At 33.6% G+C, this 144179-nt stretch overlaps 3 protein-coding genes and 1 pseudogene across 6 annotated transcripts; 3 read left to right on the forward strand and 1 right to left on the reverse strand.

Annotated features, from left to right (window-relative positions):
• Window positions 1-13879: 13879 nt before the first annotated feature.
• On the forward strand, window positions 13880-17004 carry LOC139857018 (beta-ketoacyl-[acyl-carrier-protein] synthase III A, chloroplastic-like). Of its 3 annotated transcripts, none has more exons than XM_071845722.1 (9): window positions 13880-13971; window positions 14101-14281; window positions 14606-14754; window positions 14981-15117; window positions 15213-15318; window positions 15390-15514; window positions 15930-15994; window positions 16086-16311; window positions 16626-17004. In XM_071845722.1, the coding sequence occupies exons 2-9, from the start codon at window positions 14106-14108 to the stop codon at window positions 16845-16847; spliced, it is 1206 nt and encodes a 401-aa protein (XP_071701823.1). In that variant the 5' UTR covers window positions 13880-13971; window positions 14101-14105; the 3' UTR covers window positions 16848-17004. The 3 variants fall into 3 exon arrangements, with proteins under 3 accessions (XP_071701823.1, XP_071701826.1, XP_071701825.1); XM_071845725.1 differs by having other exon boundaries at window positions 15396-15514; XM_071845724.1 differs by having other exon boundaries at window positions 13884-14017.
• Window positions 17005-38186: 21182 nt separating this feature from the next.
• Window positions 38187-43345, forward strand: LOC139857424 (beta-ketoacyl-[acyl-carrier-protein] synthase III A, chloroplastic-like). The gene is made up of 9 exons (XM_071846176.1): window positions 38187-38208; window positions 38373-38547; window positions 39148-39296; window positions 40638-40774; window positions 40918-41023; window positions 41093-41211; window positions 42518-42582; window positions 42674-42896; window positions 42987-43345. The coding sequence occupies exons 2-9, from the start codon at window positions 38378-38380 to the stop codon at window positions 43206-43208; spliced, it is 1191 nt and encodes a 396-aa protein (XP_071702277.1). The 5' UTR covers window positions 38187-38208; window positions 38373-38377; the 3' UTR covers window positions 43209-43345.
• A 2330-nt stretch (window positions 43346-45675) lies between these two features.
• On the reverse strand, window positions 45676-50252 carry LOC139858623 (uncharacterized). Of its 2 annotated transcripts, none has more exons than XM_071847455.1 (5): window positions 50050-50129; window positions 49489-49648; window positions 48017-48068; window positions 47559-47625; window positions 45676-46013 (listed from the first exon to the last, which is right to left on the reverse strand). In XM_071847455.1, coding segments are annotated over exons 1-5 (372 nt in total). In that variant the 5' UTR covers window positions 50052-50129; the 3' UTR covers window positions 45676-45922. The 2 variants fall into 2 exon arrangements, with proteins under 2 accessions (XP_071703556.1, XP_071703557.1); XM_071847456.1 differs by lacking the exon at window positions 50050-50129 and adding an exon at window positions 50147-50252 and having other exon boundaries at window positions 45677-46013.
• Window positions 50253-69684: 19432 nt separating this feature from the next.
• LOC139858363 (1-aminocyclopropane-1-carboxylate oxidase 5-like) lies at window positions 69685-71017 on the forward strand (annotated as a pseudogene).
• The last annotated feature ends 73162 nt before the right edge of the window (window positions 71018-144179 follow it).

Below are 144179 nucleotides of genomic sequence, written 5' to 3' on the forward strand. Positions count from 1 at the left end.
GAACCGAAATGAAATGAAAAATCTTGATGAGAAATTTTCATTTAATGTTGCATATGACATCATGAATAATGATGATGATCCAGAACCAACATCTATGGTTGAATGTCAAAATAGACATGATTGGGCTCAATGGAAAGAAGCAATACGAGCTGAATTAGAATCACTCAATAAAAGAAAAGTTTTCGGATCCATCATTCTCACTCCTAAAGATGTGAAACCTGTAGGATACAGATGGATTTTTGTCCGAAAAAGAAATGAGAAAAATGAAGTTACAAGGTATAAAGCTAGACTTGTAGCTCAAGGTTTTTCTCAAAGACCGAGAATTGATTATGAAGAAACTTATTCCCCTGTTATGGATGCAATTACTTTTAGGTACTTAATCAGCCTGGCAGTTTCTAAAAATTTAGAAATGCATCTCATGGATGTTGTGACCGCTTACCTATATGGATCACTTGATAGTGATATATATATATGAAGATACCTGAAGGATTTAAGGTACCAGAAGCATCAAATGCAAAATCCAAAGAAATGTATTCGATTAAATTACAAAGATCTTTATATGGGTTAAAACAATCAGGACGTATGTGGTATAACCGATTAAGTGATTACTTGATAAGCAAAGGGTATACAAATAACCTTACTTGCCCTTGTGTTTTCATTAAGAAAACAACATCCGGATATGTGATCATAGCTGTTTATGTTGATGATCTTAACATCATAGGTACAAATAAAGAGATCTATGAAGCCATTCAACTTTTAAAGAAAGAATTTGAAATGAAAGATCTCGAAAAAACCAAGTATTGCCTTGGTTTACAAATTGAGCATATGCCTAATGGTTTACTTGTACATCAAACAACATATACTGAAAAGATTTTGAAACGTTTCAATATGGACAAGGCAAAACCATTAAGTACTCCTATGGTTGTTAGATCACTCAATGTTGAAACTGATTCATTTCGTCCATGTGAAGATCATGAAGATATTCTTGGACCAGAAGTACCATATCTTAGTGCAATTGGAGCTCTTATGTATCTTACAAATTGTATAAGACCTGACATTTCTTTTGCAGTTAATTTGTTGGCAAGGTTCAGCTCTGCTCCTACCAAAAGACACTGGAATGGGATCAAACACATATTTCGATACCTTCGAGGAACTACTGATTTAGGATTATTTTATTCTAACGAATCAAAACAAGATTTAGTTGGTTATGCTGATGCAGGTTATTTATCTGATCCACATAAAGCTAAATCTCAAACTGGATATGTATTCCTAAATGGAGGTACTGCAATATCATGGCGTTCTCAAAAACAAACACTTGTTGCTACATCATCAAATCATGCCGAAGTGATTGCATTACATGAAGCTACTCGGGAATGTTTTTGGTTGAGATCAATGACACAAATCATTACTGATTCTTGTGGACTAGAACGCGACAAAAGTCCAACAATTATCTATGAAGATAATGCAGCTTGCATAGCACAGATGAAAGAAGGGTATATCAAAAGTGACCGAACCAAACACATACCTCCTAGATTCTTCTCATACACTCAAAATCTCATTAAGGACAACGAGATTGAAATGAGATATGTTCAATCCAGCAAAAACTCTGCTGATCTTTTCACGAAAACACTTCCAACTGCTATTTTCAGAATACACGTTCATAACATTGGCATGAGACATGTTCAAAAGATGTAACAACCGAAGCGATGTCTACTTGAGGGGGAGTCAACTCCATGCTGCACTCTTTTTCCCTTAGCTAAAGTTTTTCCCACTGGGTTTTCTTTAGCAAGGTTTTTAACGAGGCAGTAACTTACAGTTGATCTTCAACAAACAAAATTGCTATCCAAGGGGGAGTGTTATAATATATAAATATATATATATTTATATATTATAACATTATTGTATTTCTCATCGTACTTTTAATTACTGTCATTTTATTATTCGCAATTTTATATTTCGTCATTGTTATTTATTTTACGCATTTTAATTATCGTAATTTATCTTTACGCTTTATTTAAAATCGACAAACCAGTCATTAAACGGTAAAAACCCCCTTTTATAATAATAATAATAATAATAATACTATATTACTAATATATATATATATATATATATATATATATATATATATATATATATATATATATATATATACAAATATAATTGTTTAAAAATATAGTGTACGCAATAAGCCGTCTCCCTGTGGAACGAACCGGACTTACTAAAAACTACACTACTATACGATTAGGTACACTGCCTATAAGTGTTGTAGCAAGGTTGAGGTATATCCCATCCGTAAATAATTAAATAAAACTTGTATCATATTTCGCCGTATTTCGTAATAAACAATAATAGTATTTCATACACTCCGCTGCACACATCATTCATCATCATCATAATCTATACGTATATCATCATCATCATCATTATCTTTCAACATCAACATCGAACATCGTTACTGTGACATCACCATAATCATTCTCGTCACTATTGCAGGTATTTAAAACCAGGTACGAGCAGCAGCAGAAATGGTTCGAAGGGAAAACGAAACAGAAAACATGAGACATCACAACAGTAAGTAGTTTAATGGTGGTTTACGGTTGTTTGGTGGTTCGATCAGCAACAAAAAACAGAAGCTGTTAGCAGGTATAGGTGATGAAGTGGTGGTGTTTGGCGGTTGATCGAGCAAAGGAGCAGTAGTTGGTGGTTCACGGACAGAAAGACATAAAACATTGCAGCAGTTTTGAGTTGGTGTTTGGTGCTAACTGGTTGTTCACAGCAGTCGATGGTGGTGGTGGTTGTCGGGTGGTTTTCAAGGTGGTGGTGTTCGATTGTGGTGGTTTACGGTGGTGATTTGTAGGTGGTGGTGGCCCGATGGTAGTGGTGGCGGTATGGTAGTGACGGAGTAGGCTGAAGTGGGTGGTGGATTGAGGTGGTTCGATGCATGCAACACGGTGGGTTTCGATGGTGGAGGTTCGAAGAAGAGGTTGGTTGTTCATGGTGGTGCGAAGGTGGTGAGGGTGGTGGCTCACGATGGTTGTGATGGGGTTTCAAGGTGATGGTGGTAAGGTGGTGTAAGCATTGCTCGGAATCGCGATCGCGAGGTTGATGTGGACTGGAATCGCAAAAGGGGAATCATAGCTTGTGACTGGAAGTAAGGCTCGAACTATATCTCGCGAATGCGATAATGAAGCTGGGCAGGATCTCGCGATCGCGAGTCGAGGTATGGTCGGCCAAAGTTTCCAAAACCGAGTTTTCTTGTTCGTTAAGTTGTTTTCTTGTTAAGTTTTACCTTTATAAGCACTCTAATGTAACCCATAACATGTATCACGAATTATATCAATAAAATCTCCCTAATTTGATCCGTGGATTAAAGTAATCAACTCTTGCTTACATATAACCACGTTAAATTATCGCGTTCTTATTTTTCTTGTTATTGTATTCGCTTGTCTTTGTGGGGAGAGTAGTTTTCTGCAAATTACTCTTATTGTTGAGTCCTAAAATCCTAACAATATAATACTTGATAAAAGTTATATTAATAAAAACACATTTAATTCCCAATTAATTAATTTAATTATATAAAATATTGTTACATATAATATTATAATATATTAATATATTTGAAGTTAAAGTTGAAAAATAAAGACTTTGAATGTGAATGTAGAGACTTATAATGGGACAAAAGGAGTATTTAGTTTCTAAATGTTACTCCGTATATTATTCAAGCAAGTTGATATGAACAATTGCTATTCTAAAATATTCTAATACAATAAATATTCATTAATATTAATATATATTTTCAAATATAAGATAAAAATTCATTATTTAAATATATGTTAGTACAAAAAATCAAGATTTAAGAAGAATGGTTATTATTTTTTATACAAAGGCAAATTGAACGTGTATATATATAGATATTTATATAATATAAAAATATAATATATAATATACTATACGAATATTTGTTTAATATATATTTAATTTGATAGTATGGATGGAAAATGTATTAAATGTCTAAGATTAATTTTAATAATGCAACATATGATTTTAAAAAATAGTTTAAGGAGAAGATTTTTTTTTTTTTTTTTTTTTTGAAAAGCAAATTTTATTAAAACACAATAATTCGATAAAATACATCAACACAAGGACCGCATGTTCACGAACCTACTGCCACACAAATTTACATTCCAAGAGTGTGTTGCTAAGGTGTTTAAGGAGAAGATGATAGTTATATAATACTTGATGAAAGTTATATTAATGAAAACACATTTAAATTTCAATTCATTCATTTAATTTTTATAAAGTATTACTATTACTATTACATCATATAATATACATTAAAATATTTGAAGTCAAAATTGAAAAAGAAAGACTTTAAAAAATCAATAGTAGACACTTATAATAAGAGAAAAATAATATTTAGTTTCTAAATATCGTATTGTTCAAGCAAGTAGCAATTAATACTCTAAAGTATTCTATTACGATGAATATTTATTAATGTGTATTTTCAAATATAAGATTAAAATTCCTAATTTAAATATATGTTATTCGTAAAAAGAATCAAGAATTAAGAAGAATGGTTATTAATTTTTATACAAAGGCAAATTGAACGTGTATATATGGATATTTATTTAATAAAAATATATAATATATAATATACTATATGAATATTTGTTTAATATATATTTAATATAATTTAATTTGATAGTATTTATGAAAAATGTATTAAATGTATAAGATTAATTCTAGTAATGTCACATAGGATTTTTCAAAAATAGGACAAGATGTCCTGTAAGCACTTAAAACTCTATTTCATATAATGTATAAATTGAAAATTAATAGATAGATAGATAGATTATTATTATTATATCATTATTATTACTTTTCACCCCACAACTGTAACCAATATTCAGGATGTAAGTTTTAACTTCGAAGATGGATTCGAGAGTGCAGAAAAACACGTCGTTCAATTCGAAGGATGAAGAGTTTTCAAATGTCGCTTCGTGTGATAAAAGTATCACTTCATTTTTATTTTTTAACTTCCCTGAAAACTACTTTCGTGTGGACTTATGGAGGCTATTCGATCAATACGGGTTGGTTAGTGACGTGTATTTAGCTAGAAAGCGCTTATCGAGTGGACAACGATTCGGGTTCGTGAGATTCGAAGGGATTGGCGATGATGTAAGCTTCGTTAAACGTCTAAACTCAATCCAAATTAATGGAGGGTGGCTTCGGGTATACAAGGCATTGGAGAGAAATAAGTTAAACAAAGGTGGTGTTGCTGCTTCAAAAATATGCAGGAATGTGGAGTTACCAATGGGCTCGAATTGGAATGGGAGGTTGTTCTCTGAAGTGGTTACAAGAGGGAGAAGTTGCCACTTAAATCACGACAAAATTGTTTCCCCGGCAAGAAATCGTGAAGGCTTCAAACCAAACGTGATTCAAGGTAACTCTAAACCCACTGAAATTAAGATAAACGGCAAGGAATTCGAATTTAGTGTTCCCGTGACTATGAGAAATTACAAGCTCGTTTTTAGTTATAACTAGTGTTGAGGTCTGCGCTTTGCGGCGGTTAAAGAGCACGTTAAGGGTGCATCATTTTTACTTAAGTAGTTGCAATGACCTGTTAGAATCACCGGTCTGTTGGTAGAAGTGCGACATATGTAGACAACAATCAAAATAGACACTCATATTTCAATATAAAACGAATTAGGTATATAGGGTTAATACTTAGGTACATCGAGTTAACCCGAAATACTAAAGGATAACCCCATATTCCATAGGAAAATGGCAGAGTATTTAGTTTAATATCTAAACACATCCAAAAGCCTAATTAAAAAAGTCAGTACTGGATATGGTGTGGAATCTATAAAGTTACTACCATCTTTAAAAAAATGTCTGATATAGGTATTGGTTGTGATATATGTATTGGTTGTACATAAACCTGAGACTGAGTTAATAAAACGTCTAGAAAATGACCAACGCAAACACAAAGAGCAACATATGCTAATGTTTGTCACTGATTTCAGTCAGGTTTTTACTCATATAAAATATAATAGCTCAGTAAGTTACCTGTGAAGCAGCAGTATCAATGACAGAGCGTAGAGACAGTAATAACAACTTTCTTTATAGCATTTATATATAATGTTTTAAATCAAAGTTAAGAAAATCATACTTAATGATGTTTAACTAATTTCTCACTTTACTGATGCATTGTCAGAACTTTAGGTCGCGACTAGAGATTTTAATATATCAGTATATCATATGCAGGTCATGGTTCTCCGTTTAATCAATACTATTTGATATATTCAAATGTGCATGTTCTTATTTTTAGTTATTTTACTTTTGATAAATAAATGCGGTATTTATTTAGGTGTACAAGTTTGTAACAGTTAATCCACACAAATAAAATAGAAAATCAAGATCAACAGTTACGAACCAACACTCCTAGATTGGTATACTAAATAGTGGTTACTCTCAAAACCATACAACGCTTCATTTTGAAACGGTATATAATATGACATGGGGTCATAACCTTCGATTCATTTGGGTCATAAATGTCCATTTTGACCTGTTTGTACTATTTTTAGTAATTTGAAGTTTCCAACAGCTTTATAATGTCATTTTGGAGATGTGGAGTGAATTTGGGTCACTCCAAATACAATGGATAAGAATTGTGGTCAATAACTAATTTTGGTGTCAATTTGGGTAAAGGTGTTAAAATAACTCTCGGGCCTACTTTGTGGGCCCGTAAGTTAAAAATGGTTAAGTTCAATAAAAAAAATTGATTGTGACAGAAAGTATTCCCGACAACCTTTATTAATGGTATATAATATGTTTGTGTGTGTCGAGCCTAAATAGGTGTTAAACGTTTGTCAAAATGGGAGGCTGCAGCTGCTGCTGGGCTGCTACTGTACAACAACTTTGGTAAATTAAAAAAATAATAAGTTAGTGGGTATATGTTTATCGCGATGCAACTTAGTTACTTCGGTAACTTAAAAAATTCGTACATTCAGGTGCATTTTGATCTTTGATCTCAAACCTGTTTATATAATCAAAAAGAGGCTAATTAGGTTATTAGTGTTTGTCATATAGCAAATTAATCAGACTGCAAATGATGATATCAAATATGATGACATCTTAATTGTTCGGATGTGTTCAATTAATCAAAAAATTCAAATCACTTAATTAGGTTATTTCTGATTAACTTATATGTTCATATAATCAAAAATTTGAAATATAATTGACTTTAATCCAGGGGCATTGGTTAAAAGTATTAATATGCAGGCATTGCTTTCTTCAAGTTTCACAGCACTCACATTGTTTAATGGTGTTAATAATACGCCAACATTGGTTAATCCAGGTATTACACTTTTCATTCATTTCGATAAGATACACTTTATGGTTCTATGCATTAGTTAATTATGTTATCTTATTGTTAAAGGCTGTACGCAGTCCATTTTATACATTTACATGAGAATCGATAAAACAAATTGTTTGTGGGTCGACTAAGATGAGACTGACATGTTTTGACCTGTACTAAAATGACCCGTTTCAACACCTATACTTCTACTATTAAAATGGAATACTTTATCTGTAATTCATCTTGATGTTTGTCCTTGTGCAAATTTAGACGTGAAGTATCTAGTGGGCACATTCTTAGAAACGTGTATCATGGTATTGTTACTTTACATGTACGTGTAGTGTTTGGTTCCATTGCTAACATACTAAGAACAGAACATCATCAGATTCTGAATTTTACTTGAATAAATTAAACAAGAAGATGGTAAAAATTTGCCAAAAATTTGCACAAACCACCTTGACCCAAATTTTGGTAAGTATTATTACAAATAACATAACACGATAGTACGTTTGAAAATTGATATTCTCATTGATTCATTTGTTGTTCTGAGACATCTTTGTATTCTACTTGTGCAGTGCTTTTTTCCCACAAAACATAGGTTCGAATCTCAAAAGCCGTATGGTCCTTCTCAATACCACATGTGATTCTTGGCATGTAATTCTTTTAATTTTTATCTGTTTACCAAGTGACTTTGGAAGTGTTCGGATGCGGGTTTGATTAGTGACTACAAAATAGGTTGTGTGGCTATTAGGGCATCATAATCTATCCTTAACACACCTCCAATACGCTGATGATGCGCTTTTTTCGGTGAGTTGTCTCTTGACAATGCATCTAATCTTCTAAGTATCTTTAGTTTCTTTGGTGATGTTTCAGGTCTTCGGAATAAGTTTTCTGAAAGCAAGCTTATTGGCATTAATGTGTCTGCTTTGGGAAATTCTGATTTGGCCAGATCACTTTCGTGCACCCCATCATCTCTTCCTTTTTCTTTTCTTGGCTTGCCGGTGGGGAAAAGAATGACATCTAAGGAGGTTTGGAACGATGTTTATTTCCTAGACTATATGCGTTAGAATCTAATAAAAATGCATTGAAGAAGGTATATAGCTCACTAAGATTTCATTTTAGGATTGTATTATGATGAAATGACATACTTTATTAGTGCAACAAGTGCAATAACTACTAATTGCATCTGATCATAAGCTAAATGTTAACCTGTATTAATTTTTCAACACTTATGCATTGAATACAAATAAGATTTACTAGGTCAGCTTTTTTATTAATTCTTTTATACACATGTATTCTTTTAATTTTAAGATGTACTCTGACCCATTTGTGATCATGTATTAAGATCACAATTACTTTATGATCCACTTGTGCATATGTACTCTATACTCAGACCATTTTTTCATATGTATTCTTTTAAATTTAAAATGCACTCAGACACATGGGTGCCAACTTTTATAATTCTTTTTTACATGTGTGTTCTTTAAATATCATAAGAGGATCTGTGTAACCAATATTGTTACACATGGGTTTATTATGGAGATTATTGGTGATTTTATTTAAATGGGTTATGACTGGTGGAGATGAAGAAGGTGAGGAGAAGATGTGTGTTGTATTTGGGTGATGTTGATAAAGGCGATCATGTTGCTATGTCGAATTACTGAAACAATATGAATGATAATATTCTTTACATACGTAACCATTCCTTTTATGTTGTAGCTAAAACTGAAAAGAGCCAAGTCTGCTGAATCATCAAAGCGAACTAGAGATCGTCAAAAGGTTCCTACTCATACTTAATTAGTTTAAACTATACGAACTGTGTTTACTTTTAATAAATTCAATATATAACCATTATTTTTTTTTTATCAAAAACATTTTGTTGCTACAGTAGATTATTTTCTTGTAAATTGTGTAGGCATATGTTGATCAATTGGAAAGAATGATACAAGATAAAAAAAAAAAAAAAAAAAAAAAAAAAGAGATTGAATCGTTAATTCAAGCACAAATTGAGGTATATGTAACTAAATGAATCTTTTGGATTGAATTAACACTATATAGACATTTATAATACTTTTGTGAAACCGAATGCTATTATATTAATGTCATACAAACATTCGAAGCATCTCTCTTAATTAATGACTCGAATAACCCCGCGAAGTCGCGGGTCTCCAGCTAGTATAAAATATAATAGCTCAGTAAGTTACCTGTGAAGCAGCAGTATCAATGACAGAGCGTAGAGACAGTAATAACAACTTTCTTGAGCAACATTCCAGCATACATGATGAACTACGAATGGGTGTTGAAATGAGTTAACAATATATTTATGCAATAAATCTGATGTCAACGCCAATAAAGAAAGCAACATAGGTAGTCAATTGAGATGTGCTAACCTGACTGACTCGCAGAAGAAGCAACCACAGCCTGAACGCGTATTGGATAACATTTGATGGCATTTCTGGAACAGCAAAAGTACCAACAAACACACTAACCTTACATCGAGAAGAATAACCTAATCTATTACCCTGCTGTAACGAATACTGACTCTATTGAGTCGACATCAATCGTCGATTTATTGGCGACTTGACTGACTCTTAGAGCCTAAATTAAATTTCAGGCAGGATTTCAAACCCATGGAAATTTGATTATACCATTTTCATGGCGTCTATTAATATTTTTATTTTAGTATTTTTATTTTATTTTTTTAAAACTTTTTCCTACTTAAAGGTCGGAGGTCTCTCGGAAGCAATCTCTTTATCCGTCGAATAAAGAGAGGGATGAATTTCTCTACTACTCTTGAGAGTGTTTCACTCTGGGTGGAGAAATGACTTGTCTTTATTCTCGGATAGGGGAATGATTGTCTACATCTCACCTCCTCCATACACCACTCATGTGGTATTGGGTTTTGTTGTTGTTGTTGTTGTTGTTGTTGTCGTCGTCGTCTCGGCGTTGCAACCGTCATCGTCGAATCCAAGTCAGCATCACTCAGCTGCTGACCAGATACAAGAACACTATTCTTACATCACGGTAATAGATTCGTTTTGTATTTGTTTTCCTACTCTGCCTTTTATTATTTAACAATGTGCCACAACAGTATATACAAATCACGAAAATTTACAGCATAAATGCGCCAACACACTACAAAAAAACTAATCAAATAAGACATATAGACCAAACAAACACAAAATCCACACCAAAATACCAAAATCAAAAGACCCAAAAACTGCTAGAAAACAACAATATAGTATCCATTACCTTAAGAAAAGCTAAAACCAAGCTGCAGATATTAACTTCAAACAAAAACCTGAAAAAATGTCATATAAAAAGAGTTAATACGCAAACACTCCGCAAATATCTAACGATTTGTACATTGTAATGAAGGGATAAACATGTGATAAAAAAGGAATACAATTATAAATATAATCTACAATGAAAAGAAAAGGTTGAAATGTTAAGGTAAAAGCAGCTTCTTACCACTAAAATTTTATAAGTTTATTATTGTAGTCTTTCGCTTTCAATGCAACATGTCAAACTTTACATTTGAGAATCAAAATAGTCCTTCCAAATCAACTGTAATTGCAAATAATACCCAATAACTTACATATCTTCTTGGTATCATGAATATCCTAGATCCTAGATCTGAAAATGTAAGGCAGAAGTAAAGGTTAATGCTTTTTGAGGACAATCATGTATATGCAACCACCCGATAAAAAAAAAAAATTTACCCGAAACAAAAGAAATACTCAAACCCAATTTTGTACATTAACTGCAACCCCAAAATAACCTGAATGTAACCAAAACACAAACAATAATAAACATTGACACGCGTATAGCAACATCGGTTTAAAATACAGTACACCTTTACCCAAACATACGCGAGATTAGATATTTTACATGCTAATTTGTTAACTATTAAAGATTTCCATCCTTAACAGCATGTCAACGATAGCAATCGAAAACACCCAAAGACGACCCAAAAAAAAAAAAAAAAAAAAAACCTTAACTACTTCGAGTTCAGTAAACTCTTAATTCCATTTATCTACATTAGTGACAAAAAAAAAAAAAAAAAAAAAAAAAAAAAAAAAACGTGAAACCCTAAAACATCCGAATAAAAAAGGACAATCAGGCAACTCAAACAGTTGATATTTATAAATTGAAAAAAAAAAAAAAAAAAACATAAACGAAACCCTAACCTCACCTACACAAACATCTGACTGGGGGAAATTTGATAAGCAACCAACCTAGAGTTGACAATGAAGATGGTTGAAAGGATTATGCAAGGTAGTGGTGTATGGCTGATTGTAATGTTAGAAGATGACTGAGAAGAGAAAGCAACGGTGAGATGAATGAATGGAAATAAGGTGAATGGAATGGAATCATCTGGATCCAAAAAAAAAAAAAAACAAAACTAATTTTGGGTGTGTGTGAGGTGTTGATTGGGTGGTCGTTACACCAATTGGTGTTACAGAGGGTTGATGAAGATGGCAGTGGGTGAAGAAGAAAAATGGTTTGAGTTGTTTGAGTTTGGAGAGTTTTGAGGAAGGAAGTTCTAGAAGGGATGAGGGAAGAATGAAGATCGGGTATGGTTTTAATTTAAAAAAAAAGGAAGGAAACAATTGAAACCTAAAAGATGTCGCGATAAACGTTCTTGGTATGAAAGGTTTGTTATCGATGATTTGTTGAAGGATTCGAATTCGAATGTAAATGATGATGATGATTATTATGACGACGATTGTTACTCATGTTGTTGCTCATCATCGGCAACAGAAACATAGAATTACGTGTTTTTCGTGGTGTTTTAATGTATCGAGCTTCATCTACTTTAGGATCTTCGTGTATGTTTCTCGTTTGGCTTTTGATTTTTTAGGTTGGGTGTTTAAGGAACTTCTAGTTAGTTTTCGTGTTTGGCTAGGTTGACTTTTATTTCGTGTGTGTGTTTTTCGTTGTATCGTGTTTCGCTAGCTTCTTGCTAGTTTTCGTTTCGTTATAATAATATTTGCCTTTCAAAAAAAAAAAAGGTATACTGTAGTAGTATTTTCATAGCTTTCAATAAATTGATAATTGATTAAATTTAACAATAAATTTTAAGCAAATATACTTGAAAATACTTACACAAGTTCTATAAAATATTATAAACAGTTAAAGATGACCCAAACTATTCAATAAAGAGATAAAAACACATCACACAAATTAGTGAAAGATGACCCAAACTCAAGCGGATATTTAATAGCCTAATTTCGGATCTTCTTTCCTACTTACGCCTACCTACAAACCTAACATACACTCACCCATAAATCCATAAACTATACCATCAACTTTGGTGAAAATTTTATCTTAACCCCTTTAAGTATTGGTCTCATTTTAAACATATCATACCACATAATAGATCACTTGTCCTTTTAATTATGTTAACAACTTAACATAACATGATACTTTTATAATTGAATATGATGTTAGTATTCCAAGTTACGCTATTTGTCTGGCATATCGAACAACGAGTGATCACCTTATATAGAACTGCCAATCTGCCATAAATATCATTACAACTTGTATGCAAGATAAAATATTTTTAAAACTGTAAGTTTCTTAAAAGATTTTGAAGGGGATCCAATAACATTTTACTCTTGTCCTTTATTTTTTCAATTAAATTGATTTAAAATTTTAATCAAGTTACACAGTGATTCAAACTCTATCGGGTTTGATTAAATATATATCTAACGATTAAATTGCTTGATCTAACTATAAAAAAAGACCCCTGACAACATTGAAAAGACACCAAACAAACAGGGGTGGATATATTACATAACCAGTTGTAGCACGAGACACCAGTGAAATACGCAATGCAGTGAGTTTTTTTTAGGTTTTTAACTAATAACACCACTAGATAGTGTAATTTTTTTGAGTGTCACCATTGAAATACTCATCTGCAAACGAACATCAACAAAAACAATTGAAACATTCAAAACCGGCAACTTCGTACAACTTGAGCCAATACATTCTCCTTAATATTAACACCGATTTGCCATTAAAGGTCCGATATCATGAAAATTTGAAGAAAACAAAAACCAAACTAAGGCTCTGTTCCAGAGCTGTAAAATGAGAAGAAAGGAATTGATTTGGAATGAAATCAAAATCACAAATGTGTTCTCAAATTTTTACAGGAAAGAAAGTGATTGATTTGGAAGGGTATTTTACTCTTGATCTCTTCCTTTCAAATTGGAAGGATTTGAAATTCCTCCCCTTCATTCCCCTTCATTTCCTTTAAAAAAAACTGGGGAACAAACCATAAAACTAAACAAACAATAATCCATAAAACATCTATTCGTCCAATCCATTTAACAAAACAAAAAGAAAAATGAAAAGAAGAAGAAAGAAGAAGACAAGGACCTAAAAGATGAAAAGAAAGATACTTGAGTGATCAAGATCACCATATTCAAAAAGTTTAGGGGTTGAATCATAAATTTCGACTTGTCAAGGTTAAAAAACAGCAACAAGTCCAAATGTTGAAAACAATTTAGTCAGGGAAATTTGGGAGAACTTCGACTACTCCGAAAGATTAATCATAAATTTCGATTTGTCACATCTTGTTTTTTTTGCATGATTAATTCTGGGTATATATGAGTTGTGTCTAATCCTGTCATTGTTTCACCAAGAATTGTAATTAGCTTTGAAAGCTTAGAACACTCCTTTCTTGTTTAATTGTCATTAATTAATTTGCTATAAATTGTGTTTATTTGCAGATATAATGGAAATTGCATCACTGATTTTTACTCCTAAAGTTCCTCAATTGAACAAAATGAGGGTTTCAGCCATATTTCCATCTGGGTTTTATTCCCCTGATGCAATCCCCATGAGGGTATCATGTTCCAGCACTGTTCAAGGTTCTGATCAGCTATTTGCATCTAAATCTCAATCCTCCAGGTAGTTCTTGGTTGAAAAACGAATAAAGTTTGGATTTTTTTTACTTGTATACTGTTATTGTGAATGATGAATAGTTGAAGGTATGCTACTTTGGTAATTAAATGTTAAAAATGGAACCTGAAAAAGTTTGTAGCTAAATTTGAATTAGTTTTCTTATTAAGAGTATCTTGATCTTGATTGTTAATAAAGTTTTACTATTTTCATAGCTTTGTTTTTTATTGTTTAAAAGGATGTGTTGTAAACAAGTATATATTTCTCATTTGGTTTTTTTTATCTTATCATTTTCCGAATGAATAATTTTTTTTTTTCTTAATATGGTTTCAGGCTAATTGGCAAGGGCTGCAAATTAGTTGGATGTGGTTCTGCTGTACCTAAACTTCAAATATCTAATGACGATCTCTCTAAGATTGTTGATACAAATGATGAATGGATAGCTGTGCGAACTGGAATCCGAAATCGACGAGTTCTTACAGGTTACTTTGCACTTACAAAACTTGTCAGTTCTTACAGATTACTCTGGTTTATTTGGTTTTAAAAAATACTAATTTGACACCTACTAAATTTGTTCTTTAGTATATGTTGTCAACTTTTTTAGAGTTATATCGTTTTCATCTTCGTAACACTTGTCGAGAATCCCCATTTAGCAAATAAAATGATAAATGCCCAGTAGAAAAATTAATTTAATTTGTCCGTTTACAGGGAAGGATAGAATGACTGGTTTGGCTGTTGAGGCCGCTCAAAAAGCACTCGAAATGGCAGAGGTTAATCCCGATGACGTGGATTTAGTCCTGTTATGCACATCGACCCCCGATGATCTATTCGGTAGTGCTCCTCAGGTATCCCTTTATACAAAATACACATTAATTTTGAAGTATCGAATCTTAAAAGTTATTAATTAGAAATCAAGAATGAAGTATTATAAAACCTTCAGATACAAGCAGCACTTGGATGTAAGAAAAATCCACTGGCTTTTGATATTACGGCTGCTTGTAGTGGATTTGTCTTGGGTCTAGTTTCGGCTTCTTGCTACATTCGAGGTAAATTTTTAAACTTTATGCAATTTGATTATTAAATCTTGTTCATTGAATCGATAAATTTGAAATTTTATGTGCAGGTGGTGGATTTAAAAATGTTCTCGTGATTGGAGCAGATGCTCTGTCTCGTTATGTCGATTGGACGGATAGAGGGACTTGTATTTTATTTGGTGATGCTGCTGGTGCTGTATTAGTTCAGGTAAAAAAAATTATTTAGACATGTCATCTTCATTACTGTACAAAATAGATCATCGGTATTAAAAGTGTAAATTTTGACCAGGTTTTATGAATGGGTCAATATGGGTAATTGTTTGTCTCAAACGAGTCAAATGAGTTTGAAGCCTCCCTTAGTGTACCTTTAACTGAAACAACTGTATAACTCACTTCTACTAAATCTTAAGGGACCATTTACTTTCCACTTAATGATCTGTTTCTGTACAGCTCCTGATTCAGTAAGTAAAATTGTTGTTTCTTTGTCGCTTAATCTGTCATTAATCTGAAAATTGGTCTGTTTCTATGAGACATAGAATCAAACACCCATTCTCAAACAAAGGCAAATGAAAACCGGACTTAATGCAGAAAAAAAGTAAACAGTTATATTTAACTTTTTGTAGGCTTGTGATAGTGATGAAGATGGTTTATTTGGTTTTGATTTACACACTGATGGTGAAGGCAACAGGTTTTAGTTCAAGTTTTACTTAAAAGGACAATAAACAGTTTATTCTGTCAAAAATATTAACCAGCACATAAATCTATCGTTTTTTTATCAGGCATTTAAACGCGAGCGTTAAAGAGAATGAAACAGACGGTGGCTTGTTCAGTACCAATGGTTCAGTTGTTGAATTTCCTCCAAAGGGCTCTTCTTATTCACTTGTCCAAATGAACGGTAGAGAAGTTTTTAGGTTTGCTTGTCAGGTGGTCCCACAGTCGATCGAGATTGCTCTGGAGAATGCTGGGATGACTCGTTCGAATATCGATTGGTTATTGCTCCATCAGGTACGATAGATACGCACATGGGCGGAACTAGTAAGGAGCGGGGGGCACCTGCCCCCAGTGGATTTGTAATACTTAATGCAGAAATTTTGATTTTTTTATTTTTCCCCCAATGGAACTTTTGTGTCCCAAAAGTCTTCATATTTTGCCCCCAAAGCCCCTATATTTTGCCAAAAAAAAATAAAAAATTGTTACGTTTGAAAAAAAATTTCGCCCCCGGTGAAAATATTTCTGCTTCTGCCACTGTCATACGCACATGTACATATTTAAGTGAATAGGTATCCGGAATGTTTACAGTTTTAGTAAAATTATTGTAGGCGAACCAAAGGATCCTTGATGCAGTTGCGACACGTTTAGAAATACCTGAAGATCGAGTCATTTCAAATTTGGCCAACTATGGTAACACAAGTGCGGCTTCCATTCCGTTAGCATTAGATGAATCTGTGCGTAGTGGGAAGATTAAATCGGGCCAAACAATTGCAACAGCAGGGTTCGGTGCTGGTCTTACATGGGGTTCTGCTATTATCAGATGGAATTAAATTAAAAGAATAAAAAATGAAAATCTTTCATATACATGAATTTTGCTATTGAAGTTCTGGTGTTGGTCGATTTACTTTTACATTGTAATTATATGTTGTTAAAGGTGGAGTATTTGAGTGATTCTACCATTATATGAAGATTTTTGCGTTGTTATTAAAAATCTCACATGTATGATAAAAAAAAACATGATCTCTAATTCAGACAATCAAGCATAGGAGTTTTTAGTGCTGGATGAATTTAAAGAGAATAGTCACCCTAACTACAAGCAGTTTAAATAAGAACCAATTGTTTAGTTTAATATGATAGCAAAACCTATAGTTAAGATAAAGACATAATTAGTGAGATAGTCCATATGATTTGTATTAAGTTGCTAGTTTATTTCCGTAAGATTTTTTTATATGTTTGGAAACCGATATTTGATAAGTTTCTTAAGAGGCTCGTGGATTGCAAAGCAAAGTTGATGTCTTATGATGGCCGCCTTAGTCTTATGATGGCCGCCTTACCAGTGGCGAAGTCAGAACTTTTGATAGATGGTGTCAGAAAATAATATCGAACTTATCAAGTCTCAAAGATTAAGTTGACAAGCTATGATTAAGTACAAACATAAAAGGATAATTATGTAAGTTTTGAACTTATGCAAAAAAATGGTAAATCAAATTTGTCAAGTACATTAAATATTATTAAATAAATGGGTTGTGTCTTTGACGTATTTGATCATTTGATCGTGTTTCCAGTTGTATTAAATTTTACTTTATTAAATAAATGCTCATTTGATTTAATTGTATTTTCAATCGTTTGAAAGTATAACAAACAACAAAACCTAATATCACATAAGTGGTGTATGAGGGAGGTGAGATGTAGACAATCCTTCTCCTATTCGATAATAAAGACAAGTCATTTCTCCACCCAGAGTGAAAACACTCTCAAAAGTAGAGAAAATCATCCCTCTCTCTATTCGACGGATAGAGAGATTGCTTTCGAGTGGACCTTCGACCAATAAGTAGGAAATTTTTTTAAAATAAATAAAACTGAGACGCCATGAAAATCATAAAATCAAATTTTCATGAGTTTTAAATCCTGCCTGAAATTTAATTTAGGCTCGAGTCAGTCAAGTCACCAATAAATCTACGTTTGCTGTCGACTCAATCAAGATTGTCTTATGTTTTTGTTGAATGGTTGGATGCTTGTTAAGTTGACTGCCAGTGTCATCTTTTAATAACATAAAAATTGTAGCCTCTTTAGCTTCCAAATTACATTACATACGCACACATAATTTCAATGGTGTCATTTGACCCCATTGAATAACATGTGGCTACGTCACTGCGCCTAACACTCGTTAAATTTGTCCATAGTAGTTTGTCGTTGTATTTTCTATTTCTCTTTCGTGCTCCGACTTCTATTCACGGAAAACTAGAAGGTATGTGTCGTAAATAATTTTTTATGGATAATCTTCTGTTGACAGAGTGGTGAGTGCTATTGTTGTATTTTATCCCTTATTCTTTTAATTACCTTAGCCAGGGTCATTTAGTTTTTTTTAATTTTTTTTTAGGGGGTGCTCGGGAGATAATAGTAAAATTTCTTGAGTTAAATGAGATTCCATTCTTTTATCTTAATATCTTAAAATGGAGGCGGATTAAATGAAGGTTCTTTAAAGGTCAAAAGTTGGGCCTTGTTAGAAATGTAGTGGTGTAGATTTTGTATAGAACATAGCACGTATTTAAGCGTTTTAGGGTGAGTCATGTTAATCAAATATTGGTAGAAAGAAATACGGAGTACAACATTGCAAAACATTATTAATATTGGCGGTTTGCTTTACTCACTTGATATTGGGTTTACCTCATTGTTTAAAAAAGTAATAGCAAATGGTTCGTTGACATAGTTTTGGGTGGAGAATTGGCTTGGTATAGGCAAGGGAGGTCTAGATGGGAGCAACCCGATTGATCGTTTGGGGCATGGAAATGGAATTTTCAGGGGCTCAATTTTTTTAATATATGTAGACATAATCGAAAATTTGAAAAACGTATGAACTAGGAAAACACGACTAAAGAAGCGAAATCGAAGCACAATAGACCCAAAAAACAACAATCAAATGCCCCAGATAAAAAGAAATCAAATGCCCAAATGACCTTTTTAAATAACTTATATTGTTTTTTAAGCCTAAGTATTTTGTTAAGGGTTAAATAGCTACATATTTTTTTTGTTCCAATATGACTATATATCCAGAAAAATACTATTTTAGGCTATGTACTTTAAAAAAGTATTGTAAACCAACTTAACTTGTTAAACTCATGATCGAAGAAGCTGTTTAAATGTTAAATTTAGTTAAATTCTGTTGCATCCTTGTCATTTATTTTATGATTATGATCGATTTAGCTGATAATTCGTGAAAAAAAAGATGTTTAAAATCATTTTTTGAATGCTCGTCAACAACTCCTGTAAATCAGCGATTCATTCCAATTTATTCGTTGACCACTTGAATACGAATTTTGACTTTAAGATCTGGAATTCTGTAATGAATCTTAGTCGAATTTGGAGCATCAGATAGCTTCATCAAGTGATTATGAACCATAATATATGCTCAAATCGATCTGAGATTCGCTAGATTATTCCTAAGATCTCAACGATTAGAGTTCGCGGTTAACGACGAACGCGATCTCAATCACTATGGATTTGAACATGTTAATCATGTTTGATGATAGAAGAAGCTTCGTTTGATCTCAATCGGTATTAATAATCACTACGGACTACAAATGTTAATTATGTTTAACGTATTTTTTAACATCCGTTAACTTTAGGGACTACAATGCAAAATGAACAAACCACATGGACTGTAAGTGTCATGTTTTCAATTTAAGAAAATGACATTTAATCAGTTTAACCGGTCTAGCAGGTAAACGGTCACCTTTTGTTTATATTAGCACACTTTTTCAAAGTACATAGCATATACTAGTATTTTTCTGTGTATATATTCTACATTGGAAAAAATATATAGCTATTGAGTAGCATTAACCCTTTTTTAAGTAGTTTATATTATTCGTTAGGGTTTGAGGGTCTTTTTTACCTCGTTCTAGGTACTTAAATTCTCAAAACCGACACTTAGTACATGGATGTCACTTGAGAGGGACAACAAGCTTTTCAGATTTGAAATGGATAAAGAGATTTGCGTTAGAGATTAAGCGCAATGAAATTCATAGGGGGTTCTCTTTTCGTGGAATTGGCAAAGAAACGTGACTGGATGACTACAAGGTGAGCTGGCAGAGTTTAAGTAACTAGTTAGCTCAGTTCACATTTAGCAGCAAAAATCATGTCACGTGGAGTTGATGCAACCTTCTTTCCAATCGATTGAGCAGCAGAATGTAAAAGATTAAGAAATTATCTTGTCTCGCAAAAAAAATGAGGTATTTGTGTAGAGAGCTAGGAAAAAAAGATTACCGGTCAGAGTAACATATTGATATGGGGAAAAATATATTTTCACCCCTCTAAATTTCAATGTTATTGTTGTTACATATCTTGACACATAATTGCTCATTTTTGTATTTTATAACGAGCAACTTGGCAATATTAATAATAACTAGTGAAATGACTCGTGAAATCACATGTTTGTTTAAAGAAACAGTTTAATGATATATTTTAGGTATTAAGTAATGCTAAAATCATTTAATTTAATGACATGTGGAATCACGGATTCCGACTAAAAAACTTGTCGTTGTTTTTATAAACATGTGATGTACTTAACTTGGTCAAAATAAATGAACTACATTCATTCTCCCACCATTCTCTTCCAATTTTTATCACAATTATCATTTTCTTTGTCATAAAAGCCTACATTACAACATTTTATTGAGATATATATATATATATATATATATATATATATATATATATATATATATATATATATATATATATATATATATATATATATATATATATATATATATTGTAGCGACCCGACAAAATCGTCATTGACGGCGCCTTCTACTTAGGTCCCGTTACGTGGTCATAAGTCTTTAAAACAACGTTTGACCAAAAGATATGTCGCATTCATTTCAAATGTAAAGATTGTTCAAAGTTTACAAGAATAGTTCCACCACAAGTTACGTTACAAAGTTATAAATACAAATGAAACTTATGCGACACAATTTAAAAATAGCCAAAAGACGCTCCATGTATGCATATATACTCGACACCCAATGCAAGTATCAAAATAATGAGCGGAAGCATGTATCATGTATCGTTCAAGGATGTGATGACCCGAAAATTTCGACTAAATTTAAACTTAATCTTTGTATGATTAACATTTCCGACACGATAAGCAAAGTCTGTAAAACTGAATCTCAAAATTTTTGAATTACTTTTATATATTTAAATACCCTTCGGTTGTTTTCGACGATTCGCGAACAATTATATGTAAATAGATACATATATACTATAACATGAAAAGGTAACAATGTATTAATTGTTTGATACCGTACATTAAACTTATTGGTTTAAATATCTATTTGAATGTATATAATAAGTTGAAATATTTATTATTAAAATTTATTTATAAATAACTTCCAATGTGTATTTAAAAACTGATTTATGTATATTAAAAAGATATATACATATATATAATAAACGATAGTAACATTCATTTATTGATTCAATTGATATTTAGATAAGTTAACTAAAGCGTTTAAGATGAACCAGTTAAACACTAATTTGTTACAGTGTTTTCAAATTGCCACATTACTCAAAATGCTACAGTGTTTTCGAAAATCACTATTTGCTACAGTGAAATTGACTTTGCTACAGTGAATTGCTACAGTAAAAATTGACTTTGCTACAGTAACTTTGCTACAGTGGTATATTTTATGGATGATTTAAGACTATATTTTGACAAAGGTACGATTCACGAAACGTAAAGTACAAGTTTTCTCAGCGTACGAAAGGGCGTTCGAAAAACCGGAACCGGGACATAAGTCGAGTGACAACGTACGACTTATCGGAACAAAAATTACAAGTCAACTATGCACGTGAATTTAATATAATATATAATTAATTAATTTAAATTATATATATTATATTTATATTTTATTATGTCGACAAATGTTAGGACAAAAACAATGTGAGCTGTCCCTGGTCCTCATGCGAGTCGCATGGCCAGAAGGCCATTTCCATGCGAGTCGCATGACTCCAGATTTCAGGCCAAGTGCTATAAATTCTCGAGTTTTGGCCAAATAAAACACACAAACACATATATTATTTTTACTCCGTATTTATTTATTTTATTATTATTATTATTATTATTATTATTATTATTATTATTATTATTATTATTATTATTATTATTATTAATAATAAGATTATTATTAATCTTATTATTTTTATTATTAGTGTTATTATTTTTGCGATACAAAAATAATAATGTACATAAAATATTACGACGGAGTGCTGTCCAAGTAATTTTCAAAACGAGTTTCCGAGCGAGCTAGAGCTAAGGAAAATATGGGTTATTGCCAAGGAGGTTATGGGTAATGTTCGGGGGTATTTTTGTGAATCAAACCTCGTGTTTATTATCTCCGATGCGTCTACATGCTTTCCTACAATATTGTATATCAATATTAAACAGTGAGTTTCATATGATCCCTTTTTCAAACTATATTTTTGGGCTGAGAATATATGCACAGTTTTATAAACTGTTTTACTAAATGGATACAAATACTAAAACTGATTTTGTGTGAGTTCATTTGATCCCTTTTACTCTCTACATTTTTGGGCTGAGAATACATGCAAATGCTTTATTAACCGATATACAATATTTATATGCGTGAGTTTCATATGATCCCTTTTTCAAACTATATTTTTGGGCTGAGAATATATGCACAGTTTTATAAACTGTTTTACTAAATGGATACAAATACTAAAACTGATTTTGTGTGAGTTCATTTGATCCCTTTTACTCTCTACATTTTTGGGCTGAGAATACATGCAAATGCTTTATTAACCGATATACAATATTTATATGCGTGAGTTTCATATGATCCCTTTTTCAAACTATATTTTTGGGCTGAGAATACATGCACTTTATTTTAAACGCAATGGATACAAGTACATACTAAATTCTACACCGAGTTTGAACCGAAAATCCCTTAGCTTTGGTAACTAGTAACTGCCGGTTATAAGAACTGGTGGGCGCGAGTAGTTATATATGGATCCATAGGGCTTGATATCCCCGTCCGAGCTAGAGCACTAGCCTTTTAACGGACGTATGCTATTTGAGAAGCGTACACGTTGGTTTGCGTGTATTATTAAGATGATTATACAAAGGGTACAAATTATATATACGTTAAAGTTTAGTTACCAGGGTGCTCAATTTCGTAGAATATTTTGATAAACGTTTCTGGATGAAACAACTGAAATCTTGTGATCCACTTTTATATAATCTTTTGATAAACGTTTCTGGATGAAACAACTGAAATCTTGTGATCCACTTTTATATAATCTTTTGATAAACGTTTCTGGATGAAATAATTGAAATCTTGTGATCCACTTTTATATAATCTATTGATAAACATTTCTGGATGAAACAACTAAAATCTTGTGATCCACCTTTATATACAGATTATACGAAACATTAAAACTATGAACTCACCAACCTTTGTGTTGACACTTGTTAGCATGTTTATTCTCAGGTTCCCTAGAAGTCTTCCGCTGTTTGCTTACATGATATACAAGCTATGTGCATGGAGTCTTGCATGCTTTATTCAAGAAAACGTTGCATTCACAAAACCATCATCATGTATCTATTTTGACTGCATTGTCAACGGAAGTATTATTATTGTAAACTATTATTTACGGTGATTGTATATATGTAGAAATCATCAGATGTCGAAAACCTTGGAATTAAATATTCATTTATGGTATGCCTTTTCAAAAGAATGCAATGTTTACAAAACGTATCATATAGAGGTCAAATACCTCGCAATGAAATCAATGAATGACGTGTTCGTCCATATGGATTTGGAGCGATCGTCACAGTTGGTATCAGAGCGTTGGTCTTAGCGAACCAGAATTTGCATTAGTGTGTCTAACCGGTTATTGTTAGGATACATTAGTGAGTCTGGACTTCGACCATGTCTGCATGATAAAAGTTGTTGCTTATAATTTTTTTTGTTAGAAATTACCTGCTTATCATTCCTTGTGTGGAAAATTACATGCTTATCATTCTTAAGTCTAGACACGTTTTCCTGCATTTATTGCATAAATAGTGTATAGACAAAAATTCATATCTTAGCGTATCTATTACTGTAAACTTTTCCTGATATCTTCCGAAAATTTCTCCGTGATTTATGGAATTTGGTATTATATATACATATGTAAATTATGTATTAAAGAATACCAAACTAAATTCTATAATCTAAAAAAAAATCATCTCCCTATTTATACAAGATGGATCCCATATCTAGTTCAAACACTGACAGCTATTCCGATATGGATATTCACCTGAATTCCGAAGACAGTGTAACCGGAATGGATCAACCAATTAGCCATCATCTATTCTGGATGAATTGGGGATGGGTTCGTAGCCTACTTAATTATTGGAGACAAGAAGAAGGCGATCCCTTCCATCCACCACATTGCCCTCTTGGCGAAGAACCTGAAGCACTTACCGGCGAACCTGTTCGTGATACCATTTTCTCTCTCATCTCCAGAATATCTCGTCATGATCATATACTCTCTCAAATTCTGGATCTTATTCATCCGCTCGTCCGAACCGCCAATCATCCTGGTGTAGTAGAAGAAGTCAACGAGCTTCGTGCTCGGGTAGTGGCTTTGGAGAATATGGTGCAAAGGTTACAAACACCAGCAGCATCACCGGCATCAACAGTACCACCGACAACAACACCAACAGAACCATTACCATCACCAACAACATCTGCATCGCAAACCTCAACTTCACAATCTGTCCCACGAGTATCAACCTCATACGCACCGTAGACACCGAAGAATACTAATAACTATAAACGATGAAGTATTAATTCATAACTTCATTGGAGAAATATCCTGCGACGATTATGTAATCTTTAATATAGAAGAGATTATTCGTTTCTAGTTCCAACCGAAAATCAAATGAGTTTAATAACTCATTAAATCTATATTACATCTGAAGGAAATATACATACATATATTTTCATAAAGATTATAATTGAAAATCCTTTTATACAAACTGTTAATGATGAGAATATTTTAATGGGTAGGTAATACCCTAGAAATATATAAATTCCACATTAATATGTTACACTATACATTCTTCAATTCTGATTCAGCAATCATTAACTATATTGCTCAAACCTATAGATATACGTATCTGTTCATCGCAGAATAACCATTTTCATTCAATTTCATATTCTAATTTCGATAGATCAGAATTCAAGTCAAGATTAAACGAAAAACATCACTCTTAGATTCCTACATCTTTCAAAACCATGCTTCGAAACCCATGCTTTGAATTCAGAACAGTACTAGAACATCATATGATTATATTTTGCGTTCAAACCCATCGAAATTCTTGGAAACACTTCAACTAATGAACAAACGAGAAGACAAACCAACTACACGATATCTACGAGAAGAAAGATTTGTACTTATAATCATATATCTGGAAAGCTCTCGAAACCTAAGTAAAACTTTAACACGTATCTGTGATAAATCCTTTAGCATTGTTTTTACCGAAAATAACCTTGCAATTCCTTTTCAAAGTATCCAGTATTATCAATCGTTCAATCAGTCAACGACGACCTTTCAGACTTGTAACTTTGGCATATACGTTTTTGTTATCAGGGAACCTTTCATGTTTCACCACATTAGCAGTAAATTTACCAACAACTTCATTGATCTTTGACCTTCCGAAAAATCTTTATACTCATTGAAACCGTATCATGTACTCATCCACATCTTGTAACGGCAATTGCCATACCAACTATCGGGAATTAGCAATCAGTATCTTGAAATCTTGTAGCACGTCTACGCCAACAGTTATATGTACATATAACGTCTACCTCCTGGACTTACATACTTCGAATGTGAAGTTTCTGAAAAACACCCCAAACTACGAAACTAGTTCTCCGAATTTTGGAAAAATGTTGATGAAGCAGCAAAAACTGTAAACGACCTTAACAGTCAAAAGTTTGATGATAAAGAATAGTATGGTGGTAAAGCAGAGAAAAAGAGAAGGTTTGGAATTGAAAAACGGATTGAGCAGACCATGAAGGAGGCTGTGGACAAATCACAAAGACTAAACCTGCCTTCAAAGAATACAAATGATTCAGTATCTGCTGAAGTCATTAACGAATACCTTGCTCCTTACACTAAAACCTTTGCGGACAATATTCTTCATCATCATCTTATCTTAAATATTCTAAGATATCATCGTATCTCCCATTATAAATATCCTCCATATTTCTGAAGATATTTTTTTAAACCATTCTTATCTGAAATCATTACCTCTTCGCGCTATCTGTGTTACATCATAAAAGAAACTATTTTAATTTCTAAAATCTAAAAAAATTCGAAAAAAATGGATGTTTTGAAGTAATGTTGGGAACTGAAGCATGAGTTAGTATAATGTAATGACACTTGATCAACGTGATTATATTATAGTAAGTCATGTTGAGTTTCTAATGGAACGTGACAAAGGTTCACAGATCACACCCTCATCATAAACCATGTTACATAACTCTTTTATTCTATTTAACCTCTAAACATATCAAGAAAATATTTTCTTGATGATTTGGTCTTTTCCGGATATTCTGGTAATTTGACAAGTCAGATTGTGCCATTACCGTTTCTTTCTTAGAACATTAATTATGTTTATTCTGAAATTCATACCTACGAATTCTGGACCATTATTCGCTTGACTTAAGGCCGGGAAGAGAAAACGAAAGCATGAAGCTCCGAAATATAATGGAGAACATAAAGCCCGATAACAACCCCGAAATTACAAACCGTGTATATCAATGCGTATAGCAATATAAAGACATGGGAGAATGAAAAACACTATAACCCCAAGGTAATAGTAGAAGAAAATAACTTCCTCTGGTGGCAGATGAAAAAGAAGAATGAAGGATACGATAGCCAGGAAAATATCAAGAATCAGAACTGGATTAAGCATTTTCACAATCTATTGGGATGTATGAAATAAGAAAGAAGATTATAGGAGTGTTGAAAATAAATGAAACGAAAGAGGTCAATTTATAGCAAAATATCGGACGCAGCAATAGAGGCAGATTACGCATTTAATCAAAGAAAATCTTAATTTCCGCAAATTCTGAAAAATCAAATCTTATTTAAATTATGAAGATTTTCTATTCCTTAAAATCCGGAAATCAATCGTTACTACATCAAGAGATAAGACGCATCTTTATTCTCCATTTCACTTTATTACGATAACTTCTCTCATACGCTTCGAGTAATTGGATTATTTTATCTATATTATTCAAACATAGATAAAACTCTATTATCAACCCATATTCGTCATTAAAACATTTTTATTGTTAGCCATGACGACCTCACTCAAATTTCGGGACGAAATTTCTTTAACGGGTAGGTACTGTGATGACCCGAAAATTTCGACTAAATTTAAACTTAATCTTTGTATGATTAACATTTCCGACACGATAAGCAAAGTCTGTAAAACTGAATCTCAAAATTTTTGAATTACTTTTATATATTTAAATACCCTTCGGTTGTTTTCGACGATTCGCGAACAATTATATGTAAATAGATACATATATACTATAACATGAAAAGGTAACAATGTATTAATTGTTTGATACCGTACATTAAACTTATTGGTTTAAATATCTATTTGAATGTATATAATAAGTTGAAATATTTATTATTAAAATTTATTTATAAATAACTTCCAATGTGTATTTAAAAACTGATTTATGTATATTAAAAAGATATATACATATATATAATAAACGATAGTAACATTCATTTATTGATTCAATTGATATTTAGATAAGTTAACTAAAGCGTTTAAGATGAACCAGTTAAACACTAATTTGTTACAGTGTTTTCAAATTGCCACATTACTCAAAATGCTACAGTGTTTTCGAAAATCACTATTTGCTACAGTGAAATTGACTTTGCTACAGTGAATTGCTACAGTAAAAATTGACTTTGCTACAGTAACTTTGCTACAGTGGTATATTTTATGGATGATTTAAGACTATATTTTGACAAAGGTACGATTCACGAAACGTAAAGTACAAGTTTTCTCAGCGTACGAAAGGGCGTTCGAAAAACCGGAACCGGGACATAAGTCGAGTGACAACGTACGACTTATCGGAACAAAAATTACAAGTCAACTATGCACGTGAATTTAATATAATATATAATTAATTAATTTAAATTATATATATTATATTTATATTTTATTATGTCGACAAATGTTAGGACAAAAACAATGTGAGCTGTCCCTGGTCCTCATGCGAGTCGCATGGCCAGAAGGCCATTTCCATGCGAGTCGCATGACTCCAGATTTCAGGCCAAGTGCTATAAATTCTCGAGTTTTGGCCAAATAAAACACACAAACACATATATTATTTTTACTCCGTATTTATTTATTTTATTATTATTATTATTATTATTATTATTATTATTATTATTATTATTATTATTATTATTATTATTATTAATAATAAGATTATTATTAATCTTATTATTTTTATTATTAGTGTTATTATTTTTGCGATACAAAAATAATAATGTACATAAAATATTACGACGGAGTGCTGTCCAAGTAATTTTCAAAACGAGTTTCCGAGCGAGCTAGAGCTAAGGAAAATATGGGTTATTGCCAAGGAGGTTATGGGTAATGTTCGGGGGTATTTTTGTGAATCAAACCTCGTGTTTATTATCTCCGATGCGTCTACATGCTTTCCTACAATATTGTATATCAATATTAAACAGTGAGTTTCATATGATCCCTTTTTCAAACTATATTTTTGGGCTGAGAATATATGCACAGTTTTATAAACTGTTTTACTAAATGGATACAAATACTAAAACTGATTTTGTGTGAGTTCATTTGATCCCTTTTACTCTCTACATTTTTGGGCTGAGAATACATGCAAATGCTTTATTAACCGATATACAATATTTATATGCGTGAGTTTCATATGATCCCTTTTTCAAACTATATTTTTGGGCTGAGAATATATGCACAGTTTTATAAACTGTTTTACTAAATGGATACAAATACTAAAACTGATTTTGTGTGAGTTCATTTGATCCCTTTTACTCTCTACATTTTTGGGCTGAGAATACATGCAAATGCTTTATTAACCGATATACAATATTTATATGCGTGAGTTTCATATGATCCCTTTTTCAAACTATATTTTTGGGCTGAGAATACATGCACTTTATTTTAAACGCAATGGATACAAGTACATACTAAATTCTACACCGAGTTTGAACCGAAAATCCCTTAGCTTTGGTAACTAGTAACTGCCGGTTATAAGAACTGGTGGGCGCGAGTAGTTATATATGGATCCATAGGGCTTGATATCCCCGTCCGAGCTAGAGCACTAGCCTTTTAACGGACGTATGCTATTTGAGAAGCGTACACGTTGGTTTGCGTGTATTATTAAGATGATTATACAAAGGGTACAAATTATATATACGTTAAAGTTTAGTTACCAGGGTGCTCAATTTCGTAGAATATTTTGATAAACGTTTCTGGATGAAACAACTGAAATCTTGTGATCCACTTTTATATAATCTTTTGATAAACGTTTCTGGATGAAACAACTGAAATCTTGTGATCCACTTTTATATAATCTTTTGATAAACGTTTCTGGATGAAATAATTGAAATCTTGTGATCCACTTTTATATAATCTATTGATAAACATTTCTGGATGAAACAACTAAAATCTTGTGATCCACCTTTATATACAGATTATACGAAACATTAAAACTATGAACTCACCAACCTTTGTGTTGACACTTGTTAGCATGTTTATTCTCAGGTTCCCTAGAAGTCTTCCGCTGTTTGCTTACATGATATACAAGCTATGTGCATGGAGTCTTGCATGCTTTATTCAAGAAAACGTTGCATTCACAAAACCATCATCATGTATCTATTTTGACTGCATTGTCAACGGAAGTATTATTATTGTAAACTATTATTTACGGTGATTGTATATATGTAGAAATCATCAGATGTCGAAAACCTTGGAATTAAATATTCATTTATGGTATGCCTTTTCAAAAGAATGCAATGTTTACAAAACGTATCATATAGAGGTCAAATACCTCGCAATGAAATCAATGAATGACGTGTTCGTCCATATGGATTTGGAGCGATCGTCACAAAGGACCTGAGAAAAACATAGAAATCTGTCAACAAAAACGTTGGTGAAATCATAGGTTTAAGTAAGTAAGTACAAATGAACCACAAGATTTGTAACATTGATATAATAGTAATACATTCCAAAAGTTTGTTTCACGAGCACCCAATTATCAATGCTTAACTTTCCTTCCATTGAACCCCATCACTTAGTGCTAGAACATACACTGTTTCTCGAAAATATATTTCATTCGTAAACGGTAGCGAACCATTTGAATGAGGGTTTGTCAAACCCATATGGATCCATACAACATAAGTTCTCGCTTACACCCGGCAAGTGTAACTAATGATAATCGAATTGAGGATTTTGTTCTAAACTCGTATGTAGAATGTTTGTTTTCTTGTACTTGTGTTCACTTAGTAAAAGAAATGTTTATATTTTCTCATCCCAAATGTAAGTTCAAAAAGAGTAAAAGTGGGACTATGATCTCAACTTGAGTGCACGAGTAGTAAAGTACTTCAACAAATAACCGTGTGCAAAGAACAATGCTAGTCTTGACCTAAACAATAGGTTGTATCAATAACGGTAAACACGATAGGTCAAAAATGTTCAATTAGTCCTATAGCTCGTTAAGACTCGACCATAATAGCATGTGAATCAAATTGTCATGTTTCATGCGAGGTACAAATATAAAAGCATGTTAGAACGATTGCACAATCATTTGGTTAAGTTTGAATAAAAGTCAACTTAGGTCGGGTCAAAGTCAACACGTTCGGGTCGGGTCCCGAACTATTTTCCTGAGGTTTTTAATCATATATGAGCATGTTAGAACAAGTTACATGTGAATCGGAGGTCCATAGCATAGCAAACATTTTCCGTAAAATGACCAACGAAGACAGTGGCCTGCCAGGGTATCTGGACGGCGTCCATATTTTCTGGACGGCGTCCAGCTTTGAAGGCTGGGACGGCGTCCAAATATATGGACGGCGTCCAGCTTTGAAATATGGGACGACGTCCAAGGATCTGGACGGCGTCCAGGTTGGTATTCCAGTCTGATGCAGTAAGTTTCTAAGTACACGAACCAAAAACCAAATAAACACAATTTATGATCCGCAAACAATCAAGTCAAGTATTTTATACCGTTGGGATGGTAATTTGATGAGGAAGACAACTAAACACATTTCAACAAGTAATTTAACACCTACAACAACCCAAAACCGTATTAAACGTTCATAATCAAATGTTCAAGTTCTAAAAACGCATTTCATGATTCGGGTAACCAATTTACATGTATGATATGCCGTTTCGAAGGTAATCAAACACACGTTGCAACAAAACACTTATCAACAATATTTCATAGCATTTGATACATCAAAAGTTCATATAAAGCTTATCAAACCCTAACCAAAATCTCAAAACCAATAATCATGTTAATGTAAGGTTTTCATGTCAATCAACACACCAAAACGAAGTTAATGAAGTAACTAACACTTTGAACACACAACCATTAACATCTAAACACATTTTATCATTCAAAATCAAAGGTTAAACTAACCCATTTCAAGTGTTCATGCTAGTTACACCAAATAACAAGATCGAGCCTACAAATTACATACACGACATCACAATGAGCCATAGACACTAACTAGCACCATTTCAAGTCAAAAACACGAATTTAGAGAAATCTAGAGTTTTAGAAATGTTACCCAAACGAGATGAGGTTGGTACCAAAATGAAGAGGATGAAGAGAGGATCACGAATATGTAATTTATTTTGTTGTAAGCCTCCTAGATCGAATTTAGATGATGATTGAATGAATTTGGTAATTGTGTGTGTGTTCTTGCTAGAGAGAAAGAGAGAGAGATGGAGATGGTTGAATGGTGGTGATTTGGGGTGGACTAGTTGACCTAGTCAACTAGTTTGCCCCGTGTCAATTTTAGTCCCTCAAGTTTGAATCGGGTGCGTGAATTACCTAATCGAGATAATTTAAAACGCGTATTAACGAAAGATGTTATAAATATATAACGAACTTTAAAATAGTTAAACGGAAAAGTAAATGGAAAAAGGCGGGATGTTACATACATATATATATATATATATATATATATATATATATATATATATATATATATATATATATATATATAACGATATTAATCTCGTAGAAAGAATTCATATTTGAATAATATAATAATATTAATAGAAATTATAGATAATAATAATAATTATTATTATTATTATAATTATAATAATAAATAGTAATAATAAAGTTTGGTTAAAATTTGAGTATTTATATTTTGAATCATAATCATAATTATTAGTAATAACAAATGTCTATTGAAATTTTTTTTAAATTAAATTATTATATGAAAGTTCTACAATATACTTCAAAGTTTGTACATGTGTATGGGGTGTTTTGTAAAAGATTGTACAATTTATTTTAAAGTTTGTAAATATGGTCATGTGAGTGTTTATCATAAGGTTGTACATAATCCTTCAAATATTATACATATAGTCATGAGGGTGTTTTACCATAATGTTGTAAATAATAATTCAAATATTGTACATATGGTCATGAATGTATTTTATTATAAAGTTGTACATAATATTACATATATTATACAATTAACATGCTAATATTATTTGACATACCCGTCATCATCCGAGAATTCAATTGAAGATAAATGAATTAATGCCTTGGAGATTCAACCCACCAATATAGCCTTATTAAACCACCCTATAAAAGACATGACTCAAAATGAACGTTGAACCCACTCCCATGACCCATACGCAAATACGGGTAGTAGATTTACAAAGCCGTAGTTTTAGGTTAACATCTAACAAACCTTTGAAAATAACATGAAGCAGCCTTTGAGTTCTCATTTAACAAAGTTTTGTTAACTTTGCGTATGTAATGAAAGGAGAAGAATCAAAATTTAGCTTATAATAACAGGTGGTGTCCTCTAATTTTTTTTTATTTTAAATTTTTTTTAACAAAGAAAATAGCGTATTTATAATTTCATCAAATTAGAGATTTAATAGATACTATAGATAATAATAATAATAATAATAATAATAATAATAATAATAATAATAATAATAATAATAATAATAATAGTACTAGTAGTAATAATTAATAATAATAATAATAATAATAATAATAATAATAATAATAATAGTAATAGTAATAATAATAGTAATAATAATAGTAATAATAATAATAATAATAATAATAATAATAATAATAATAATAATAATAATAATAATAATAATAATAATAATAATAATAATAATAGTAGTAAATAAATAAATAAATAATTTTTTTTTGTAAAGCAACTACCGTATATATCTATTAGGGATGACAATGGCCACCCGATTCGGTGAATATCCACCCGATCCACCCGCTTCTTGATGGATATAGACGAACCTAAATGGATATGAATACGGATATAGATGAACTTAAATGGATATGAATATTGACATGGATGAAAAGTTTCATCCATAGATATATCCATTACCACCCAAATACATATACAAATACATAAATATAGATATATGTTTACATATTTACTATTACAAGTTCATTTACCGTTATATTTATATTTTATTTTCAACCTTATAATGAAATAAATAAAATGTATTACAATAAAAACAAGCATATCTAATAAAATAAACTTACAAATTTCATATTTAATTTTTCATAATCCATGTTTTATAGTAAAATTTAACAAATTTTGTTTTATACCTTCGACAAAGATTACGCATTCTTATGGATAGATTTTGATTATGTCATGTTATATTTATTTCTGCTATACTATGTTTTTATTTTAATCGCATATTAGAAAATATCATAACATTTTTGAATATATATCGGATATCCATTAACCCGCTTAATCCACTGTATATGGATATGGATAGATGACCAAAAATTAAACGGATATAGATATGGATATGAATGAATAAAAACTAAATAGATATAGATGTCGATACGACATCACCCGATTCATATCCGATCCATTGCCATCCCTAATATCTACCAATAGAAGTTTACGTCATGTACATGTAAAAGTTTCAATATACGCATACATGACTATAAACAAACAGTACAATACATCAATAGTTGAAACAAAAACAACACATAACTTCAAAAGTTGAAACAAAAACAATAATAATAATAAACTAATAATATAAAGAAGAGAATAATTGTTATTTGAATTACCAGTTACCAAATCATTAATTAATGGAAATTAAAATTAATGGTGATCTTAAGAGAAACAAATCTGCATCACGGGTTAAATTGATGGTTGCGATTTAATTCATTAATTTATTTAAAAGTTAATATTTACTCTTTTTTTTACAAAATATAACATAATGTAAATTTATTCTTTTTATGTATGGAAAAAAGAAGATTAGCATAACATTAACATGATATTAGTATTTCTGATGTGGAACATGTTCCTGTTATGAGCCGTGATTCTGATATGGGCCATGATTTTGGGTCTGTTTTGGGCTGTTTTTGTGGCCCTTATGCAATGGGAGTTGTGGCAGTGATATTAAAAAGGATGTTGTTGAGTCTAAGGATCCCAATGGATGTCAATCAGATAGCCATTCGTTCCGATCCTTTTAAATGAATATGTATGATCTAAATGAATGGTAAATGTAAAAAAATAGTGGATATGAATGATAATTTATCATCTACGGATATATTCATTTACCACCAGAAATACATATATACATATAAATATTTACATATTTACTTAAATATATGCGTATACTGTATACATTTACATATCGTTATATATGTATATACCTGGCAAACGGGTCGAGATGGGTCGGGTTGGGTCAAAGATCAAATGGGTTCGGGTCGAATGGGTCATGGGTCGAAACGGGTCAGAATTAAAATGGGTCGAACGGGTTGGGTCGAGACCCGGGTCGGGTTGGGTCAAGACCCGGGTCGGTTGGGTCGGGCTAGTAAAAATTTTCTTGTTTATATTTTTTGATGTATCTCTTCCGAAAACGCGCCCCGAAAACGCGCGTTGAAATCTCGCCCCGAAATCGCGCGAAGAAAACGTGCGCCGAAAACACGCGCCGAAAACCGCGCGCCAAAAAACGCGCGCCGAAAAAGTGCTGAAATTGTGAGCCGAAAACGCGGGCCGAAAACGCGCTCCGAAACCGCGCCCCGAAAACACGCCCCGAAAAACGCGCGCCGGAAACGCACGGAGAAAACGCGCGCCGAAAACGCGCGACAAAAACGCGCGGAGAGAACGGGCTCCGAAAACGCGCCCCGAAAACGCACGATGAAAACGCGCTCCGAATACGCGCGCCCAAAAACGCGCGCCGAAATCGAGCCCCGAAAACGGGCCCCGATATCGCGCCCCGAAATCGCGTGACGAAAACGGCCGCCCAAAACGGGCGCTGAAAATGGGCCCCGAAAATGCGCCCTGAAATCGTGCGCCGAAAACGGGCCCCGAAATTGCGCCTCGAAATCGCGCGCCGAAAACGGCCGCCCAAAACAGGCGCCGAAAACGGGCCCCGAAATCGCGCGCCGAAATCGCGCGCCGATAACGCGCCCCGAAATCCGTGCGCCGTATACGGCAGCCGAAAAACGCGCGCCGAAATCATGCTCCGAAAAACACGCGCCGAAAAACAAATCTTTTGAAGTGAACCCATTTGGACCCATTTGGACCCATTTGGGTCTTCAAATAATTTTGTATTGTGATTGGACCCATTTGGGTCTTTTAGACATTTGTTATATTATGTGCTTGGACTCATTTGGGTCTTCAAGTAAACCCAATGGACCCATTTTTAAGACTTTAGGTCCATTTTGTCAGGTTTAATGTACATTATAAACTATTAAAATGTTATCGAAAACATAGTTTGTGAAGATAAAACTATATGAATAGTATATTACATATCTTTATTCGAAATACTTTAATGATTTCTTTTCGCAATAGGAATATCTTTGAAAAAACTTAACATCCACCGGATATCCGTTAACACGTTTAATCCAACAAATATGAATATGGATGGATGAATGAATTATATTTAAATGGACATGGATATGGATTTTAAAAATTAAATGGATATGAATATGGATATAAATATAGGATCACCCGATCCATATTCGATCCATTGCCACTCCTAGTTAAGTTCGAGCTGGTTTCGGAGGTCAATTTGTCGCTTGTTTCACCCTTGGTTGAATTGTCGCCTAGACCCCTTTATAACGATATTTTAGTTGGGATTGAACCCTCTTCTATATCGGTGTTTGATTTGGTAAATATTTTAGAGGACTCGCCTGAAGATTGCGATACAAACAAGGTGGTTTTGGTGGTCTCATCGGCTCATTGTTTAAAAAAGGGTAACCTTGTGACGTTGAAACTTTAATTAATGGTTTCGTTGTTAAGGACGAGGTAATTGATGACAGCTTCCCTTCTGTTACACTAAATATTGATCAATGTAGAGGAAAGAAGCCAATGTCCGATGAGGCGTTTCTAACATTTTACTAGATGATGTGCAAGATGGCAGCCTAAGAAAACGACTAAACCAAGAAAACAACAGTGAAAGCAAAAAAGATAAACCGGTTCAAGGTGTCGTGTTAGAAAAAGTTGGGGTGTTCTCTAAGGATATTTGATGGCCGGGCTAGTTGGTTCGCGACCGTTCGATTTTTGGGTGATTTTTGGGTGATTTTTAGATGATTCTAATCTCGTGCTCGCCTCTTAGATTGGTCTCATTCTCTATTTGTTTCTCTTTATTTTTGTTGGTTTTAGGTATTTGTCGTGTGTATGTTCTAGATTGCTTAGTTTTTAGAGTCGCGAGCTTTAGTCTTTATTTTTTATTTGTTTAGTTTGGTAGTTTCTCGCGTTGTATGTTTTGGAGGGTTTTCATCTTTTGAATGATATCCCTTCTATTTATAAAATTTTTTCGTTTTTGCCGGAAAATAATGGCTTCCATCATGCCAATAGAACAACGGGAAAACATTTTATAGTAAGCCGTCATAAATATCATGATTGAGTAACATTTTATTTATTTTTAATTTTCATTTTTTGACATAAAACAGAATTCAACTTGAATAGAATCAAATATTTAATTGTGTTATATAGTGCTTCAGATTTATATATTCTGATTAAATAGTCCCAACGACATAATTAATAGTGAAAAAGGCCCTAACAACATTGAAAAACACGAAATGTACATTAAAAACACATTTGCAACATTCAAAAATCGCAACTTCGCTCAACTTGAATCAAGATATTCACCAAGAAGTTAAACGTCAATTTGCATTTGAAGGTGAGAACATAATCAGATGAAGATGGAAACCAACCTTAAACAACAAGAACCTATAAAACTTATAGTGGCCAAACCAGTGACGAATCCAGGATTAAAATTCAATAGGGTCTAATTTTTTCTTCTTCTAAAGTTAATCATATTTGAAGGGAATTTTAGTGGTTGTTTACCTCTAAAAACCTTAATATTTAAAAATATATGGGGTCTCATAGTTAAATTTAGTGGTGTCCAATACAATTTGAAGAATACATCGTATAAAAAATTTTCAAAGTAGTGGGATCCTTTGATCCTACACCAATACATGTAGATACGCCCATGCGTCAAATCCACCAAACAATTACAAATAAAATATGGACGACCACTCGACACAAAAAAGACTTGAATTAGCCAAAACTCAATTTGAATATGAGGTACATTTTATGAATCATCCTTGATAGACAGCGCTCAATAACAAATGAAAAGGGAAGATGGTAAACTACATCGCAAAATTTTACAATACGATTGACCAAAATGAATAGAAGAAGACAGGGACCTACAAATGAAAAAAAAAACTTGATTGACCACAACCACCATACTTGAAAAGTTTAGGGATTAAATCAAAAATATCGATTTGTCAGTGGTCAGTAAATAGCAGCAAGTCCAAATTTTGAAAACTATTTATTCAGGCATATTTGGTGTACTTCGACTACACCTAAATTTTGATCAACAAGCAACCCAAGATAATTGTTGTAACATAATTTCAAACACATCTTGTTTTATTCATAGCTATATACATAATTCTTGTGTCTAATGCTGCCATTGTTTCACCAAGAATAGTAGTTAGCATTAAAAGCTTTGAACATTCCTTTTTTTTTATTGTCATTAATTTGCTGTAATTTGTGTTTATCTGCAGATATAATGGAAATTGCATCATTGGTTTTTACTCCTAAAGTTCCTCAAGTGAACAAAATGAGGGTTTCAGCTCCATCTGGGTTTTATTCCCCTGATGCAATCTCCATGAGGGTATCATGTTCCAGTACTGTTCAAGGTTCTGATCAGCTATCTGCATCTAAATCTCAACCCTCCAGGTACTTATTGGTTGAATATTAAATAAAGTTTGGATTTTTTTTAACTTGTATTCTGTTAATTGTGAATGATGAATCAGTTGAATGCATGCTACTTTGGTAATTAAATGTTAAAAATGGAACCTGAAAAGGTCTGTAGCTATAAATGAATTATTTTCCTTCTTTTTAAATTATACTTATTTCAGTGTAATTTGATTGCTGATAAAGTTAGTTTTTTTTTTTTTTTTTTTTATATATATTCTAATTATTGTTTTTTATCATAACTTTGGTTTTTATTGTTTGAAATGATATGTTGTTCAAATTGGTGTTCTATAGTTTTGAGAGTCTCTTGTAAAGAGTAAATGTTAAGGGATTCAGATATTTGTTACTTTTATCTCAAAATATTATGTTATTTTTTTTATTTTTTTATTTTTTTATTTTTGCCATTGCTTGCATGAAAAATGTTAATACTTTTTTTCTCAATAATCTGTTTTTCTAGTTGTGAGTATTTCGTTAAATCCATAATATTCTCGCTGTTTGTCATTATTGAATAGTTAAACTCATTTGTTTTTTCATATTTTCGGAATAAATAAAAACTTTTTTTATTTTCTAATATACTTTCAGGCTTGTTGGAAAGGGCTGCAAATTAGTTGGATGTGGTTCTGCTATACCTAATCTTCAAGTTTCTAATGATGATATATCTAAAATTGTTGATACAAATGATGAATGGATAGCTGTGCGAACTGGAATCCGAAATCGACGAGTTCTTACAGGTTAGTTTGCACTTACAAAACTTATCAGTTTATACATATGAATCTATTTTGATTATGTTCTATTCGTAATGCATCAAATGTGTTATACTAAAAGAGTCAAATAAGAAGGTCACAACGTTAATATTTATGTGGGGAGATAGTCATCTAAATGTTCAAATGTCGTAAGTCCTTTTTATGACCAACACCTGTAGATTATTATTATGATTGTGTATATTTGTAGACTTTATCCAACACGAGTTAATTATAACGTATAAATGTAAATTTGATGGCTGGGCCCACCCGACCTCTTCATTGAAGTACTAAAATCCATTTTTGACTGTTACCGGCTTACTAGCTTTTCTATCAAGTCCCCTTTGGTACACAAACTCATCTTGTCAACTTTGGAGAGTATTACTTCATTAGTATCCTAAAATTTAAGAAGCATTTTTAGTGTATATAATAATATGAATGAATTATGAATATGAATAATAGTATCGGCATGTATTACAGTTACACTTTCTCCTATTGTATATTTGTATGTATCAATGTTTTGAAAGTTGTATTGTATGTATGAAACTTTCTTAAAGTTATAATGTATGCATTTATGCCGGTTGTCAAGACGCAGAATAGCAGGTTTATAGGAAGTTCCATACATACATTAGAAACTATGATATACATTAGAAAAAAAATTAAATAAATAAACAGAGTTTCAGAAACAAATAGAACTTTCTAATATGGATACATACGATAGGAAAAGGTGTGAAGTTGTCAAAGCCGCAAGTTGGGGACGAGTCGGTCGGGACCATGGAGGGACGAGACGGGCGTTGACCAATGTTGACTTTTAGTAATACATAAATTTAACATATATATTACACATAAATATATCAAACATAACATAAATTCAAACATAGATGTATGGCACAAATCTAATTTTAAAAAATATATAAATTTTGTCGTAACTTTGACTTTGATCGACTTGACCGACTTAGACCCGACTCGGTCCAACTCGGCCGACTCATCCTGACTTTTTAGCGTTGACCAACTTTTTAAAGCGTTTTTGGGCGATTCGTGACGGGTAGTCCCCAAACCGACGCATCAGCCAACTTTCACAACAGTGTCTCTACCTTGTCGCACTGTAGCAGTTAATTAAGATTACTCTGGTTAATATGGTTTTAGAAAAATACTATTAGCATACATATATAAATTTGATTGTCCTAATTTTACATCTAGAGGATTTGTTCTTTAGTATACGTTCTCAACTTCTTCGAGTTATAACGTTTTCGTCTTTTTAACCCTTGTCGAGAATCCGCATTTAGCCATTAAAACAATAAATACCCGTTAATTCGAATTGTGTGTTGATAGGGAAGGATAGATTGGCTAATTTGTCTGTTGAGGCTGCTCAAAAAGCACTCGAAATGGCAAAAGTTAATCCCGATGACGTGGATTTAGTCCTGTTATGCACCTCAAGCCCTGATGATCTATTCGGTAATGCTCCTCAGGTATTGATTCATACGTCTTTATCTTTTAAAACCCCTTCACATGAATTTTGAAGTATCGAACAATGTAAACTACCTAAATTAGACTTCAAAAAATGAAGTGTTATGAAAACTTTATCGAATCTGTTAGTTGGATATGATGGCAGATACAAGCAGCACTTGGATGTACGAAAAATCCACCAGCTTTTGATATTACAGCTGCTTGTAGTGGATTTTTAGTGGGCCTAATCTCGGCTTCTTGCTATATTCGAGGTAAAGTTTCATTCTTTGTGCAATTTGATTATTAATCGGGAATTGATAATTATGAAACGTTACCCACAGGTGGTGGATTTAAAAATGTTCTCGTGATTGGTGCGGATGCCCTGACTCGTCATCTTGATTGGACGGATAGAGGGACTTGTATTTTATTTGGGGATGGTGCTGGTGCTGTATTGGTTCAGGTATGTTTGTATGTATGTATGTATGATTGTAACTTTGTATGGTACCCTTTTTTTGTTTTTGATTGTTGATGATTACTCTTAGCAAATATTAAATATGTCATCTACATTACACAATAGATCATCGGTGCTAAAAGTGTACATTCCGACCATTTTTTATGAATGGATCAATATGGGTAATAGTTTGTCGTAAACGAGACAAATGGGTTGGAAGCCTCTTGCGATGGTACCACCTTATTAGTTGTATTTAACATACTAGATATATATTATTTTATTTTCTCTTTTAGAAAAGGATGCATGTTTGTGGATCAACATAACTCACTTTAGCTTCTTTGTAAACATTCTTAGATTATCTGTTTGGACGGATAGAGGAACCTTTTGTTAGGACTGCTTTAGCCCAATAACATGTTCAACATAAAAGCTACTGATAACATTTAGAATATTGTAAACCCCGTAGGTTATTGTGTATTATTGATACAATCATGGTTACAAATGGCGGTTGCGGCGGCCGTTGTTGCGGTTTGGTGACTAGCCCGTCCTGTTTCGCCTAAGAACGTTATATTAGTTGGTCAACGCTAAAAAGGCAGGTAAAAGTCGGTTTAAAGCCGGGGCAAAGTTGGTCAAAATTCGACTTTTTGTCAGACTTCGTTCTAATGTAAATGAAAATTCCAAGCCCATTTAATGGGAAAAATACCGACTTACTTGCATAGTATTTAAATTAACACAGCATCTTATTTGTAGATCATTTATTTAAACTAACTTACATAGTATTTAGAGAGAGTATATAAACTAACACAGTAATTAGAAAACACTAACTTATATATTATTTAAACTAACACAACATCTTAATTGTAGATCATTTATTTTTTACATGTATAATGTTTAAAATACTTATGTTTGTTATATTTAATACTCCATATATTTTGTATTTAAAAGTCAACGTTGGTCAACGTTTGTCTCAACCTCTCGACCGACTTGACCTTTCAAGATCCCGACAGACTCGTCTCTGTCCCGCATCTTTTTCAACCTTGAATACAATAGGGTGCAATGGAGAAACCCTAACCTAATAGACCGAACCCATCTATACAATTGAGTTGGACCAATCCTGATATTCTAACACCAATATTCCATTCTAATAGTTTTGACATAACCTACCTATTTTGTCACCTTTAGATGGCTCTTTACACTAATAACAATTAATGCTAAGACTTTTCAATGGGTTGAAGGCTTGAAGAGCACACATTATCATCATCCTATATCTTGTAGAAATTTTGCAGCTTTTATGGATTGTTGTTGCAACTTTTTGTAGGCCTGTGATAGTGATGAAGATGGTTTGTTTGGTTTTGATTTACACACTGATGGTGAAGGCAGCAGGTTTTAGTCCAAATTTTACAAAAAATGGTCAATGAACAGTTTATCTGTCAAAATATTAACCAGCACATAAAACTATATTTTTTTTAATCAGGCATTTAAACATAAGCATTAAAGAGAATGAAACAGATGGCTTGTTCGGTACTAATGGTTCAGCTGTCGAATTTCCTCCAAAGGTCTCTTCATATTCATTTCTCCAAATGAATGGTAGAGAAGTTTTTAAGTTTGCATGTCAGGTGGTCCCACAGTCGATCGAGATTGCACTCGAGAATGCAGGGATGACTCGTTCGAACGTTGATTGGTTAGTGCTCCATCAGGTATGAGAGATACACACACGTGTACATTTAAAAGTATCATTTTGATTATCACCACAAGAATGTTTTACATTTTTAGTTAAATAATTGCAGGCAAACAAGAGGATCCTTGATGTCGTTGCAACGCGTTTAGAAATCCCCGCAGACCGAATTATTTCAAATTTGGCTAACTATGGTAACACAAGTGCGGCTTCCATTCCGTTAGCATTAGATGAAGCCGTGCGTAGTGGGAAGATTAAATCGGGTCAAACTATTGCAACTGCAGGGTTTGGTGCTGGTCTTTCATGGGGTTCTGCTATTATCAGATGGAATTAAATTGAAAGCATAATAAAATTTTCCTGCTATTGAAATTTTTCTTATTGAGCTGGAATTGTGGGAATTGTCCTTATGTTATACTTGCATTACATAAAACATAACAATCTTACATGTAAAATAAAAACCATGATCTCTTATTCAAGACAATCAATCAAGCATTGGAGTTTATTTAATATTTTTTTTTTTTTTTTTTTTTTTTTTTTGTGTGTTGGAAGAATTTAAAGAGGATAGTCACCCTTACTACTAGGTAGGGATGTAAACGAGCCGAGCCGAGCCCGAGCTTGGTAGTGTTCGAGCTCGGCTCGTTTAGTATTCAAAAAGCTCAAGCTATGCTCGATTCGAGACTTAAAATTTTTGCTCGAGCTCGGCTCGTGATTCATGTTAAAAGCTCGAGCTCATTTACAAACTATATAGCTACACTCTTGCAATTTACTTGATCTAAATAAGGGGGAAACGAAACATCAGTAAAAGGTGGGGCACTACATCTCGAACTCGTAATGAACTTGTATTAGAGACTATCTCCAGATTAAGTTTTAGCCAATTCCAACTCGGTTTGATACGCACACATCGAAGGATAAAGGGGTTTGAGAGCCATTTATGTCACTCAAGAGACATCTCATTTTCCACTCTAAGCTTTTAAGTTGTATTTTGTTTAGGTCCATTGCATATGCCATTTTATTCTTGCCAAAAGTAACAACGTTCAGAGTTTTCCATATCATATAGCATGTGACCCGTTCAACTGATTGCCGAAGGTATTTGCAGAGTGTTGACGAGAAGTTGTATCCATTGCCTATCAAGGTTTCGTCCATATTGATATTAGAAGCAGGAGGGGCAAGGTGCCACCACTTATAAACCCGGGTCCATATGTCAAAGTCGATTTGCAATATATATATATATATATATATATATATATATATATATATATATATATATATATATATATATATATATATATATAATAATAATAATAATAATAATAAACATGCTCGTTTAGGCTCGCGAGCTTAAACGAGCTCGATATCTGAAGCTCGAGCTCGTTTATTAAGCGCGCTCTATTTTATGTTCTAATTGAGGCTCTCGCTAAGGCTCGGCTCGAACAGAGCTTTTAACGATCCGAGCTCGCGTAGCTCGGCTCATTTGCAGCCCTACTACTTGGGACAACTAACATTCGATCCGATGAATATCTATCTGATCTGATTCGCGCTCTGCTTAAAGCGGATACGGATGATCTTCTGCTTAAAGCGGATACGGATGATCTAAATGGATGAACATTATTTATGGATATGGGCATGAATGTTTATTGGCTCGAAAATGGATGACAAATATTAATCCATGGATGTACGATTTCACCCGAAATGCTTAAATATATGAACATAATATTATTTAAATATAAATATATTATCATGAGACAAAATCCAGAGTTAAGCACAACTTTTTGGGATAAGAGGATAAATAAATTTATTTTTTAAATTATATTAAATTTAGGGTTTAGAGTTTTTCAAATTTTCGGATTTTCGAGGTTGGTATTTATTGTTTAGATTAAAAAATAGCTTTTTAAAAATTATTTTTTCACATCGGGTTATCAGATGTATGATAATATAAAATGACTTAAAACTAGTGAAAAATGAGTAACGACTAATAAAATATATTTTAGGGCTTAAAAGTTAGGGTTTAAGGTCAACCAGACTAAATTTTAAATAAAAACCTCATATTTGGTTATTCTACATTAAATGTATGATAACCCAGACGTGTAGAAAAGGAAACTCAAAAAAGTGTAAAAACTACTTTAAAAGAAAAACTACTTTAAAAAAAAAAAAAAAAAAAAAAAAAAATCTAAACAATAAATACTACCCCTAAAACTTAAACTCTAAACCCTAAATTTGATGTAATTTCAAATACAATTTTTTTTTGGACAGCGATTGGGATCACCCGAGGGGGACTAAACCACCCGTTGCGATCATCTCCCGTTTTGACTAAGCAGATGTAGCGATAATAACCCCTTAGATCTCTTATATTCCCATATTAATATATTATCATACTGTAGGTTATATATGGTACTGTATTTCATTAGATGTATACATATTCTTTTCACCATTTTATTACGTTAAATTTTTAATATATTACAGAGTATATTTCTAATTGCCAGATATTTCCATCCAAGTTTAACACAGATATCTCGATCAACATACCTCTATACCTCTATAGATGATCATATTTTAATATGTATGATATGATGTTTATGCTGTCATTTGATCGTATATTTGTATAATACACACAAGTTACAACGAATTAATCAGTTAGGCTATCTAAAGCATGTAGGTTTTATACGTTAGGAACATATTTATAAATAATTATATATTTTTATTTTTATAAAAAAATATGGCTTTTAATAGTATTAAGTTGGATAAAAATATCTAACGATAAATTATCCGGTGAATATTCGTTGACCCGATTAATACATTAGTTATGGAAATGGATTGATGAATTAATATCAGTTGGATATCAATATAGATGAAAATTTTGGTTAATTGTTATAAATATGAATATGACATAATCTGATCCGTTGTCATTCCTACTTGCTATCATGCTCCATGGATAATCCATAACATAAAAGCCAAGTATAACCCAGTCTACACCGTTATATCTACCGTAAAGTGAAGGTTACGATGAGATAAAAACGGATGCAAGTATTGATAAATGAGAAAAGCCTTCCTTCAGTGCCTTCGACCTTTCGGTTCACTTTTGGAAACTGCAACACCTGAAATCTTGTTGACCTCGTACAATAACGCAGCAGAGAACAGGAAGCTGTGCCCAAAAGAAAAATCAGTTTAAACAATAACTGATAGTTTAGTTTAGTTTACTTTAGCATGATAGCAAAAACTATATTATTAGGATTAAGATAATAATGAAATTATTATTAATAACGAAAATATGGAGAGCACAAGCATTTAGATACCTTTCCATTGCTTTTTGACCATACCAATTGGGAGATGATATTTCCACCACCCATTTATAATTGACTAAACTGCCCTTAATGAAAAGCTTACACAAATTGTTTAAAACTTTTTGTTATAATTTATTGAGGGATATTTAAGGAAAAAAGCTTTAAATTGTGGTGGAACAAGTAAAATGAATGTTGGAGATATCATCTCCCATACCAATTACTAAGTTTATTTGAGTTTTAAATAATATATTATACCCAAATTGATTCATTTTTAGATGAATGGGTTACAATACTAAATTAATGAATGCCATACTACATATGCCCTGATTTCTTAAGCTTTATTTTTCCATATTCCTTTTATATTGCTATATCCAACTAAGGGCATGTTTCTTTTTAACTTATTGGACTGAGTTGAATGGACTCCTTATTCGGACACCAACTATGTCTGGTTACTTCCAACTTAATTCCAAATGAGGTGCTAAATTGAATGCTTATTGGTCAGTTGAAAAAGGGGTGTCCTCCCCATTCAACCAAAATTGTGACTATCATACCCTCTTTCATCCCTCAAGATCCATTTATCTCTAAATCAAAGCACCCAAAATAAATTCACTTCAAATTTAAAACATCATAAACCTAATCTGCTATACCCAAATGAAAAACCTCATCCCAAATCAGATTATAGAAAAGTGAAAGCCAGATTAAAAAAATAAAGAGAATGAAAAGTTAAATAACTTGTATGAAACTGCCATTTTCGTATCAAAAATCTCGTAGAATCAAAACTATGAAAGCACAACTATAGATGGTGGTGGTGGTATGGCGACGATGGTGGATGTTGGATTATGTTTATCCTTTTGGTGGTAATGGTAGATATAAAAAGGTTTAGATGGTGATGGTAGTATATCACAACGAGTATTAAGAATCTAGAATTATCTATTTGAGGACACGTTGACACTCTTCCATTTTCACATTATTAAAATAACCATTTTAATGTGTTGGTTTATTGTTGAGTTTGGATCGTATAGAATGATCCATAATTCATAACTTATTTGACCCGAGTTCGATTGATTGGTATATTATAAGAATGTTGTTTTATTTTTACTTTGGTTTATATTTTGTATCTGATTTAAATTGTCTTTTTAGTTATTCAGGCCATTTATTCAGCACAATAAGTAAACAAGATTATTCATTAACTGATTACTGCATATAGTCATTCTATATCCATACTGCCATCTTTATCCATATGTAACTTAATGAGAAAAAAGTAAACAGGCCCTATGAGTGCATGTTTCATCCTATAAACTAAGGGGGTTCCTTTATTGATAAGCAATTTCAGTGATTATGGAATAATACTACGTACGTATATAAAAAAATTACGGTAAAAAGTTTAGCATGAGAAGAAAAGTTACCAAGTCGTTATACAAACTCGATGTACAGTTCCAGCAGCAATGAGAGCGACAGCCTCAGCTAGAATAACTGCAGACAAAAAAATTAAAAAATAATCAAAATAATTATGCTATGCCGATGCTTATCAAGGATTAATAATTATCATATTGTTCGACAAAGTCCAGATCGGATTGAATATCCCACAAAAAAAATATCTTCCATTTCACACAATCTACGTTTGTTCACATTTTTACACTTACTTTTACAATTAAAAATATAAATTTAATTACATCAAGAAACATTTATTTTAGATATATTGCATTCATGAAATATCCCCACAAGTTCAATATATAATTAGCTCAAATTGAATTTGAATTATGTTTGTGTTTCCACCATGTTGTAATGAAATCAATTCAAGTAGGTTATAATCTATATTCAAAATTCTTTAAAACAGTTGAAATTCGCAAAGCAAATATCTCACCAGCACCCCATCCGGTCTTAACACCAGAAGTTTCCTGGTAATTTCCAATGAACTGCAGGAAACAGAAAAACCGTATCAGCACTTTATCATCAACAGCATACAAATGCAATATCTTTTCATAAATATTTTCAACACATATGATGATATAAGGCAATAAATTTGTTAATACCGGTTGTGATCCTGTTCATAGTCGGATAGTCCACTTTTGTGTAAAATGAGGAAAAAATACACGCGCTTCGCTGCGGGGTGGTTTTTCCGATTAATCGGAGGGTGAGGTTTTCATCGTTAATGGTCAGTTAATTGAACGTAAAAAAATAAAGGAATGAAAAAGAAAGTGGAAACAAAGTCGTAAAGAAAAGATTAAAAAAATATGTTTTCAAATCTTTTTTATTCTTTTTTCTAAAAAAAAAGGGCAAATGACGAATTTACACCTGAAAGTGGGGTTATTTACAGTGCGCAGCCATTAGCCATTGTGAACAGTGAAAGCTCAGTAGTATATAATATAATATAATAATATAATATAATATAATACAAGTATTTTCAACACAATGTATTTAAGTCCCTTTTCGTTTTGGGTCAAGGTTGAGAATATATATGGAATTTATAGGAATTTATTTCCTAAGAAAAAGACTGGAAATTTCTTCCACTATAGTACACCAATATGCGAGTATGAGAAGTGGCAAGAACTCAGATCTAGATAATAACTTTTTCTAATGACAATGAATTTAAAAAAGTGTTAACAAATTATAAACTTGATTTTGTTGTTTTCATGGTTACATAAGTGACTCCTTAGTAAGAGGAGGTCTTTAACCATATCCCTTTAAACAGACCAAAGTTCAAACCGAATAAACCACAATGTGTTCTTTTTCAATTTCTACCTTGTTTTCTTCAACAAAACTAGCAACCAGAATATAAACCTAACTTGTTATTAAAAAAGACACCAACTTTAAAATTGAGATATAGAATGTAAAAGATGATATTTATAATTTAGCCGTTCGACTTAGTGCTCTAGCAACTTTTGTTTCTTAAAACAACTATGACCTCAATCCAACTGAACATTGAACTCTTAATAATCATAGAGTAAAAACTAAGTACGACCACTTCCACGATCAGAAATAAAAGTAACATTCAATACATGATTACATTCATATATAATAAAGACGAAAAATAAAATGGGAAGTTATGATCATCATATTTAGTGGTGGCCAAGGAAGGGTTGGAAACAGCTAGGGAGTAATCCATGGGCTGCATACATCAGAGTGTGGGGTCGGATTACTCGCCCTCCCGAGTAGCCCGAACAGGGAAAACCTTCTAGCTTTTTTATGATCATCACATTTTCAGATCAATTTAACTACAAAGCAAAAGGTAACTCTTACATATAATAGCATGAAGAAAGTGTTACGCGCCATGAAAAGAGACACAAAAATTGAAGTATCCATCTTTATCTTTATAAGATTAAAAATAAAACGTACCGTCAGTAAGAAAAGAAACACTAGAGAACTAGTGAACCCTCCAAGTATGGTGAACAATTCGGACGATGTTAACTTCACTCTATACATTTCTTGAAGTGACAAAGTAACAACAAATAGCAAAAGAGAATACAACATCGAATTTCCGGACTCCGCCATTCTCCTTCAAAATTTTATCAAATTATTAAAAGCACAAATAATTATCTTTACAGCTTTATAACAGTCAAAATTCAAACTTAATTTATACGGAGTACTTTATCTTACAAACATCATAATTATGATAATAACTACTACAAAGCTATACATAAAAACTAAAAAAGTATAAATCACATTTTTAGGGGAAAAAGGAACTTGTTTACTATCTAACAGATCAGATGTGTTATAAAACTAACCCTAAACAAGTTTTCACCTAATTCTACAAGCATAACAACTATATCTATTTGTAAAAATACGTAAAATATATATAACTTAATAGAAAATAAACTAAAAATGGAAGTAAATAAGCTAATTTCAGTATTTACATAATTAAGTAGGAGATAGTAATGAGCAGATTTAAGTATTTACATAATTAAGTAGGAGATACTTGATGCTAGCTTATAAAATTTAAGAAATTGTAAAGCGGAGATATATTTCACATAAAAGTGTATATTATGAAACAAACCTGAATTAAAATTAGTGGATCGGAAGGTGAATGATTTCCGGTGATCGGACGATTGGATGAAATAACAATTTGGGGAAAATTCGGAAACGTAGTGGTTTTAGATGGGCTAAATGAGTAACTAAATGGGCTAGTTAGAGGTCAAATAGCTATTAAGCCCAGTCCCATACACAAGCCCAATTTAAATTAAAACTTGTAACTGCGAAGTATTATTTTTTTAGCGAAAAAGTAAATCAAATTAGGGATCCATTGGTACCAAAATTTCCGATAACCTATTTGTACACTATCGAACCAGTACCGTACCACTACAATTGGTATGGTATTCGGTATTTATATATTCAAAAATTTTGAATGTGGTACGTTCGGTATGGTACCGGTCCCGAAAATGTAAGTTGTAAAGTTATAAATTTGTCAAAATATACCGGTGTGAGTGACATTTTTTGTTATTATAGTTCAGCAATATTTGTTTTTATTCCTGTAAGAAGCAAAGTTGAGAACATGAATTGGTAGATCAACTCTTCACTTCACTTCAGAATTTTGTATATCTCGAGTTTCATGTACATGGGTAGTAGTCGAGCTATGATACAACCAACTTGAAAGTATCAAACCACGATGTTTACAGCGTGATACATTGTATTGATGTATATATATTTTAAGGAATTACTTTCGTTTTTATTTTTATTAAAAAAAAAAAAAAGTTTAGACTTGAATTAGTGTTGATTCATCTAGTCTAGTAATTAACTAGTCCGGACCAGCCCGCGCATTGCGGCGGGGACTTTCGGGCTGCGTATTCATATTTAACATAGTGTTGCCTATTTACAGAGGGGAACACTGCTCATGTGTTAAACGTCGTTTTAGATGTCGTTGTGTTAAACGTTTTTTAAAAAGTATCCGTTTAGAACGTAGTTAGTTTTGTTTTGTTCAATAAATTTTTTCGAGTGTAACGGTGCTGTCGGAAAAATTTAACTCGCGGCGAGCAGAAAGATACGGGTTGTCGTTGTGTTAAGCGTTTTTTAAAAAGTGTCCGTTTCGAACGTTGTTAGTTTCGTTTTGTTCATAAAATTATTTCGAGTTTGACGTTGCCGTCGAAAAAATTTAACTCGTGGCGAGCGGGAAGATACGGGTTGTCGTTGTGTTTAGCGTTTTTTAAAAAATTGTCCATTTCGCGTATAGTTAGTCCCGTTGGGTTCGTAAGTTTTTTTGTAATTGAACGGTGGCTTGAAAAAATTTAACTCGCACCGAGCGAGAAGATAAGGCCAGTTGTAAATTCGGATGGAATTAGTTTTTTTTTTTAACAAAATTATATGTTTACACTTTTAACTCCTAAAAAAGTTTAAACTTAAAGGGTCGTTGTGTAAATATAACCAAAGTTAAGGGGCCATTTATAATGTGAACGCAAACTCAAAACTACAATCCAATATAACTAAAACTACAAACATTCTCACTACATTTAGTATATATACTAGTCCGGATTCGGCCCGCGCGATGCGGCGGTGACTTTCGGCATGCGTGTTCATATTTAACGTAATGTGTTAAGGCCGTTGTAGAAGGCGTTGTGTTTAGCGTTTTTTAAAAAGTCTCCGTTTTGAACGTAGTTAGTTTCGTTTTGTTCATAAAATTATTTCGAGTTTAACGGTGCTGTCGAAAAAATTTAACACGTGGCGAACAGGAAAATACGGGCTGTCGAAGTGGTTGGGTGGAGTTTTTATTTTAAGTAAGAGAATTTGTGTTTTACCCCCATAGTTTAGTGTATTTTTTTGCAAGTTGGTTATAGTTGAGGGGGTTAAACTGAAAAATGGGGTGGGGAGGGGGGTGTCGTTTTCCCTGATAGAACGGCGAAGCCTCTCTCTTCTTTTAGTATATTTATGGATTGCTTGAGTGGTGCTGCTGTGGCAGTCTCGGATGAGTTGGTTGGCTCTATTACCGGGGTCGTTAATCTCTTTCTAGCTGGAAGGTGCCCTATGGAATTAGGAGAGTATATAGCTAGTGCTCCCCTCACACCGCTTGTCAAGCCCGGCGGTGGTCTTCGTCCTATAGCTGTGGGTACTGTTTGGCGACGTCTTGTTTCGAAGGTTGGCGCGGCTATGGTTGGCCAGTCTTTGGGAAGTTACTTCGATGGTCTTCAATTTGGTGTTGGTGTTTCTTCAGGTGGTGAGGCAATTCTTCATGCTGTGAATCGGTTGATTGAGGATCGTGGCTCTGATGTTGGCCTCTCTATGTTATTAGTTGATTTTCAAAATGCCTTCAATCTAGTTGATCGTACGGTCATGTTACGTGAAGTTCGCCGCCTTTGTCCGAGCATTTCTCGGTGGGTTGAATTTTGCTACTCTAATCCAGCCAGATTGTATTATGGGAACCACACACTATGTGTAGTGACCCGAACTTTTCCATGTTTATATATATTAATTGAGATTGATATTTACATGATTAAATGTTTCCAACATGTTAAGCAATCAAACTTGTTAAGACTTGATTAATTGAAATATGTTTCATATAGACAATTGACCACCCAAGTTGATCGGTGATTCACGAACGTTAAAACTTGTAAAAACTATATGATGACATATATATGGATATATATATATAGTTAACATGATACTATGATAAGAAAACATATCATAAAGTATATTAACAATGAACTACATATGTAAAAACAAGACTACTAACTTAATGATTTTTAAACGGGACATATATGTAACGATTATCGTTGTAAAGACATTTAATGTATATATATCATATTAAGAGATATTCATACATGATAATATCATGATAATATAATAATTTAAAATCTCATTTGATATTATAAACATTGGGTTAACAACATTTAACAAGATCGTTAACCTAAAGGTTTCAAAACAACACTTACATGTAACGACTAACGATGACTTAACGACTCAGTTAAAATGTATATACATGTAGTGTTTTAATATGTATTTATACACTTTTGAAAGACTTCAATACACTTATCAAAATACTTCTACTTAACAAAAATGCTTACAATTACATCCTCGTTCAGTTTCATCAACAATTCTACTCGTATGCACCCGTATTCGTACTCGTACAATACACAGCTTTTAGATGTATGTACTATTTGTATATACACTCCAATGATCAGCTCTTAGCAGCCCATGTGAGTCACCTAACACATGTGGGAACCATCATTTGGCAACTAGCATGAAATATCTCATAAAATTACAAAAATATGAGTAATCATTCATGACTTATTTACATGAAAACAAAATTACATATCCTTTATATCTAATCCATACACCAACGACCAAAAACACCTACAAACACTTTCATTCTTCAATTTTCTTCATCTAAGTGATCTCTCTCAAGATTCTATCTTCAAGTTCTAAGTGTTCTTCATAAATTCCAAAAGTTCTAGTTTCATAAAATCAAGAATACTTTCAAGTTTGCTAGCTCACTTCCAATCTTGTAAGGTGATCATCCAATCTCAAGAAATCTTTGTTTCTTACAGTAGGTTATCATTCTAATACAAGGTAATAATATATTCAAACTTTGGTTCAACTTCTATAACTATAACAATCTTATTTCAAGTGATGATCTTACTTGAACTTGTTTTCGTGTCATGATTCTGCTTCAAGAACTTCGAGCCATCCAAGGATCCATTGAAGCTAGATCCATTTTTCTCTTTTCCAGTAGGTTTATCCAAGGAACTTAAGGTAGTAATGATGTTCATAACATCATTCGATTCATACATATAAAGCTATCTTATTCGAAGGTTTAAACTTGTAATCACTAGAACATAGTTTAGTTAATTCTAAACTTGTTCGCAAACAAAAGTTAATCCTTCTAACTTGACTTTTAAAATCAACTAAACACATGTTCTATATCTATATGATATGCTAACTTAATGATTTAAAACCTGGAAACACGAAAAACACCGTAAAACCGGATTTACGCCGTCGTAGTAACACCGCGGGCTGTTTTGGGTTAGTTAATTAAAAACTATGATAAACTTTGATTTAAAAGTTGTTATTCTGAGAAAATGATTTTTATTATGAACATGAAACTATATCCAAAAATTATGGTTAAACTCAAAGTGGAAGTATGTTTTCTAAAATGGTCATCTAGACGTCGTTCTTTCGACTGAAATGACTACCTTTACAAAAACGACTTGTAACTTATTTTTCCGACTATAAACCTATACTTTTTCTGTTTAGATTCATAAAATAGAGTTCAATATGAAACCATAGCAATTTGATTCACTCAAAACGGATTTAAAATGAAGAAGTTATGGGTAAAACAAGATTGGATAATTTTTCTCATTTTAGCTACGTGAAAATTGGTAACAAATCTATTCCAACCATAACTTAATCAACTTGTATTGTATATTATGTAATCTTGAGATACCATAGACACGTATACAATGTTTCGACCTATCATGTCGACACATCTATATATATTTCGGAACAACCATAGACACTCTATATGTGAATGTTGGAGTTAGCTATACAGGGTTGAGGTTGATTCCAAAATATATATAGTTTGAGTTGTGATCAATACTGAGATACGTATACACTGGGTCGTGGATTGATTCAAGATAATATTTATCGATTTATTTCTGTACATCTAACTGTGGACAACTAGTTATAGGTTACTAACGAGGACAGCTGACTTAATAAACTTAAAACATCAAAATATATTAAAAGTGTTGTAAATATATTTTGAACATACTTTAATATATATGTATATATTGTTATAGGTTCGTGAATCAACAGTGGCCAAGTCTTACTTCCCGACGAAGTAAAAATCTGTGAAAGTGAGTTATAGTCCCACTTTTTAAATCTAATATTTTTGGGATGAGAATACATGCAGGTTTTATAAATGATTTACAAAATAGACACAAGTACGTGAAACTACATTCTATGGTTGAATTATCGAAATCGAATATGCCCCTTTTTATTAAGTCTGGTAATCTAAGAATTAGGGAACAGACACCCTAATTGACGCGAATCCTAAAGATAGATCTATTGGGCCTAACAAACCCCATCCAAAGTACCGGATGCTTTAGTACTTCGAAATTTATATCATATCCGAAGGGTGTCCCGGAATGATGGGGATATTCTTATATATGCATCTTGTTATTGTCGGTTACCAGGTGTTCACCATATGAATGATTTTTATCTCTATGTATGGGATGTGTATTGAAATATGAAATCTTGTGGTCTATTGTTACGATTTGATATATATAGGATAAACCTATAACTCACCAACTTTTTTGTTGACGTTTAAAGCATGTTTATTCTCAGGTGAATATTAAGAGCTTCCGCTGTTGCATACTAAAATAAGGACAAGATTTGGAGTCCATGTTTGTATGATATTGTGTAAAAACTGCATTCAAGAAACTGATTTCGATGTAACATATTTGTATTGTAAACCATTATGTAATGGTCGTGTGTAAACAGGATATTTTAGATTATCATTATTTGATAATCTACGTAAAGCTTTTTAAACCTTTATTTATGAAATAAAGGTTATGGTTTGTTTTAAAAATGAATGCAGTCTTTGAAAAACGTCTCATATAGAGGTCAAAACCTCGCAACGAAATCAATTAATATGGAACGTTTTTAATCAATAAGAACGGGACATTTCAGTTGGTATCCGAGCGTTGGTCTTAGAGAACCAGAAAATTTGCATTAGTGTGTCTTATCGAGTTTGTTAGGATGCATTAGTGAGTCTGGACTTCGACCGTGTTTTCTTTAAAAATGATTGCTTAACATTTTTGTTGGAAACTATATATTTTTAACATATGAATATTATGTGATATATTAATCTCTTAACGTGTTTGATATTATGTGATAGATGTCTACCTCTAGAACAAGTCCCATTGACTCACCTAATAATAATGAAGAGTCAAATGTAAATTGGAATGATTTGTGGACTGATTCACAAGTTCCCGAAGAGGAACCGGAAGAAGAGTCGGAACCGGAAGAAGAATCGGAACCGGAAGAAGAATCGGAACCGGATGAAGAAATAGAACCGGTGGGGGAAATAATAAAACGGTTAAGTAAAAGAAAATCCTCAACCAACCGACCAAAGTTAATTATGGTCAATGGTGTTTCCGCCAAGGAAGCAAAATATTGGGAGGATTACCAATTCTCCGATGAATCGGATTCCGACGAGAATTCCGATGATGTTATAGAAATTACCCCAACTGAATTTAAAAAGGCAAAAGAAAATAATAAGGGAAAGGGCATAAAAATAGAGAAATCTAATTCCAACCCCGATGAACTTTATATGTATCGTCAACCCCCGAAGTCCTTAAGTTGTAACAATGACCCGGGAACCTCTAAACCACCAGGTTTTTCTAAACCAATGTGGACAACGACGGCTCGTATTAGGGGAACATCATATATCCCTAGAAACTTGGCAAAACAAACCAAAACCGAAGAAGAAGAAACGAGCGAGTCGGAATAAGATAGTTGTATTCGTGTGGTGTAATATATGTAATATAGTGTTCTTATGCTTTATGATATATGTAAAAATTGCTTGTATTAATAAGTATTTTTTTTATGAATCTAACTCTTGTCTATTTTACAGTTTAAAAACACAAAATGGATAGACAACCCAATATTTTAAGAGACCTACCCGGAGACATGATTGATGAAATCTTGTCTAGAGTCGGCCAGAATTCTTCGGCACAACTATTTAAGGCGAGATCAGTTTGTAAGACATTCGAAGAACGTTCCAAGAATGTCTTGGTTTATAAGAGACTTTCGTTTGAAAGATGGGGGATATCACATTGGGAAACCCATAAGTTACGATGTGTTTACTTTGACGCATATATTGCGGGGAACCCAAATGCTATTTTACGCAACGGGTTAAGAAATTATTTTGACTCAATATATCCGAATATTGGACTTCGTGATTTAGAAAAAGCGGCTAACATGCAACATAAAGAAGCATGTTATGCTTACGGATTAGTAATGTTCGCTTCTCACCAAAGTGAGAACAAGAACATCGGGCTACAACTATTAAACAAAACGTTTCCACAAGTGACGGAGTCGGTAATTGGGGTAAGAAATGAGGTTTTTAGATTATTACGGGACTGTTGGACATTACGTAACCCTCGTCCCTTTTATGACGTTACAACACGCTGTCTTATCAACGGCCATAACGGTTATGTTGCACAAGACCAAGGATGGGAAGTAGTCCTAGTAAAACCAGAATGCATGACTTGTTTCTGGACGTATGAATTACGTGTCTTTATTGCCTTTGCTGAACGACTTGTGTATTAGCTAGAATTATCTTCACAACTATCTTGTATCAAAGTTATTGTGTGCTATATTTCATGCTTTATGTAAAATAAGCGGTATTGTAAGTTTGTAAAATATTGTATAAAAGTTTGAACGCGAAATATTATTATAATCAGTTTTTCATATAGAATTGTAGTAGTTGAATTGTATATTAGCTACTAAGTATGAACTTAACGGGTAGGTACTACCCGAATTTAAACTTATAAAACGCTAATATGAAGAAAAAGCTTTTATAAATGAGTTCATATTATGCTACGAAATACTATTAACTACTCTTAATATTCTGTATGATTAACTTGTTCCATTTGACTATTTTGAAGGAAATGGCACCGACTACTCGACACACCGTGAATATGAATGAAGAGGAATTCCGTACTTTTCTAGCTTCAAACATAGCCGCAGTACAGGCTGCGCTACATACCAACAATAACCTTGGATCTAGCAGTACAGGAAATCGTGTAGGATGCACCTACAAAGAATTCACTGCCTGCAAACCTTTGGAATTTGATGGAACCGAAGGACCGATCGGATTGAAAGGGTGGACTGAGAAGGTCGAATCGGTGTTTGCCATAAGTAAGTGTACTGAAGAGGACAAAGTGAAGTACGCTACGCATACCTTCACAGGTTCTGCGTTAACATGGTGGAATACCTATCTAGAGCAAGTGGGACAAGACGATGCGTACGCACTACCGTGGTCAGCATTCAAGCACTTGATGAACGAGAAGTACCGTCCCAGAACCGAGGTCAATAAGCTCAAGACAGAACTTAGAGGGTTACGAACCCAAGGATTTGATATTACCACGTACGAAAGACGATTCACAGAATTGTGCCTATTGTGTCCGGGAGCATTCGAAGATGAGGAAGAGAAGATCGACGCGTTTGTGAAAGGATTACCGGAAAGAATCCAAGAAGATATAAGTTCACACGAGCCCGCCTCCATACAACAGGCATGTAGAATGGCTCATAAACTAGTGAACCAGATTGAAGAAAGAATTAAAGAACAGACTGCTGAAGAGGCCAATGTGAAGCAAGTCAAAAGAAAGTGGGAGGAAAACGGTGATAAGAATCCCCAATACAACAACAACAGCAATTACAACAATAATCGCAACAATTATCCCAACAATCGCAACATCAATCGCAACTACAACAAACGGCCCAACAACAACAACAACAACAACAACAGCAACTACAACAATCATTACAACAACAATAATAACCGCAACAACAACAACAATCAGAAGCAGCTATGCCAAAGGTGTGAAAAGAATCACTCGGGGTTCTGCACCAAATTTTGCAACAAGTGTAAAAGAAATGGTCATAGCGCGGCGAAGTGTGAGGTCTACGGACCAGGGGTTAATAGAACGAAAGGAACAAATGGTGTCGGAACGAGTAACGGTGGAGCAAGTAGTGTCGGAGCAAGTTATGCCAATGTAGTTTGTTATAAATGTGGAAAACCAGGCCACATTATTAGAAATTGCCCGAACCAGGAGAACACGAATGGACAAGGCCGTGGAAGAGTTTTCAATATTAATGCGGTAGAGGCACAGGAAGACCCGGAGCTTATTACGGGTACGTTTCTTATTGACAATAAATCTGCTTACGTTTTATTTGATTCGGGTGCGGATAGAAGCTATATGAGTAGAGATTTTTGTGCTAAATTAAGTTGTCCATTGACGCCTTTGGATAGTAAATTTTTACTCGAATTAGCAAATGGTAAATTAATTTCAGCAGATAATATATGTCGGAATCGAGAAATTAAACTGGTTAGCGAAACATTTAAGATTGATTTGATACCAGTAGAGTTAGGGAGTTTTGATGTGATAATCGGTATGGACTGGTTGAAAGAAGTGAAAGCGGAGATCGTTTGTTACAAAAATGCAATTCGCATTATACGAGAAAAAGGAAAACCCTTAATGGTGTACGGAGAAAAGGGCAACACGAAGCTACATCTTATTAGTAATTTGAAGGCACAAAAACTAATAAGAAAAGGTTGCTATGCTGTTCTAGCACACGTTGAGAAAGTACAAACTGAAGAAAAGAGCATCAATGATATTCCCATTGCAAAAGAATTTCCCGATGTATTTCCGAAAGAATTACCGGGATTACCCCCACATCGATCCGTTGAATTTCAAATAGATCTTGTACCAGGAGCTGCACCAATAGCTCGTGCTCCTTACAGACTCGCACCCAGCGAGATGAAAGAACTGCAAAGCCAATTACAAGAACTTTTAGAGCGTGGTTTCATTCGACCAAGCACATCATCGTGGGGAGCTCCTGTTTTGTTTGTCAAGAAGAAAGATAGTACATTCAGGTTGTGTATCGACTACCGAGAGTTGAACAAACTTACCATCAAGAACCGCTACCCACTACCGAGAATCGACGACTTATTTGATCAACTACAAGGCTCGTCTGTTTATTCAAAGATTGACTTACGTTCCGGGTATCATCAAATGCGGGTGAAAGAAGATGATATTCCAAAGACTGCTTTCAGAACACGTTATGGTCATTACGAGTTTATGGTCATGCCGTTTGGTTTAACTAATGCACCAGCTGTGTTCATGGACCTTATGAACCGAGTGTGTGGACCATACCTTGACAAGTTTGTCATTGTTTTCATTGATGACATACTTATTTACTCAAAGAATGACCAAGAACACGGTGAACATTTGAGAAAGGTGTTAGAAGTATTGAGAAAGGAAGAATTGTACGCTAAGTTTTCAAAGTGTGCATTTTGGTTGGAAGAAGTTCAATTCCTCGGTCACATAGTGAACAAAGAAGGTATTAAGGTGGATCCGGCAAAGATAGAAACTGTTGAAAAGTGGGAAACCCCGAAAACTCCGAAACACATACGCCAGTTTTTAGGACTAGCTGGTTACTACAGAAGGTTCATCCAAGACTTTTCCAGAATAGCAAAACCCTTGACTGCATTAACGCATAAAGGGAAGAAATTTGAATGGAATGATGAACAAGAGAAAGCGTTTCAGTTATTGAAGAAAAAGCTAACTACGACACCTATATTGTCATTGCCTGAAGGGAATGATGATTTTGTGATTTATTGTGATGCATCAAAGCAAGGTCTCGGTTGTGTATTAATGCAACGAACGAAGGTGATTGCTTATGCGTCTAGACAATTGAAGATTCACGAACAAAATTATACGACGCATGATTTGGAATTAGGCGCGGTTGTTTTTGCATTAAAGACTTGGAGGCACTACTTATATGGGGTCAAAAGTATTATATATACCGACCACAAAAGTCTTCAACACATATTTAATCAGAAACAACTGAATATGAGGCAGCGTAGGTGGATTGAATTATTGAATGATTACGACTTTGAGATTCGTTACCACCCGGGGAAGGCAAATGTGGTAGCCGATGCCTTGAGCAGGAAGGACAGAGAACCCATTCGAGTAAAATCTATGAATATAATGATTCATAATAACATTACTACTCAAATAAAGGAGGCGCAACAAGGAGTTTTAAAAGAGGGAAATTTAAAGGATGAAATACCCAAAGGATCGGAGAAGCATCTTAATATTCGGGAAGACGGAACCCGGTATAGGGCTGAAAGGATTTGGGTACCAAAATTTGGAGATATGAGAGAAATGGTACTTAGAGAAGCTCATAAAACCAGATACTCAATACATCCTGGAACGGGGAAGATGTACAAGGATCTCAAGAAACATTTTTGGTGGCCGGGTATGAAAGCCGATGTTGCTAAATACGTAGGAGAATGTTTGACGTGTTCTAAGGTCAAAGCTGAGCATCAGAAACCATCAGGTCTACTTCAACAACCCGAAATCCCGGAATGGAAATGGGAAAACATTACCATGGATTTCATCACTAAATTGCCAAGGACTGCAAGTGGTTTTGATACTATTTGGGTAATAGTTGATCGTCTCACCAAATCAGCACACTTCCTACCAATAAGAGAAGATGACAAGATGGAGAAGTTAGCACGACTGTATTTGAAGGAAGTCGTCTCCAGACATGGAATACCAATCTCTATTATCTCTGATAGGGATGGCAGATTTATTTCAAGATTCTGGCAGACATTACAGCAAGCATTAGGAACTCGTCTAGACATGAGTACTGCCTATCATCCACAAACTGATGGGCAGAGCGAAAGGACGATACAAACGCTTGAAGACATGCTACGAGCATGTGTTATTGATTTCGGAAACAGTTGGGATCGACATCTACCGTTAGCAGAATTTTCCTACAACAACAGCTACCATACAAGCATTGAGATGGCGCCGTTTGAAGCACTTTATGGTAGAAAGTGCAGGTCTCCGATTTGTTGGAGTGAAGTGGGGGATAGACAGATTACGGGTCCGGAGATTATACAAGAAACTACCGAGAAGATCATCCAAATTCAACAACGGTTGAAAACCGCCCAAAGTCGACAAAAGAGCTACGCTGACATTAAAAGAAAAGATATAGAATTTGAAATTGGAGAGATGGTCATGCTTAAAGTTGCACCTTGGAAAGGCGTTGTTCGATTTGGTAAACGGGGGAAATTAAATCCAAGGTATATTGGACCATTCAAGATTATTGATCGTGTCGGACCAGTAGCTTACCGACTAGAGTTACCTCAACAACTCGCGGCTGTACATAACACTTTCCACGTCTCGAATTTAAAGAAATGTTTTGCTAAAGAAGATCTCACTATTCCGTTAGATGAAATCCAAATCAACGAAAAACTTCAATTCATCGAAGAACCCGTCGAAATAATGGATCGTGAGGTTAAAAGACTTAAGCAAAACAAGATACCAATTGTTAAGGTTCGATGGAATGCTCGTAGAGGACCCGAGTTCACCTGGGAGCGTGAAGATCAGATGAAGAAGAAATACCCTCATCTATTTCCAGAAGATTCGTCAACACCTTCAACAGCTTAAAATTTCGGGACTAAATTTATTTAACGGGTAGGAACTGTAGTGACCCGAACTTTTACATGTTTATATATATTAATTGAGATTGATATTTACATGATTAAATGTTTCCAACATGTTAAGCAATCAAACTTGTTAAGACTTGATTAATTGAAATATGTTTCATATAGACAATTGACCACCCAAGTTGATCGGTGATTCACGAACGTTAAAACTTGTAAAAACTATATGATGACATATATATGGATATATATATATAGTTAACATGATACTATGATAAGAAAACATATCATAAAGTATATTAACAATGAACTACATATGTAAAAACAAGACTACTAACTTAATGATTTTTAAACGGGACATATATGTAACGATTATCATTGTAAAGACATTTAATGTATATATATCATATTAAGAGACATTCATACATGATAATATCATGATAATATAATAATTTAAAATCTCATTTGATATTATAAACATTGGGTTAACAACATTTAACAAGATCGTTAACCTAAAGGTTTCAAAACAACACTTACATGTAACGACTAACGATGACTTAACGACTCAGTTAAAATGTATATACATGTAGTGTTTTAATATGTATTTATACACTTTTGAAAGACTTCAATACACTTATCAAAATACTTCTACTTAACAAAAATGCTTACAATTACATCCTCGTTCAGTTTCATCAACAATTCTACTCGTATGCACCCGTATTCGTACTCGTACAATACACAGCTTTTAGATGTATGTACTATTTGTATATACACTCCAATGATCAGCTCTTAGCAGCCCATGTGAGTCACCTAACACATGTGGGAACCATCATTTGGCAACTAGCATGAAATATCTCATAAAATTACAAAAATATGAGTAATCATTCATGACTTATTTACATGAAAACAAAATTACATATCCTTTATATCTAATCCATACACCAACGACCAAAAACACCTACAAACACTTTCATTCTTCAATTTTCTTCATCTAAGTGATCTCTCTCAAGATTCTATCTTCAAGTTCTAAGTGTTCTTCATAAATTCCAAAAGTTCTAGTTTCATAAAATCAAGAATACTTTCAAGTTTGCTAGCTCACTTCCAATCTTGTAAGGTGATCATCCAATCTCAAGAAATCTTTGTTTCTTACAGTAGGTTATCATTCTAATACAAGGTAATAATCATATTCAAACTTTGGTTCAACTTCTATAACTATAACAATCTTATTTCAAGTGATGATCTTACTTGAACTTGTTTTCGTGTCATGATTCTGCTTCAAGAACTTCGAGCCATCCAAGGATCCATTGAAGCTAGATCCATTTTTCTCTTTTCCAGTAGGTTTATCCAAGGAACTTAAGGTAGTAATGATGTTCATAACATCATTCGATTCATACATATAAAGCTATCTTATTCGAAGGTTTAAACTTGTAATCACTAGAACATAGTTTAGTTAATTCTAAACTTGTTCGCAAACAAAAGTTAATCCTTCTAACTTGACTTTTAAAATCAACTAAACACATGTTCTATATCTATATGATATGCTAACTTAATGATTTAAAACCTGGAAACACGAAAAACACCGTAAAACCGGATTTACGCCGTCGTAGTAACACCGCGGGCTGTTTTGGGTTAGTTAATTAAAAACTATGATAAACTTTGATTTAAAAGTTGTTATTCTGAGAAAATGATTTTTATTATGAACATGAAACTATATCCAAAAATTATGGTTAAACTCAAAGTGGAAGTATGTTTTCTAAAATGGTCATCTAGACGTCGTTCTTTCGACTGAAATGACTACCTTTACAAAAACGACTTGTAACTTATTTTTCCAACTATAAACCTATACTTTTTCTGTTTAGATTCATAAAATAGAGTTCAATATGAAACCATAGCAATTTGATTCACTCAAAACGGATTTAAAATGAAGAAGTTATGGGTAAAACAAGATTGGATAATTTTTCTCATTTTAGCTACGTGAAAATTGGTAACAAATCTATTCCAACCATAACTTAATCAACTTGTATTGTATATTATGTAATCTTGAGATACCATAGACACGTATACAATGTTTCGACCTATCATGTCGACACATCTATATATATTTCGGAACAACCATAGACACTCTATATGTGAATGTTGGAGTTAGCTATACAGGGTTGAGGTTGATTCCAAAATATATATAGTTTGAGTTGTGATCAATACTGAGATACGTATACACTGGGTCGTGGATTGATTCAAGATAATATTTATCGATTTATTTCTGTACATCTAACTGTGGACAACTAGTTATAGGTTACTAACGAGGACAGCTGACTTAATAAACTTAAAACATCAAAATATATTAAAAGTGTTGTAAATATATTTTGAACATACTTTAATATATATGTATATATTGTTATAGGTTCGTGAATCAACAGTGGCCAAGTCTTACTTCCCGACGAAGTAAAAATCTGTGAAAGTGAGTTATAGTCCCACTTTTTAAATCTAATATTTTTGGGATGAGAATACATGCAGGTTTTATAAATGATTTACAAAATAGACACAAGTACGTGAAACTACATTCTATGGTTGAATTATCGAAATCGAATATGCCCCTTTTTATTAAGTCTGGTAATCTAAGAATTAGGGAACAGACACCCTAATTGACGCGAATCCTAAAGATAGATCTATTGGGCCTAACAAACCCCATCCAAAGTACCGGATGCTTTAGTACTTCGAAATTTATATCATATCCGAAGGGTGTCCCGGAATGATGGGGATATTCTTATATATGCATCTTGTTATTGTCGGTTACCAGGTGTTCACCATATGAATGATTTTTATCTCTATGTATGGGATGTGTATTGAAATATGAAATCTTGTGGTCTATTGTTACGATTTGATATATATAGGATAAACCTATAACTCACCAACTTTTTTGTTGACGTTTAAAGCATGTTTATTCTCAGGTGAATATTAAGAGCTTCCGCTGTTGCATACTAAAATAAGGACAAGATTTGGAGTCCATGTTTGTATGATATTGTGTAAAAACTGCATTCAAGAAACTGATTTCGATGTAACATATTTGTATTGTAAACCATTATGTAATGGTCGTGTGTAAACAGGATATTTTAGATTATCATTATTTGATAATCTACGTAAAGCTTTTTAAACCTTTATTTATGAAATAAAGGTTATGGTTTGTTTTAAAAATGAATGCAGTCTTTGAAAAACGTCTCATATAGAGGTCAAAACCTCGCAACGAAATCAATTAATATGGAACGTTTTTAATCAATAAGAACGGGACATTTCACTATGGTCTTCTCGGGGGGTGCAACAGGGTGATCCCCTTGGTCCGCTGCTTTTTGCTTTGGTCTTACAACCCTTGGTTTCTAAAATCAGAGATAATTTTGAGGTTTGTCTTCAGGCGTGGTATTTGGATGATGGCACTATTATTGGGGACACTTTGGTGGTGGGGAAGGTTTTGCATTTGATTATGGAGGATGGGCCTCGTTTTGGGCTACATCTCAACGTTGAAAAAACAGAAATTTTCTGGCCTACGGAGGACCCTCGCAGCAGGCAAGTAGGTGTCTTTCCTCCTAATATTGCTCGGCCTTTAAATGGTGTTAAGTTGCTGGGGGCCCCCGCAAGTTCCGATCCTGGTTTTAGTAGTGAACTGGTGATGCAAAGGGTGACTAAGTCCATTGCGCTTATGGATAAGGTTGCTAAGCTTGATGATCCTCAGTGTGAGTTGTTGTTGCTTAGGGCATGTACGGGAGTTTCTAAACTCTACTTTACCTTGCGTACTTGTCCTCCTAGTATATTAGAGGCGGCTCAACGCGCTTTCGATGGAGCCCTTCGATCTTCCTTGGAGCGTATTGTTACTGCTTCAGGGCCTGGGTTTGGTGATTGGCAGTGGCGGCTTGCCACCTTGCCATTTGCTTTTGGAGGGCTTGGTGTTTATTCGGCGGGAGATGTTAGTCATTATGCTTTTCTGGCTTCTCGGTTACAGACTGCTGGGTTGCAGACCAAGCTCCTACGTCATGCGGGTATTGTTGGTCTTGGTCATGCTTTTGAAGATGCATTGGGTCTGTTTAATAATACGGTTGGGTTTGATATTTTAGGTAATCCGAGTGAGGTCGCTGCCCCAATACTCATGAAAAAATTGGCAGATGTTTATTTCACAAAGGTTACCGCTTCTGCAGAATCCACTTTTTCGTTATCTCCCCGACAATCGGCCTTATGGAAATCACAGCAGGGTGTTCACACCTCTGCTTGGCTAAGGGCAGTCCCTATTTTGAGGTTGGGTCAGACGATGAACGCAAAGACTTACCGATGTGTGTTGTGCTACCGGTTAGGTGTTCCATTGTTCTCTATCTCGACGGCATGCTCTGCCTGTTCAAGGGTTTTTACTGGGGATATTTTCGGGGATCACGCGGTGTCTTGTGCTGGTATGGTGGGTATTAAGCATCGACAAAATATTGTTCGGGATTCCCTTGTTGATGTTTGTTATCGATCTGGGATTTCTGCGAGAAAGGAGGTTGACATTGGGTTGTCTGGAGGGAACGACAGGGCCCTCAGACCTGCAGATGTGTTACTTTATTCCTGGGATTGTGGTCGCGATGTCTGTGTTGACTTGACAGGGTCTTCTCCTTTGACACAGTCTGGGCTTTCTGACTTTGTCCCTGGACGTGCTGTGGTTGAGGCGGCTCGTCGGAAGCGGGTCAAGTACGAATCTTGCTGTCAGGCGATTGGTTATGGTTTCATTCCTTTCTCATTTTCTTCCCTTGGGGAATTAGAGAAGGAGGCTGTTTCTTTGCTTAAGCGGGTTCAGAAGAGTTCGATGGCGCAAGATATTGGTGCCGGTGCTGCTGCTCATATTTTTACTAGGATAGGTTTTGCTATTGCTAGAGGTGTGGGGGCCCAGATTGTCTCTAGGCTTCCCACTAATTTTTTGTAAGTTTTAAAACTTTTAAGTTTATTATTATTATTATAATAATAATAATAATAATAATAATAATAATAATAATAATAATAATAATAATAATAATAATAATAATATAAAATATAATATAATAAGGGTTAATGTGACAATGTAATTCCCAACTTAGAATAATTCTTTAACTTGAGTTTTTTTTTTTTTCACTTTCTACTTTTATAATATTAACTAGTCCGGGTCCGGCCCGCGCGATGCGACGGGAGCTTTCGGCCTGCGTATTCATATTTAACGTAGCTTTATGTATTTACATAAGGGAAAACGCTCCATGTATTAAGCGCCGTTGTTGGTGTTGTCGTCTTTACTGTTTTTAAAAAATCTGTCCGGTTCGAACGTAGTTAGTTTCTTTTTGTTGATAAAATTATTTCGAGTCTGACGGTGCTGGCGAAAAAATATAACTCGCGGCGAGCAGGAAAATACGGGCTGTCATTGTTTTTAGCCTTTTTTTAAAAAGTTTCCGTTTCAAACGTACTTTTTATCGTTTTGTTCATAAAATTATTTCGAGTATGACGCTCATGTCGAAAAAAATTTAACTCGTGGCGAGCGGAAAGATACGGGCTGTCGTTTTGTTTAGCGTTTTTTGAGAAGTGTCCGTTTCGCGTATAGTTAGTCCCGTTGGGTTTGTAAGATTTTTTCGAGTTGAACGGTGGTCTCGAAAAAATTTAACTCGCACCAAGCGAGAAGATAGGGCCCGTTATAAATTTGGGTGGAATAATTTTCTTTTATTCTAATAAAATTATATGTTTATACTTTTTACCCTTGAGAAAGTGTGAACCTGAGGGACCGTTGTGTAAATATAGCCGGAGTTGAGGGACCGGTTGTAATGTGAGCGCTAACTCAAAACTACAGTCGGTTTTAACTAAAACTACAAATGTTCCCATGGCAAGTAGTAGGTAAGGGTTAATTAATACTCGGTCATCGGTTCATTATCTTTGTTTAGAAAGCATCTTATGAGATTATTAAATCGGAAGCAACAAAAACACAAAAATAAAACATCTTATGAGATTATTAAATCGGTAGCAACAAAAACACAAAAATATAAATCATAGATGTAAAAGTTAAAATGTAAAACGTAAAAGTAAAAGTTTGTAAAATGTAATCTGGTACCAAACAAGTATAGTACTTACTTTTATCGTACTAATACTAGAACCATATCGGTACCAATTAAATCGGTACGGTATTCAGTACTCACCTTAGGGTAAAAAGGAATAGAGGTATCAATTGGTAACGGTATGATACCACGCTCACTCCTAAATCATATCAATATCAAATCAAATTAAAGTATATTTGATAATCTAATGAGATTGTAAGTGTTAGAGATTCAGCGATTAAATCGTATAAATAAATAGACGTATTGTGTAAACAAAATTTTATTATTTTTTCGGAATAACAAACTTTTTATTAATAGGAAACATCTAGCAAGCAGCTAGACTGCTAGAGGGCTAACAAACCACGGGACTATATGTTATTTTATTACGAGTATTATGCTAAATGCTAATATAGAACTTCGTCTTTTATAAAAGACTTACAATTGTAATCATCTTTGAAATTAATGATAACTGTAACACATATATTATATTTTAACACTTTTACAAAATATATACTCCTTAATTACCTTAAAGTTGACCCTTTAAGGTCTGCGGGATTATTTTCTATTGTTAAGCACATTCATCTGTCTGAAAATATGGTGTCAGTTTAATTATAGTAATTATATACTTATTTAATTGCAACGAATAAAGTACAAGTGTACAACTATTATCTTGTTTGACATATAGTTTATTAACATTATCTTTTTCCCTCAAAATATGTTGCGTATCTGTTCATCAATATCCACACCACTCAACCATGTTATGTTTTAAAACAAATCAAAGTCAAATGGGTTGCAACATGCATTGATTAATACTCAAACATTTTAAGGTCGTTAACTTACTTTAATTACAACTAAACAGATTAATTTACTAAATAACCATAAGTAACCAAATGCTGCATCCTTGGCTGTAAATCATCAAACATAACACTAAGGGTAGAAATGTAATTTAGCCTATTAAATATTGTATTTAAATTTATAATCAGTCAGCACCTCCACAAAGTATTGACTTATATTTACACTCAACAGAATTCCCTTTTATAATTATAATTATATATATATATATATATATATATATATATATATATATATATATATATATATATATATATATATATATATATATATATATATATATCAAAGAGTTGACAATTTTTATTTTTCATAATGTGATGAGAGGAACATAGGATATAAATAGTCCATAACACGTACAATCCACCTTTCATTACCAAAGCATTTCACCATTGTCAAACAAATACAACATTAATACTAACCTTGTTTGATTAAGATACAACTCGAATAATGCCAATCCCAGTGATTGATTTCTCGAAACTTGACGATGAAGGTCGAGCTAAGACAATGTCCGAGATAGCAAATGGTTGTGAAGAATGGGGATTCTTTCTGGTATATATAGATCTAGTATCATATCATCATTTATAAAACAATATTAATATGTCGTTATCTAAACAAATAAGATTTTTCCTGATCTACGCCTAACCAATTTATTTCGTTTCTAACTCTTTATCTGCCGCCTAAAATATGGTGCTAGCTAGTGAGATTTAACCCAAGAGTTCTTCAGGACCCCAACAGCTATCATTAATACGTCGTTATGTCGATTTATATATTATAAATATAAATAAAGTAGCTTAAATGAAAATTTTATGTAAGTGTTCATTGCATTGTGTTTTTTTGTGACAGTTGGTGAATCATGGAATCCCATTGGATTTACTTGAAAGGATGAAAAGGGTAAGCTCTGAATGCTTCAAGTTAGAGAGAGAAAAACAATTTTTCAAGAACTCAACCTCCATTAAACAGTTAAAGGAGTTTGCGGACAAGAACAACGTCGAGAAACTAGAAAACATCGATTGGGAGGATGTGTTTATACTCTCGGACGATAACGATTGGCCACAAAACACCCCAGGATTCAAGTAAGCATTACTAAAATACTAATCACATGTTAAAGGCTCTTTAATGAATTGACTGATTAAATTTTTGAAATTTTGCATCTAACGTGCGATTGAAATGAACTATTAGGGAAACGATGACGGAATATCGAGCAGAATTGAAGAAACTGGCAGAGAAGTTAATGGAAGTAATGGATGAAAATTTGGGCATACCAAAAGGGTACATTAAGAAAGCTTTAAACGGTGGAGAATGCGAAAAAGCATTTTTTGGGACGAAAGTTAGCCATTATCCGCCATGTCCACATCCAGATAAGGTGAACGGTTTACGGGCGCACACTGATGCTTGAGGGATCATCCTTCTTTTTCAAGATGACGAAGTTGAAGGTCTCGAGATTCTTAAAGATGGTAAATGGATCGACATTCAACCGATTCCTAATTCAATTGTGATCAACACTGGTGATCAAATAGAAGTTTTAAGCAATGGGAGATATAAGAGTGTTTGGCATGGGGTTAATGCTAAGCCGAATAGGACTAGGAGATCGATAGCTTCCTTTTATAATCCATCATATAATACGATTATTGAACCTGCATCTCAACTAGTGGAAAAAGAAAACAATGTGGTTAGCCAATATGGCTACCCAAAGTTTGTGTTCGGTGACTATATGGCCATATACACCGAACAGAAGTTTCAACCAAAAGAACCGAGGTTTCAAGCTGTGAGATCTGTCTAGTACTATACTAAACCAAAATGAAGTAGCATGCATGCAGAGTGATAAGGTGACGATCTGTACACTATCAATTTTTAGTACTGGCGAGGTTTCAAGCTATGAGATCTGTCTAGCACAGTGTAATATCATAAAGCTTATTTGACTGTGTATTAATAAAAATTAGTGGCGTACAGATCACTACTTATAGTCTTATTTTCATTTATTTTTAGTGGGATTATATCTTATTATTGTTTGTATGCATTTTTTTTTTTCATTCTAGATTTGAATCTAATTGCTGTTTCTATTATGTATTCTGTAAATATTGCTATTCAAAGCTCAATTTATATAATTTATTCTTTATATGTTTTTGAACTTGGACAAGACTCGGTTAAATATTTGCATTCTGTTTAATACTACTGCTAGTGTTGGCATATCTAAATACATTGACAGATGTTTGCAACAAATTGAGCTGTGAAAAACATGGACAACCAATAAATCCCTTTGAATATGCGATGTAATGTGATTAAGTACATGAACATGTTTATCGTGGTCCGAATTATGTATTGTAATATGCCTACAGAATCATTAATAAAATAAGTCAACGCAATATATTGTCCTCTAGATACTTTAGTACTTAATTCTAGTGAAGTGAATCTGCCCACTTCGGCACTTCTAGTATGATTTAGAGATGTAATGTAGTTATTGTACTTTCAAATTTTGTTTTGTTGACAACTTATTGTACTTACACAATTTGATAGTTGAACAGAGTATTTGGAGAACTAACAAAAGTCAAACCTTGTTCACTTTGTTTACAGACCCTATTATTTTTAATTTTCTAATTGTAATGAATAATGAACTAAATACCTCAGCCTATTATGAAGCTGAAATTATATATTATCATAAATAAATTTTTGTAAAACACTTGCACTTTAATCGACTTAAATTATTTTTAAAGTTATTTCAAGTACTATTATATTTATAAAGTTTACTTCCTTTGAGCTATTAATTTTTTTTTTTCAAACAACGTTTTAACTTGAGATTATGGAACAAGCCAGGCCGGTCCTGAGCTGATGGCCCGGACGAGATGAAAAAAATTACCCTTTGTAAACAAATGAGTTAAATTTTTAACAAACAAGTTAAATTTTTAACGGTTTGTATCCTATCTACATAATTTCAGCCAAGCATTCACTTAAAAAAGAATTTTAGTGACAAATTATAATAACCATCATGAGCAATATAGCATATTAGCATTGCTCTCATCAACAGAGAGTCAAAGACAACACTAACACGACACCTTACATATTAGATAACTCCATTGTTATATTCACAATATACAGATAGTACAAATCACAAAACATAAGAAGTATTCGAGCAAAATTTTTTTGGGGTGAAAATGGTGATAATCGCAAGATTCATTGGATCAAATGGGAGTGAGTTTTCGACTCTTTTGATAACGTTGGTTTGGGGATCGGTAACCTTAGGTCATTCAACCATGCTTTGTTATTTAAATGGATATGGAGGTTCGTAAATAACAAAAATTCTTGTTGGGTTAGTGTCATTCGGCCAATATACGGTGAAAGTGGGGGTATCAATGGGATCTCCATGAGAGGTGCTAGCGCTTGGACAAATATTGTTACTCTCTATTTGAAAGACATACGTGCAGGTTTATTGCCGGCAAACGCATTGAAAACAAAGGTTGGAGATGGTTGCTCGACGCGTTTTTGGAAAGATAATTGGCTCGGAAGTGGTAGACTTTGTGAAAAATATAATCGTCTTTTCCATAATGATAGGAACGAAGATTGCTTGTTGGTGGATCGTATTTTAGATGGTGATTGGTTTTGGGAATGGAGGCGACCGGTAGAGAACTCGAGAAACGAGTTGGCCTTTACACGTTTGATAGAAGACATTGGATCTTTGGCATTGAATTCTAATGTGGATAGTCCCTGCTGGTCAATTTTAATAGATGGGGTCTTCACGGTTAATACGACTCGTGAACATATTGACTCTTGCTTTCTAGCGCATGCAAATATTCCTACCTTTTGGTCCCGGGTATTGCCTAGGAAGATAAACATTTTCATGTGGCGAGTGTCATATAATATACTTCCTACTCGTATTAATCTCTCAAGCAGGGGTCTCGAATTTGAAAGAATTGGGTGTGTTCTATGTGATCATTTCGTGGAGTCTCTTGACCATGTACTTTTCGAATGCCGCCTTGCTTTGGATCTGTGGCGGAAAGTCAGTTTATGGTTACAAGTCCAATTCCCGCAAGTTAACAATTGGAAAGATTGGTATGCATGGTTAAAAGGTTGGCGTATCGATGTAGACTCGAAGATGAAGACTTACACCGTGGTGACTTGCTTATTGTGGCATATATGGAAGACCCGTAACTCGACTTTATATAGGCCACAAGATGTCAAGAAAGGAACCGTTTTTTACTCGATTCGCAATTATTCTTTTAGTTGGATAAGAAATAGAGGTAAATCCAATGTTTCATGGAACGATTGGCTTGTAAAGTGTTGGACGATGTCCAATATTTGACTCACATTTAAGGCATGGCAAAATAATTGTAGACTTTTGGTGTATGAAACTAAAATGTGAAGTGTAGAAAAAGTGGATGGCATGCTATGTTGAATATTTAGTTTTCACATACAAAGTCAAGTCGTAGTTGCTGGTTGCTTTCACATGGTTAGGTATGAGTGGCTTATCATTGTGCTAGTGATAATGCTAAAAACGAACATATATTTCATAGCATTATTCCTCAAGAAAGACAAGCTTTTAGTTGCAATTGTTCTATTTACAAGTGATATTCGTTTAAATAATAAAAGGTGAAGACAAAAGACAGATTCGACGAATTGAAGACGCAAACGACCAAAAAGCTCAAAAGTACAAAAGACAATAAAAAAGGTTCCAATTATTGATAAGAAACGTCTCGAAATTACAAGAGTACAAGATTCAAAACGCAAAGTACAAGATATTAAATTGTACGCAAGGACGTTCGAAAATCCGGAACCGGGACCAGAGTCAACTCTTAACGCTCGACGCAACGGACTAAAAATTACAAGTTAACTATGTATATAAATATAATATAATATATAATTAATTATATTAATTATATATATATATTATATTTATAAATAAAAACCGTCGGCAGAGAAAGACTCCAAAGGGGTGAGCTGTAAAAACAAACTCCGCGACTCGCGGAGTTTGAAGGCCAAAATGGCCGCGAGTCGCGGAGACCCCAGTTTTGAAACTCCCTATAAAGCCAACCGAAATCTGATCATTTTCATCATCTTTTTCTTCTTCTCCTCATTCATACGATATATTTATATTTATAATTTATATTTTAATTTTAATTTTAATTTTAATTATAATTCTAATAATAAGGGTATGTTAGCGAATGTTGTAAGGGTGTAAGTCGAAATTCTGTCCGTGTAACGCTACGCTATTTTTAATCATTGTAAGTTATGTTCAACCTTTTTATATTAATGTCTCGTAGCTAAGTTATTATTATGCTTATTTAAAACGAAGTAATCATGATGTTGGGCTAATTACTAAAATTGGGTAATTGGGCTTTGTACCATAATTGGGGTTTGGACAAAAGAACGACACTTGTGGAAATTAGACTATGGGCTATTAATGGGCTTTATATTTGTTTAACTAAATGATAGTTTGTTAATGTTAATATAAAGATTTACAATTGGGCGTCCCTATAAATTACCATATACACTCAATCGGACACGATGGGCGGGGTATTTATATGTACGAATAATCGTTCATTTAACCGGACACGGAAATGGATTAATAGTTAATAAACTTGTTGAAACAGGGGTGAATTACATTCAAGGGTAATTGGTGTAATTGTTAACAAAGTAGTAAAACCTTGGTTTACACGTAGTCGATAACCTGGTGTATTCATTAAACAAAGTATTAAAACCTTGTTACAATTCGAATCCCCAATTAGTTGGAATATTTAACTTCGGGTATAAGAATAATTTGATGAGGACACTCGCACTTTATATTTATGACTGATGGACTGTTATGGACAAAAACCAGACGGACATATTAAATAATCCAGGACAAAGGACAATTAACCCATGGGCATAAAACTAAAATCAACACGTCAAACATCATGATTACTGAAGTTTAAATAAGCATAATTCTTTTATTTCATATTTAATTTCCTTTATTTTATATTTAATTGCACTTCTAATTATCGCATTTTTATTGTTATTGTATTTAATTGCACTTTTAATTATCGTACTTTTTAATTATCGCAAGTTTATTTTATCGCACTTTTATTATTCGCAATTTCATTATCGTTATTTACTTTACGCTTAAAATTAAGTCTTGTATTTATTTATTATTTTACATTTGGTTTTAACTGCGACTAAAGTTTTAAAATCGACAAACCGGTCATTAAACGGTAAAAACTCCCTTTATAATAATAATATTACTTATATATATGTTTGTATTTTTATATAGCGTTGAGCTTTGTTTAAAAAAGATTCCCTGTGGAACGAACCGGACTTACAAAAAACTACACTACTGTACGATTAGGTACACTGCCTATAAGTGTTGTAGCAAGGTTTAAGTATATCCATTCTATAAATAAATAAATATCTTGTGTAAAATTGTATCGTATTTAATAGTATTTCCTAGTAAAAATATAAACTATTTCGTACCCCCACGCTACGACATCAAGTATTTTTGGCGCCGCTGCCGGGGAACTCTCTTAAAAGCCGGAAGCGCAACGCTAATATAAAAAAAAAAAAAAAGATTTTTTTTACTTTTATTAAAATTCGTTTTTGTAAAAAAAAAAAAACGTTTTAAATATTCGAAAATATAAAAAGAAAAACAAAAATATAAATATTTTTAGGAGTTTGATAAATATTTAAGTTTTATAAAGTTTCTTTGTTTTTATAAAAATATAAGTTTTATTTAAGTATTTTGTTTTTATTTAAAAACATATAAATATAAAAAAAATATATATATATAAATCTAGTTTTAAGATTTTTATTTATAAAATTATAAAGTGATTCTATTTTTATTTAAGTTTTAAATATAAAGTTTTATTAATACACATATTTAAAAACAGAAAATAAAATAAATAAATAAATAAAGAAAAACGCGTTGAAATTAAACCTGTCAGTTGAAATTCTGAACCCCGCGACTCGCGGGGTTTGATGCATTAAATACCGCAACTCGCGGAGGTATTCTGACAAGCGACAGAAGCCCTAATCAGGCATTAATTACGGAGTTATTATTATTATTATTTATTAATTAAAACCCTAATTATGTTTTTAGTTTTTAATTAGTTTTTAGTTTTTATTATTATTTTGTATATTTTGTTTAAATAAGTTTAATTAAATTGTGAAATTAATAGTTTAATAAAATAAATAATATAAAAATAATATTTTTATAAAAATTGTACTTTTTACAACTTTTTGTATATTTTTATATTTTGTCCCTTTTCAATCGTTTTAACGTAATATTTGTATTTTTCGCTCATATTTAATTTTAAACTTAGTTTTTGCTATAGTTATTTTTACTCCTAGATTTTTAGGCTTTGCCGTAGAATTCCTTAAGTGCTTTTTCTTTAGACTAAGATTTAGGTACTTTAGAATTTTGCGACGCCTTTTTAAGTTTTAGTTTCTTTTTAAGTTATTTCCATTTGGGATTTTGTTTTTCCTGTAAGCTTTAATATTTTTAGACACCTTTTACTATGTATCAATTATCATTCCAATTAGTAATTTCAATTTGCGATTATAATTTTAAGTTAGTTGTAGTAATAAGGTTAGGTTAGTCAAGTATTTTTAAGTTTTATAAGTTTCTTTTATTTTTTTTTCGTCACCTTTTATTTTTCAACCATTTTTCTTTTTCGACCTTTTTCGACGAACTCTTTTTCTTTCTTATTTCTCGCTATTCTAGTTTTTAGGACATAGATTTTTATTCTACTATAAATATAAATTTCTTAAAATTACGAAAATTTATTTTAAGTGGTTAAATTGATAGACATCAAAATTTTCTGGTTCGTAGTAATAGTTGGATTTGTACGTGGACCGGGTTATTGGAGCCAAACAGTCCTCAATTATATTGAGACCAAACGAATCCTGCCCCTCTGCTGCATCTTTTGGCTATTCGAAACGTGGGCAAAATCAGAAAAGTCTATTGGTTGGATAACTTATTATAATTTTTCTTTCCTTTTAAAAAAAAACTAATAGGATATTCAGTGAATGCACCGAGCAAGACGTTCATCACCTTTTGTACGTTCACCACCTGTAACTAGATCAAGACATTTAGCAAATATAATCGCCGTTGATTTTTCTTTAGAATCGTCATCCAGTCGACCAAGTACTTCAGTTCAAATTTCCGATAATCCATTTTTTGAACCCGAGCTCACAATTGAGAATCCGGAAAATATTCAGGAACGGTTCGTAGATCCTAAACCATTAAACTTTCCTCCGGAACCACCAATCATTCAAACAGAGATTGTTGAGGAACGAACCATTAAATCAGAATCCTCTAGTGATTCCGATTCAACAAATTCAATTATGGAGAATCTGGAACCTTTAAGTATGGAAGACCGAATGAGAGCTAAACGCACTGGCCAAGGTCACGCAATTACTCATCCAGACATTAATGCGCCAGATTATAAAATCAAAGGACAAATTCTACACATGGTGACTAATCAATGCCAATTTAGTGGTGCGCCGAAGGAAGATCCAAATGAACATCTACGTACCTTTAATAGGATCTGCACACTATTTAAAATCCGAGAAGTGGAGGATGAACAGATATATCTCATGTTATTTCCCTGGACTTTAAAGGGAGAAGCCAAAGATTGGTTGGAATCGTTACCTGAAGGGGCGATCGATACATGGGACGTTTTAGTTGACAAATTTCTTAAACAATTCTTTCCTGCATCTAAAGCCGTAAGACTTCAAGCAGAAATTGTTACGTTTACACAGAAGCCAAATGAAACTCTATATGAGGCATGGACAAGATATGGAAAGTTGTTAAGAGGATGTCCGCAACATGGTTTAGACACCTGTCAAATAGTACAAATATTCTACCAAGGATGCGACATCACTACAAGGAAAGACATAGATATAGCAGCTGGTGGTTCTATTATGAAGAAAACCGAAACTGATGCTTACAAAATTATTGATAATACTGCTTCCCACTCACATGAGTGGCACCAAGAAAAAGACATCGTTAGATCATCTAAAGCAGCTAGAGCCGATTCTAGCCATGACTTAGATTCCATTTTCGCAAAGATAGATGCTGTGGAGAGACGAATGGAAAAGATGACTAAAGATATTCACTCAATACGAATTAGTTGTGAGCAGTGTGGAGGACCACATTTGACAAAAGATTGTCTCAGTATTGAATTAACAATGGAACAAAGAGAGAATATTTCATACATAAACCAAAGGCCTGGAAATAATTATCAGAATAATTATCAACCGCCAAGACCGATTTACAATCAAAACCAGAATTATAACAGAAATATTCCATACAACAACCAACAAGGTCCTAGCAATCAACAAGTATCCAATAATACTTATAATCAGCAAAGACCTAATTTTCAAAACAAATCACCACAACAAACCGATGATAAAAAGCCGAATTTAGAAGATATGATGACGAAGCTAGTTGAAACTCAAACGCAGTTTTTCACATCTCAAAAACAAACTAATGAACAAAATGCTCAAGCATTTAGAAATCAACAAGCTTCTATTCAAAATCTGGAACAAGAAGTGAGTAACCTAGCCAGGTTAATAGGTGAAAGAAAACCGGGAAGTCTACCTAGTGATACAAATGCTAACCCCCGGAATGAAACAACTAAAGCTATTACCACAAGAAGTGGAACAACACTTAAACCACCGGAAATACCTGTAACTTCTGATGAAACTATTCCTACTCCACAAGAACCACAACCTGATCAAGATAAGGAAAAAGAACCGGTAGTTGAAAAGGTTAATGAAGATAACATAGTTAAGGATAAACCTTATGTTAAACCGTATCAACCACCACTTCCTTATCCGAGTAAAATGAAGAAAGAGAAACTTGAAGCCGAGCAATCCAAATTCTTGGATATGTTTAAACAGATAAATGTAAATCTTCCTTTCATTGATGTGATTTCAAGAATGCCTAGATATGCTAAATTCTTGAAAGATCTAATCTCAAATAGAAAGAAAATGGAAGAACTCTCGGCTGTTACTATGAATGCTAATTGTTCAGCAGTGCTGTTGAATAAGATACCAGAAAAACTATCTGATCCAGGAAGTTTCACAATTCCATGTTTTCTGGGTAGTCTTAGTTCAATAGAAGCATTGGCAGACTTAGGTGCTAGTATAAATCTAATGCCGTATTCACTATACACTAAACTAGACCTTGGAGAATTGAAACCAACAAGAATAAGCATACAACTAGCCGATCGATCAATAAAATATCCTAGAGGGATAATGGAGAACATGCTAGTTAAAGTTGGTACTTTAGTATTTCCAGTAGATTTTGTTGTTTTGGACATGGAAGAAGATTCTCAAGTTCCTCTCATATTAGGAAGACCATTCTTAAACACGGCTAAAGCAATGATAGACGTGTTCGGTAAGAAACTGACCCTAAGTATAGAGGATGAGAGTGTTACCTTTTCAGTTGATAGAGCAATGCAACAACCACAATCTGCAGATGATATATGTTATTATATTCAAACTATAGATGCACATGCAGAATTATTAGAAGAATTTCCAGAATTACAAGGAACAGGAGAATGTTCTTTAGGAGAAGGTAATGAACCAATTGATGAAGCTGAAATGTTAGCTACACTTATAGCTAATGGATATGAACCAACAACAGAAGAAATTCAAATGCTAAAAGAAGAAGACAGATATCGATACAAATCATCGATAGAAGAACCTCCGAAATTAGAGTTAAAGCCACTTCCAAACCATTTGGAATACGCTTATTTACATGGTGAATCTGAATTACCTGTAATAATATCGTCTTCTCTTACTGAAAATGAGAAATCACAACTCATTTCTGTGTTGAAAGCTCATAAACCAGCCATTGCATGGAAGATTCATGATATTAAAGGAATAAGTCCTTCGTATTGCACACATAAAATCCTTATGGAAGAAGATCATAAAACGTATGTGCAACGCCAACGAAGACTAAATCCTAATATGCAAGATGTAGTTAAGAAAGAAATTATTAAACTGCTAGATGCAGGTTTAATTTATCCAATTTCTGATAGTCCATGGGTAAGCCCAGTTCAATGCGTACCTAAGAAGGGTGGCATGACTGTCATTACAAATGAGAAAAATGAGCTTATTCCTACTAGGACTGTAACAGGATGGCGTGTGTGTATTGATTATAGAAAATTAAATGACGCCACCAGAAAAGATCACTTTCCCTTACCTTTCATAGATCAAATGTTGGAAAGATTAGCCGGAAATAGTTACTATTGTTTTCTAGATGGATTTTCCGGATATTTTCAAATTCCAATAGCACCCGAAGATCAAGAGAAAACCACATTCACGTGCCCTTATGGTACTTTTGCTTACAAACGCATGCCATTTGGACTTTGTAACGCCCCTGCAACCTTTCAAAGGTGTATGATGGCGATTTTTCACGACATGATAGAAGAATGCATGGAAGTATTCATGGATGACTTTTCAGTCTTCGGTGATACATTTAAATCATGTCTAGTTAATCTGGAACGAATGCTAATTAGATGCGAAAAATCAAATCTAGTTCTTAATTGGGAGAAATGCCATTTCATGGTTAAAGAAGGCATCGTTCTTGGACATAAAATTTCAAAAGAAGGAATTGAAGTGGATAGAGCTAAAGTAGATGTAATTGCTAAACTTCCACATCCCACCAATGTTAGAGGAGTTAGGAGTTTTCTAGGGCATGCCGGTTTTTACCGACGTTTCATAAAAGATTTTTCTAAAATTGCCACTCCTATGAATAAACTCCTAGAAAAGGATGCTCCATTCATCTTTTCAGATGAGTGTATCAAATCTTTTAATATTCTTAAAGAGAAACTCACTAATGCGCCAATCATGATAACACCAAATTGGAATCTACCATTTGAACTAATGTGCGATGCAAGTGATTTTGCAATGGGAGCCGTTTTAGGACAAAGGATTGAAAAACGATTTCAACCTATATATTATGCTAGTAAGACATTACAAGGAGCACAAACGAACTATACAACTACTGAAAAAGAACTCCTTGCTATTGTCTTTGCTTTTGACAAATTTCGATCATATCTCGTTCTAGCAAAAACGGTGGTCTATACCGACCATTCTGCTCTTAGATACCTATTTTCAAAACAAGATGCTAAACCAAGATTAATCTGTTGGATCTTACTCTTACAAGAGTTTGATATTGAAATCCGAGATAAAAGAGGAGCAGAAAATCTCGCCGCTGATCATCTTTCTCGTCTTGAAAATCCTGAGTTAGAAGTTCTAAATGAATCGGCCATACAAGACAACTTTCCTGATGAATATCTATTGAAGATAGATTATAAAGAAATCCCATGGTTTGCAGACTATGCAAACTACTTAGTTTGTGGATTCCTTGAAAAAGGATTATCGTACCAAAGACGAAAGAAATTCTTCAGTGATATAAAACACTATTTCTGGGAAGATCCACATTTGTTTAAAAGTTGTCCCGATGGAATAATACGCCGATGTGTATTTGGAGATGAAGCTAGTAAAATATTAAACCATTGTCACACAGGACCAACAGGAGGGCATTATGGGCCTCAACTAACAGCAAGAAAAGTTTATGAAGCTGGATTCTATTGGCCTACAATTTACAAAGACGCACACCTTCTTTGCAAATCCTGTGATGCATGTCAAAGGGCCGGAAAAATAAGTCAACGTGATGAAATGCCACAAAATATCATCCAAGTATGTGAAGTATTTGACATTTGGGGTATTGACTTTATGGGTCCATTTCCAAAATCTCATAATAATCTATATATACTCGTAGCCATTGATTATGTATCTAAATGGGCGGAAGCACAAGCTCTCCCAACTAACGATGCACGAGTTGTAGTCAACTTTTTAAAACGTCTTTTTGCAAAGTTTGGAACACCGAAAGCTTTAATAAGTGATCGGGGTACTCATTTCTGTAATAATCAACTTGAGAAAGTTCTTAAAAGATATGGAGTAACTCATAAAATCTCCACCGCATATCATCCACAAACAAGTGGACAAGTTGAAAATACCAACCGAGCTTTAAAACGTATTCTAGAGAAAACCGTAGGATCAAATCCGAAGGAATGGTCCATTAAATTGGAGGATGCACTCTGGACTTTTAGAACAGCCTACAAAACTCCAATTGGAACCACACCTTTTAGACTTGTTTATGGAAAAGCATGTCATCTTCCAGTAGAAATTGAACACAAAGCATTTTGGGCTTTGAAGACATGTAATCTTGATTTACATGAAGCCGGACGTCTACGATTAAGTCAACTAAACGAATTAGAAGAATTAAGACATGAAGCATACGAAAATTCGTTAATCTATAAAGAAAGAACGAAGAAATGGCATGATAAAAGAATCAGAAGTTCAAAAGAATTTAAAGAAGGAGACAGAGTTCTTCTTTTCAATTCACGATTCAAGCTATTTCCTGGAAAATTGAAATCAAGATGGTCTGGACCATTCATAGTCAAAAGAGTTTTCCCATACGGAATGATAGAATTAATAAATTCAAATGGGATTGAATTTAAAGTTAATGGTCACAGAGTTAAACATTACATACATGGTCCGATGGAAGTCGACAACGAAGTTAATCACAATTTCGACACCACAGCTAACTAAGTGTGGGGAGAATCAAGTCTTTAAAGGATAATATGTATTTTTGATAGAGTTAGATTGTCTGTTTTCGTGTAGTTCTCGAAAATGAAACCCGAATGGTCTTTCCCTAGCAGACCCTAAAGAACTAGTCTTCTCCCCCCATTCTGAATTTTTATTTTTTTAGGTTTATACAAAATGAAGACTGCCTGTGAACTAAACCATGGTCTAATGCTACACGCTTTGATCACTAAAAGAAATAATAACATACTACCAAGTGAAATAGTATCAGTAATCAGAGAAAGAATGGACGGAGTTAGAAAAGAATCCAGATGCGAAGATAATAAATTACAATTTGGTAAAGGAAAATCAAAATCCGCAGCGAAAAGAAGAGCACGACACCTAGAAAGATGTCACAAATGCGGAAAATGGTCACATGGAGGTAAATGTTCAAATAATCAAACCTATTCAAATACCGAATTTGTTACTTTATGCAGAGACGGACCGTTCATATGTTTAGAAGAAAAGACACTGAATGCTCGAGGTTACGCCTATGTAGCCATGGAAAACCAATTAAACCGACTATCTTATGAATGAGATAGATCATATAACTAAGAAATCTATCTCACAGGTATGTCTGTACAGTTTTTATTTTTATTTTTAACCTTTTGATAATAAACGCTAATTTGTTCGCTAAAAATTATTAAATTGGTATTGAATAAAATTAGGTTTGGCGACCGAAATTATTGATATCATTCAAAAATTTATTACATCACTGCGAAATTTAACGTTTATTCTTAAGGTATAAATATCTTTAAACAATCAACCCAAAATATTTCAAAAATTCGTCATGAGTTAAATTAGGTCTTGGAACCGAAATTACTTTACCGAAAAGAGGGGCGCATATTTTTGATAATATTTGATTGATTAAAGTGGGATAAAAAGACAAAAAGATTTTTAATTTTATTTTTACCATGTTTTTAAAATTAATATTTAAATCTTAAATTAATATTGTAAACTTTGTAAAAACAATATATTTAAAATCGTAAATATTTGAAAAATTAATATAAGTTTGGTGTGAATTTATAATATGAATTTTTAATTTTATGCATTTCAAATTTTAAGTTTGGTGTGAATTTTTAATATTAATTTTGAATTTTATATTTAAGTTGTGTGAATTTAAAAACAAAAATTTACTTTATCTCATTAAGTTAAAAATATGATTTTTAAAATTCGTCGTAAGTTGAAGACTAGGTCTTTGAACCGAAATTGCTTTACCCGAGAGAGGGACGAGAACTTTTATTATCATTATTTTTAATCTCATTGAATTAAAGTATGCCAAAAACATAAAAAAAACCCAAAAATCTTAGCTTTTAAAACAATCGCTACAAAAAGACAAATTTTAAAATTTTGTCGAGGGACGGACTAGGACATCGATCCGAAACGACCTCGTCCTAAATAACAAAGGAAACGAAATTTTAAAATTAAGTACTTAATTGTTTTATAAGTTAATGATTATAAAAAAAAAAAAAAAAAATTTCAAACTCCGCGACTCGCGGAGTTTGAAGGGTTATTCACCGCGAGTCGCGGAGATATCGGATATCAGAAAAAAAATAAAAGCTGCAACAGCTCAGTTTCACACACCACAAACAAAAAAAAGCTGCGAAAACCCACGAAAAAACCCGAAAAAACCCCCAAAATCACAATTTTTAACCGTTAATCACCAAATCTTTTACTAAAATCATGTTGAGAAGGATGCTATCTAGGAATTACTCAAGAAAAACGGTAAATTTCTACACCTAAACACCATTTAATCCGAAATTAGTGTTCTTGAGCAATTTTTTCCCCAATTTGATTTTGATGCTTTTTAGTGTAATTAGGCTTAAATTGTTTATGTATTATGCTTGAATAACCTAGATTGATGCTGTTTAACATGATTAGAAGCCTTAAACTTCAAATTTTGAGTAATCTAGGGTTTGTGTTCTTGAGCAAATTTGGGGCTTTTTGATATAAACAGGTTATGGCCGATTTTTGTCATTAATTGTTGCTAAATTGAGTAGTGTAACATGTCTAGGTAGTTAAATGATCCAAACTTTGAGCCTAAACATGATTTTGAGAATTAAAGTGGACTTTTTCAAGTCTAAAATTCATGAACTTGATTTTTGAAAGATAATGCCATTTGAGACTTGTTTAATTGCTAGTAATGATTATTTTGACATGTTATTTGAGTTGAATGCTTATGAACTTGGCAAACATTTTCGTATATGCTTATTTGAAAAAGTGTAGATTTGATGAAAATGTGAAAATGAGCTTAAGTTTGATATAAATTGATCATGTGATTGTGATTATTTTGATTGATGATTTTGCTGACACTAATGCATATTTGGATGCACAAAAATTATGTTTGATGTGTTTTGCAGACTGAAAGGGGTGAATCTTCATCCCAAGCCCGTAATACTCCTGCTGAGAATGTGGAACAACAGGAGGTGGATAACTACTACAAGTAGGATATACCTCATCCAGTCATGACCTTTTCCGATATGCACTTGGAAGAGTTGCGCCCGAACCTGAGATTTGACAGACTTTGGATAGATTATCCAAAATATAAAAGGGGTTTGCATACTCTTCATTCTAAGGTTGTTGAGGTACCGAGGGTCATAGAATGGGGACCCTTAGAAGCTGTAGAATTGGCCGGGCCAATTAGGGAATTACTTGTACAGAGGTATGGTAATTCTTCTTTTAATGACTGGGTACGTTTATTCACCATGCGTAGACCTGTATATAAAGTATGGTGTGAAGAATTGTTATGTAGTATAGAGTTGAATGATCGGGTAGCTAGTTTAACCGATCGTTCTTTTATTAGATTTTTGTTAGGCGGTTCGATGCGCCACATGTCTTTACTGGACATGGCTCAGGCTTTACGTATATATACGCCTGAGGAGTTAGTGTCTGCCGATTGTAGAGGATTGATACTAAACGGTAGAAAGATAGATGAAAATTTTGATACACACGGTGTGTGGAGTCAAATGACAAGCCATCACCGTTTCAAAGGGGGAAATTACTCTTATTTGGATATAGATAGAGCCGAATTAAGAGTGATACATAGGTTTTTAGCTAATTCGATTACACAAAGGGGTAAGAACAAGGAAAAAGTAAATGAATAGGATTTGTTTTACCATATGTGTATTCGAGACCCACAAAGCGCTGTAAGTATACCGTATTGTGTGGGTTATTATTTATCAGCTATGGTTCGGAGGATGCGACCGCATAGCATAATAGGAGGTGGTATTTTTATTACTTTGATTGGTGAATATCTCGGTGTGGATATAAGTCGGGGGGGATTATTAGTAGAAGAACCAGAACCCCGCGATACTATAGGTTTAAATGTATACCATGGTGCGAAAGTTTTGAAGAGGCGAAATAATGCCGTAGTACGATACCATGGTAGACATCCACAGGTGGAGAGAAACCAACAGCAAGGTAATGTAGGAGGGGGGAATGAGATGCAAGAAATGCAAAGGTTTATAGCTTCTCAGGAATATGAAAATGATAGACAGAGAGCATTTGAAGATTGGCAAGTTCATCAGAACCAAATCATAGCTCATTGCCAACATATAGGTAGAAACTATATTCCTACACCGAAACCCATCTTCCCTCCCTGGTCTATAGAGATGCAGCCACCGTATCCTACGTATGACCCTGCCGAAGCATTCTATAGCACCTATGGTTATGCCTGGAACCCCTATTGGTACCAGTATCATCCCTAGTATACTTATTATTTTTTTTTATTTTGTAATTTGTAATGATTGATACGTTTAATACTTTTGTTAATATTGTAATCATTTTTATAATTATCTAACTTTTATTCTTAGATTTTAATAATTTTTGAATGTGGGGTAATATACCAAACTTCAAAAATATGTATAAATGTTTGCAGTTTATCTTATGTACACAACAGGGTAAAACAACGCATTTTCAAAGACTGGCATTAAGTTCAGCAAAAGCAACTAATTTTGACGACAAGATGCAAAATATATGTGAAATAACAACAAGACGGAATGAACAAATGATGTGCACCATTTATCATTCAGCAAACAAACGCCAATATATTTGGAAACTTTGGTAAAAATTTAATCATTTTCACACAAATCACCCTCAATTTAAATTGTTACTGATTTCTTGCAAATGAGGGATTGCAAGATCTTAAGTGTGGGAAGGGGTTAAATTCTTTCGGATTTTAAAAATTTTTACTTTATACACTTGGTTACCATTAAAAAATACTAGTAAAGCAGTAGTTGTATTAGAATCTAGTGCTCTCTGATAATAAAGAACAGCCCTGGTCTTATATACTGACTACCCAATTCTAGTAAAATTTTTCAAAATTTTCAATTAAATGAACTAAAAATCATGTTTATACATATTTATGAACGATAAAACTAGGTTTTAACACCGAAATTATTGTTACCTCAAAAAGGACATAAATTGAGAAACAAACCAAAATGTTAAAATTCATTTAAAATGGAATAGAGGACGATAAAAAGGAAAATAAAAGCCAAGTGTGGGAAAATTTACCAAGTTATCTTAAACATATGTCACATATATCTGTAACAAATAACTGAAAATACTTTTGCTTTGGACTAAACTAAACTGTTTTACCCGATGAAAGAAAAGAAGAGATGGATCTACACGATGAATCAATTCCATCATTAAAAGGAAGTAAAGTCTTCCGAAAAAGACACGCGCTTCTTGATTTAGGTCAAGAAGTTGTCGTCCAGACCAGCTGTAGGTTGACGAAAAATCTAGAAAAGTCATCACTAAAATCAGCAGGAAATCCACGGACCTCAGCATTAAACAGGGTCGCCAAGTGGTCAGACTTATCCTAACCATGAGAGGATCTGTCTTGTAAAATGGGGAGGCACCGTGCAAATTAGCTTGATAAGACTAATGAATCAGATCCCCAGAAAGGATAATCTCCTTAAAAATTAAAAATCAGCTTTTAAGACTGATATTACTCAATCCTAGAGATTGACCTTAAAGATTGAGAATTCAAACTCATGGAATTCAATGATATCTAAACTCGAGCTTGAACGAGAAAATATTTTGATCAAAATTACAAACCGATTTATTTTCTGAAAACCCTATTTTCAATGCGTTCATTACCATTGAACGTAAAATCCTAGGAATTCACCTGGAATTCATTAGGTCACCTGAACCAAATCGGGTGTCAACCGTAAGAACGGTGGTTGCATAGCATGGTCAAAGACAGGACCTTGTGCCAGACCGAAAAATTATAAGGGTGAGCTTTACTATTGCTCCTACCAAGGATAGTAATTGCGTCCGACACGTTATAAACCATAATTAAAAGCATGTCAGGGAACATTGCCTTAACAGTTGCTTGTTCAACGCTTTCCTTTACAACCGGATGGTAGTTTATCGAAAAGTAATATACGGGACAAGTAAACTGGACGTGTTGCTTTCCAAATACAAGGTTAGCAAATGGGTGACACAAAATCATAAGTTTTGAGCTAAAATTTTCAAATCTGAAACCCACCAAATCCACAAAAATATTTTGCAAACACCGGTAAAGGGTTATTCCGGAAAACTTATCTAGGGTAAAAACTAGATTTAATTTTCAAAAGATCAAATGTTTTCATAAAGATCCAATTTCCTTAATGGATCTAAATTTTTATAGTCATGTGGGACTGTAAACCATATCGTTACTACCATTGTTTATACCGCCGTATAGAAAATCACTGATGTACAAAGTGTGAAGAATAAAGAAGTGATTCTAGTATTTCAAGACGATATTGCTTGAGGACAAGCAACGCTCAAGTGTGGGAATATTTGATAATGCTAAAAACGAACATATATTTCATAGCATTATTCCTCAAGAAAGACAAGCTTTTAGTTGCAATTGTTCTATTTACAAGTGATATTCGTTTAAATAATAAAAGGTGAAGACAAAAGACAGATTCGACGAATTGAAGACGCAAACGACCAAAAAGCTCAAAAGTACAAAAGACAATCAAAAAGGTTCCAATTATTGATAAGAAACGTCTCGAAATTACAAGAGTACAAGATTCAAAACGCAAAGTACAAGATATTAAATTGTACGCAAGGACGTTCGAAAATCCGGAACCGGGACCAGAGTCAACTCTTAACGCTCGACGCAACGGACTAAAAATTACAAGTTAACTATGTATATAAATATAATATAATATATAATTAATTATATTAATTATATATATATTATATTTATAAATAAAAACCGTCGGCAGAGAAAGACTCCAAAGGGGTGAGCTGTAAAAACAAACTCCGCGACTCGCGGAGTTTGAAGGCCAAAATGGCCGTGAGTCGCGGAGACCCCAGTTTTGAAACTCCCTATAAAGCAAACCGAAATCTGATCATTTTCATCATCTTTTTCTTCTTCTCCTCATTCATACGATATATTTATATTTATAATTTATATTTTAATTTTAATTTTAATTATAATTCTAATAATAAGGGTATGTTAGCGAATGTTGTAAGGGTGTAAGTCGAAATTCTGTCCGTGTAACGCTACGCTATTTTTAATCATTGTAAGTTATGTTCAACCTTTTTACATTAATGTCTCGTAGCTAAGTTATTATTATGCTTATTTAAAACGAAGTAATCATGATGTTGGGCTAATTACTAAAATTGGGTAATTGGGCTTTGTACCATAATTGGGGTTTGGACAAAAGAACGACACTTGTGGAAATTAGACTATGGGCTATTAATGGGCTTTATATTTGTTTAACTAAATGATAGTTTATTAATGTTAATATAAAGATTTACAATTGGGCATCCCTATAAATTACCATATACACTCAATCGGACACGATGGGCGGGGTATTTATATGTACGAATAATCGTTCATTTAACCGGACACGGAAATGGATTAATAGTTAATAAACTTGTTGAAACAGGGGTGAATTACATTCAAGGGTAATTGGTGTAATTGTTAACAAAGTAGTAAAACCTTGGTTTACACGCAGTCGATAACCTGGTGTATTCATTAAACAAAGTATTAAAACCTTGTTACAATTCGAATCCCCAATTAGTTGGAATATTTAACTTCGGGTATAAGAATAATTTGATGAGGACACTCGCACTTTATATTTATGACTGATGGACTGTTATGGACAAAAACCAGACGGACATATTAAATAATCCAGGACAAAGGACAATTAACCCATGGGCATAAAACTAAAATCAACACGTAAAACATCATGATTACTGAAGTTTAAATAAGCATAATTCTTTTATTTCATATTTAATTTCCTTTATTTTATATTTAATTGCACTTCTAATTATCGCATTTTTATTGTTATTGTATTTAATTGCACTTTTAATTATCGTACTTTTTAATTATCGCAAGTTTATTTTATCGCACTTTTATTATTCGCAATTTCATTATCGTTATTTACTTTACGCTTAAAATTAAGTCTTGTATTTATTTATTATTTTACATTTGGTTTTAACTGCGACTAAAGTTTTAAAATCGACAAACCGGTCATTAAACGGTAAAAACCCCCTTTATAATAATAATATTACTTATATATATGTTTGTATTTTTATATAGCGTTGAGCTTTGTTTAAAAAAGATTCCCTGTGGAACGAACCGGACTTACAAAAAACTACACTACTGTACGATTAGGTACACTGCCTATAAGTGTTGTAGCAAGGTTTAAGTATATCCATTCTATAAATAAATAAATATCTTGTGTAAAATTGTATCGTATTTAATAGTATTTCCTAGTAAAAATATAAACTATTTCGTACCCCCACGCTACGACATCAGCTAGCAACTATATGCATGTAAATGTGCATTATAAATAGAAGATCATACAGAGAAGAGAAAATCCATCCAAGAGTGGGATCAAGTGATCCAGAGAAAGGGATCAAGTATCACAAATGAGGGAAAACACAGTTGATCAATGATAAGGCTAAAAAGGAACATATATTTCATAGCATTATCCCCTTAGAAAGACAAGATTTTAGTTGCAATTGTTCCATTTTCAAGTGATATTTGTTTATATTAAATAAGTGCGAAGACAAAAGGCAGATTCGACAAATTGAAGACAAAAAGGTCCAAAAAGCTCAAATGTACAAGATACAATCAAAAAGGTTCAAATTATTGATGAGAAACGTCTAAAAATGACAAGAGTACAAGTTACAAAACGCAAAGTACACGATATAAAATTGTACGAAAGGGCGTTCGAAAATCCGGAACCGAGGCATGAACCAACTTTCAGCGCTCGACGCAACGGTGTAAAAATTACGAGTCAACTATGCACAAGAATAAAATATAATATTTAAATAATTCATAATAAGAATAATATTAAATAATAAAAAGTTATTAATTGAGCATAGTTCAGGGATCGTAAATGAAAATTCAATTTCAACTTTTGCATATATAAGGCAATGTAGTTCGTAGATTGGAGGACACTCTTTTTATATCATATTGGGATCTATATATCGATCCATCTATCTTTTCTATATCAAATATCAATATCTATATTTATAATTCTCTATCATAATGTTAATGTAATAAGATATAACAATAATCTTAATTTTAATTTTAAATTATGATAATAATAAGATTTATGATAGAGATCATTTGAGTGTGTAAGTCGAAATTCTGTCCGTGTAACGCTACGCTATTTTTAATCATTGTAAGTTATGTTCAACCTTTTTATATTAATGTCTCGTAGCTAAGTTATTATTATGCTTATTTAAAACGAAGTAATCATGATGTTGGGCTAATTACTAAAATTGGGTAATTGGGCTTTGTACCATAATTAAGGTTTGGGCAAAAGACCGACACTTGTGGAAATTGGACTATTGACTATTAATAGATGGGGGGTATTGTCTAATTGAGTGACAACTCATTGGAGTCTGTCGAACCTATCTTCAAATTAATTATCCTAATAATTAATAATGATTATGGTTGTCCTATTTAGTGACGTTCATATGGAATCTATTATAATCATTTAATTAATTATTCGGGTTGGGTAATTGATTATTCAAACTGATCAAGTGGGTAAATTAATATTCATATCTAATCAAAACAGGGGTAGATTACATACAGTGATAACTGGTGTAATTGTTGACAGAAGTGATAACTGCGTCACAGTTTAAATCCTTAATTAGTTGGAATATTTGACTTCGGGTATAAGGGTAATTTGACAAGGACACTCGCACTTTATATTTATGACCGATGGACTATTATGGATAAAAACCAGATAGGTATCAAATAAACCATGACAAAGGACAATTAACCCGAGTAACAATTAATTAAAATCAAAACGTCAAACATCATGATTACGGAAGTTTAAATAAGCATAATCCTTTTATTTCATATTCTATCGCAATTTTATTTATTGTTATTTTATTTATCGTCATTTATTTATTTTACGCACTTTAATTATTGTCATTTATCTTTACGCTTAAAAATATAAAATCGACAAACCGGTCATTAAACGGTAAAAACCCCCCTTTTATAATAATATTACTACTTATATATATATATATATATTTATATAAATATAGTTTTATAAAAATATAGTACGTAATCACTAGCTCCCTGTGGAACGAACCAGACTTACTAAAAAATACACTACTCTACGATTAGGTACACTGCCTATAGTGTTGTAGCAAGGTTTAGGTATATCCCATCCGTAAATTAATAAAACTTGTGTCATATTTTGTAGTATTTCCTAGTAAAAATAATACTATTTCGTACCCTCACGCTACATCATCAAGTTTTTGGCGCCGCTGCCGGGGAGCGCTAAAACGCTATATTTTTAATTATAATAATATTGAAATAAAATATAATAATATAATAATATTGAAATAGAATATAACAATATAATAATATTGAAATAGAATATAATAATATAATAATATTTTAGAATCAAAATTTGATACGTAAAGTTTTAAAAAGTCGTATTTATTAAATACTTCAGGGGTATATTATGTAACTTGTAATTAATAATTTCTATCATATCGCTTTCATGTGAATAGTAAAGTAATTAATTTCTTTTCATTTACTATTCATGAATAGTAAATGAATTAAAAAAAAAGTTTTGAAAAAAAATAATAATTATAAAAAAAATTATTAATTTGTAAAAAAAAATCGTTTAAAAAAAAAAAAAACGTAAAAAAAAAAAATATTAAAAAAAAAATATATATATTTTTTTAAGATTTTGTCTATAAAAAAAAATGTTTTTTTTAGTTTTATTACCTTTAGATTTTTAGACTATAGTCGCAACTTTTAGTATTAAGTTTAGTTTTGCCATAGTTATTTTTACTTCTAGAATTTTTAGGCTTTGCCGTAAAATCCCTTAAGTGCTTATTCCTTAGACTAAGATTTAGGTGCTTTAGAATTTTGCGACGCCGTTTTTCGCGCTACTTTCTTATTTTTATTTTTCGACGCCTATTTTTCGACCTTTTATTTTTCGACCTTTTTCGACGCGCAATCTTTTTCTTTCTTATTTCACGCTATTCTAGTTTTAGGATAAGATTTTTATTCTACTTCTTATCTAAATTTCTTAAAATTACGAAAATTTATTTTAAGTGGTTAAATTGATAGACATCAAAATTTTCTGGTTCGTAGTAATAGTTGGATTTGTACGTGGACCGGGTTATTGGAGCCAAACAGTACTCAATTATATTGAGACCAAACGAATCCTGCCCCTCTGCTGCATCTTTTGGCTATTCGAAACGTGGGCAAAATCAGAAAAGTCTATTAATTGGATAACTTATATAATTTTTCTTTCCTTTTAAAAACTAATAGGATATTCTGTGAATGCACCGAGTAAAACGTTCACCACCTTTCATACGTTCACCACCTGTAACTCGATCAAGACATCTAGCAAATATTGTCGCCGTTGATTTTTCTTTAGAATCGTCATCTAGTCGAACAAGAACTCCAACTCAAATTTCCGATAATCCATCTTTTGAACCCGACTTCACAATTAAGAACCCGGAGCATATTCAAGGACAATTCCAAGATCTTGAACCACTAATTATTCCTCCTGAGCCACAAACCATTAAATCAGAATCCTCTAGTGATTCGTATTCAATTATGGAAGTAACGGAACCTCTAAGTATGGAAGATCGAATGAGAGCCACACGCACGGGCCAAGGTCACGCCATTATTAAGCCAGAAGTTAATGCGCCAGATTATGAAATCAAAGGACAAATTCTACACATGGTAACTAACCAATGCCAATTCAGTGGTGCACCGAATGAAGATCCTAACGAACACCTTCGTACGTTTAAAAGAATTTGTACACTATTCAAAATCCGAGAAGTGGAAGATGAGCAGATCTATATCATGTTGTTTCCCTGGACTTTAAAGGGAGAAGCCAAAGATTGGTTAGAATCGTTACCTGAAGGGGCGATTGACACATGGGATGTTTTAGTTGAAAAATTTCTTAAACAATTCTTTCCGGCATCTAAAGCCGTGAGACTTCAAGGAGAAATTGTTACGTTCACACAAAAGTCAAATGAAACTCTATATGAGGCGTGGACAAGATTTGGAAAGTTGTTGAGAGGATGTCCTCAACACGGTTTAGACACTTATCAAATAGTACAAATATTCTACCAAGGTGTCAACGTTGCTACACGAAAAGACATCGACATAACAGCTGGTGGTTCCATTATGAAGAAAAACGCAACTGAAGCTTACAAAATTATTGATAACACAGCCTCCCACTCTCATGAGTGGCACCAAGAGAAAGATATATATCGTTCATCTAAAGCGGCTAGAGCCGATTCTAGCCATAACTTTGATTCCGTTTCCGCAAAAATAGATGCTTTCGGGAGACGAATGGAAAAGATGAATAAAGATATTCACGCAATACGAATTAGTTGTGAGCAATGCGGTGGACCACACTTAATGAAAGACTGTCACATTGAACAAACGATGGAACAACGTGAGAATGTTGTCTACATGAACCAAAGGTTGGAAAATAGTTATCAGAATAATTATCAACTGCCAAGGCCAAACTTCAATCGAAATCAAAACATTCTTTACAATCCAAAAGGACCCGACAATAACTCGTATAACCAACAAGGTCTGAATAACCAACCAACTCAAAACAACACTTTCAAAACCGTTTAACCAAAAACGGAGTACTTTTTTTTTTTTTTTTGTTAGGTCCCAATATCACCCAAGTATACAAACCATTTCGAAATAGTTATCCATATACAATTTATCATAATAACACGTTAAACATTTTATCTCGACTCTTGGTTTACAATGACACCATACATCCTTACGAGAATGTATTTCACATACAAGGTTTGACTCGACACAACCAAACGATGCGACCTCGAAACATTTATACAACACCACGGTTAAGACACAATAGCCCAACCCGATACCAAGAGCATAATCCCGAGGATCTACAAAATCCCCAATCCACATCCATATCCGAAAGCTACCCCATAGAGCCCAAGCGCTACTACGCAACTAGTCTATCAACTAGCTAGCTTCACAATCACAATACCTGTAAAAAGGTAAACAACGAGAGGGGTAAGCTTAACGCTTAGTGAATGCAATAATTATACATACACATATATAATCTACTTACTTGCATCACTTACACAACCTCATACGCGGGATCGATAATTCGACAATCATGCAACAATAATATGCATATACCAATATCCACATTCCAAAAGTAGCTAATAATACAATAGCATACGATTCATAATTAAATACTTCAATACATAATTCACATAACCTTGGTTAACCAATTCGAACAAGGGAAACGGTACTTACAAGACCGTTGGAGTTCATAACATCCACTAGTGTTACTTACACACCGCGTAATCACTAGTCCCCCGGGTGATGTCTTGAACACCGCGACTAACTCACCCTTACGACAATGTGGCGTCTTAAACACCGCGACGAATCCACACTTCATTCAAAACAATGAGTGGTGTCTTAAACACCGCGACAATTCCACTCCCATGACACTGTGGTGTCTTAAACACCGCGACAATACCACACGTCAATCATACAATGAGTAGTGTCTTAAACACCGCGACAATACTACTCGTCAATCATACCATGAGTAGTGTCTTAAGCACCGCGACAATACTACTCGTTACCTAGAATGTGGTGTCTTAAACACCGCGACAATACCACATTCATGCAACACAAATAAATACATTATATACACATACGCATAATTATTCCACTCACCTCGTGAACTCGAGCATTACAAACCATGCGCGAAATCTTCACCACATGCAACCGAGCAAGATTTTACCTATAATACGCATATAGGTATACACATAATCAACATACAATCCCATTTGGACTCTCGACCCGCCTAAATGAACAACAAGTGCAAAATATACCCTTTTGCACTTTTAACGTTACCCGAAGGTCCAAAACTAGCGAGACTAGTTCCCGCGTTCCCGAAATACCCAAATACATCAACTTTAGCCATTAAATGCATACTATCTTGTATATTGCCCAAAAACCCGTTTCATGGTTGACCAAGTTTGACTTTATTGGTTAAAATACCAATTTCAACCCGAAATCATTTCTCACGTTCACTTTCATTCAAAAATGCCATTTAACACTTAACAAAAAGTGTTTAACATCCATTTAATTCAATTTAGTGTCATTACCAAATTTGACCCAATCAAAGTCGACCCATTTTGACCTAAGTCTCAAAAACGCCCAAAATCACTAACGGCTAGTGACTAACTTTCCAAAATACCATTTAACACTTGAATCAAACATTTATATACTTGGTTCATCAAATCTTGACCCATAACTTAGTTTAACACCGAATCAAGCTCACTTGACCCAAAATACCCATTCGACCCATTTTGACCTAGATTAGGGTTTACACCCAAAAAATCAAGTCAATACAAGTGTTCTAAGGTTTAACCAACACACGCAAGATCCAAACTTACAATTTAATCAATCGAAACCCTAAGTCACCCATTTAGGCTTACTTACATGAATTTTACCCAAAACCCCAAAATTTCACAATAAAATGGGTTTATAACTCTAACTAACACAAACCCTAACTCAAACAAGAAATCAAACACTACAATTCGGATTAGGGTTTACCTCAAGCACCAAAACGAGCTCTAGTAGCTAGAAACACCAAGGAGAACCAAAACCCGCTTCCAATTTGGGCAAAAATCACCATCTTCATCACTAACTCAAGCTTCCTCTCTCTAGAAAACTCATCTCTCTCTCTAAGATTGGGAGTGTTTGAATGGATGTCAAAATGATCCAAAAGTGGATCTAAAACTGATATTAAAGCCTCAAATCCGTCCATAAGTGAAAGGACCAAAGTACCCCTCATTTAACTCATTAAAAGGCTGAAAAGTACCAGAACGTGCCTATTGTCGCGCCGCGGAGCAGGTTTGTCGCGCCGTGGCCCAAAGGGTGATTTTAGAACATGTTTTTCAAGCTCTCTGACCTTCAACATAGGCATTTGTCGCGCCGCGGAGCAATTTGTCGCGCCGTGACAATTGCCTGTTTCATCCGAACTTCAGCAAACTTGTTTTGGCCATAACTTTTTGACCGTAACTCCGTTTTCGATGAATCAAATATCGTTGGAAACGTAATAAGATTTCCTTTCTAATGGTAAGGTTTTGAAATGTCAACTCAAACTTTATTTGGGATCGAAAAGGTACGTACACATCATGTAACTCAAACAACGTCCAGTTTTCTTCGACATTCGAACAAGCAACACGTGTACGCTTGGTACACTTCATGCACTCATCGTACAATCATCTTTATACTATTATACAACCAAGTATGAACATTCTAAAGATCAATCAAGTACCTCAGACATGTATGAAGAAAAACGGGATGTTACAACTCTCCCCCACTTAAATTCAATCACGTCCTCGTGATCCTAGTCACTTAACTAATCCGAACCTACACTCTATAGTCCTCCGACACACATCCAAACTCGATGTCTGCAACAATTCCATTAACAATTTCCATTAATCCGAAGTTTTCACCACACGCTAATAATCCCTAGCGTGCATTACCGCAACAAGCGATATTTCACGCGCTCAACGTTCAAGCTGCCTCCATTAAAACTCTGCACTTTAACAGTCCATAACGCAACACTCAACCGGTCAATCAAGTATGTTCTCTATTTCAAGAACCAACCTCCCTCATTTCCGCAACCGGATTATTCCTTCAACGAAGAAATTTCGGTATCACCAAAATAATCACTCTAGGGAACACAAACTTTCCCATCGATCGATCCGCACACGATCACCAGTCTCTGGATTAATCCAGGACGACAATAATACACCACGAACTAGGAAAATCATCAACACTCGACACAGGGTTTCTCCTCCAAACCCTACAACGCATCCATACCCTACGGCTCCTTAGTACTAGCATGGAAACTATTCGTGTACTAGAATCCTGTCAATGGCGAATTATTATCCCGACAATTCGCAATTCGTCACACGACCCTTAAAATATTCACCGACGTCGGGTGAACCCTACTACCTAGACCGTCCATAAAGGATGGCCTTGACATTTCCATGCAACCAACGGGTCGCATCACTAGGGAACACACTCTCGCAAACAAACAACAACCGCGTGTCTCGACGTGAGACAAACAGAACCGGCGCTCCCCGCCTCACAACCATCCACAAAGTGGAATAATCCACTGAAAATTCTCACGATCACGTTTCCCGACAGGGAAAATACAGTATTCACTGTCATCTCGAACTCGTACTCACTTGACAGTACTATCCGAGTTTCACATCTACCCAAATTATTATCACGAGAGCACCCACAATAACAATTACATTCTCTCACTTCCGTGTTCTCAAACTTCACACTTGGTCTCATACTGCACCTTGGTACTACACGACCACCTTACTTAAGAGGTCTTACACTTCACTTGATCTAGTACCACGGGAGCTTCCTCGGGTGGCAGTAAAAACTCCCCCACTTAGGATCTAGCTCCACATTCTTACCGCAAAGATGATAACATCCCGCGGAATTACCATTCCACAACACACATGATCATTCTCATCACTAATCATAAACACCGAATCACTGCAATTTCGCTTTAGGCTCTCAGAGCCGTCATACAAAATTACCGGAGGTGTCGTACACGCGACGACTTCGCACCTTCATACCACAAATCACAATCGACTGCCTTAATCGTTCGCAAGGCGAACTCCGCCAAAGTCCCACATACGTCTCTATGCCTAAGCATACGTCATTCCGATTAATCAATCGTACATCTCAGTCGAGATCGCCCGACCTTCCACGCAACGAACCCTTACCAACAATTGCTCACTCCCATGGAGAAGAGTGACCAATCCGACACAATAATTGCATCGACCGCAATATCAACACTTCATCTTAACCTTCGGCCTAACCGTCCATGAACTCCATTACCAGCTCACCGGTTATCTTCACCCATATAACACTTAAGAGCAACAAGATTCGCTCATCAGTCACTTCCCAAGAAGTATTTACCGAAATGCTCTTAAACTCCGACTTTCTTAACCGTCGAATTACAATCACTCGTCGATCACTGTTGTAATCTCCGCTACTTCTAAGGGCATCTCACGGGCACCCTAAGCACAGAGTGATCACACCATCACCGGAGTTGAACATTACGCTAGCAGGTATAAGAAGGCACCTGACGCAGTGTCATGCAGACTCCCACCACAATCTACCGAAATTTAGAAACTCGATCTTTGGGTTTCATACACCCGATGTCACCCATTTTACCACAATAATAACTCGAAGTCACACCTATCCGACAAACCTTACAGTTTATTGTCTTCTTGAAAGTTTCTAGCGATCACACGCTACACACACCACAAGGCCAAAACAACATAGCCTAACGAAACCTTTCATCCAATCACTAAGGGGATGCTTGGAAACACCAAGTCTTACATCCTTTCTATACCTCGATAAAACCACTACTACAAGGGGTATTCCCTTAAGAATGTTGCCCTATAATCAACAACACACTAACGCAACCATCGTCATACGGGTCCCACTCCCATGAGTTTAATGACCCAAGGACTCCCCGATTCGCCAATTCCAAGGCGACACACACAACAAGAATCCTAACACGATTCTCTAACCACACACTCTACCGAGTGTAACTCAAAACTACAATCATTAAACCTGTCGCATTCCATTACGGAATTCAAGTCCTCGTCGCACACACACAAGAGTAATTTCGTCATCCCAGTTACGATGGGTAACTAAAACCAATAACAATCTCAACAGTGCACCCACTACCCAGGGTGACTAAGCACGCACCAAAGTCGTGAGTTGGCTCGCTCACTTAACTAACCGAATCCATCGTACACTTCCCGACTCACAAAGAACCTGATGTGACAACAAGCACATCACTCGAGACTACTATACCCTAGGAACCAATAGAAGATTCCTAATTCGTCCCGTTCTACCCCAACCATGCCACGTTTCCTCCGTTCGGTACTTGTCATGTCATGCTTAGTGTCAAGATACACTTTCGTAATAATGGTGATCAATCACTATTACAAATGCGTACCTTACCATTTCCACATGGTCATGCAAAGTACTTTACCCGGACTGACGCAACATTCACACAAAATAACACGCGATAACTCCTAGTACCCAAATGACCAAAGTCGTTACCGCGAACTTGATCACTCAAACCGTCAAACATTCGAATCTCTCCAATAGATTCGTCTCTAGGACACCGCACCAATAGATACCTGTATATATACACCTATATACAATATAATAATAAATATACACAAGTACACCGCAACCACAAGTCAACCTACAACCTAGGTGACTATCACTAAAACAACGTCCAAGTTTGCCTACTTACATTAGGCACTAGCAAGCTAAGGCACTAATTTAAACACGAAATAAGGCCTCCACATAATCACACTTTTGACAAAAATAAGTCCTAGTTAGTCACCTACTCTAAGGCACTAACAAATCTCAATCCGACCCGTATTCCTACAAGTCCCGCAAATAACGCACATCCGTCAAAAGTCTAAGACTAGGCACCTATTCCAAGGTCACCTAATTCCCTTAGACTATGCTCTGATACCACTTGAAACAACCCCAAACCGTTTAACCAAAAACGGAGTACTTTTTTTTTTTTTTGTTAGGTCCCAATATCACCCAAGTATACAAACCATTTCGAAATAGTTATCCATATACAATTTATCATAATAACACGTTAAACATTTTATCTCGACTCTTGGTTTACAATGACACCATACATCCTTACGAGAATGTATTTCACATACAAGGTTTGACTCGACACAACCAAACGATGCGACCTCGAAACATTTATACAACACCACGGTTAAGACACAATAGCCCAACCCGATACCAAGAGCATAATCCCGAGGATCTACAAAATCCCCAATCCACATCCATATCCGAAAGCTACCCCATAGAGCCCAAGCGCTACTACGCAACTAGTCTATCAACTAGCTAGCTTCACAATCACAATACCTGTAAAAAGGTAAACAACGAGAGGGGTAAGCTTAACGCTTAGTGAATGCAATAATTATACATACACATATATAATCTACTTACTTGCATCACTTACACAACCTCATACGCGGGATCGATAATTCGACAATCATGCAACAATAATATGCATATACCAATATCCACATTCCACAAGTAGCTAATAATACAATAGCATACGATTCATAATTAAATACTTCAATACATAATTCACATAACCTTGGTTAACCAATTCGAACAAGGGAAACGGTACTTACAAGACCGTTGGAGTTCATAACATCCACTAGTGTTACTTACACACCGCGTAATCACTAGTCCCCCGGGTGATGTCTTGAACACCGCGACTAACTCACCCTTACGACAATGTGGCGTCTTAAACACCGCGACGAATCCACACTTCATTCAAAACAATGAGTGGTGTCTTAAACACCGCGACAATTCCACTCCCATGACACTGTGGTGTCTTAAACACCGCGACAATACCACACGTCAATCATACAATGAGTAGTGTCTTAAACACCGCGACAATACTACTCGTCAATCATACCATGAGTAGTGTCTTAAGCACCGCGACAATACTACTCGTTACCTAGAATGTGGTGTCTTAAACACCGCGACAATACCACATTCATGCAACACAAATAAATACATTATATACACATACGCATAATTATTCCACTCACCTCGTGAACTCGAGCATTACAAACCATGCGCGAAATCTTCACCACATGCAACCGAGCAAGATTTTACCTATAATACGCATATAGGTATACACATAATCAACATACAATCCCATTTGGACTCTCGACCCGCCTAAATGAACAACAAGTGCAAAATATACCCTTTTGCACTTTTAACGTTACCCGAAGGTCCAAAACTAGCGAGACTAGTTCCCGCGTTCCCGAAATACCCAAATACATCAACTTTAGCCATTAAATGCATACTATCTTGTATATTGCCCAAAAACCCGTTTCATGGTTGACCAAGTTTGACTTTATTGGTTAAAATACCAATTTCAACCCGAAATCATTTCTCACGTTCACTTTCATTCAAAAATGCCATTTAACACTTAACAAAAAGTGTTTAACATCCATTTAATTCAATTTAGTGTCATTACCAAATTTGACCCAATCAAAGTCGACCCATTTTGACCTAAGTCTCAAAAACGCCCAAAATCACTAACGGCTAGTGACTAACTTTCCAAAATACCATTTAACACTTGAATCAAACATTTATATACTTGGTTCATCAAATCTTGACCCATAACTTAGTTTAACACCGAATCAAGCTCACTTGACCCAAAATACCCATTCGACCCATTTTGACCTAGATTAGGGTTTACACCCAAAAAATCAAGTCAATACAAGTGTTCTAAGGTTTAACCAACACACGCAAGATCCAAACTTACAATTTAATCAATCGAAACCCTAAGTCACCCATTTAGGCTTACTTACATGAATTTTACCCAAAACCCCCAAATTTCACAATAAAATGGGTTTATAACTCTAACTAACACAAACCCTAACTCAAACAAGAAATCAAACACTACAATTCGGATTAGGGTTTACCTCAAGCACCAAAACGAGCTCTAGTAGCTAGAAACACCAAGGAGAACCAAAACCCGCTTCCAATTTGGGCAAAAATCACCATCTTCATCACTAACTCAAGCTTCCTCTCTCTAGAAAACTCATCTCTCTCTCTAAGATTGGGAGTGTTTGAATGGATGTCAAAATGATCCAAAAGTGGATCTAAAACTGATATTAAAGCCTCAAATCCGTCCATAAGTGAAAGGACCAAAGTACCCCTCATTTAACTCATTAAAAGGCTGAAAAGTACCAGAACGTGCCTATTGTCGCGCCGCGGAGCAGGTTTGTCGCGCCGTGGCCCAAAGGGTGATTTTAGAACATGTTTTTCAAGCTTTCTGACCTTCAACATAGGCATTTGTCGCGCCGCGGAGCAATTTGTCGCGCCGTGACAATTGCCTGTTTCATCCGAACTTCAGCAAACTTGTTTTGGCCATAACTTTTTGACCGTAACTCCGTTTTCGATGAATCAAATATCGTTGGAAACGTAATAAGATTTCCTTTCTAATGGTAAGGTTTTGAAATGTCAACTCAAACTTTATTTGGGATCGAAAAGGTACGTACACATCATGTAACTCAAACAACGTCCAGTTTTCTTCGACATTCGAACAAGCAACACGTGTACGCTTGGTACACTTCATGCACTCATCGTACAATCATCTTTATACTATTATACAACCAAGTATGAACATTCTAAAGATCAATCAAGTACCTCAGACATGTATGAAGAAAAACGGGATGTTACAAATTATCAACTGCCAAGGCCAAACTTCAATCGAAATCAAAACATTCTTTACAATCCAAAAGGACCCGACAATAACTCGTATAACCAACAAGGTCTGAATAACCAACCAACTCAAAACAATACTTTCAATCAACAAAGACCTGGCTTGTATAAACCACCACAACAAACCGACGAGAAGAAGTCAAATCTGGAAGAAGTGGTATTTAAGCTAGTTGAATCTCAAACACAATTTATTGAAACTCAAACCCAAACGAATGAGAGGTTTGATCAGTCATTTAGAACTCAACAAGCTTCCATTTTGAATCTAGAAAAACAAGTAGGTACTCTTGTTAGATTGATGAGTGAAAGGGAACAAGGAAAGCTACCGAGTAATAATGAAGTAAATCCTCGGAATGAAAATGTTAACATGATATCAACAAATTCTGAAAAACCAATACCAGAAGATGGGAAAGTTTTAGATGTAAGTAACAATGAAGAAGTTACACCACCACCACCACCCGAGTATGTAAAGCCAGTGGTGGCACCATACAGACCACCCATCCCGTTTCCAAGAAAAGGAGTTGAGTATGAGCAAGTAATAGGTAATAAAGTTTGTGATACCTCTGGAAAGAAGAAGAAGAAGAAGAATAAAAAAATGCAAGAAACAAAAACAGTAGAAGTAAACCCGGTGAAGACAGTTCCACCAAATCCTCCACCTAGGGTAGGTGATCCGGGTGAATTTATTATTCCTTGTCTACTTAGTGACTGTGTCATGTATGATGCACTAGCAGATTTAGGTTCAAGTGTGAGTGTTATGCCTCTTTCATTATATAAGAGATTAGGTGTAGGTGAGTTAACTCCAACGGATATGAGTGTTCGGCTCCTTGATCAAACCATTAAGCACCCAGTTGGAATTGCTGACAACCTACCCGTTCAAGTAGGTAATTTAACCTTTCTAGTCGAATTCATTGTCATTGACATAGAAGAGGACTCAAACGTTCCTCTAATTTTAGGTCGACCATTCTTAGCGTCCACTGGGGCGTTATTTGATGTAAGAAAGGGTAGAATGACACTTAGTAATGATGAGAAATCGATCACCTTTATGATTCGACAGTCTAAATATCCACAAACCAAAACCGTTGAACCGACAAAAACGATTGGTAAGAACCATGTTGTTTTACCAACTCCAACGGTAATGCTTAACAATAATAGAACGCCTAAGTGTGGGGAAAATGAAGTAACACCTAATGATGACTTGATAATAAAGAACCCCATAGTTGATACGAAATTAAATAACCCCGTTATTAACAGTTCAATGAAGAAACTTTTTAAACGGGTTATTGATGCTAAAAGTAAGGGAAACTTTAAGTTATATAACCGGTTAGTATCCAATCTGTCGCCTAAAGAAAAGGTGAAGCTAGTTGAATTTGTGGATATTACGGAAAAAGCTGGTCACTGGCTTAAAGCAAAAGTCACAGATATGCAAGTTGATTATGGTCCAAGAGAAATTGACGATGAAGTTAATCACAATTTCGACACCACATCTACCTAAGTGTGAGGAGATTCAAATATTCTAAAAAGAAAATGCTGTTTGGAGTTAGTTGTTCTGTTCTCGTGTAGTTCCGAGAATGGAATTCGATTGGTCTTTTCCGCTAGCAGACACTAAAGAACTAGTTTTCTCCCCCCATTCTGATTTTTTTTTATTTTGTAGGTTTTATATGAAATTAATATGCTTTTTAAATTTAAGTTTTGTGTGAATTTAAAAACAAAATTTACTTTATTTCATTAAGTAAAAAAATGATTTCTAAAATTCGTCGTGAGTTGAAGATTAGGTAGTTGAACCGAAATTACTTTAACCGAGGGCGGGACGAGAAATTTTGTTATCATTATTTTTAATTTAATTGATTTAAAGTATGCCGAAAAAAAATATTAGATTTTATAAATTTTTGAACGTGGGGTAATATACCCAACTTCAAAATTATGTATGTTTGTATTTTATGTTATATACAAAACAGGGTAAAATAACGCACTTTCAAAGACTGTCATTAAGTTCAGAAAAAGGTACTTATTTTGACGACAAGAAACAAAATATCAAATGTGAAATAACAACAATATGTTTGCAAACTCGGTATTTTTAATCATTTTTCTACACTAATCACCCTCATGAATTTAAATTTTTACTGATTTCTTGCAAATGAGGGCATTGCAAGATCTCAAGTGTGGGGAAGGGTTATAAATTCTTTCGGGTTTACACTTGTTTTAATTGCCAAATTTTGTGAAAATTTGAAAAAAATTTCAACTAAATGAATTCAAAATCATGTTTATACATATTTATGAACGATAAAACTAGGTGTTAATGCCGAAATTATTGTTACCTCGAGGACATAAATTGAGAAACAACCCAAAACGCTTGAATTCATTTAAAATGGGATAGAAGAGAATAAAAAGGCAAAGAAAAGAATAAATAAAAGCTAAGTGTGGGGAGAATGTACCAAGTTATTCAATTAAAAACTATCTATCACATTTTTGTATAAGAATTATTGCAGGTACTTTTGCTTTGGACGATACTAATCAGTTTTACCCGGTTTACTGTAATATATTTTAAAGAAAGATGGATCTACACGATGAATCAATTCCATCATTAAAAGGAAGTAAAGTCTTCCGAAAAAGACACGCGCTTCTTGATTTAGGTCAAGAAGTTGTCGTCCAGACCAGCTGTAGGTTGACGAAAAATCTAGAAAAGTCATCTCTAAAATCAGCAGGAAATCCACGGACCTCAGCATCAAACAGGGTCGCCATGTGGTCAGATTTATCCTAACCATGAGAAGGATTTATCTCGTACAATGGGGGGGCACCGTGCAAATTAGCTTGATAAGACTAATGAATCAGATCCCCAGAAAGGATAATCTCCTTAAAGATTAAAAATCAGCTTTTAAGACTGATATTACTCAATCCTAGAGATTGACCTTAAAGATTGAGAATTCAAACTCATGGAATTCAATGATATCTAAACTCGAGCTTGAACGAGAAAATATTTTGATTAAAAATAAAACCGATTTGTTTTCTAAAAACCTATTTTCAATGCGTTCATTACCATTGAACGTAAAATCCTGAGAATTCATCAGAATTCATTAGGTCACCTGAACCAAATCGGGTGTCAACCGTAAGAACGGTGGTTGCATAGCATGGTCGGAGACAGGACCTTGTGCCAGACCGAAAAATCATAGGATGATCTTTACTATTGCTCCTACCAAGGATAGTACTAGCATCCGACACGTCAAAAGACCATAATCATCTGCATGTCATGGGACATTGCCTTAACAGTTTCTTGTTCATCGCTTTCCTTTACAACCGGACGGTAGTTTACCGAAAGGTAATATACGGAACAAGTAAACTGGATGTGTGCTTTCCGATACCGGGATAGCAGTGGATTACACGAACCTAAAAGTTTTAGCCAAAATATTGATCCACAAATATATTTTGCAACACCGATGGTGGATCAAATCAGAAAACTTGTCTAGGATAAAATCTAGCTTGAATTTTCAAAAGATCAAATGTTTTCATAAAGATCCAATTTCCTTAAGGATCTACATTTTCATAGTCATGTGGGACTGTAAACCACCTTTCAAATGTGCACTTTGCTTTGGAAACCGAAAGTAAATCGGCTATTTGATTGAAAGTGTCGTTGACCTAAACCCGAGGCAACTGTGGATGACACACCCACCTTTAACCATATCGTTACTATCATTGTTTATAACGCTCTATCAAAATCACTGATGTACAAAGTGTGAAGAATAAAGAAGTGATTCGTGTGATGTATTATATTATTTCAAGACTGTATTGCTTGAGGACAAACAACGCTCAAGTGTGGGGATATTGATAAGGCTAAAAAGGAACATATATTTCATAGCATTATCCCCTAAGAAAGACAAGATTTTAGTTGCAATTGTTCCATTTTCAAGTGATATTCGTTTATATTAAATAAGTGCGAAGACAAAAGGCAGATTCGACAAATTGAAGACAAAAAGGTCCAAAAAGCTCAAATGTACAAGATACAATCAAAAAGGTTCAAATTATTGATGAGAAACGTCTAAAAATGACAAGAGTACAAGTTACAAAACGCAAAGTACACGATATAAAATTGTACGAAAGGGCGTTCGAAAATCCGGAACCGAGGCATGAACCAACTTTCAGCGCTCGACGCAACGGTGTAAAAATTACGAGTCAACTATGCACAAGAATAAAATATAATATTTAAATAATTCATAATAAGAATAATATTAAATAATAAAAAGTTGTTAATTGAGCATAGTTCAGGGATCGTAAATGAAAATTCAATTTCAACTTTTGCATATATAAGGCAATGTAGTTCGTAGATTGGAGGACACTCTTTTTATATCATATTGGGATCTATATATCGATCCATCTATCTTTTCTATATCAAATATCAATATCTATATTTATAATTCTCTATCATAATGTTAATGTAATAAGATATAACAATAATCTTAATTTTAATTTTAAATTATGATAATAATAAGATTTATGATAGAGATCGTTTGAGTGTGTAAGTCGAAATTCTGTCCGTGTAACGCTACGCTATTTTTAATCATTGTAAGTTATGTTCAACCTTTTTATATTAATGTCTCGTAGCTAAGTTATTATTATGCTTATTTAAAACGAAGTAATCATGATGTTGGGCTAATTACTAAAATTGGGTAATTGGGTTTTGTACCATAATTAAGGTTTGGGCAAAAGACCGACACTTGTGGAAATTGGACTATTGACTATTAATAGATGGGGGGTATTGTCTAATTGAGTAACAACTCATTGGAGTCTGTCGAACCTATCTTCAAATTAATTATCCTAATAATTAATAATGATTATGGTTGTCCTATTTAGTGACGTTCATATGGAATCTATTATAATCATTTAATTAATTATTCGGGTTGGGTAATTGATTATTCAAACTGATCAAGTGGGTAAATTAATATTTATATCTAATCAAAACAGGGGTAGATTACATACAGTGATAACTGGTGTAATTGTTGACAGAAGTGATAACTGCGTCACAGTTTAAATCCTTAATTAGTTGGAATATTTGACTTCGGGTATAAGGGTAATTTGACAAGGACACTCGCACTTTATATTTATGACCGATGGACTATTATGGATAAAAACCAGATAGGTATCAAATAAACCATGACAAAGGACAATTAACCCGAGTAACAATTAATTAAAATCAAAACGTCAAACATCATGATTACGGAAGTTTAAATAAGCATAATCCTTTTATTTCATATTCTATCGCAATTTTATTTATTGTTATTTTATTTATCGTCATTTATTTATTTTACGCACTTTAATTATTGTCATTTATCTTTACGCTTAAAAATATAAAATCGACAAACCGGTCATTAAACGGTAAAAACCCCCCTTTTATAATAATATTACTACTTATATATATATATATATTTATATAAATATAGTTTTATAAAAATATAGTACGTAATCACTAGCTCCCTGTGGAACGAACCGGACTTACTAAAAACTACACTACTCTACGATTAGGTACACTGCCTATAGTGTTGTAGCAATGTTTAGGTATATCCCATCCGTAAATTAATAAAACTTGTGTCATATTTTGTAGTATTTCCTAGTAAAAATAATACCATTTCGTACCCTCACGCTACATCATCAATCAATAATATCAACGGAGTGTGTTTATTTGTGAGAGAAAGTTTTATTCTTGTAAGGAGTGTAAAAGAGTATACGGGAAACTTAGATTTTATGCTAAAATCTAAGGGGCTTAGGTTTGGGTTTAACTCATAGTGTACTTTTTTCTTGTACCGGGTTCTTTTATATTATAAGAATAAAAGAGACTCTTTGAGTGGACGTAGGCAGGGTTTGCTGAACCACATTAAATCGTCATGTTATCAGTTACTTTATTTGCTTTCTATTATTTCTCGTAAGTTTGTCTCAAACAAATTATATCCTCGCTTCCGCTGGTGTGGGTGCGCTAGGTAAATTGTCATAACAAGTGGTATCAGAGCATCAAGGTGTTTCGGATAGTTTTTTGTTTGGAGATGGCGGAAAAATAGCGATATGCACTTTAAGGTGGAGCCATTTGATGGAACCGGGAATCTCGTCTTGTGGCCAGCAAGGGTGAAGGATGTCCTGGTTCAACGGGGCTTGGCAGTGTCGTTGAAGGGTAAAAAGGACGGCATGCCTGAAAAGATGACGGATGACGATTGGTATATTATTGAACACATGGATGTGTTTAATGGTCTGGTTAATCAATTTGAATAAGTTGAGGTTTAAAGGAGGAAGAAAATAAGACCCTTATTCTTCTTGCCTCTCTTCCCAGTTCGCAGGATAAGAGACGAAGATCCGATGACCGTTTTGAGCATGGGTTTGCTATGGTTGGTCATGGAAGGGGAAGGTTTGCCGAGAAGAGATCTAGTGATAACAGTAGGTCTAGATCAGGAGACGGCGTAAAGGGTATCCAGTGCTTCAAATATCATGAGTGGGGTCATTACACGAAGTATTGTCCACTCTGGAGGAATGGTGAAGGTAAATCTGGGGGTTCATCGGCTGCCGTAGCAGTTAATGTACCGATGGGAGATGTTTTCACAGTCTCCAAAAGTTCTACTTATGCTCAAGATGAGGTCCTGATGACGTGAGAGAAGTATGAGGGTTTATATCGTCTGGTGGTGAGTACAAGATGTACTCATGTCTCGAAGGTTTTGAAAGCGTGCATGCGGGAAATAGGTCGGGAACATGTTGGGACATGTTTGACCGAGGTAGACGATGGTGAGAAGGAAAATCCTACTGTGGTGGGAGAGGTGATTCGAGACTCCTCTCCGGAGTCAACTAGGTAAGTTGAAAGGGTTAGCTGCACATGATTATTGGCCAGTTTATTTGAATCGGGGTTCAGGACCATAAGATTTAATTTAAAACATCAAAATAATCAATATGCCATGAGTTATAATATCGAGCTAAACATTAACCCCTGACACTGTACACGTGTCGGTAATCATTATTATGTACACCCTTGACGATCGGTCAATGGGTAGAGACGTCACTCTCAATCCTACTCACAGTAATTAAGCTTGCAACATTTTAATTCCAGCAATTAACGATATTATGACGGGAATTTTGCATGTAATGATATAATCAATACAAGTTAACAAAAGTCTCATGAAGTTGCATATCAAAAAGTTTAAGTACTTGTGTCTAAAGTGTAAATCAGTTAAATACAAGCATGTGTCTCACCCCAAGATTTATAAAAATCAATAAATATGTAAAACGAGGCTATGAAGTTCACCTTAGTAGCAAAGAAGAGTTATTCCACAAATGAAAGAATCGAACGGAAAGACGTGATCGAGAACTCAACCTAGAGATAAAACGTATGATCAGATATTTCCTAATAGACAAAAGTATATAGTAACTATATTAATAGTGATGGTTTTCTAAAAGAATTTTCATTTTCGGAAGGTTACTATTTATGAAAAGTTTCCATTTATAGTAACTTTCCAATTTTAGAAAGTTCGGGTTATAATCGTTAGCAAGACGTTGTACAACTTTACTCAAACTTCGTTGCTATCAAGTAAGTCAGGAATGACCAAATGTAACCGGGGGCTCAGGACTCTTGATCAGAATCTAAGTCATGACATTCGAAATCTACAAGCTATCCCCATAAATGGCAACCTAGACATCATTCACTTACGACCGTGAGTAGCGGTGAAGTTCGTATGAGTTGTACGTTTATCTTTTTGATTGTAACCTACACGTTTTATGAGCGTTTAGAAACACGTCACATTTAATTTAGAGTATAAGTCTTTATTCTATTTTAATACTCCCTCCGTCCCACTTAAAGTGTCCACATTTCCATTTTGGGATGTCCCATTACAAGTGTCCACTTTGTATTTCAACCAATGAGAAGAGGTTATTCTGGAGAGAGAAGAATTCTGATTAGTGGAGAATGAAGTTAGTGGGATTTCCTAAAACTGTGTGCAAAAAGTAAGTGGACACTTGTAGTGAGACGGAGGGAGTAACTTATAACATATTTATTTATTAATAATGTATTATCATTATTCACATTCATTATAATCATTATACTTTATTATTAGTCTTTATAATTATTATATAATATTCTTAGATAATTAATCAATCAACTAGAAAATTATAAAATTACAAGTTTATAATTATCCATAAGTTATCATAATAATAGTTTAGTATATATATATATATATATATATATATATATATATATATATATATATATATATATATATATATATATATATATATATATATATATATTTCTTCGGAGCCGTTTCTTTTCCCGTCCACCCGCCCCGGCATAGCGCTTCGCTTCCGGTTCTACGGAAGAATCAAGTGACTTCTCCCTTCTTCATTGATCTGGGGGGAAAAGGAACCGTCAAATCAATGAAGTGAACAGCCCAACCTCTTTGTTTGAAGCTTTGTTTCACCTAATTCGGAAAGAGAACAATAGACTTCCAACACACACACACACACACACATATATATATATATATATATATATATATATATATATATATATATATATATATATATATATATATATATATATATATATATATATATATGTATATGTATGTATATATATATATATATATATATATATATATATATATATATATATATTTATGTTAATCGGAAATTATAATAATATATGTTAATTCGATAATTGATTCATTAAATATCTAAAAATTATATTTATAATTTTTATAAACTTAGTTAATTATACAAATTAGTAGGATAATTTATAAAAATAATTTTATCAAGTTTTTGTATTTATTTTCCATTTTTCTTTATATATATTCTCGGTTTATATTAATCAAAGGTAATTATGTAATAAATATCAAATCGGCCTAAATAAATAATTTTATATTTTTTATAGGTTCTATATTTTGTAAAGATGTTATAAAAATTAATAAATAGATTTTCATACCAAAATATTATTTATTTAGTATTTAATCTTACATTCGATTTAGACAAAAAAAAACATGTTTAATTTTATCTAAAATACTATTTCGACCCATATATTTATTTTAATAATTTTCACAGATCCTATTCACCATATTAAACATATAAAAATTTTATATAAAATTTTATCTCAAATATTTATATTTATTTCGATTTTTAAAATTTTTTAACGTTTAAATAATACAAAATTCGTATTTAATTATAAATAATATTCCAAAAATTATCATAACTATTTTTATATGTTCTACTACTAATACAATTGATTTATAAAGAACACTGTATAAAATTTTAATTCAATTTCTTTTACCTATTTATATATTTGGTACATATAATTCCAGTTAAATAGAAAATAAATATATAGAATGATATATTAATTAAGACTTTAATAGGCTCTACATTCATATTAATACTTATAAAAATTATTCGTACTGTTCCAGTTATTTTATATTAATTATTATAAATTTATCTTTATATTCATGTTAATCGATACATAAATAATAAAATAAAATTAGTAAACCAAACGAATAAACAATTAAAATAGATTAAAATAATGGATCGGGTTAGATATAAATATTGATTAGTTTATAAATAATTATCATAAATTTTTAACTGATTATTATACTTTTTTATATTTTTGGTACACAATAATAAAAACAAATTATTATTAATTCGTGTTTAATAATTATAATATCTATAAAAATTATTTCGGTCAATATTAGCTTGTACAGAGGTTAGGAACCTTGTAAAAATATTTTTCTTAAATTTTACATAATTATTTCATATATACATCGAGTATACCTTTATATATATATATATATATATATATATATATATATATATATATATATATATATATATATATATATATATATATATATATATATATATATATATTAAATTTCGTTTTAAATGCATAAAAATTATAAATAAATCCTACAAGATAATTTTATAATATATATTTATACTTAATACTAATTGTAGTATAATCATATTAATTTTAACATTGTGTTTTAAATTTCAATATGAATTAAAAATGTATCGGCTAAATAAATAAATAAAAAAAGGTAAATCGAAATAAATAAAAAATACACGAAGATGAGAGATAGAAAAATACCTCAAAGGTTCTATGATTTTTCCTTGAGAGAAAGCTTAAGTGTTTGTGATGAAATATGATTAAAGAAAACTAATATTTATAGGTGGAAATTTGATAAAATAAATAAAATGAAAATAAAAAAAATTCAAATGCAGTAAAAGTGCCGAGATTTATTGGATAAAATTTTTAAGTTTGTTAAATAATACACATGGTCAAAATTGTTTAAATTCATTTTTCCTTGAAAAGCTAAAAAAAATATTTAAAAGTGTTTTCTCTTTTTTTATTGGCCGAACATACATACATACCTATATATATATATATATATATATATATATATATATATATATATATATATATATATATATATATATATATATATATATATATAAACATTATCCCATAGTAGAATGTTTAAAATTTTATCATTCATTTTTTTATTTGTTTTTAACTTTACCGAAATATTAATAATATATTTATTATATTTCAGTTTTCTTTTCTTTTATGGTTAAATAATAATTAAATCATTTAATTATTTTAATTTATCATTTTATAAATTTTATTATATCAAGTTTGATAATTTATTTATTGGACACTATATTTTTAATTATAAAATTAATCATATAACTTTATATAGTTTTGTACATAGATATATAATTACATATATATATATATATATACTATTAATAATTCATATAATTTAATTAGAATTAGAATTAGGGTTTATATTATTAATTTACTAATTAGGGTTAGGTTTTATAGTATTAGGATTTATAGTATTAATTACTTATTAGGGTTAGGGTTTATAATATAAATAAATGTTTAGGGTTTGTGATGGTAATTAATGTTTAGGGTTAGGGTTTCGAGCATTAATTATAAAGCATTTAATATAACTGGATAACAACTCTAATGACAGAACACAGGATTAGACAATGAAACCCTAAGGGTAATTTAGTAAATTCAGAATGGAAAAATGAGGGTTGTTATACATGTATTTCGTATACATATGTAACGTAATTAATCTCGTAAAGAGAACTCATATTTGAATAATAATAATAAAGTTTGCTTTTAAATTAAGTATTTATATTTTTAATAATTATGATTATTAGTAATAACAAATGTATCTTTATTTAAAAAAAAAAATTAGAATACAATTATTATATAAAGGTTGTACAATATGCTTCAAAGTTTGTACATGTGTTCATGGGGTGTTTTGTAAAAGATTGTACAATTTGTTTTAAAGTTTGTACATATGGTAATGGGTGCTTCAAATATTGTACATATGATCATCGAGGTGTTTTACTATACGATTATACATAATGCTTCAAATATTGTAAATATAGTTATAGGGGTGTTATATCATAAGGTTGTACATAATGTTTCATATATTATACAATGAACATGTTAATATTTTTATTACATATAGTTAATTATTTTAATGACATCATCATGAGGGGCTTAGAAATTTTTTCTTTATTTTTGAATTTTATTAAGCTTGGATAATCTTTATTTATGACATCATCATTTTAAATATTTATATGATACTATAGATTATTTTATATGAACTACGTGTTATGAATATTTTCAGGCTAAGATAGTCTAATATTATTAAGTTCGACTCTAATGAAATCAAAATATAAATTGCCCTATATAGATAATGAGCTCAAGCATTAAGGGGTGTTTGGATTTTCGTTTTGAAAATTAATTATGCGTTTTAGATAATTATAATCAAATAATCAGCTATAGCAAAACGGATTATATATTATGGTGTTTGAATTTGATTATGTTGTTTGAAAACGTAATAATCTAATAATCAGTTTTGTAAGTGTTTGGTAAATCAGATTATTTGATGAATTAACAAACGAATAGGAAGAAAATAAGGTGAAAAGGGAAATAATCAAGAGTACTATTAAAATGACCGATACCTTCATCGAATAATGAAGGATTTCAATACGGATAAAATAAAACACGAAAAGTCTTGAGATAAGTAAGAAAACTAACCAACATAAGAAAACCTAACACAAATCGAACCTCAACCGAGCATACAAGCCAAACAAAACTACAACAACATAGGCAAAAACCTAGATAACCAAGCTCAACCACTAACGAAAATACCGAAACATACAGCTAGCAAATTTAAGAAGAGTACAACCAAAAGAAATACAACCGAATTAGCCGACATTGGATGAGTCTTTATGATTCCTTTCATCTGGTCGACTAGTCACCATGTCCTTCTTATCGATTCGAGCACCTTTACTAATCCTCAAACTAACATAACTTACTATAAACCAGGGGCGGAACATAGTGTTACCTAAAGAGGGTATCAGTCACACCTGGATTTAACGGGAAATAAAATTTACACAAAAAGAATTTATTAAAATATAAGGGTTTTTTTTAGTGTTTACCCCTGCTGACAATGAAAAATTTATTAAACTTTTACACCCGCCCATATGTATCTGGATTTAACTTCCGCCATTACTATAAACTTGTGTTAATTACACTCGTACGTAATATTATTAACTACTAATTAAGTCATATAAAACGTTTGACTAGGATACATGTTAGGAACTATTAAATGAGTCCTAACATGACTTGATAACATAACACCCCTGATTTTTTTTAAGTCACAACGGAAACCTTGTTATAAAATCTGATACATAAATATAAAAGACACCTGTACTATATTTTATTTACATCATATCATATATTTAAAGTCCATTACATATATTAAAAACTGGGTGTTACGTTAAAACAACGACACTAGTAACAAAAGACGCGACATCAGAGTTTCGACTTGTCAAACATATCTTCCAGCATCCCATCTTCACCCTGATATCTAACATACAACATAACTTAACCTTCAAAGGGTGGAAATTTGGGGGATTAGCACAACTGCCAAGTGAATGGAATCAATCTAACGGATCAAGTCTAAGCATCAATCCAGCAACAACATAAAAGTAGGCTAACGTCCTAACAGCATACAAACAAAGACAATGACAATATGAGGATCGGCGGCTTGTACGAGCACACGACTCCTAGCTGATCGAGCTAGAGTCTACCGATAGTCCTCGCTACTCGATTCATAGTATAGTCATTCGGACGCAGGGGATGCGTCATTCAAACTATACTCCACAATCAGTAGCCTTTGGACCCAACCTCCCCAGGCTCAGTTGACCTCATACGGACTCTAACATCCCCTGGCTCGGTTATGAGTCCCCAGCCTTCCCAGGCCTGACTGGCATCAAACACAGTGCACATAATATCACACAATATCATCAACATGTAATAATTCACTAACATGTTAACCATTATCTAAGCATGGCAATCGGATATAACACTAATATAATAAATAGAGTAAACAATAGTAGCACGTCTTGCTACTCAAACTCTATCCGGAGATAGACTCACTCACCGATACCAGCAACACTCAGTAGTCTAATGTCACTGAGTCTTCTCCTCGTCTGTCCTCGTTTGTATCACCTGAGAATAATACTCATAAGTTAGTAAATCATATCACATTTACTAACAATATTACACTATATATATAATAACCGTATAGAATAACCGTCATCCTATACCGGAAGTAGTTTTCTACTGGTCATTTCCGTTAAGTAACCTTAATTCATGCACTCGACATCGCTAAAGTTACATCATAAAGGTCACCACTCGGTTATGATTCCATCAGAATTCACAATTCAAGCCTATATAACCAATAACTTACACAAAGTCTAGGTACATTACCTCTGTTAGTACCAAGTTAGCAAGGTCAACTTTTGGTCAAAATCCTCCAAAATTCAAAATAGACTATCAATCACTACATCTCCTCTGACTCCCGAAACTACTGTATGGTTTACCATGATGTATTTCCGTTGGCCAGGCGTAATACATCATCCCAAATCATACCTTCATTTCTGGTATTTCAGAGCAAGACCCTAATCAAATCCTTCAATCCATCGCAGTCTATTTACTTTGATCACTGACAGTTATAATCCACTAATAACAAATATATTCTAAACTGAGGTTTTCTAAATTTGTTATCTGATTACAACTATCTTGGCACATTTTCATTGTTCAAATGTACCCAACTAATCCTTCTTTCGCAACACACTAGTAAATTCCAACATTTCTCTTTAAGTCCTCTACAGTCACAATACCACCGAACATGGTATTATCAATTACATCGATTCGTCCTTAAGTAAAACTAATCACAACTTCACTCACCGTTGGACACTCATCCTAGTCTTAGGGTCAACTCACACCCAAAACTCACTCCTCGGTCTGGTCAAAGTCCATCTCTATCTAATTAAGAGACCAATACAAGAGAACCACCTACATTTACATTTTAAGGACCACACACAAGGTCATGTCAGGCCAAAAAAAAGAAAGACAGTTCCTTAGGACAACCGGGTCCTATACAACAAGTCCAGTCATACCAAGATACTACAGGCCCAGTCACATCTACTGGTTCAGTCACTTTCTTCAAACATAAAGACTACACGTCACACAGCCACAAACTAAGGATCAAGTCTCTGGTCAATTCATAAGGGAACTACGACCCTAAAACAGTCCCTATGGGCACTACGTGTGTCCTGTCGGTTAATAGACAATGATAAAGAAAAAGACTTCCTACAAGTCTTAATTCCCTCCAACGGATCTTGCATAGCAGCATAAACTAAATCTGGACTAACAGGCCAATCGCATTCAGGATATCTATCCAATAACCAAAGCATGGCACTTATTACAACAATATTAACACATCAACAGGTTGCACCTGTCTCAACTAGCATGGCAACCTATTACAATAATTAAGCCACTATGCACTACTAAGCTAGAAACTAGTTTAAGGCCATCTAAACAATTTCCACTATATCAAGCAACAAATGTCTAGCATACATTTCCACATTGAAGACTTACTATATGCAACTACATATTACCAACTGTAATAATATAAATACAAAAATGTAATAAACACATACCGTCAGTCGAGTCGTCATATGTATCACCAGCCTCTGACACATCTAGTATGCTCCAACTGTATCCACTGTGGATTTCCTTCCTTCTTGTTCGACCACAAGAGCGAAAGATTACCCTGCTGAAGAAATATGTGCCCCAGACCCCGCCCCAGAACTCACTCTTCGATCTGTCGAACACCGAAACACTCTGTGTCCCATACACTGACAAATCCAATATATATAGTACCTCTGCAAGAACCCAACTTGGTCTCTCGATCGATCCGTCTTGATTCTGAACGCACAATATCTGAGTCCACCTACATTTACTGCTCTAACTCATATTACCTGTCACGAACCTTCGGTGCTGTCCTTACAAACCTGGCATCAGATTCCGAGATTCTGTACATGATACACATCTATACTCTGAAGCTCTGACTATTCCAGGGGCGTTGGGGGTCATAGCGTTACCGTCACTATCAACCATACCTGTACTGCACAACATCTCACACCAAAGCTTAGTATAACACTGGTTAGCAACTAACAACTAACGCCATTATACCTATCTCATTCACTTAACCTATCCCCCGAGATATGTTTGACTCGACACACGATTTGGGAACATGTCACTTCCGTGAACATACTGCCAAATCCACGCTCTGATACCAACTTATAACACCCCTGATTTTTTTTAAGTCACAGCGGAAACCTTGTTATAAAATTTGATACATAAATATAAATGACACCTGTACTATATTTTATTTACATCATATCATATATTTAAAGTCCATTACATATATTAAAAACTGGGTGTTACGTTAAAACAACGACACTAGTAACAAAAGACGCGACATCAGAGTTTCGACTTGTCAAACATATCTTCCAGCATCCTATCTTCACCCTGATATCTAACATACAACAGAACTTAACTTGCAAAGGGTGGAAATGTGGGGGATTAGCACAACTGCTAAGTGAATGGAATCTATCTAACGGATCAAGTCTAAGCATCAATCCAGCAACAACATAAAAGTATGCTAACGTCCTAACAGCATACAAACAAAGACAATGACAATATGAGGATCGGCGGCTTGTACCAGCACACGACTCCTAGCTGATTGGGTTAGAGTCTACCAATATTCCTCGCTACTCGATTCACAGTATATTCATTCAGACGCAGGGGATGCGTCATTCAAACTATACTCCACACTCAGTAGCCTTTGGACCCAACCTCCCCAGGCTCGGTTGACCTCATACGGACTCTGACATCCCCAGGCTCGATTATGAGTCCCCAGCCTCCTCAGGCTCGGTTATGAGTCCCCAGCCTCCCCAGGCCCGGCTGGGGTCAAACACAGTGCACATAATATCACACAATATCATCAACATGTAATAATTTTCTAACATGTTAACCATTATCTAAGCATGGCAATCGGATATAGCACTAATATAATAAATAGAGTAAACAACAGTAGCACGTCTTGCTACTTAAACTCTATCCGGAGATAGACCCACTCACCGATACCAGCAACACTCAGTAGTATAATGTCACTGAGTCTTCTCCTTGTCTGTCCTCGTTTGTATCACCTGAGAACAATACTCATAAGTTAGTAAATCATATAACATTTACTAACAATATTATATATATATATATATATATATATATATATATATATATATATATATATATATATATATATATATATATAAACATGTATATACAAATCACGCCACATCTTAACAATATAGGTATATATATATATATATATATATATATATATATATATATATATATATATGTCTACATAACACTATATATATATATATATACACACTTACACACATACTATATATATATATATATCCGCACAAACGCACACACGCACACACATATATATATATATATATATATATATATATATATATATATATATATAATACATTCAAATGGGTCGATGGTTAAAACGGGCGATCACCCGTATATATATATACATATATCACTTATATATATATACATATATATATATACACTTATATATATACATATATACACACACTTATATATATATATATAACATAACATATTAATATCGATATAAAAAGCCAAAACCATACAAATGGGTCAAGGGTTAAATGGGTGAACAAACCAACACTTGAACCACAAAATATAGGCACATAAGGGCTGTAAAATCAGCAGCTCCAGCTGCAAATTTGCAGCAGAAACAGCAGCAAAATAGCAGCATAGCTGCTGCAGAACATTGGTAAAAACAGCAACAGCAGCGTAGCTGCTGCTCCCTTTGTTTTCACCCTTCAAATTCATGATTCGAGCAGTTTAAGACCAAATTATAAGTTCACAATTAAGTACATACATGAGTATAACAATATTCGTGCACAAAACAAACTAAACAATACACTAATTCAAGATTTGACACAAAAATGCCACGAATCACAAATGGGTCGCAAGCAAAACGGGTCACGATGTAAACGATGCACACAAACTCATTTATAAATACACCCATATAATCACATAAGTTAATCAAATGGGTCAATGTCCAAATAGGCGAACAAATCAACACACTCTACACGATCGGGTCGGGGTCCAAAAGAGTAAACAAAATAACACACGAACCACAAAATGACACCACCGCCAACCGGCGGCAACCACCACTGCCCAGCAGCAGCAGCTGCACGACGGCAGCAGTAGCTGCTGGAAAACAGACAGAAACAGCAGCAGTAGCAGCCGTGAGCGGCAGCTCACACCCGGGTTCAACCCATTTTTCATGTATTTCTTGCGATTTTAATCAAAATCAAGCATGCAACAATTACAAACATGTTTATATTATTAATCTAACAAGAATCAAGCCAAATAACAATATACGATCAAGATTTAAGCTAACAATTGCATAATTAACTTTTTTTTATCAAGAACCCTAAAATATGAGAATTAATTCACAAGAATGGAGTTACAAACCTGATTGCTAGATGTTGAAGATGCACAAAATTAGATTATGACTTGAATTACTTCCATATGCAACAAGAATTAAGCTAGGGTTTTGTTATTTGGGGCGTGAAGAATGAAGGGGAGAGAAGGGAAAACATAAACTGTTACATAAAGAAATCAGGGGGCGATCTAGGCTAATTAAATGGGTATTAAACCCATACCCAATAATACACGGGTATTTATCAGTTTACTGAAACGTAACGTACCTCGTTCGGTAGCACAAACGAGGCCTAAATTAAAAAAACAAAACTATTTTGCGACCCTGATCACAAAACGCACTCACTGGACTGATAATTATATATATAAACAAATAATAATTAATAATCACACTAAAATATTATAAAAATTAGTTAAAAGGAAAAAAGATAAATTTCAGCCAGGCCCGATTTCAGGATGTTACAGATAACACAAGGTTAACTCACTAACAATAAATGGATTAAACTTGATGAACACGAAGAACGAATAACAAGAACGTAAAAACATGAGAATATAGCGTAATTGTATTAATTAAAGTTATTACTTTTATCCACGACCAACCAAAGGGTATTCTTTTATTAATTTTCGTAGGTATACATCACATGTTACATATGGGGTTATTTATTGTGCAAAAAGAACAACGAATTAGAAACAAGCGAGGAATCCGTAGTCAAAACCAAATCGTCCCAATCTGGCACTTTCGTGGTCGTGATGATATGGCTCCGAGTCACGAGCCCAGTGTTTCCAAGGACCTGATCGACTTCCTAAATCTCGCGGGAGCGAGATTCTAATCCCAGTCGCGAAAACCCTAATCAACAGCATTCTTCGTTTTTTGTTTAACTCGTTTCGCACTCAACAATCTCCCACTCGAAGAGACATTAAAAAACACACATCTTTAACCCGTTTTTCATCCCATAGAAACAACCGGACCCGCTATTTACACCTCCATTTGATACCGTCGTTTGAGACCCGTATTACGTTGCACTTCACACGTTAAACTACAAGCAAATGAAGTCTTTCGACATCAAAAATTCCACTGAGCTATAATTTGATCTTTATGTTACTAGCTTGAGACCAAGAACCTCTTTGAATACGGCACCTATCTCTTTAGTTTAGGAAATAGGTCGTTTGAACCCGACTCGACTCAATCGCCCCCATTGCCTAAGCAATCCATCCGTACACAATATCATCCACTCGTTTTAATCTAAGGTAATCTAAGGTAGCCTTAATCTAAAGTAGTCTAAGGTAATCTAATCTAATCTAATTATCCTAAGTTTAAATATGTTTTTGGTTCTTGCTACTGATTCCCTGGTATTTCGATAACAGAGCTTTGAACAAACTATTCAACAAACCAAGTGGCCAGGCCGACTACGGAGAGGCAGGATTCTTTTGGTTCCAATATAATTGGAGACTGTTCGGTAAATCCAACAACCAAGTCTGTGTATAATTGTCTTTCTTAGACACCACTAAATGCTTGTGAATGAGTTTGATAAAAGCAGTATTGTCTGATACCAGTTCCCCAGCAGCGACGCCAAAAACTTGTTACCACCTTAATATGGCCAAAATGGATGGTTTTATTTGTGCAGTGTCGTTAGGTCGCAACACGTTAGAATCAGTCACCAAAAGGGGGTAATAGTTTTAAATTTATATTTAATGGGGCCTAAATCGTACTACTCCTTATTATGAGTAAGAGAAGTATGACCTAGGGTCGTATTTGTGAGATATCAGTAGAATCAAACCTATAAGTAAGCTTAAGATAATCCTAACGTGAAGGAGTAGTGGTTTGTTACCTAATTTTGGGTTTTTCTAGTTTATAAGACAAATAAAGTAAATGCAATAAAATTTGTAATTTATATAAGGTTAAAACAAGTGCATACTATGATTTCATCAGTTACTTTGCCGAGATTATGGAATGCTGGCTCATGAATAGGTAGGGACCTAGTACTCATTACACTGGTCCTAAACGCCCCTGTCGTAAGACATGTCACTGGGTAATGCGATAGGCTTGAAGGTTCTGAATAGACAGCAACGTCCCTTACCCCCGACGCCCATGCAGTCTGACTACATATACACACGTTCAGACGGCTAATCCAATTGAGCGACTTGGTTGGGTAACGTATTAACATTCCACAAAGGTCTAAACTTTCTTAAGCATAATAGAACACAGGGCTTGCCATATCCGAGAGACGTGATGTGCTTCGATGCTTTCGTTAGTGATTGGGTTTAAAAGATAGTTAGGCCCTTAAAAGAGTTCAACCATAAGAACTCCATGGCCAAGTCAGTTTTAACTTCCATGAACACGTTCGGTTATCCTAACGGTCCAAGACTTTATGTGTTTAAACAAACAGTTCCTTAATTAACCAAGAATCCCTCAAGCGGGGTGCAATGCTTGAGACCGTGTTATGGTGAAGTGTACTAATTAGCACTGACCTGGTTCCATGGCCTTACTTAGCAGAGGTACAGCTTACAACAACTGTTGTGCTTCAGCGTGCACATACGAAGTTTATATGCTTGGTGACTACACTAGCATGGTCTAGGATCGACAATATACTAGGGGTCTAGTTAGATGTTTCACTACGAAAGAATCCTCAGTTGGAATCCAAGGCTCGGTAGACTTACTATAACCGGTGTGCCTCAGTTAAACTTACGTTGTATCCGATAAACTACTCTTACCAAGGGGTGACACAGATAGTGTACTCTGAATCGGGGTTCACGACTTCCCAATGACAGAGCTAATAACTACGTTCTATTAGTTGGAAAAGCAATTGAGTTTAAAGCATAATCAGAAAGCATCTCGACAACATACACAAACCATAATATTATTTCGGTATTATAAATGAGTACATCATAGCATACACTAAAGATAACTACTCGCTAATCATGGCAACAATATCACAAGGCATAATAATGGAAAATATTATATAAAGACAAATGATAGAAGTACCAGTAGATTAAACGAGTTCCGAATACAAAAGTGACAACTTCAAACTCCAGACCGCTCATAATACAATCTTCGACGTTCTTCTCCGGGTACTAGGTTTCCCGCACGGAGTCGAAGACCTTGAAAGTATGACTAATATTGTAAAAAGAGAGAGAAATAAGTGAATTGAAGTGTGTGTAAAAATGGATGACAAAGACCCTTTAAATAGACTTGAAATTTTGCCTGCAAACAGCTGGCAGGCCGTTTGCAGGGGCCGTTTGACCAGGACACCCGTTTCTTGTGTCCGTTTACCTTGGCCATGTGGCAGGCCATTTTCCCTAGTGGCAGGCCGTTTGGCAAGCTGTTTGGCCTGCCCCGGTTTGCTGAATCTACTGGATCGTAACTTGATATCTTTTCTTTTACCGTTTTCGCTCTAGAATCTTTGTTTTAGCTCTGATTCTCTTAATTCTTTTTGTGCCGTCTTCGTAATTACTTGATCTTTAATTTTAACCGACGAAGCGGGTATTTTGCCGATAAAGTTCGAAACTTTATTGTTTTTGGGCCTTAATACCGAGGTAAAAACGTGACTTTTTAGCTGATATCAAATATCCCACACTTAGACTTTGTTTGTCCTCAAGCAAACTTCTCATTTTTACTTTAAGAAATCTTTTCGGAGTTTCTTTTCTAATAGCCTAAGCTTTTTGTTTTTTATTATAAGAGCGAAAGGTAAGGTAAATTATCTATGTTAGGGTTGAAACTATCTCTGCAAGCATGCGAGGAGGTTACATGACTTAGGCTAACTTTCACGGGTCACTCAAATCACTCAATTGTTTAGGGTTCCCTACAGATCTAAGAAATGAATTCACTCATAGCCAGTCATGTTGCACCCATCGTCATAGGCTTGATAAAGACTCAAATCCTTGCTACTAATGTGAAAATGATAGTAACCATAACTTCTAGGTCATTTTTCAATGATGGAAAGGAATTTTGAAGTGGTGGTGAAGTTGTTTTAAGGGAGTTGAGAAAAGGGTAATATAGTCTTTTAAAGACTTTTATTCGGAGTTTCAGAAAATTTAAGATAGATAGGAGTGCTGATGTTTTTGAGAAGCACTTTTGAACATTTGTGTTCAAGTTCTTCTTTGGCGTTTCTCTTTATAAGTTCTGCTCCTTTTTTTTGGAGATTTCATCTTGAGAAACTTTTTGCCGGTAAACTTTTTCAAGACCTTTGCCATGATACTTGAGAAGTTTATAACATCGGATTTTTGGAAGGAAACTCGTTTTCTAAATTTTTTGAATGATAGTAAAGATGATGTAGATGAGTTGGTGTGGTAGAAGTAGTGGAGGTGTGACAAATGGCTTAGCTCTTCTGATCATGACCGAATCACATTTCGTTACTTGGAAATGTAGATTTAGAGAAAGTTCTGAATTTGAGTGCAGACATCGGCCCTCTCAACTGAAAATAGCGAAGCATTAAAGATGAATGCTGGTCTTATTTGGTACATCACCATAATCAATTTAGGTTGATAATGCCGAGTCATGCAATGTTCTATTAGAGATTTGGTTCGTCCCAACAAGATTTCTACCTTACTTAAGCCTTAATTTTATTTACAAACGTTTCAGGTTTTCGAAAATACTTTTTCGGAAAGGCTTTCTCTTGTTAAAAATTTTTATTTAAGAACTTGGAAGATGAGTTATTTTAATATAGCATAAAAAGTTTATACCAACATCCCTCACTTAGATGAACATTGTCATCAATGTTTCTAGTGTATCCCACACTTAAGAGTTTTAGTTAAAGATTTGAGAATATGTGTTGATGTGAGCAGCGGCGTATACGAAATAGTTATATTTTTATTGCGAAATACTATTAAATACGACACAATTTTACACAAGTTATTTATTTATTTATAGAGTGGATATACCTAAACCTTGTTACAACACTTATAGGCAGTGTACCTAATCGTACAGTAGTGTAGTTTTTAGTAAGTCCGGTTCATCCACAAGGAACTAGCCAAGTTTAACGCTATATTTTTAAAACTATATATATATATATATATATATATATATATATATATATATATATATATATATATATATATATGAAAGTAGTATTATTATTATAAAAGGGGTTTTTTTACCGTTTAATGACCGGTTTGTCGATTTTAAAACTTTAGTCGCAGTTAAAACCTAATGTAAAATATTAAAAATAAATATAACTTAATTTTAAGAGTAAAGTAAATGACGATAATTAAAGTGCGATAAATAAAATTGCGATAATTAAAAAGTACGATAAATAAAATGACAGTAAATAAAAGTGCGATAAAATATGAAATAAAGGAATTATGCATATTTAAACTTCCGTAATCATGATGTTTGACGTGTTGATTTTAATTTATTACCATGGGTTAATTGTCCTTTGTCCTGGATTATTCGATATGTCCATCTGGTTTTTGTCCATAACAGTCCATCAGTCATAAATATAAAGTGCGAGTGTCCTCGTCAAATTATTCTTATACCCGAAGTCAAATATTCCAACTAATTGGGGACTTAAACTGTAACAAGGTTTTAATACTTTATTATCAATTACACCAAGTGTCCTTGCATGTAATCCACCCCTGTTTTAATGAGTCCATTGACTATTAATCCATTCCCGTGTCCGGTCAAATGAACGATTATTAGTACTTATAAATATCCTACTCATCGTGTCCGATCGAGTGTATGTGGTTATTTATAGGTACGTCCAATTGTAAATCTTTATATTAAATTAACGAACTATCATTCAATTAAACAAATATAAAGCCCATTAATAGCCCATAGTTTGATTTTCACAAGTGTCGGTCTTTTGTCCAAACCCCAATTATGGTACAAAGCCCAATAACCCCGTCTTTAATATTTAGTCTAACATCATGATTACTTCGATTTAAATAAGCATAATAATAACTTAGCTACGAGACATTAATTTAAAAAGGTTGAACATAACTTACAATGAGTATTAACAGTGTAGCGTTACACGGACAGAATTTTGACTTATACACTTACAACATTCGTCACTATAACCTTATTATTATTAAACTTAAATTAAAATTATAATTATAAAATATAAATATAAATATATCGTAGATAGAAAGATAGAAAAAGGATGTTGAAATCGATCAGAATGCGCGGCCTTTTATAGGCCCACGTTTCACTGTAGAGCTCCACGATTGCGGATGTTTTCTTCATAAAAGCTTCGCGAGTGCGGAGGTCTGGAATCCAGCTCACCAAATGAATTCAACGTGGGCTGCTTTGATTAAAATAATATATAATATATATAATTAATTATATATAATATTATATTCTTGTGCATAGTTGACTTGTAATTTTTGGTCCGTTGCGTCGCGCGCTGAAAGTTGATTCATGTCTCGGTTCCGGATTTTCGAACGCCTTTTCGTACAATTTAATATCTTGTGCTTTGTGTTTCACGGCTTGTACTCTTGTAATTTTTAGACGTTTCTCATCAATAATTTGAACCACTTTGATTGTAATTTGTACTTTTTAGCTTTTTGGTCATTTGCGTCTTCAATTCGTCGAATCTGTCTTTTGTCTTCACCTTTTAATATTTAAACGAATATCACTTGTAAATAGAACAATTGCAACTAAAAGCTTGTCTTTCTTGAGGGATAATGCTATGAAATATATGTTCATTTTTAGCATTATCAAATATTCCCACACTTGAGCATTGCTTGTCCTCAAGCAATATAGAACTTGAATATATCTTTACTAGAATCACTTCATTATTCTTCACACTTTGTACATCAGTGATTTTAATACGGCGGTATGAACAATGGTAGTAACATTGTGGTTTACTGTCCCACATGACTATGAAAATTTAGATCCTTTAAAGAAATTGGATCTTTATGAAATAATTTAATTTTTTTGAAAATTCAATCTAGCTTTTACCCTAGATAAGTTTTTCGGAATAACCCTTCACCGGTGCTTGCAAAATGTTTTTGTGGGTTTCAGATTTGAAAATTTTAGCTCAAAACTTGCGGTTTTGTGTCACCCACTTGCTAACCTTGTATTAGGAAAGCAACACGTCTAGTATACTTGTTCCGTATATTACCTTTCAGTAAACTACCGTCCGTTGTAAAGGAAAGCGTTGAACAAGCAACTGTTAAGGTAATGTCCCGTGACATGCTTTTGATTATGGTCTATATCGTGTCGGATGTAATTACTATCCTTTGTAGGAGCAATAGTAAAGATCACCCTATAGTTTTTTCGGTCTGGCACAAGGTCCTGTCTTCGACCATGCTTTGCAACCACCGTTCTTACGGTTGACACCCGATTTGGTTCAGGTGACCTAATGAATTCTAGGTGAATTTCTAGGATTTTACGTTCAATGGTAATGAACGCATTGAAAATGAGTTTTCAGAAAACAAATCGGTTTGTAATTTTGATTAAAATATTTTCTCGTTCAAGCTCGAGTTTAGATATCATCGAATTCCATGAGTTTGAATTCTCAATCTTTAAGGTCAATCTCAAGGATTGAGTAATATCAGTCTTAAAAGCTAATTTTTGATCTTTAAGGAAATTATCCTTTCTAGGGATCTGATTCATTAGTCTTATAAGCTAATTTACACGGTGCCCCCCATTGTACGAGACAGATCCTCTCATGGTTAGGATAAGTCTGACCACTTGGCGACCCTGTTTGATGCTGAGGTCCGTGGATTTCCACTGATTTTTGAGAAAACTTTTCAAGGTTTTTCGTAGACTCTACAACTGGTCTGGACGACAATTTCCTGACCCAAATCATGAAGTGCGTGTCTTTTTCTCGGAAGACTTTACTTCCTTTTAAATCAAGTGGCACATTTCTTTCAAATATATTATAAGAAATCGGGTAAAACTGATAAAATTGTCCAAAACAAAAGTATCTTCAATTATTTGTACAAAAATATGTGATATATGTTCTAAATAACTTGTTAAATTTTTCCCACACTTAGCTTTTATTTTCCTTTCTTTGCCTTTTTATTTTCCTCTATTCCATTTTAAATGAATTCTAACATTTTGGGTTGTTTCTCAATTTATGTCCTTTCCGAGGTAACAATAATTTCGGTGTTAACACCTAGTTTTTTCGTTCATAAATATGTATAAACATGATTTTGAGTTCATTTAGTTGAAAATTTTGAAAATTTTTACTAGAATTGGGTAGTCAGTATATAAGACTAGGGCTGTTCTTTATTATCAGATAGCACTAGATTCTAATACAACTACTGCGTTACTAGTATTTTTAATGGTAACCAAGTGTTTAAATTTAAAATTTTAAAAATCCGAAAGAATTTAACCCCTTCCCACATTAAGATCTTGCAATGCCTTCATTTGCAAGAAATCAGTAACAATTTAAATTATTGAGAGTGATTAGCGTAGAAAAATGATTAAATTTTACCAAAGTTTCCAAACATATCGTTGTTTATGTTGAATGATAAATGGTGCACATCATTTGTTCATTCCTGCAGTTATTATTTCACATATATTTTGCATCTTGTCGTCAAAATTAGTTGCTTTTGCTGAACTTAATGTCAGTCTTTGAAAATGCGCTGTTTTACCCTATTTTGTACATGAGATAAACTACAAACATATATATACATATTTTTGAAGTTGGGTATATCACCCCACATTCAAAAATTATTAAAAATCTAATTATAAAAGTTAGAAAATTATAAAAACTATTATAGTATTAAAAGAAATATTAAAAGTATAAAATTACAAGTTACCAAATAAATAAAAATAGGCATAAAAGAAAATCAGGGTTGATGAGGATGGTACCAGTAGGGATCCCATTCATAGCCGTATGTGCTGTAGAATGCTTGAGCTGGGTCATATGTAGGGTACGGTGGTCGGGTCTATATAGTCCAGGGAGAAAATACGGGCATTGGAGTAGGAATGTAGTTTGTATTTATGTGTGCATAATGACTTATGATTTGGTTTTGATGATACTGCCAATCTTGTAATGCTCGTTGTCTAGCCATTTCATACTCATGTTGAGCCATAAAAATTTGCATTCCTGTCATCTGATTCCCCCCTCCCGCATTACCTTGCTGCTGATCTCTTTCGACCTGTGGATGCTGTCCATCATATGGTGCTGCAGCGTTATGTCGTTTCTTTAAAACCTTAGCACCATGATATACTTTCAAACCAATTGTATCACGGGGTTCTGGTGCTGCAATTATTAATCCCCCTGACTTCTATCGACACCTAGATACTCAGCAATTAAAGTAACAAAGATGCCACCTCCTATTATACCATTAGGCCGTATACTCCTAACCATAGCCGATAAATAATAACCCACACAATAAGGTATACTAACAGTGCTCTGTGGGTCTCGAATACACATGAGATAAAATAAATCATTCTCATTTACTTTCTCTTTGTTCTTACCTCGCTGTGTAATCGAGTTTGCTAAGAACGTGTAGATTACTCTTAGCTCAGCTCTATCAATATCAGTATAAGAGTTATTCCCCCCACGAAATCGGTTATGCCTAGTCATTCTATTCCATATTCTATTCATATCAAAATTTTCATCAACCCTCCTACCATTAACTATCAACCTTTGACAATCAGTAGATGCTAGTTCCTCAGGTGTATATATACACAAAGCCTGAGCCATGTCTAATAGAGACATATGGCGCATCACACCTCCTAATAAAAATCTAATAAAACTACTATCGGTTAAAGTAGCTACCCGATCATTTATTTCAACACTACATAATAATTCCACACACCATTCTCTATATACACGCCTACGTATATTAAACAAATGTTCTCAATCATTAAAAGTAGAATTACCATACCTTTGTGTAAGTAATTCTCTGATTGGACTGGCCAATTCCATTGTTTCTAACGGTTCCTAATCTATTACTCTGGGTACTTCAACAACATTAGAATGAAGGGTGTGCAAGTTCCTCTGGTATTTTGGATAATCTATCCAATGTCAGTCAAACCTTAAATTAGAATGTAAATGTGCCAATTCTATATTTGAATATGAAATGAATTGATGCGGTAGATTTTGTCTATATTGGTCGTTAATCTCCTGTTCTTCTGCATTCTCAGGAGGAGCATTATGAGCCTGAGATGCGGATGAAGATTCACCCCTTTCAGTCAGCAAAACACATTAAACACAATTTTTGTGCATCCAAATATGCATTAGTGTTAGCAAAATCATAAATCAGAACAATCATAATTACATGTTTAATCCATTTTAAACTTTATATGCATTTTCACAATATTAACAATTCTACACTTTAACAAATAAACATATATGAAAATGTATACAATGTTCTTTAGCTTTTATCTCAAATAATATGTCAAAATAATCATTACTAGCAATTAAACAAATTCCAAATGGCATTCATATCAATTAAATTGAGTTCATGCATTTTTGACTCAAAAAGTCTACTTTAATACTTGAAAATCATGTTTAGGATCAAAGTTTTGATCATTTAACAACCTAAACATGTTACACTACTCAATTAAGTATAAACTAACAACAAAATTCGGCCATAACTCGTTTATATCAAAAAGCCCCAATTTTTCTCAAGCACACAAACCCTAGATTACTCAAAATTTGAAGTTTAAGGCTTCTAATTATGTTAAAAAGCATCAATCTAAGTTATACAAGCATAATATACAAACAATTTAAGTATAATTAAACTAGAAATCATCAAAATCAAATTAGGTATAAATTTATTCAAGAACACTAAAAATTCGAATTAAAGAGTGTTTAGATGTAGAAATTACCGATCTCCTTGAGAAACTTCTTGGTAGGATCCTTCTCAACAAGATTTTAGCAAAAAATTTGATGTTTTACGGTGAAAAATTTCGAGTTTGAGAGCGTTTTTGGGTGTTGTTTCGCAGAAAATATGGGTGTGGTGTGTTGGGGACTGGTCTGTTCGACCAGTTAACCCATCTAGATTTTGATATCTCCGCGAGTGCGGATGTGGGACCCTATCAAGTTCCGCGAGTGCGGTTTTTTTTATAAAAAACCTTTAACTAATAAAACATAAATTAATAAATTTTAAAAATTTGTTTCTTTTAAGAATGAGGGCATTTCGGATCGGTGTCCTAGTCCGTCTCTCGACAAAATTTTAAAATTTGTCATTTTAAAGCGTTTGTTTTAAAAGCAAAGATTTTTGAGTTTTTTTAAATGTTTTTGGCATACTTTAAATCAATAAGATTAAAAATAATGATAACAAAATTTCTCGTCCCACCCTCGGGTAAAGCAATTTCGTTTCAACGACCTAGTCTTCAACTTACGACGAATTTTAGATATCAAATTTTTAACTTAATGAAATAAAGTAAATTTTTGTTTTTAAATTCACACCAAACTTAAATTTAAAATGCATAAAATTAAAAATTCATATTAATATTATTAATATTTTTATACATTAATTTTACAAACTTATATTAAAAACATTAAATTTTTTTTAAATATTTAAAAACTTAAATATATTGATTTTAAAAATTTACAATAATAATTTAATATTTATATATTAATTTTAAAAACAAGGTAAAAATTCAAAACAAAAAATCTTTTTGGTCTTTTATCCCACTTTAATCAATCAAATATTATCAAAAATATACGCCCCTCTTTTCGGTAAAGTAATTTCGATTCCATAACCTAGTTTTACTCCTGACGAATTTTTGAAATATTTTGGGTTGATTAATTAAAGATATTTATACCTTAAGAATAAACGGTAAATTTCGCAGTGATGTAATAAATTTTTGTATGATATCAATAATTTTGGTTTCGCATACCTAATTTTATTGAATACCAATTTAATACTTTATAGCGAACGATTTAGCATTTATTATCAAAAGGTTAAAAACAATAAAAATAAAAATAAAAACTGTACATACTTACCTGTGAGATAGAATTCTCAGAGACCTGCTTTAGCCGACTCATAGGAGAGTCGTGTGATTTGGTTTTCCATAGCTACATAAGCGTAAACTCGATTCTTCAATATCTTTTCTTCTAAACATATGAACGGTCCTTCTCTGCATAGAGTAATAAATTCGGTATTTGAATATGTTTGATTGTTTGAACATTTACCTTCGTGTGACCATTTTCCGCATTTATAACATCTTTCAAGGTGTCGTGCTATTCTTTTTGTTGCGGTTTTCCTTTTCCAAAATGTATCTTATGATGATCTTTTCTGAGTTCTTTCCTCACTTTGTCCATTTTGCCTCTTATAAATGATACCACTTCACTCGGGAGTGTGTCATTATTACGTTTAGTAATCATAGCGTGTAGTAGTAGACCATGGTTCAGATCAAAGGAATTCTTCATCTCGTAAAACCTAAAAAATAAAAATTCAGAATGGAGGGAGAAGACTAGTTCTTTAGGGTCTGCTAGGGAAAGACCATTCGGATTCCATTCTCGAGAACTACACGAAAACAGAATATCTAACTCTAACAGAAATACATATTACCCTAAAAAGATTCGAATTTTCCCACACTTAGTTAGCTGTGGTGTCGAAATTGTGATTAACTTCATCTTTAACTTCCATTGGATTATCTATGTAATGTTTAATTCTGTGACCATTAACTTTAAATTCAACTCCATTTGAATTTATTAACTCTACTGTTCCGTACAGGAAAACTCTTTTGACTATGAATGGTCCAGACCATCTTGATTTCAAATTTTCAGGAAATAGCTTAAATCGTGAATTGAAAAGAAGAACTATGTCTCCTTCTTTAAATTCTTTTGAACTTCTGATTCTTTTATCATGCCATTTCTTCGTTCTTTCCTTATAGATTAACGAATTTTCGTATGCTTCATGTCTCAATTCTTCTAATTCATTTAGTTGACTTAATCGTAAACGTCCCGCTTCATGCAAATCAAGATTACATGTCTTCAAAGCCCAAAATGCTTTGTGCTCAATTTCTACTGGAAGGTGACATGCTTTTCCATAAATTGTCTAAAAGGTGTGGTTCCAATTGGAGTTTTTTAGGCTGTTCTAAAAGCCCAGAGTGCATCCTCCAATTTCATGGACCATTCCTTTGGATTTGATCCTACAGTTTTCTCTAGAATACGTTTTAATGCTCGGTTGGTATTTTCAACTTGTCCACTTGTCTGTGGATGATACGCGGTTGAGATTTTATGAGTTACTCCATATCTTTTGAGAACTTTCTCAAGTTGATTATTACAAAAATGAGTACCCCGATCACTTATTAAAGCTTTCGGTGTTCCGAACCTTGCAAAAAGATGTTTTAAGAAGTTGACTACAACTCGTGCATCGTTAGTCAGGAGAGCTTGTGCTTCCGCCCATTTAGATACATAATCAATGGCAACGAGAATGTATAGATTATTATGAGATTTTGGAAATGGACCCATAAAGTCAATACCCCAAACGTCAAATACTTCACATACCTGAATGACATTTTGTGGCATTTCATCACGTTGACTTATTTTTCCGGCCCTTTGACAAGCATCACAGGATTTGCAAAGTAGGTGTGCGTCTTTGAAAATTGTAGGCCAATAGAATCCAGCGTCGTAAACTTTTCTTGCTGTGAGTTGAGGCCCATAATGCCCTCCTGTTGGTCCTGTGTGACAATGGTTTAAGATTTGACTAGCTTCATCTCTGAATACGCATCGGCTTATTATTTCATCGGAACAACTTTTAAACAAATGTGGATCTTCCCAGAAATAGTGCTTTATATCACTAAAGAATTTCTTTCGTTTTTGGTACAACAAACCTTTTTCAAGGAATCCACATACTAAGTAGTTTGCATAGTCTGCAAACCATGAAATTTCATTATAATCTATCTTCAATAGATATTCATCAGGAAAGTTATCTTGTATGGCCGATTCATTTAGAACTTCTAATTCAGGATTTTCAAGACGAGAAAGATGATCAGCGGCAAGATTTTCTGCTCCCTTTTTGTCTCGGATCTCAATATCGAATTCTTGTAAGAGTAAGATCTAACGTATTAATCGTGGTTTGGCATCTTGTTTTGAAAATAGGTATCTAAGAGCAGAATGGTCAGTATAGACCACCGTTTTAGCTAGAACTAGATATGAACGAAATTTGTCAAACGCAAAGACAATAGCAAGGAGTTCTTTTTCAGTAGTTGTGTAATTTGTTTGTGCTCCTTGTAACGTCTTACTAGCGTAATAGATAGGTTGAAATCGTTTTTCAATCCTTTGTCCAAAAACGGATCCCATTGCAAAATCACTTGCATCGCACATAAGTTTAAATGGTAGATTCCAATTTGGAGTTATCATGATCGGCGCATTAGTGAGTTTTTCTTTAAGAATATTAAAAGATTTGATGCATTCATCTGAAAAGATGAATGGAGCATCCTTTTCTAGGAGTTTATTCATAGGAGTGGCAATTTTAGAAAAATATTTTATGAAACGTCGGTAAAAACCGGCATGCTCTAGAAAACTCCTAACTTCCCTAACATTGGTGGGATGTGTAAGTTTAGCAATTACATCTACTTTAGCTCTATCCACTTCAATTCCTTCCTTTGAAATTTTATGACCAAGAACGATGCTTTCTCTAACCATGAAATGGCATTTCTCCCAATTAAGTACTAGATTTGATTGCTCACATCTAATAAGCATTCATTCAAGATTAACTAGAATGATTCAAAAGTATCACCGAAGACTGAAAAGTCATCCATGAAAACTTCCATGCATTCTTCTATCATGTCGTGAAAAATCGCCATGATGCACCTTTGAAAGGTTGCAGGAGCATTGCAAAGTCCAAATGGCATGCGTTTGTAAGCAAAAGTACCATAAGGGCACGTGAACGTGGTTTTTTCTTGGTCCTCGGGTGCTATTGGAATTTGAAAGTATCCGAAAAAACCGTCAAGAAAACAATAGTAACTATTCCCGGCTAATCTTTCCAACATTTGATCAATGAAAGGTAAGGGAAAGTGATCTTTTCTGGTGGCATCATTTAATTTTCTATAATCAATACAAACACGCCATCCTGTTACAGTCCTAGTAGGAATAAGCTCATTTTTCTCATTTGTGATGATAGTCATGCCACCTTTCTTAGGTACGCATTGAACTGGGCTTACCCATGGACTATCAGAGATTGGATAAATTAAACCTGCATCTAGCAGTTTAATAATTTCTTTCTTAACAACATCTTGCATATTAGGATTTAGTCTTCGTTGGCGTTGCACATACGTATTATGACCTTCTTCCATAAGGATTTTATGTGTGCAATATGAAGGACTTATGCCTTTAATATCATGAATCTTCCATGCAATAGCTGGTTTATGAGATTTTAGCACAGAAATGTGTTGAGATTTTTTATTTTTTGTAAGAGAAGACGATATTATTACAGGTAATTTAGATTCACCATGTAAATAAGCATATTCCAAATGGTTTGGAAGTGGCTTTAACTCTAATGTCAGTGGTTCTTCTATCGATGATTTATATCGATATCTGTCTTCTTCTTTTAGCATTTGAAGTTCTTCTATTATTGGTTCGTATTCATTAGCCATGAGTGCGGCTAACATTTCAGCTTCATCAATTGGTTCAGTTCCTTCTCCAAAAGAACATTCTCCTGTTCCTTGTAATTCTGAAAATTCTTGTAACAATTCTGCATGTGAATCTATAGTTTGAATATAATAACATGTATCATCTGCAGATTGCGGTTGTTGCATGGCTCTATCAACAGAAAAGGTAACACTCTCGTCCTCTATACTTAGGGTCAGTTTCTTAGCGAACACGTCTATTATTGCTTTAGCCGTATTTAAGAATGGTCTTCCTAATATGAGAGGAACTCGAGAATCTTCTTCCATGTCCAGAATAACAAAATCTACTGGAAATACTAAAGTACCAACTTTAACTAGTATGTTCTCCATTATCCCTCTAGGATATTTTACTGATCGATCGGCTAGTTGTATGCTTATTCGTGTTGGTTTCAATTCTCCAAGGTCTAGTTTAGCGTATAGTGAATACGGCATTAAATTTATACTAGCACCTAAGTCTGCCAATGCTTCTATTGAACTAAGACTACCCAGAAAACATGGAATTGTGAAACTTCCTGGATCTGATAATTTTTATGGTATCTTATTCAACATCACTGCAGAACAATTAGCATTCATAGTAACAGCCGATAGTTCTTCTATTTTCTTTCTATTTGTGATTAGATCTTTCAAGAATTTAGCATATCTAGGCATTCCTGAAATCACATCAATGAAAGGAAGATTGACATTTATTTATTTAAACATATCCAAGAATTTGGATTGCTCGGCTTCAAGTCTTTCTTTTCTCATTTTACTCGGGTAAGGAAGTGGTGGTTGGTATGGTTTAACATAAGGTTTAGCCTTAACTGTGTTATCTTCATTAACCTTTTCAACTACCGGTTCTATTTCCTTATCTTGTTCAGGTTGTGGTTCTTATGGAGTAGGACTAGAGTCATCAGAAATTACAGGTATTTCAGGTGGTTTAAGTGTAATATCACTTCTTGTGATAATAGCTTTAGCTGTTTCATTCCGGGGGTTAGCATTTATATCGCTAGGTAGACTTCCCGGCTTTCTTTCACCTATTAACCTTGCTAGGTTGCTTACTTCTTGTTCCAGATTTTGAATAGAAGCTTGTTGATTTCTAAATGCTTGAGCATTTTGTTCATTAGTTTGTTTCTGAGATGTAAAAAACTGCGTTTGAGATTCAACTAGCTTTGACATCATATCTTCTAAATTTGGCTTTTTATCATTGGTTTGTGGTGGTTTATTTGGAAAAATAGGTCTTTGCTGATTGTAAGTATTATTGAATACTTGTTGATTGCTAGGACCTTGTTGATTGTTGTATGGAACATTTCGGTTATAATTCTGGTTTTGATTGTAGATTGGTCTTGGCGGTTGATAATTATTCTGATAATTATTTCCAGGCCTTTGGTTTATATATGAAACATTCTCTCTTTGTTCCATTGTTTGTTCAATACTGAGACGATCTTTTGTCAAATGTGGTCCTCCACACTGCTCACAACTAATTCGTATTGAGTGAATATCTTTAGTCATCTTTTCCATTCGTCTCTCGATAACATCTATCTTTGCGGAAATGGAATCGAAGTCATGGCTAGAATCGGCTCTAGCCGCTTTAGATGATCTAACGATATCTTTTTCTTGATGCCACTCATGTGAGTGAGAAGCAGTGTTATCAATAATTTTGTAAGCTTCAGTTGCGATTTTCTTCATAATGGAACCACCAGCTGCTATATCGATATCTTTTCGTGTAGTGATGTCGCATCCTTGGTAGAATATTTGTACTATTTGATAAGTGTCTAAACCATGTTGCGGACATCCTCTTACCAATTTTCCAAATCTTGTCCACGCTTCATATAAAGTTTCATTTGGCTTCTGAGTGAACGTAACAATTTCTCCTTGAAGTCTCACGGCTTTAGATGCCGGAAAGAATTGTTTAAGAAAATTTTCAACTAAAACATCCCATGTATCAATCGCCCCTTCAGGTAACGATTCTAACCAATCTTTGGCTTCTCCCTTTAAAGTCCAGGGAAATAACATGAGATAGATCTGTTCATCCTCCACTTCTCGGATTTTAAATAGAGTACAGATCCTATTAAAGGTACGAAGATGTTCGTTTGGATCTTCCTTCGGCACACCACTAAATTGGCATTGATTAGTTACCATGTGTAGGATTTGTCCTTTGATTTCATAATCTGGCGCATTAATATTTGGTTGAGTAATTGCATGACCTTGGCCAGTGCGTTTAGCTCTCATTCGGTCTTCCATACTTAGAGGTTCCAGATTTTCCATGATTGAATTTGTTGAATCTGAATCACTAAGAGATTCTGATTTAATGGTTTCTTCCTCGATAATCTCTGGATGAGTGATTTGTGGTTCAGGAGGAATGATTAATGGTTCGGGATCTCTGAATTGTCCCTGAATATCCTCCGGATTCTCAATTGTGAGGTCGGGTTCAAAAAATGGATTATCGGAAATTTGAATTGGAGTACTTGGTTGACTAGATGACGATTCTAAAGAAAAATCAACGGCGACAATATTGGCTAGATGTCTTGATCGAGTTACAGGTGGTGAACGTATGAAAGGTGGTGAACGTTTTGCTCGGTGTATTCACTGAATATCCTATTAGTTATAAAAGATAAAAATTATATAAGTTATCAAATTAATAGACTTTTCTGATTTTGCCCACGTTTCGAATAGCCAATAGATGCAGCAGGTAGCCAGGACCCTTTAAATCGGAAGCCCACAACTCGCCACTAACAAATCCAACTATTACTACGAACTAGAAAATTTTGGATGTCTATCAATTTAACCACTTAAAATAATTTTTCGGCGAAGTTTAAAGAAATTTCAGAGAAGAAATCGAAAATTCTATGTCCTAAAAACTAGAGCGTCGAGAAATAAGAAGGAAAAAGAGTGCGTCGAAAAACGTCGAAATATAAAAGGTCGAAAAATAAAGATCAAAAAATAATAATAAGAGAGTAGCGCGTCGAAACTTAAAAATCTAAAAACTAAATATTAAAACTTGCGTCTAAAGGTATTAAAACTTAAAAGAAATTCTATATCCGAAATGGCAATAACTTAAATAGGTACCAAAATATATTAAAAACTAAAGCGATAAGCGACGTCGTAAAATTCTAAAGCGCCTAAGTCTTAATCTAAAGAAAAAATACTTAAAGGATTTTACGGCAAAGCCTAAAAATCTAGAAATAAAAATAACTACGGCAAAATACTAAGTTAAGAATTAATTACGAGCGAAAAATATAAATATTACGAATAAACGATTAAAAAGATACAAAATTTAAAAAATAAAACTTAAAATACAATTTATACAAAAATATTATTTTTATAATTTTATTTTATAAAAATATTAGTTTTATATATTAATAAAACTAATTAAAACTTAAAATTAATTAAAACTAAACTTACACTAATTATATTAAATTAAAACCCTAATTTTAATTAATAATAATTAATTTTAACCCTAATTTCGTAATTAATGCTGTCCAATGTTTGACCTGTCAGAGAACTCCGCGAGTGCGGATATCGGCTGACAAAAATATCCGCGAGTGCGGAGGATACAGATTCAGCTGAGGTGCAGGTCGAATTTGTGCAGGTTCAGTTGTTTTATTTTTTTTACTTTTTTACTTTGTTTTTAATTTTTGTTTTTATTTTATAGAAAATATAATTTAAACAAAACTTATATTTTTTTTCAAATACTTATTAGTTTGTTGTAACTTAAAAAAAATAAACTTTTTTTTAATTAAAACACCTATATATATATATATATATATATATATATATATATATATATATATATATATATATATATATATATATATATATATATATATATATATATATATATATATATATATATATATATATATATATATTTTATGTTTTTATATTTTTATATTTTTGTTTTTAATATTTAAAAAATAATATTTTTTTACAAAAATAAATTAAAACTTAATAAAAAAAATTTATAGTGTTTCGCTTTCGGCATTTATGAAGTCCCCGGCAGCGGCGACAAAAATACTTGATGTGAGCAGCGGCGTATACGAAATAGTTATATTTTTATTGTGAAATACTATTAAATACGATACAATTTTACACGAGTTATTTATTTATTTATAGAGTGGATATACCTAAACCTTGCTACAACACTTATAGGCAGTGTACCTAATCGTACAGTAGTGTAGTTTTTAGTAAGTCCGGTTAGTCCACAGGGAACTAGCCAAGTTTAACGCTATATTTTTAAAACTATATTTGTATATATATATATATATATATATATATATATATATATATATATATATATATATATATATATATATATATATATATATATATATATATATATAAGTAGTATTATTATTATAAAAGGGGGTTTTTTACCGTTTAATGACCGGTTTGTCGATTTTAAAACTTTAGTCGTAGTTAAAACCTAATGTAAAATATTAAAAATAAATATAACTTAATTTAAAGAGTAAAGTAAATGACGATAATTAAAGTGCGATAAATAAAATTGCGATAATTAAAAAGTACGATAAATAAAATGACAATAAATAAAAGTGCGATAAAATATAAAATAAAGGAACTTATTTAAACTTCCATAATCATGATGTTTGACGTGTTGATTTTAATTTATTACCATGGGTTAATTGTCCTTTGTCCTAGATTATTCGATATGTCCATCTAGTTTTTGTCCATAACAGTCCATCAGTCATAAATATAAAGTGCGAGTGTCCTCGTCAAATTATCCTTATACCCGAAGTCAAATATTCCAACTAATTGGGGACTTAAACTGTAACAAGGTTTTAATACTTTATTATCAATTACACCAAGTGTCCTTGCATGTAATTCACCCCTGTTTTAATGAGTCCATTGACTATTAATCCATTCCCGTGTCCAGTCAAATGAACGATTATTAGTACTTATAAATATCCCGATCATCGTGTCCGATCGAGTGTATGTGGTTATTTATAGGTACGTCCAATTGTAAATCTTTATATTAAATTAATGAACTATCATTCAATTAAACAAATATAAAGCCCATTAATAGCCCATAGTCTGATTTTCACAAGTGTCGGTCTTTTGTCCAAACCCCAATTATGGTACAAAGCCCAATAACCCCGTCTTTAATATTTAGTCTAACATCATGATTACTTCGATTTAAATAAGCATAATAATAACTTAGCTACGAGACATTAATTTAAAAAGGTTGAACATAACTTACAATGAGTATTAACAGTGTAGCGTTACACGGACAGAATTTCGACTTATACACTTACAACATTCGCCACTATAACCTTATTATTATTAAACTTAAATTAAAATTATAATTATAAAATATAAATATAAATATATCGTAGATAGAAAGATAGAAAAAGGATGTTGAAATCGATCAGAATGTGCGGCCTTTTATAGGCCCACGTTTCACTGTAGAGCTCCGCGAGTGCGGATGTTTTCTTCATAAAAGCTCCGCGAGTGCGGAGGTCTGGAATCCAGCTCACCAAATGAATTCAACGTGAGCTGCTTTGATTAGAATAATATATAATATATATAATTAATTATATATAATATTATATTCTTGTGCATAGTTGACTTGTAATTTTTGGTCCGTTGCATCGCGCGCTGAAAGTTGATTCTTGTCTCGGTTCCGGATTTTCGAACGCCTTTTCGTACAATTTAATATCTTGTACTTTGTGTTTCATGGCTTGTACTCTTGTAATTTTTAGACGTTTCTCATCAATAATTTGAACCACTTTGATTGTACTTTGTACTTTTTAGCTTTTTGGTCGTTTGCGTCTTCAATTCGTCGAATCTGTCTTTTGTCTTCACCTTTTAATATTTAAACGAATATCACTTGTAAATAGAACAATTGCAACTAAAAGCTTGTTTTTCTTGAGGGATAATGCTATGAAATATATGTTCATTTTTAGCATTATCAAATATTCCCACACTTGAGCGTTGCTTGTCCTCAAGCAAATATAGAACTTGAATATATCTTTACTAGAATCACTTCATTATTCTTCACACTTTGTACATCAGTGATTTTAATACGGCGGTATGAACAATGGTAGTAACATTGTGGTTTACAGTCCCACATGACTATGAAAATTTAGATCCTTTAAAGAAATTGAATCTTTATGAAAACATTTGATTTTTTTGAAAATTCAATCTAGCTTTTACCCTAGATAAGTTTTCCGGAATAACCCTTCACCGGTGTTTGCAAAATGTTTTTGTGGGTTTTGTGGGTTTCATATTTGAAAATTTTAGCTCAAAACTTGCGGTTTTGTGTCACCCACTTGCTAACCTTGTATTAGGAAAGCAACACGTCCAGTATACTTGTTCCGTATATTACCTTTCGGTAAACTACCGTCCGGTTGTAAAGGAAAGCGTTGAACAAGCAACTGTTAAGGCAATGTCCCGTGACATGGTTTTGATTATGGTCTATATCGTGTCGGATGCAATTACTATCCTTTGTAGGAGCAATAGTAAATATCACAATATAGTTTTTTTGGTCTGGCACAAGGTCCTGTCTTCGACCATGCTATGCAACCACCGTTCTTACGGTTGACACCCGATTTGGTTCAGGTGACCTAATGAATTCTAGGTGAATTTCTAGGATTTTACGTTCAATGGTAATGAACGCATTGAAAATGGGTTTTCAGAAAACAAATCGGTTTGTAATTTTGATCAAAATATTTTCTCGTTCAAGCTCGAGTTTAGATATCATCGAATTCCATGAGTTTGAATTCTCAATCTTTAAGGCCAATCTTAAGGATTGAGTAATATCAGTCTTAAAAGCTGATTTTTGATCTTTAAGGAGATTATCCTTTCTAGGGATCTGATTCGTTAGTCTTATAAGCTAATTTGCACGGTGCCCCCCATTGTACGAGACAGATCCTCTCATGGTTAGGATAAGTCTGACCACTTGGCGACCCTGTTTGATGCTGAGGACCGTGGATTTCCAGCTGATTTTCGAGAAAACTTTTCAAGGTTTTTCGTAGACTCTACAACTGGTCTGGACGAAAACTTCCTGACCTAAATCAAGAAGCGCGTGTCTTTTTCTCGGA

The sequence above is a fragment of the Rutidosis leptorrhynchoides genome, chromosome 7 (assembly GCF_046630445.1).
Source record: "Rutidosis leptorrhynchoides isolate AG116_Rl617_1_P2 chromosome 7, CSIRO_AGI_Rlap_v1, whole genome shotgun sequence".
NCBI classification, from domain to species: Eukaryota; Viridiplantae; Streptophyta; class Magnoliopsida; order Asterales; family Asteraceae; genus Rutidosis; species Rutidosis leptorrhynchoides.

Bases quoted from the DNA above. Each gene is read 5' to 3' on its own strand.
- LOC139857018 (XM_071845722.1), top strand. From the start codon at position 14,106: ATGGAAATTGCATCACTGATTTTTACTCCTAAAGTTCCTCAATTGAAC. The intron at 15,319-15,389 runs GTAAATTTTTAA...TTGAAATTTTAT, and splicing joins GGCTTCTTGCTACATTCGAG to GTGCAGGTGGTGGATTTAAA. The intron at 16,312-16,625 runs GTACGATAGATA...AAATTATTGTAG, and splicing joins ATTGGTTATTGCTCCATCAG to GCGAACCAAAGGATCCTTGA.
- LOC139857424 (XM_071846176.1), top strand. From the start codon at position 38,378: ATGGAAATTGCATCATTGGTTTTTACTCCTAAAGTTCCTCAAGTGAAC. The intron at 41,024-41,092 runs GTAAAGTTTCAT...CGTTACCCACAG, and splicing joins GGCTTCTTGCTATATTCGAG to GTGGTGGATTTAAAAATGTT. The intron at 42,583-42,673 runs GTTTTAGTCCAA...TTTTTTAATCAG, and splicing joins ACTGATGGTGAAGGCAGCAG to GCATTTAAACATAAGCATTA.
- LOC139858623 (XM_071847455.1), bottom strand. The intron at 47,626-48,016 runs GTGAGATATTTG...TTTTGTCTGCAG, and splicing joins TAAGACCGGATGGGGTGCTG to TTATTCTAGCTGAGGCTGTC. The intron at 46,014-47,558 runs GTAACTTTTCTT...TTTTGGGCACAG, and splicing joins CGAGTTTGTATAACGACTTG to CTTCCTGTTCTCTGCTGCGT.